General features: G+C 41.3%; 1 protein-coding gene across 2 annotated transcripts; it reads right to left on the bottom strand.

Moving 5' to 3' along the window:
* Positions 1-46425: 46425 nt before the first annotated feature.
* Positions 46426-137776, bottom strand: LOC146966813 (cadherin-18). Of its 2 annotated transcripts, none has more exons than XM_085763046.1 (12): positions 137472-137776; positions 115710-116270; positions 101935-102229; positions 96744-96863; positions 85298-85465; positions 83562-83749; positions 82150-82403; positions 76079-76218; positions 72604-72725; positions 69529-69646; positions 55898-56149; positions 46426-47289 (listed from the first exon to the last, which is right to left on the bottom strand). In XM_085763046.1, the coding sequence occupies exons 2-12, from the start codon at positions 115938-115940 to the stop codon at positions 46781-46783; spliced, it is 2397 nt and encodes a 798-aa protein (XP_085619172.1). In that variant the 5' UTR covers positions 115941-116270; positions 137472-137776; the 3' UTR covers positions 46426-46780. The 2 variants fall into 2 exon arrangements, with proteins under 2 accessions (XP_085619172.1, XP_085619173.1); XM_085763047.1 differs by having other exon boundaries at positions 46437-47289; positions 137458-137686.
* Positions 137777-144179: the final 6403 nt, after the last annotated feature.

The raw sequence follows: 144179 nt of genomic DNA, 5'->3' as shown, positions 1-144179 counted from the left end.
ATGTTTGATCTTTTTTATTTTCAAAAATAAAACCTGTTTTATCCAAATTCTCAAGAATCAGTGTATTATCAACTCATTCCTGAGCCACAGAATGTGGACTGTGCTGTCTAACAATGCTGTCTTGGAGATATAGGCTGAGAAAGATAATTGGAAAATATAGAAATAAAGCGCTATCTGTCATTCGGAGGCTTGAGGTGCATTAGACTCCAAAGCCCCGAGCAGTGATTCTGGAGGCCAGCTGCACCGTTTGCTGCATGTCTCTGCTACTGTCTGCTACTCCATCTCTCTCCTGTCGGTCTCCACTGGCTCTATCTAATAAAAGGCATTAAATGGCCCAAAAAAAGAAATAAAGAAATAAAATGCACATATGGTTTGTTCTGAAATACAATGACAAGCAGCCACTTTGTCAGTTAGGTTGGAGGAATTGCTGCACCATCCATGGAGCTGAATCTGTATGCTTCAGTTTAGCTGTGATTGGCAGCTTGTCAGCCCGTTCCTCGTCACATTCCCACGTTGCAATCAAGATATTTATCAATTTAAATGGTATTCATGCAGTTTACCCATCTCTCCATGCAGACGGGTATCATCATCACTTTCCTGATTATTGTCTTATCAGGCTAAGCCTTGTGTATACATGCCTCCTGAACAAGGTTCAAATGTTCAAAGCCCCTTAAACAACAATCTTGTCTGTTTAGTTGTGAGGTTAACGTCCGTGCACTAACAGGATGTAATCAGCTCACACAGGAATTAGTGTCTAAGACTTCGATGGGGCTGTAACAGAGCACAGCAATCAGATCTCACTAACTGAGACAGCAGATTACCTGGTTATATCACAGTGTCAGGTAATTACGCTCGTCACTGCCAGAGCTCGAAGTTTATTGTTTTCAGGTTGTCCGTCACATTCTCATGGACAGTCTCTCAGGATATATCAGTAATGTAGCAACAGAACTACATCAAATTTAGAGCAAACATCCACTCAGACTCGAGGATGAACTGATTACATTTTAGTGGTCAAAGGTCGAGGTCATGGTGACCTCACAAAATGTGATTTGGCCCAATAAGCACATTTAAGGACAATTCAAAATTGGTATTTATCTGGACTTGGGAGCTACTTGATGACTGAAGGTCAAAGATCAAGGCCATGGTCACTGACCTCATGATACATGATATTGCCCTTATGAACATAGTATCATGAGAAGTCCTCACGGGAATCAGATCCAATTTGGTACAAACGTTCACTCTGAATCAAGGACAAACTTATTAGACTTTGGTGGTCAAAAGTCAAAGGTCAAGGCACAGGCACACTGTCCAAAAAAAAGTCACACACATACACTAATATTTCGTTGGGCTGCCTTTAGCTTTGATTACGAAATGTATTTGCTGTGGCATTGTTTCGATAAGCTTCTGCAATGTTACAACATTTATGTCCGGCCAGAGTTGCATTCATTTTTCAAAGATTCTTCAGGTTAAGGTCTGGACTTTGTGGTCACATTGGACCACATTTCTTCTTTGAAGATGATGGTTCCCCACTATCCTTCCAACATGGTTGTTTAAGAAATGAGACTACATCAGTTAGGGTTAAATTAGTTGTTTCCAGCTGAAACATAATCATCCATACAGTAATTATCCAATGGGAGGCTCTTACCTATTAGCTAAGTTAAATTCAAGTGGTGACTTTTTTTTGGGACGGGCAGTGTATAAGGAAAATATGATCACACTGGCTACTTAAACTGATATCACGTCACGTGCATAGGTAACAGTGGAAACTGCGAAACAGAACGTGTATATGTTAATTAGAGTGTTTCTTTGTTGTTTTGTTTGTTTGTTGTACAGTTTAGTTGTCTCCCATCCTGTCCTGTCAGCAGATGTCACTGACAAACAATGTGGTGTCTATCAGAGTTGGCTGAATTTTGCTTTTTTCACTTGAGTTCTTATGATGTTGGTGAATACTTCTGTATCTTGGGCTAAAGGTTTATCCCTCAACAAGCCCACAAGTCAGAATGAGGCTAAGTGTCCTCACCTATTGATGGGAAAGTATTATCTCCATTTTATGTTTATGGAGTCACACAGTAAAAGCATTGACAGAGAAGAGGAAACACCCACACACAATATCTTGACAAGTAACACTTCTTAGAAGACCATTTCTTGCCTGAGGATAATCAGCCCCTGCATTTAGATATGAGAGCCAGTGGATAAAATTAGCTTATTTAGCTTTCTATGGCTCTGACTTGTCAGGCCCGTTCAGTCTTTACACAAAATCATCAGTCTTAGGAGCTACATAAGGAAGTGCAAACGTTGCAGGTGTCAGACGTGTTAGAAGTCAGATGTGTTAGTGTTCCTGCCTTCAGGTTAGAATGTGATCAAAATTTAATTGTAGTCAAAGATAAGTTCCACAGGAGGCCTTTCCAAGGGGCTCTGTTAACATAATTGGTTTACATAATTTTGTTTACATTATTATAATAAAGGCATTAGAGAGAGAGAGAGAGAGAGAGAGAGAGAGAGAGAGAGAGAGAGAGAGAGAGAGAGAGAGAGAGAGAGAGAGAGAGAGAGAGAGAGAGAGAGAGAGAGAGAGAGAGAGAGAGAGAGAGAGAGAGAGAGAGAGAGAGAGAGAGACTGTGCCTGTTCTGCAATAATCGGACAACATGTTAAGATGTGGAACTAATGCATGAGATTAAAATGAACACAGTTATACCAAAATAGAAATAAATGCAGTTGTTATGACTTGTGTTAAATAATACAAGTAGCACAATATCTGCAGGCAGGGTGAGGGTGAGAGTTTCACACCCAGTCTAACGTTCTGAAAATATTTTTTTATTGAGAAACATGCAAAGTGTTGCCCTAAGGAGAAGCAATGTTTTTCTTCAAATGAAGACAAAGCCAGCAGCATTAAAGATGCAAATTTATGGGTCAGACAACCGGTTTTGTACAAGCATAAGCATGTTAATAGCACTGTGTACGGTTTAGGTGTTAATTCATATTGTATTCTGTTACTAAAAATATATTTACAGTGCTCTTATTGTTAATAATTTACACACTTATGTTAACACATGTATTGCTTTAATATTTATAAGTTGAAATATTAACACGTGCATAACAGTTAGTGTAAGGTAATTCTTGCCTCTGATTGGTTAGGAATAGCCACATGACAGGAAGTTTTGTTGCTGGAAAAGGAAAAAGGTGTTGAGGAAAGTAGTGGTACTGTTGGAAAGTGACACATATAAAACCCTTGTGACACAAATGGTAAGTCATATAACATCATCACAGTAAAAATAAAAGCTTTTAAAAAATAGACCCAAACAGCTTAATACGACTCCAAGTTACTTTAATAATTAGGAATCTTCTGCTGTAGCAGTTATGACAGGAAGTCAGATGGTGTAGTGTAAAGTCTGCCTTGGGGTTGGCTGGTGGATGGCTTGGTCAATAAAAAACACAGCTTTCTATTTAAATGCACTGAAATTTTAATGGTCAGTTTAATTGCAAATTAAATGTTGTATTATCCCTCTGCTGTTTAGCAATGAGTATAACAGCAAACTTTCTACTTTGTAGCTATGGAAAATACCATGAGAATTGGCTCAGTCAGAGCGCCAGGAAGGAGGAATAAAGGAATAAAGATTACTGCTAGTATAAAACTAAGACAGACTTGCTTTACTCTCTGGAGCAGGGGTAAGGTCAGGGTTTGGGTTATAGACTGCAGAGATGGAGCGAACTGATACACATTTGTTTTGTTAACTCTGGTCTGGCTAAATTCATGAATATTTGTACAACCATTTTTCTTTGTACTATCAAATAAATATAGCAAAACTTAAAGCTCTTCAAAATATGTTTACGTGCATGTTAAAGTGGCCAATCAGAAATGCAGAAGGAATGTTATCAATTCATGCTGAAATGAGCTTGATTTTAACCTTCAAATCACAAAGCAGGCATTGACATTGAAATGGGGAAAACATGCATAGGATGTCATTTTATTTCCGTCTGAAACACATGTATTATTCTAAATTAGCAGTATAATTTTCCAATTCAGAGGAGGAAAATCTCACATGGGTCTCCACTGCTGGACAAATCAAACACTGTGAAGCTCTTGCACGGGCCGAAGTGTGCAAGCCAGTGGGGAAATACACCCTCCAAAACAAAGCAATTTCAGGGAGATCACATACCTGCAGCCAATTCCCTCAGACTAAATCTATTCAAGATTAATACTTCGTGCCGGCCCAATTGGAAGCGTCGCGTAAGCCGGTGTAGTTTCCCTTGAAAGCGGGAAACGATGAATTTTCTTGGTTACCTCACCAAACAAACTCTTGTCCCAGCCTTTCACTGATTGCCTCTGCTATCTCAGTTCAATTGCAAAGTGTTTCTCTTGAAGCCGCTCTTGTTTTCACCAATATTTTTGCCCCGTCTCTATTTTCACATCTTCACAGCTTTGATTGTGAAGTGTTTACCTTGAGATCAAATGAAATATACAGCACCCCCACCCCCCCACCCCCAACCCCATCTTATATTAATGCACTTCCATCTCTGCTTTATTAAAATGCTGCCCTGTTCTCATCATCATAATTACTGTGCTGTGGATAATATATGTGTCCTTTGCCCTTTTCCTTTAGAGGAAGATAATATCATGCTTGATGCTCTGACTTTATTGGATCATGAATTTTGAGCTCTAATTGTGCATGCCATTTTTTAATTAGCAAGTTATTACAGGGGGTCGCATTGCAGATGTGCGTGGCACTCCTGGATCAGGCCACACACTTAATGTATTTAGCACAGGGAATGACACCTCATACCCTCTGCCAGACTACCTAGTTTTAGTGGGCTGCCAATGACGACACACCCAGTGCACAGCCCGCTCCGCCTGTGTTAATGTTCCTGCTGTTAATGATAATAATGACCACTCAAGTGCTGTGGCTCAGTGACCTGCTAACTCGCCTGAGCAGAGGGAAGTCACTGAACTCTGCTATGATCTGGCCCCAGCAGAGACAGGCATACATTTTTTGGGTGCTTCATGGCAAAGTCATCCATTAAAGAACCTCCCACACACACACAGACTGACAGATGCTGCAATTTACAGATGTCCCCTAAACTCCTCACATGCAGGAAATCAGTGCTATCCTAGCTACAGTAAACATCAAAGGCCACAGTAAGGGGATTGTGGTGCAGCCGCAATGCACAGTAAAGTATTTTTATGGCAGGTTAATTAATGAAGATAATATTAAACTTATTCAGGTTAAGGGATTATCCTAAAGTGTTTTACAATAAGCAGTTTTATATGGACACTTGGACAGGGAGCAATTAGATAATGGAAAGACAGTAGATGAATAAGACTTGTAAGTGAAAATTGGAAATGGAAGAAAATAAAAGCCTCAATAGATTCTGTATAAAAATATTCACAGAGGCCACATCTCTTATAGCTCTTTCCATGGTTTTAGAGCTTTGAATAATTAAAAAAAGAAAGAAAAGAAAAAGAGCTACTCCTATTTTCCTGTGCATAAAATCAAGGGTGTTTATAATTGTAGTTAACATTGTAAGATGTGGCAGTAGAAAGGGCCAGTGGAGGCCCCTTTGCTCATGGTGGCCCCTACCACTTGCCTGAATTGCTTCTGATTAAAATATGTCTACATTTTTAATTTATTCTTATTTTTGTAGACCTTTTTAAAAATATATATTTCTCAAGCAACTCAGTCTCAAAAATTGGTAATAAAAAGAGAATTAACTCAGAAACAGCTTGTGTATGGGCACAACTTGAAAATGATGACTTTCCAAAATAAACAGATTTTTTTGAGAATTGCATGAATTAAGCAACAACAACAAGAAAATGTGCTTTGATGAATGGAATGTGTTTCTGTTGCTAATTACATGTGAATACACACACAGTTTGCAGTACTCTTTACACTATAGCAGCCACTGAAGCCATTCACTGTAACGAAAATCTTTATTTCACCTATTAAGAATCAACATACTAGTAAAAATGTGCAAAATGTGTCATGGTACATCAATACACCTCAATTATATTTAAAATAAAAGTCATAACTGCATCTCAGGAGGATGCTCTTTTATGCCGTATAGCGTACTGTAAAGCTATAGAGTAACATAAAATCCATGGAGAGAGGAGAATCAATCAGTCTTGGATCTTAAAGCCTTTTCATCCACTATAAAAACTGTTAACAGTGTGCGGCTGATATAGCAGCACTTTGGAGGTGAAAAGGAGGCAAAATAACTGACTTTTTCACTTGATTTGGCCACGCTCACTTCCCACCTCACTGACAACATCACTGAAACCACATCATGAAGACAAGGAGCATCGAGAAAGACCTGGAGCTCAAATGTGAATTTTTGTGCAAGGCTCTGTAACGGGGTGGGAACTCTCATAGTCCTCTCCTGTGAAAACACGTGACATGCTCCTTTACCATTTGCATGCTGATCTTCATTTTGAAGTGCAGAATCATTTAATATGAACAAAATACAGCTGACATGTGCACCGATGCTGGCTCTTATTCACATCTTTCTGCAGTTCAGCTCTTCACTTGCAGGTACAGTGTGTGAGAATAATTCCATTAGTAGAAAGACTCAATTATAAGTAATTGAATTTATTGTTAACACAAGGAACAGACCCCGGCTGGAAGTGGAACCCTATTGAAAGTAGTAAGTTCCACTTAAAGGGAAATTCCCTGCCATGAAAATGCTGTTGGTGATGATGAGTGAAGTTGAGGATGCTGAGACATCTTCATGAAAGAACATGAAGACTGTTGTTGCACATTTGGCTAGAGAGGCTCCCAGGCGTGCATAAAGTTTATCTCTTTATTTAATTTGACAACACAGGAATACAAACAGGGTAAGTAACCTGGTCGCTCCCTGCAGGTGCTCTGCTTGCTACGTTACATGCACATTTTCAACTTAAATGTCCATAAATATTCTCACACATCGTACACCCACATTCACACAACTTATTTATCTGGTCACTGTAATACAACTCCTAGCAGTGTGCCAATATGAGGTGAAACACTGTCCTTGTTCTGAACGTTAATAACTTACAACATTCTCACCTGAGAACACAGGAATACAAACACGGTAAGTAACCTGGTCGCTCTCTGCAGGCGCTCAGCTTATGCCACATACATGCCTGTCCCTGAGGACCCCTAGCTGCCCACAGTGCCTGCATAACCTCTACTCTGTAACTCACATTAACACACACTATTACAGTACAGTTACATCAAACAGCATATACACAGACTAAACGAAGAAATAATAATGAAATAAGAGATAACCGTATAACAGTGATAAATAATAATAAATAAAGATGGGGGATGGGGGGTGCCTGTGACTCATTAACATTTGCAATTCTGGGTCCTACACTATACTTTTATTTTGAAATACAATGAGGCTAAATCAATGTCAAACTTACATTTTTGATATCTTGTCTGCTCATTTATATCTTGTTTGTTCAGCACCTGGTTGATAGAGGCACAGGTTGTGTTTTATAGTTTTTCAGTAGTTATACACTTGGCTGTGTGATCATTTGCTATTGTTTATCCTGAAAGGTGTGTTTGTTTTATGTGCAATGACAGTAGGAAGAAGATATAAATTATAGATTAGATTACAGAATATATTTCATGAAATTGGATTGAACACTATCAGAGATCATCAATTACCTAAAAACACTTTCATGTATTTCATGAATGGAAATACAATTATACTGGCTATGTCTACATTTTCTGGAACAAATGTAAAACTGTATATTTTCATAACTCTATGATATGACAAGACGGCAATGTTTAATTTTGGTTTCTCTTTATGTCAGTTCTGAGAGTATGGTCACAGTTTAGACATTAATTCATCAGGTTGAGAGTAAATCCATTATTAACAGGATGTTACAGTGGTCACATGACAGCAGAGAGAGAGAAAACTTGGAGGTTGGCTTAAGGCCAGCGTGTTGTGATTGGATGAACATGTGAATGCTCTGATGGAGATTACAGATAGTGAGAAAATGGTGCTTGTGAAGCCGTGGGTTCCTGTGACTAAACATTTACTAAGCTTCATGTGCCGCCATGCTCGGCCTGTCCTACTGTGCCTATGCAAAAAACATGCATCCTCAAAGGAAAGTTCTCAAACCAGTCTAGCTTTGAAAGTGAGTGTACGCTGTGCAGCAAGGCACAAAACAGAGGAGCTTTGGGAGAATGATCAGATTATAATGAAGTGTAGTGTATGCTAGAGCTCATTTTGCATCCCTGTTAATCAGAAGCGTTCCAGTGGTAGCGATGTGCAGACAAGAGACATATCAAACAAACCCCCCACGACACCCCGGAAATGTCAGTAAATGCTGCAGTGGCGTTTGTCAGCTGGAAACCTGTGGTGCCGAGGCCTGTCACAGAGGATTTTCTGGAGACTTTGCTGTCACTTAAATCAAAGGACACACTGTCATGTTTGAAGTATGGCAAAGAAAAAAAAAAGTTGCTGTTTCTCATCCTAAAGAAATTAAAGAATGTGGAGTTTGTTTTGAAGAAGATTTGGGCGCAAAAAGGAAAAGAAAACAAATGTTGCATTTATTTTATTAGTTTTTTTTTCTACTTGAAAGAAAATCGGATTGAATTTTTAAAAGGGGAAAAAAGAAAAGAAATAGGCCTAATGTGCTATACAAAATCCTACAATAATTAAAGAAAAAACAATTTAGAGAACAAATGTTAAATAAATTAAATCATTTGTAGATTTGAATTGTGTTTGGGCGTGTGTGTGTATGTGTGCTCTGGCATTTGGCTCTTTCATAAGAAGGTGATAATTTTGCTCTGGGCTCTTCTTCCTCAATTATCACATTCTTAAGAGTTTGAAATTGAAATGCCTTGGCCTTTCACACATCCAGTAAAAGCTGTTAAATTATGTCATTTGTGAATGAAATTGCTATTAATTAAATTATCCCTTCATTAAAGCAATAGATTTATAAATAATACCTAAATTGTTAGTTAAAGTACAAGGATGTGCATTTGTGAATTTGTTTGTTTTTTTAGTGAAAAAAGTGCTTTTTTCCTCAATCAATAAAATCCATCCAAAAAAATAAAATAAAAAATGTTTGGAAGCAGCAGCCATCAGTATGTCTTTATCTAATCTATCAGTTTTCCCAGGTGATACAAATCCATCACAACAACTGTTTTATCGCTCTGAACTACACGACCCTGTTTGCTTCAGCTCATTGTACCTTTTCATTGCCCTTTAAAGGCTGTCAAATGTGCTGCAGAGGAGACTGATCCCTGTGATGGATAAATTAAAGTTGACAACTTCCACATCAAAATCTCTCGATCTGGGCCTAGCTCTAGTTCCCTGAAGGAGAGAGAGAGAGAGAGAGAGAGCACGAGGCTCACATGAAAGCCCTGCGCTTGTTAATTCATGTGAAGGAATTAACCAAAGCTAAGAAAACAGAGAGCATTAATTATTCAGACACACTTAATTGGTTAATTATGATGGCATGCACCCGTATCTGCCTTGATAACCTTGTATATGGCGTTCAAGTGTGTTTATAATGAAAGTATTTAGCCAAACGGCTGCTTGTAAATCAACATCGCCACTTTGCTGTTTCCTTCAGTGATTGTGAAATATTCCAATCAACTTGACTTCCTCGTTGAAATCGTTTGAATGAAACACCTGTTCCTCCTCAAATTAGCTTCTGCGGTTGCATCTGTCTGCGAGTTCAACCCTGGCATTGCAGTCTCAACGCTGCAGTGCTGAAGGGATCCTAATTATATATTATACTCCAGCCCTGGGTTGTAACCGGGCTGCTCTCGAAGCAATGAGCAGTCTGAAATGGAACATGATGAACGTTGAAGCATTTCCCTGATTTCCCACCATGCAGTGTCCGATGGAGCCGGCCCATGTGCTGTTAAACTGTTAATATTCTACACCACTGGTTTGTCATTATGTTGCAGCTGTGCAGTCAAAGTTAATGATAAAGCCAATTCTTGTTAAGATCACTCAGGTTGCTTTCACACCTACTTATGGACAAAAACAGACATGTTTTTGTGCGTGTGTGTGTGTGTGTGTGTGTGTGTGTGTGTGTGTGTGTGTGTGTGTGTGTGAAAGCTGTAATTCAAACTCATAGCATAAGGAGGGCATTAGTGTGAAACATCAGTATACATTTTAAAGGTCCTATTTTATATGAAGGTATGTCATATGTTTTTGGGTTATAAAGCAGGCCTAGGTAATACTGTGAAAATCTCAAAGCCTCTGTCCAGAGGAAGGCCCGCTGTCAATATTCAGAAAGTGAGTGTTAACCCCCTAAACAAGCCATCTACAACTATATGATGTCACAACAAAGCAATGTACAATATGGGACCTTTAATGCTTAAATGCAGTAATTATTCTCCTGACCCTTCATTTAGATGTTTAAAGGTACATTGTGTAGGATTTACTCCCATCTAGTGTTGCGGTTGTATATCACAAGCAACTCAATAGTATTTTTCATGTTGCATTCACATGAAATTGGGCAGATGGCAGACGGATGACAGCCGCTGCACGTAACAAGTGGTCCGTCAGCACGAGGCAAAACAATACACGTGACAATATGTTGTCATGGCGATGTCGTATTGTTGACCTGACCCATGTTTTACCGGCTTTCTCTCGACTTCTGTGACTAAAATGGCATCTGGTTTGTTACCGACGGCCGTCTGCCCGACTGCACGTGAATGCAGCATCAGTGTAACGCTCCATTCCTTCTCACTAATTCCTACAGCCGACAGCTCTGTTGTCTCCGTTGAGTTTCCGTGGTTTCCTACCGTCACGCTGCCACTGAACGTAAAAAACATGACATGGCAGCCAGCACCAAGCTGCCCTGCTCGATGTATGATATGAACGGCAAATTCAGAGCTTACAGGAACACTTCAGTTTGTTGATGGGGGTGAAAAACATGAGAAAAACATACTTTTGAATGAAATAATCGATTTTTGTGAATAGATAACAGGAGAAGTTACACAATGTCCCTTTAAGCTTCATGGTGGAGATTGATACATGTGCAGAGTTGAACCAGGTGTTCCGGTCTTCATGTGGCTCTGCATCATATTTCTATCCCTTGTCCTCCATAACACATACTGAGATGAACTCCTGCATTTTGATTGGCTCTTTTTCTCAAAAGTCAACACTGCAGGACGGACGCCTTTCTAAAAAAAAAAAAAATCTGGCATTTATCCGTTGGCTGTGAAGACAGCAGGGAAGGCCATCACCATAGGGCTGCAGTCAAAGTGCACACACGTGGGACAAGCACAGTTTTATCTGTTACCATCTTTGCTGCATATGCTACATCCAACAGGGAAGACTGTGAGTCACCAAAGGTATGTGCAGAGAAGGAAATAGAGATATAGCATTTGCTGGAAGAGCTGTTCTCTGAGAACGTATGTCTGATATTTGAAATATGACATGAAGCCAGACAGAATGTACAAGTTTCACCACCCACCTCTGAATGTCTGATTGGTAAGAGCTGACATGTGAGGTGGGCAGCAGCTTATCATAAACCCATTTTGACTGAAAAAACTAAAAAGGAAAAGGCTCAGCTGTAAATTCAGCTCCCCCATTCCCACCCAGTCCCCCCTCCCCTCCGACCTCCCGACCCGCCAATCAGAGGACAGGCTGAGTTCAACGGGCCACTGCCTCCCTGCACTCTGGAGGCCTACAGTTAGCCTCTCCGCCTCTTGACTCGATCTCTGCCACAGCTTCATTACCCATTGACTACAAAGGATTTCTTCTCCCTGGTGGCTCACATAGTATGATCACTAGCTCCTAGCAGTCAATGTTTGTGTGTGTGTTTGTGTATATGTGTGTTTGCCACAGCTTTATTGTCCTCATCGCTCATTAAAGCTCTCCTCTGAGGGATGTGATGGCAATAAACACAGCGGCAGCAGCAGTTGAAGCAGCAGGCAAAGCGCCGCCTTCCCTCTGCTGACCACCGCGACGGCAGGATCGATGGTTTCCGTGGCCGGGGTGACGACCACAGGGTCAGTCATCACATCAGGCAGCTGATAACGTGGGAGGATGCAATTGTGGCTGCCTGAATGGGTTTTTAATTCAAGCTTCTTCTTTTTTTCCCCCCTTTTTTATTGGAAAGACACGGCGGTATTGCCCTCTAGAAAGCACTGCTCAGTCTGTTTAAGACTGACCTTGGTGCACGGACGGAGGGTTGAGGTTTCTTCTTCAAATCTTTTCCAACTCCCACAGAGAAGCTCGGGATGTACAGTAATTGTTTGCCTCGAGTGCCGTGACTCACATTCACAGAATTTAAATTTTTGGCCGCCAGACCCAGAGGGACATTGAGACGGTGTGGAGTGTGAGTGAACTCATAAACACATGCATAAAAAACACTCGATAGAGAAGGCTCTTCAAAATTATAAACAGCAAGAGCAATGAAGTAGTTTCCAATCCCCATCATGCTGTTGAAAAGTGACACCTGAAGAGAGACTGTGTTGGAGGTGTAAATCCACATCCATTAGTCTGTCTAGTGGGTGAATTTGTTCCGTGGAGTTACAAGAAATCCTCCTAAATTTCATGGCATCCATCCAGTAAATGTTGATTCATTTCAGCTTGGATCCGGTGACGGACAGACAGCCGCCAGAGTGGCTAAAAAACATCTTAAGGCAATGATGATCTTAATCCCAGTGTAAGACTCTGGGATAAGATTATCAAAGCCTTAAAAGGCTTTTGGGAAGCAGGGTTCCAGATCTACTTTCAGCACAGTCGTCATTTAGTTTGTAATTTGTTGATTGTATACCAGCAAACGCAACACGGACTACATGATTGACATGTGTAGTGGTTACATGATGATGCCAACGACTCGATGCGGCGTAATTTCAGTAATCTTCCTGATTATCCATCCTCCAACCTGTGCATGATGAAAATGGCAATCACAGCAGGGCGGTTGCGGCATGTGCGTTCCCTTTAATTCAAAACAGAGAACATTGTCATTATGCAATTTGTTTGTCTTTACCAACTTATGTACAACTGGCACCATAAAAAAAGAACATTACAAATATGTACAGCCAAGTTTAGAAGCACAGTCAGCCGTGTGCTGTGGCTGCAGCTGAGGACGTCCTAGGACATTTTGAACTTGAGGCCATATACAGTATGTTATGTCACCTGCTGAAAGCCCGGCTTATGCACACATCAAATGCCAGGCTAATCACTTCTACAGTATAGCAAACCTGTATTTCTTTGATGCAGGCTCTCACATGGGCAGCCAGTGACTAATTAATTAGTGGTTCATCTTTCTATAGCCAACAGCAAGGAACTAGTACACACATGCAACGTGTTTGTCGGAAGCGATCTTATACTCCAAAACCCTTTTCTTTTTTCTGTTTTTTTGCAACTATCAGCCAAGTTTTAGCTTTTATACACATAAGCTTTCACACTGTACAACTGTAACACATACAGTATGATCCATGTGTTGTTGCTGCTGCTGCTTAGCCCTTCACATCTGCTACAGTACATGCAAAACTTCACTTGTCAAACGCAAAAAAGTTAGAGAGGAAGTGAACATCATGATTAACCCATTATTCTGGCATCCATTAGTAAAGTAACTATTACCATTTTTCCAAGAACTCTTGTGTCTAATGTCTCAGCTGTAACTAGTAAAATGTCTGTACATTTAAAGAGCGTAGTCTTAATTATCCAAGATGATTAAGTACTGTGAAAGGCTTTCCAAGCGCAGTCATTATGGCACATTCAAATTCAATCTACCAGCAGGCAAAGGCTATTACAGCCAGCATGGATTTTGATTACTGATTATATGCTTTGATGACTTTAAACCTCTTGCGTGCACATTACTACTTCACACAAAATGGGAGGGAGAAAACCACCTTTCATGGCCATACGTCCTTTGTTATTGCTGCCTATTTCACCTGCTGGTGCAAGAGTCTCCCGTCGAGGTACTTTGCCACAGTGGGCTGCATAGGGTCATAAAGGGGAGCAGGGCCCTGCTTCCCTTTAGATTGCATCTCTAGTCCCGAAGGATGCATGGAAAGCCAGGTGAGACTGGACATTATCTGCCAGATAGAAAGCATGACTGAAAAGACAAACAAACAGACAAGAAAGACACCAGACCTTTGGGGGAATGACAACTGATGTCCCCAAGTAATGAAGACTGACTGCACAGGAAGCACATCATGCCTGAAAAGCTGGGGTCAGCCCTAATCTGACCATGCACGGAGATAATAAAATCATAAGTGCTTTATCACGAGCCAGCGGCGTGTGATTTAGATAACTCTCGAGAAGTAATTTTATCAGGAAAGTCTCATCTCAGGCCAGGCTGATTTCCACCACACACTTTTTTTTAATGCATTTGATGAACCCAGCATGTTGTTCGCTATGTCTATATCAAAAGACTTCCACAATTGCAAGGTGTGTCAATTACACTGATCTAATCAAGGGACGTTAGAGGATACCTTTCATTTGGCTTGATAACCTTCCAGGAAGAGACGCGAACACTCTTATCAGTCACATCTAGTACACGCTTCCGCTGTTACTCAGAAGCCCTGCTTGTCTTTGATGTACTACAAGAAATAGGTTTGTAATAAAGGAATTTCATGCTAATTTAAAATTACTCTTGTCCCCCTCTGCAGTCTATATGAAGGTTATTTAGGGCCGATTGTGATAGAAGAAAGGAGGAAGCGAAAAAGGACAGTGTCAGTGTGCTGTGTGCTTTTCTGTAGATCTAGGCTAGCAGCACACCCTGGCTCCAGATTTCATAGTGCAGCCTAAGCATAAAAGTGACCTACCATTATTGCCACTTTCTCCTATCAGGGCTGACTGTAAGATAGAATAAAAGTGCAGTGCCAAAAGAGCCTAGAATATACAGTATATTGGAAAAAAAAAGTAGTGGTTGGTAATTATTTGCAGAAATGTGTGTGTGTGTGTGTGTCCTAATCTTATGTAATCTACACTGCAGTGCAACACAGCAGTTCTCTTTATCCCTGGCTTTAGCCGGCCCATATCGTGTTGTCAGAATCACATGGAAACAGGGAATGGAGTGCACTGCGCTAATCCCATTTTTGCATTTAATTACCCACTACTTCAGAATGTTCACTGCAACCTGGCTGCAGAACTGTTAAAAAAAAATTAAGAAAAAATAGGAAGTTGAATACCACTCCACAGCACACTCTCCCCAAGGGAGAAGGGCTTGGCTGAGCAATTGTTCATACTCCTCACATACGCGTCACATTAGCATATCTGGCTCCCTGCACAGACATTAAATGCAGGTGAAGCACAACCAGGGTATTATCACTTTGTTTATAACACAAAGGCAGTGTGTGCGTGCTCTTCCCCTCACTTCATTTCCCACAGACAACATCAGGCGGCATGCTTTGCATACCCGTGTTTTTAATTGCCTCGCTAGGATTCTGGATTCTGACCCATAATCTGCGTTCTCTCCTACTTGTAAGCCATTTTTCTTTTGTGCCGTCCCTTTTTATATAGATGTGTTGTTTCGCTCGTGCTCGTCAATGACTTAGCAGAACAGCGTCTGCACAATGAGCACAGATGTTAATGTGCCAAGAGTATCATGTTAATTTCTGTGCTGAGTCAATGAAATTGAATGAGCAATGAATGAACGGCCTTAATGCTGTTGTTGTGTTTGTTCTGTTCTTGAGTCTTTTATAATGGGAACAAAACCACTAATAGTTATAACGTTATCCCAACATGGCATTTGCATCTTGGAGAAATAGCCAGGCAACACACCTTCCCGAGAAGTTGATATTTTTTTTATTGTAAAGATTTGCAAGACTCTGCTGGAATCACAAAAGCTGTGCAATTACACTTGGAATGAGGGAGAAAAGAAGCAAAAATTTCCCTTATGGTGACTGGGGGAAAAAAAAAAAAAAAAGGCAATGACTAATTTGACAGTTGGGAAATTACCTCTACAGACAACAAAAGAGACCAAAAGAATAACATTGAATAAAAACATCAAAAGTTGCATTGCAGATTACAAATTCATATCATCCAGCCATCCAATTACACAGCCAACAAAGTGAGGAACAGCACTCAACTTGAGGCAGTTATTAATTCAGGACACCATTTGAAGAAGAAAAAAAATAGGCTCCCTCTCCACGCCGCATGTGTAAACACCAGCTAATACCCATCATGGCCAAAAAAACAAAAAAAAAATCCTTCTCCTACCCCTCCTCCCTCCTCAGAACCAACAAACATTCACAACGTTAGTAGCGTGATTAGGCTATTTACAATTCACAGCAGTGGCAGTCAGAATATACCAACAATTGAAGCTGGGAACATCTAATTAGCGGTGACACCTCTAAGCACACGGGCTGTGTGATAGCATGCTGATTAACACGCCATCGACACAGTGCAGCCAGGCTCCTCTCCACCTGCTGTGCTCCCTCACTTTGACACTTACCTGATAATGCGATGAGTCACTCATTCATTCACTCACAGCGCTTGCCAACTCATGTAAACACCATAGCGCCACTGCAATGCTCCTTCCTCCTCACTTAGTCAGGTTTCACTCAGGTTAATCCACCAAAGGAGGTTTTTTGTGTTGTTGTGGAGCTACAGGCTTGTAATAGGATCTGGGAGAGCATCTGGATGTGCGGTAACACCGTGAGCTCTTAACTTGTATGAAACAGGGCGTACCTCTGCAAATCGTCTTAATGGATAATGCTGGATCAAGACAGGGATAACATTTTCTTGTAACGCATTTACCTGAAGTAAAATTAAATTGGATGGGTTGCTGCGTTTGATAAGATGTTAAGAGGAAAATTCCACATTTTACACGTGAACAAATCTGTGACGTCTGGTGAAAGCCAAGAGTTAGTGCAGCTGTGACTCTAAAAAAAGCCCATGGAACATGTGCATGTGGTGGAAAAAATGGATAGAAAGAAAGTAAAGAAAAAAAGATGTGCCGTTCATGGTTGTTTAAACTTTAAACACTGAGGTGGATATTGCATTTCATATAGATTCAAGTCATGACTGCACTGCATTGCATTATGGTTATCTGAGGCCACTGGTATTTTTCCTCTTTCTCTTTCTTTCCCTCTTGCTACTCCCTCCACTCCATCATCCTCCTCACTCCTTCCTACCTTCTTCTCATTTTTCACTTGGATAAAGTACACAGGGTAAAAGAAGATGATGCTTAAAAGGTCATCCGACGTGTTCTACCAAACATTCCAAAAGAACATTTTTGTCATAGGTGTTGTCGACTCGTCTGTTGTGTTCAAAAGTCAGAAAAAAAACTGAAATTGTGCTGAAATTATGAATAATCACTACTGTGCCTGAACACATGTGGAGAGGTTTCTTCTCTCTGCCTTACAAAAAGAAAAAGAAAAAGAGAAAGCTGTGCTTCGTGGGAGACGGTTCTTCCAACACACCTATGTGATCTCATGCTGCGAGTGTATTCAGAAGGCTATGTTGCTATGGATCCTTGCAAAGCAATATGTGAAGGCCATCACAGTAAACATTGTCCACTGCCTGCCTATTCTCTCTCTCTCGCTCTCTCTCACACACACACACACACGTACACACAAATGCACACTGGCCTCAAGTCAAGCATTTTTATTTTTCTATAAACATGCTTTACCATGGCCGCTGAAAATACTTGTTTTATACTATAGCATCAATAGGTGCTCTGGCTTCATCCATCCATTAGCTACACTGCTTATCCATGTAGGGTCACAGGGGCAATGGAGTCAGTCCGTAATAACATAGGGCAAGGGTGGGATACACCCTGGACAGGTCACCAATAAATGTGCATGTCTTTGGACTAGGTAGGAAGCTGGAGAGAACCCAGGAAGGCTTCGGCCCAGGAATCAAATCCAAAACCTTAGGGTAGCATTGCCACCTGAGAGGCACAAATTCTAACCAACATGCCACCACTCAGGCTTTATTCGCAAACTCACTTTTCATGCAAGATAAAGTTTCTTCAGAGTAAGGTATTTTAAGGTCCCACATTGTGTAAGTGAGGCTTCCATGTCTTCTTTGATCATAAAGCAGCTCTGAGTTCTATATTAATAGAGTGAAAGCATCAAAGCCTCAGTCCACAGAGAAATACACACTGCCTGTATTCAGTGGCTCAGCCTTAAAAAGAGCCATCAGGACTTCTGTAACTTTGTGATGTCACAACAAAGCAGTCACCGCTCTGAGCCACTTCAGGAAACAGTCAGTTAGTCAGGCACACACAACACACAATTGGCCTCACAATGGAATAGAGTTAGTGTTTGACAATACTTCTGATGTGAGAATTAGATGTGTATAACAAAGGCCGTTTTATCTATCAAGCATAATATGCAACGACTACTGTAGACTTACCATATACACTTATTGCTGTTATTCAAAATGTTTCTTACAATGAACAAATGACATTTATTTAACTGCAACCAAATCCTATAAACTATTAGAAATAAACTATTAATAATGAAAACTGTGTAATAGCCCATTTTAGACTAATCTTATCATTTTTTAAGGAATGTGAATTACATTTCACATTGACAAATGCAGAGAGAAAAAAAATATTGTGTGACTCAAAAAAGGGAAAAGAAAAAAGAGAATCATCCATAATAAATTATAATTAACTGCCAGTTTAAATACACATTATTCAAACCAAAATAGCATGTCTTTATTAACTATGAAATGAGTATTGCTGTAATATGTTGTGTATATACAAATAAATTAGTATTGCCATGGCAGCACACACATTTACACATCCTCCGTCGTAACTGAATAATGTCATTGATCGCTGGAGCCTGTCCCTCAGTATGCAGACATAACACAGCAGCACCTCCATCCTCCTTCCTGCCTACATTCTAAAAGGTGTGTTAGGTCATTGGTTGGACTCAGTTGATTGTCTAGACAGGGGCCAGTGAGGCCCTGCAACATACTAACTTAAAGGATGTAATTGCGCCTTAGATGGATAATGGCTTATTTACAAAACCCAGCCATTGGTGGGGTCACGTTCATCCCGGATAAAGCAATTTGCTTTGATAGACCCTCACAAACCGCTTGTGCATGCAAATGGCAGCATTCATTAATATGTGACTGCTCTCTATGTGGCATAGAGAGGCTATTACCAGCAGACACTGGCTGCTATTACCAGTGAAGGAAGTGAGATGGATAGACCTTTCTCCTCACACCATCCATGGTTGATGTTATTAATTTGGGTCCTTGCATGTGGGAGTGGTGTGTTTTTATAACAATCCCCTCCAAGTTGGTAATTGGCCAGGACATCCACTGCAGACGAGTTCTTCCACTGGACTGTGATGTCTGGACTGTGCAGCCACTGCAGACAGGGGTAATGGTGAGCAGCGTGTGATGGAGCGCCAAGAGTGTACACGCACACAGTCACAGTGTCATTGACACGAGCTGAGATGCGCCCCCAGCCCCAACCCCACCCTGACTCAGTGACTCATTAATCACGGAGTGTGCTGAAAGTGGGATGACAGCGTACGCATTCAGGATCCACAGCGTAATGACACAGAATCCACAGGAAGGCCTTTGCCACTATGTGTTGTGGTTGATAATGTAGCAGCTGAAGTGCAAACAAGCTCACGTCAACCTGATAACATCGATGTCAGCCGGGGCTCGACATCAGTATCAGGACACATTCTGCTAATTATGTGATCGTGCTCACGTAGTCTGGATCTTAGTTATGTGACACTCACAGTGTGTAGGTGTGGAGCAAAATGTGACACAGCAACATATTAAGTGTTCTCCTATTAATAAGCTTATGCAAACATCATGATCAGCTCTAAGCAGCAGCCAGAGGTGCACACAAGTGTAGAGGACACCCATTAATTGGAGTATAAAATAATGTATGTTTTAGCTAACGAGGTGTTAGCGGCAGAGACACATTCTCAAGACATGGCAAGGAGCATGTAACCCTAACAAACAGGTGATTAGTAATGATAGTGTTGGCTGCAGCTTGAGGACAGCAGTGAGTACCATGGACAGCTCCTTTGCTACAGACAGCAGCAGGATCAGGACCTCGGTCAGCGCTGCAGTGTGTGGACCCGTGTCAGAAAAAGAAAAAAAACAACATCCACAATCGATCTTATTCCGGAGCTGCTGTGCCTTCTGGCTCTTCACCCTTATGCCGGTTTATGGTTCTTTAATATTGCATTGAATGATGTGAACTCAGTAAATGTGTGTTTAAAAGCGGATCAGTTATATACACACATTTTGTTTCATCTCGGTTGACTTTACAAAGCCGTGTTCAAGCTGACATTTGTGTAGGAAAAGGATTCACTCATTCCTATGAGAACTGTGTGTTTTCGTTGCAATAGGGTGCAACAGATTGCAACGCTAATCTGTTTTCCCATTAAATACATGCAGTTTCACATTCCAGGTGGATTACCATCAACAAGCCAGTTCAACTATTGAGTCATCAAGAGAGAGAGAGAATAAGATTATTGTTGCAGCAACAGCCTGTCATAACACAACCTCATAACCACTGTAGCCTCCAGTTTTTTTTATTAATACACCGCTACTTTGGTCGGATTTAACTGACAATATTATTTTACAGTATTATTTTTTCCCCATGGTGAGGGTGTTTTTATTTAAGTTATTTATTATTATCTTTATTATTTCTGCCATCACTCTGACATAATGCAATAAAAGGCAAATAGCAGAATGCCATTATCACACAGTTTTACCCACATACGTGACTTGATATGAAAGCCAATTACAGAAAAAACACAAGTTGCTTGCCATTTGTTAGTGAGTCAAGGTAATCTGTCATCCTGCCAGGTTACGGGTTTTGTCAGCAGGGGTGTGTCACAACAAATCTGACTGCAGCCGCCGCAGCTTCATACAGTGATGGAGTGTAAGGACTCCAGCTCTGTAATTTACCTTCTCTGCTGTTCATACCAATTAAGAGCACATTAATCAAAAGTATGTTTGACCTTGGTGAACTGTCTCCCCATTAATGAGGAGGAGTTAGAGAATCTAACTTCATAGATGTCAGTGGGGTTATTCAATCACTTACTTGTCTAAATAAATACTCTAGAAATCAATGCAGCTGAGCATGAAGACTTTTCTAAAATATGGGATTTGATTGCTTCATCATAAGATGTGCAGTAGCATACTGGATGAGAATGACTGAAATGATAGCATGGTAGATAATATTACAGTTATTTCCTCAGGTTGACACACTTTGTCTAGAGCTGCCTCTTTGCATGACAACAGGAGACTGTCAATGTCAGAGAAGTCGACACCGCTGACTGTAAATAAAGATGGATGTAACCTTGGTGACATCACCCAAAGGTTACTGTGGAGTGGTTTTGAAGCTGCTCCATTGTCTTCATCTTGGCAGCGTCTGAGTGTGTTTTCAACCACACATTTGCCACATGCTGCTTTGTGGTAAGCGTTATGCTCATGCTCAGTTAGACATGAACTGAATGAAAGAAAAAAAAAAAGGGAGGGGGGATTAGCTATAGTGATGAAAACTGTTTTTGCACCAGGCTGTAAACATGCGTATTTCTGCTGTCGGGCATTTTAACATGGGAGTCTATGGGGATAGATTCACTCAAGTGGTCATGCAACTGCAGATTTTATCTCTCCATTATTCAACCCTGTGGGTTACTGCATGGCTCTGATGTGCTGGGGATATTCTGTATTCTGGATGATGGAAGTTTCTTGAATCTGTCTGCTTGTATAAGAGCTAAAAATGATCAGTCTCCAAATCTTGTTACCTCTCCAGTTACACATTTTCAGTGGAGTCTCCGTATAAATGACCCTTCCTCTACACCCTTTCATTGTGAGATGGAAACGTCATCTACACAGGCTGTGAATTCTCCAGACAATGACCTGCTCTTTTCACACATGGGCTCAATCGGATGTTACACACACACCGAGGAGCTGGCAGAGTGAAGTCCATTTAATGTCCGCTCCAACTGATTTGGACATTTGCTTTCTCACATACAGCTCCTCTGGGTAATGTCGAGATAAGTTCAGGGCTGCGGTGCATGTGTGAAAGCATTATAAGTCAACGGTCTCCAAGGACTGTGCAGGTGGGGAGCCAGACGGCTTTAGCTTTAGCAGGCAGGGTGGTAGAGGAGGCAGAGGAGGGTGTGTGTGTGTGTGTGTGTTTGGGAGAGAGACAGAGAAACTACTTATAAGATGTGAGAGACAAGAGAGCCAGAGGGAATATATATGGTCAGGGGGAGAAATAATAAGGGAAAAGGGGAAAAATGTTGAGTAACTTCAGGTAAGGTTGGTGAGGCAGTGCTTATAGCCCCTCCATGTGTGGGGAGAGGAAGCGAAAAATGAAAAAAAAACAAAAAAAACAGGAGAGATGAGAGGAAGAGAGGGGCAGAGAGAGTTCAGCGAGGTAGGTGAGACAGAAAAATATACCTGTTTTGGGGGAGATCACAGCATCAGACCTTGTCACAGGCAGCCAGTGTGCAGATGTTACAATGTACAAAAGGTCCCAGTCGCCCATGATCTCGAACAGCTTGACTGCGGCTGCCAGGGCTGCATGGAGTGGTCAGGTGGGTGAGAGACAGATATAATAAGATGGGCTATTGTGTTTGGATGGGGCTGCGGCGAGCCAGGGCACTAAAGGTCTAATGAGGCATCGTGTTCCTACAACCACACATAAATACAATACAATGTGGCCACCTGATCGCTGCAGTCGCACGTCCTGCAGAAATTGAACAGCCTGTCGGAAATAATGGAGTGTGAAAACCTCTGCCCTCGGACATAAATAACGATAGCATAAAAATAATAAGATAACTAAAAGAAACACTCTGACAGATGTAAATACCCTTTCCTTATGTTAGGGTGTGTGTTTGTCTCAGTGCTGTGGATGTTACGAGCAGGAGCTGAGTGGATTCAGATCCTGCAGCACTCGAGTGTTGGCAAACCGAGCTGTTATTAGAGCATTATGGGGCTTTGGCTTCACATAACTCAAGCCGTCTGTATTGTCAGTTATATGCAATATGGTTCTGTGCTGGCAAGTGTGTCTTGGTCATTGTATTACACATGGCTATTGCTCTGTCTTTTTTTACACTTTCATTTTTTCATTAATCACACTTTCAGTTTATGACTTCAACACATGGGCTTGAGTGCTTATAGTCAATATTGTTTGTTAGGCTTTGTTTCACTTAGATTACACAGAGGTGTTAAATTCTAGACTGATGCCTAACCTAACCTGCCTAACATTTCCCTTTTGGTCCCTTTTGCTGCCAAATATGCAACAAACTGACTCCTTCCGACACATTTCTATCAGGCAAGGCAAGTGAATTTTATTTGTATAGCCCATTTTTACAAACAGTTTGTCTCAAAGGGCTTTACATGGCATCATAACAACATCCTCTGCCCTTAGACCCTCACATCGACTGAGGAAAAACTCCCGGGAAAACCCTTTTAACAGGGAACACAGACAATAGAAAACATAGAAATGTTAACAAGAGCTGATGAAGGCAGCTTCTGGTGGGAGGAAGGCAGAGAGGGCAGGCCAGCTTAATGGCCGGTTTAACAGCCGGGAAAAGGGGGGAAGGGGACGATGCAAGTGGTGGTTGCTGCAGAGAAATGGAGCTCCTGTGGATCCGTGGAAACACAGAGAGAGTGCATCAGAACCAGCATGAACTTCTTCAGCAGTTTGAGCAACAGTAGCTGATGTGGGGCCCCACGGGCCAGCTTTCACTCCCCCATGTGTAACAATGAGTCTTGGCCCTTACCCATGACCCTGTGGCCAGTTCACTGCTCCTTCCTTGGAACACTTTTGAAAGATCCTGACCATTCCAGACCGGGAACACCCCATAAGAGCTGTAGTTTTTCAGATGCTCTAACCCAGTCATCCTTGTCAAATCCTTAAACTTCCCATTTTTCCACATCAACTTTGAAGACAAAATGTTCACTTGCTTCCTATTATATTCCACCCACTATCAGGTGTCATGATGAAGTGTTATTCAGTGTTATTGTTATTCACTTCCCCTGTCAGTGCTTATAATGTTATGCCTGATCAATGTATTTTACCATCAAAGTATCTTTCATACCCATGTTTTGCCCAGATTGTTTGCAAGCATGCATCATTTCAGTGACTTGCCATGATTAAACAATATGTTGATGTAGTGTAATATGTAACCATAAAAAACCCATTTTTATTTCTTTAAAAAATATATTAAGCTATTTCTAACACTGGCATTTATAATTATTTATATTCTAACCAGTTTTGCACACTGTATGAATCAAATTCAGTCAGATAAAGAGAAAACAATAAACAGGCTGCCTTCTGTTTGTTGAAATCATCAATTCATTCTTATCTCATGCTGAGAACAAACAGGCCTTAGAAAGGATGGTATGAAATTCATTATTTACAATCAGTATCAGAGAGAAAATAATGTGTAGTGTGAGAGAATGTTCACCATTCCAATGTGTGGTGCCCAGTTTTCTTAGCATCTCATGCTATTCTATTATACTATTATTGGGCCTCATTCACCAATATCTTCTTAAGAACCTTCTTAGATTCTTTCTTAAGTTGTTCTTAAGAAGTTCCTTAAGAAAACCCTACGTCAGATTCATCAACGCGTTCGTAAGCCTCAGAATTGTTCGCAGCTGTGTTCCTACTTGATGAATGCCATCTCCTCGTAAGTTGAGGGCGTGTGCCAGGTGAGTCTAATTAACATAGGATTAGCATAGGTAACTGCCCCATCAATGCCCATAAAAGGGCATGAGACTGCAGGGCCGTGTGCACACAGAACCCACAGGCACTGAGCAGAGGAGGTGAAGTGAGAAAGAAAGTTGAAATGCTCAAATGAAAATCTGGGAGGGAGCACCAGACTCCAAACATAAAAAGAACTTTAGTAGTGAAGTGGCGCTACTGCGGCAGGAATGAAACAAAGAAACAACCGAAAGGCTTATATTTAGTTTATATTTTTATATTTAGGCTATATTTAGTAGCGTCAGCAGTGGATGCAGCTCTTCGGTTGTTATCAGAGAGACCACACTCTCAAGTGTGCCATCATATCATCATATTATCACATATGAAAAAAAAAACAGTTGTGTGTACACTTACAGTAAGTGCACTGTTGCAGCCCGCAATTAGGAAAAAAAAAATCATATCGGCAGCTGTATGCCCCCCCCCCCAAAAAAAAAGATATGATATGAATTAAGTGTCTATAATGTTTTTTAAGAGACTGCAATGATTTGTCAATTATTATTATTAATATATGATTATTAAAAACATAAAAGATAAGAAAATAATTCTTATTCAAATCATATAATATCATACAACTGCAGAACAAAAGAAAACGCTATAATCGGTTATTTTTGCAGAAGTCTCAGCACCTAAAAGTGCGTAAGTATACTCCTGACTGTTCTTAGATTTTGTTCTTAGTTAAGAACAAATTCTGGATAAGAAAACATTCATGAATGCCACAATCTTCGTAAAAACTTCGTAAGTAGGACTTAAGAACAAATTTGTTCTTAAGAACGGTTCGTGAATGAGGCCCATTGTTCTCATGTGCATGTACACATTTGTGGGAAATGTATTACCTGCCAATAATGATTTAGCATCTAAGCTCTTTGATGTGTTGTGTCATGTTGTGCCAGCAAATCGTTGTTTTGCTATAGCTAGCAGTTAGTATAAGAGCAGTTTGCCACCAGTGTTGACAAGAGCATCAGCTATCATTGTGTTGGATGTTATAATAAGACAAGAGGCCACTGAGCATCACCTGGATATTCAGTGACCCATGACTGGAAAGTGTTGACAATCCAGGTTAGCATACTTAGCATGCAAACCTCAGCAGAAGAAAAGAGGTGATGGAGACAGAAGAAAAACAAAGGTGTTGCCTACATTTTTTTTTATGGTGGCTATGTAACAATAGCAAAACTTATAAATACCACCTTAAAAGTTTGTGTCTATGTGTGTGAATATATCTCTGGTGGGTCTAATTCCATTTTTGGACACAATGTGATTTCTAGTTTCTCCATGAACCTCTAACAACATAGTATACCATAGTGCTCCTGGCTGTAGGTGATTTCTCATGCAATGAAGGTCCAGCAACATGGGCTCAAATGACAAATGCTCCTCCCTTACCTCTCATCATAACAGCACCATTAAGATGCTACATGTCACAAAGTGTGACCATAGGCCTTTTTTTTTCTATTTAAGTGCCTGGCTAGAAGTCACTGCTGTTACTTTCAATCATGCTTCAATGAGGGCCCATGGGTATCTGAGCACATTAGTGCTTTAGAGGGTAGCTCTAAGCTGTCACCATGCCACTGTGTTTGAACTCAGTAGAAGTAAGGTATTTCTTTCTGCAGTCATTATGGGATCAATTTACCTTATAGATATGGTAATATCTGATCCTTGATGACTTCAAACAGATGAAAATCTCAGGTAGAATACACTCACACAGGTTTATTGTCAGTGTTAGTTTTACATCTCAAAAGGATATAAATACTATTTTGCATTGATGTCTTTTAGCGACCTGCATTAATGTATTTGTACTTCTGTCAGTCACAAGCACTGCCATTAATTTTATTCACTGGGTTATCTATGGTTCCTATCCTGAGTGATTTACAATCGGTGACTAGTTTAGTATCTGCCCTCCCACAGGAGACTGCATTATGACTCACACGTAAGAACTTATAGGAAGGAGACTCATACAAAAAGATACAGATGTTGTCCTGACAGTTTTTTCCCCCCCATATGTGCATTTTTTTAATCAGTTCCAAAAGAGAGAACTGAAGCAGGAAGACTTGAAAAGCAGCAAAATGAGGAAGAAGTGAAAAGTGCGGAGTAGCAACTGTTATAGTTGAGTTCAAGTGGAATAAAGAACTTGATGTTTTTCAAGTCATCTTTGGTGTCTTCAGTGTCATCAGGGTCATAAAAGTCAGGAGCATTAAGGAAACATGGGGACATGATTCCAGCTGAGCAGTACAAAGGTTAGCATCTGTTCCCTTTATCTAGCTTGTCTCTATTCTAACTGACCTCATGCCTTCATTTTCCAGCTGATGTTTTATTGTGCCTTAGTTCTTGCCAGCATTATGTTCCTGAAGTCAATGAGCATTTTCTCCTCCCAACTGTACCATCTCTCAAGGAAAGGAAATTCTCCAACAACTATTTATGTTGTTGGTCACTACTCTTGGGTACGACCCACTGTAGCGTACCAATGGCAGGTGAACTGGACCTTTGTTGTGTAAAGTAAAGTCAATGTTGTAGAATGGTCATCAATAAACCAAACAAGCTACAGTATCCTATGTCCCATGTTTTATCATCCAGTCCACCCCAACCTCCTCCCAAAGTGGACATAATTGCCACGGCAACTAGAGGTCTAGAGGCCCTAACAGCAATATGTCAATGAGTTTCTTTTTTCAAGGAGCTTTGATTATTTTAATACAGAATATTTTGTATTTTGTGTGTCACAGGCCTAGAATAAAAAGAAAAAAAAAGAACAAAAACAGAAAGTCATTTCCATTTACCATCAAAACAACTACTCAGAGTACCCACTCAAAACACAGAGTACCAATTTGTACGTAATGGGAATATAAGAGGAAACACTACACTATAGAGGCTGAGTGTGTTGCACATCTAAATTTACAGCCGTATATAAGCTCCTCTGAAATATTTCTGCACCATTGGTTGGAAAAAAAAAAGTTTTATGTTTTCTTGGTTTGTTTGTTTCTCTGATGCATTCACCCAACCATACGTACACGTATCACCACCGAGCGCCAGCTGTGAAATGTGGATGTTATTCATATAGCACAGATGGCAAGGCATAGAGCGCTAGCAGTCTTGCTTAATGAATGCTGGCAGTAATAAAAGAGTCAATTCGTCATATTTTCAGCCAAGTGGAAGTGTATCAATTTCCCAAAGAAATTGACATGCCACCAACAAGATTGAGGGAGGGGGGGTACAAATATGAATTTATTTAGTGCATAGCAATAATTTGATCAGTCGAATAAATGGCAAAAAATAAAAAATAACCAAGCTGAGGATGATTACAGCAAACAGCCACCAGTTAAATTCTGAGGTTTCGTAGCTGCTCCAACACCGTTTCCTGTAACCTTTCAGAATCCAGATCCACTTTTTCAATGATAAATTAGCTAAAACTTTAGGAAATGATAAATCATCATTACTATTTCCCTGAAAATGTATTAATATTGGTGCAAGGGAAGGGGAGGATTACAGAAACATAGCTACTTTGATTTTCACGGGTTTATGGTTTCCTGTAGCACTGTGTGGTTAAAGTCACATGTGCAGAATGATAAAGTGGGATTTACCAGCTCCCTTCTCATTCATCTGTGTCTGCTGCATAAATACCTGCTGTGAGCAAATGAAGGCCAGGGCTCAGTTTATTGTTTGGTTAGGCACATAAGATGGGCTGTTTTTCATTTGCCTTTTGTGAGTCGGCCACCAGCATGTTGACTCTCTGACAGGCTGTAATACCTTTTTGAAGGCATTTTAGGGGGTATTAAAATGATTTGAATGGCCTTTAAACACATTTCAAACGCTCTTAGCAGAGTTTAAGGCTGGACAACTTGGCCAAAAGTTTGTGGACACCTATCTGCCACTGTTCTAGGTTCAGGATAGCAATCAAATTTCTGTCACTCATTACACTCATTACCCAACTTGACATTTTCTATAGCAGGTGTCCTCCAACATGCAGACAAGAGGAAATTCAAACATTTACGTGAACTTTCTCACCCGTCCTACAGTGAATACTGTGAATTTGTGTTGCACAGATTTCTTTCAGCTTTGAAATAGTGAATAAACTCTAAACAAAATGAGTTTATACAGCTTTATGAGCCACCATTTCCCAGGTGTTGATGCTGAAAATCTCCCCCGTCCCCCCTCACCCCCACCCTGTCTTCTGAATGGTACAGATGAAGGCTGCACAGCCAAAACAGCTTCACTAAGTGCAACATCGCTGCATTGCCATCACACTTTCAGAAATTGAGCTCATATCTCAGTTTTTGCACAACTGCAGAATCACTCCACCCCAATTAGTCTTTCTTCTGTGTGTGAATAGGGCTGAGAGCTCTGCCTCAGTAGCATGTGTGCATGTATTTGATGGCACTCTGAGAGATTAGTTTCTCAGACATGTAGGATTGTGAAGAGTACTGAGTGGGAGGCCTCCAATCCCGTAGCAGAGGTGTGATGCAGCACAGGAAAATGGCTTAGCTGCCTAATGAAGTAATCAGACCAGGGAAGAAGGATGTTTACCACTTCAGCAATCTCACACAAGGTCTCATATCCACTGCAAAACAGCCACATAATGACCAAATACATCAGCTGCATTTAGATTGACCTCATCCTGGCAGCTTTTTGTCAGTCTAGGATGCCAGTCCTGTAGCTTCCTTTTCATAGTCTGCTTCCTGAATTTCCCTTGGGATCATCCATCCATCCATCCATCCATCCATCCATCCATCCATCCGAGTCAGAGTTAAAAAGATCCACAGATCATATTAACATTTTGCATTCCATTCCATTTAATTCACTCTATTTTTCCATGCACCACTCCTCTCCCGGGGTTTGGTGTCCTTAGGGTGCTGCAGCAGAGACTTGAAGACTGTGGATGCGGATCTTCCAACAGCTCAGCCACATTGGGGACTCCTGTGTTCCTGCGGGTCTGCAATGACTCACCAGTGTCTGTTTCCAGACCCCGAGGGCCCTGACAGCTCCAGGTTTACAAAGTCATGGTGACGATTAATTTATGGTGATTTAATTAGCAGGAGATGAGTTTGTTAGTACTGAATGGAGCTCTAAAAACACATTATAAACTAAAATGATGACTTCAAGGTGGCGCCTGCGTTATTGCTTCAGTGTGCAGGGTGATCTGAGGTAAAATGTTGTTTCAGGCCTTCATTATGTCAACGTGTTTGTGCTTACAAGGTATATTCTTTCAAAGCACAGGGCCTCATATCACCTGGCCCTGGCTGTAGCTGAAAGCTTCTCCTTTACTGTGGTTAATGAAAGTGAAGCCAATCTTGCAAACTGTCAGCATTTAAATGAAATGTGACCAACAGAATGTAAAAGGTGTTTTTTTGTTGTTGTTGTTTTTTTGAGAGAATATCAAAGACAACCTGGAGACTGAGAGTCTCACCATCAATTGGCTACTTGTTTGTCCCTCTTTTTGTTGTTGTAGTTGTAAAAACTTGCCAGTGGTGAGGGAATACAGCAGGAATGATAATAAAAGTTGTGTCGCCGGGGTTTCATTTATTTGTTTATTCCGTCTCGAGCATCATATTAAATAAACTTCCCTCTGAGACTTGCCAAGTCAGCTGGGACATGACTGTGCTGTGAGGCAGCCACTGTGAAGGCTTCACATATTAGCTTTTGAGTAACTGGGACAAGATTCAACACTGCCGCATGATTTCAATATGTCATCACATGTGGGTCGAAAACATTCCCCCAGAGCTTTAGAATTGGAGTCTGGAGAGTCCGTTGTGTTCTTCACACAGCACACCATCATGAAAATAATCTTGCCATGTTCTCCATAGGGACATCTCCCAGCTCTAGAAAACTAATTCTTTTTCCAAGTCTCTTTACTTTTATATTCTATTTTTTTTTCTTACTTTTTCCTTTATTATAAGTTTTCGTTAAAAAAAAATATTCTAAGAAATGAGCCCTTGAAGTTGATGTGAGAGCATTGTTTGTGTGATGTTCCCATGGCAGATGTCTCAAACGGAGAAGAAGAGAAAAAGCCTACTGAAAAATTCTTCATATCAGTTTTGTAAACAATTTCTCAAAGCTCAACAAGAATCGCCATTCCCCTTTCTACCTGTTTGATGTTCTTGCTTAATCTCCCTGCATGTTATGCTTTTTTCCCCCCCATCTTATGTTCCTGGCTCATTTTGCAGGCAGTAAGAAGCTATTTAGCTCAAAAGCTGAGTGTGAGTGTTGTTTTTAGTCCCAGTTGAACACACAAACGCCACAGGAAACACACGGACCACATGGTCACGATAGCAGCACATCTCCCCCGAGGCTCTTCTCAGGCTCCGTCTTTTGTTTATCTCCAGATCATGATAATCACGAGACCCCTACATGTATGTTACATAAATATACATAATCAGGAGTTCGCAAGCAGCCGTGAGCACGGGTCCTTTGAATTACCTGTGGCATTGTGTTGTTCCTCCCAGCAGGCTTTTGCAGATTCCTCTGCATGTCCCCTGTTACACTTCTCAACACAAATAATGTAACCATGGTGAAAACACGAACCATTGCCCAAGAGAATTACTCTGTTTTTCCTCCCTTTTAATCTTAAATGCTGCCAGGAAAGTTGTATAATTTCGTATAATTGGTTGGGGTAAAGTGTTGCATGGATATTTCTACTTCTTCCATATTACAAATACCATACCTAGTGTTGTTTCTTATAAAAGTTAAAGGGATAGTTCACCAAAAATTGAAATTTCACTGATTATCTACTCACCCTCATGTCGACTAAGGGCTGGGAGACGAACCGGGAAGAGGACGGACGAACCGAGAAGAGGAGCTTCCGCTACAAACAAGCTTGAAATATAGACTCATTTAAATTTTTTCGGGACAATTTCACATTTCAGGGCTTCAATACAAGATGGACATTACATACGAGCAGCATGGAGGTATTTGGATGTTTCTTGGTGTGTCTTTTTGTTACGAAGACAGTTGGTATCCATTTGCAACCGTTATATGGACATGCACTGCTACGCCGAGACCCCCTGTAGCTCAGAGAAGCCACGGATAACTCTGAAACTTCTCCCGGCCCTTACCCCTTGGACGCACTGCACGCGGAAGCTGGGCGCGCGCACTGCCCGCGGCTTTTCGGGCGCTTGGGTGGTCGCACTGGGAGCACACTTCTCCTCCTCTCTCCGCGCCGGTCAGACATCGACTGCAGTCGTTCATACTCGTATTCACTCGGTTTTTCACACACACGTCATTTTAAACATGTGTCTGTGTGCCCCATGTGCAGACGCAACGGTCAAATATGTATAGATGGACAAGCAACAACTTAATCATCATTTAATTATTTTATTTTGAAAATTGACCGGATTCTCTCGCCTTTTCTGTGCCCGACTTCCTGTCTGGTACGACCACGTCTGTCCAGCTTGACAGACGGCGCTCGCGCGAAAAATAGAAATGAACCGAACTGAAGCGCTCCAGGCGCGCGCACTGCGCTCCACAGCGCGAGATGTGCGGCCAGGCAGACCGGTTAACATGTGCGCCGAACTGAAACTCCCTCCGCTCCAGGGCGCTGCGCTTCGGTTCCGCGTCTAGTGCGTCCAAGCTGTTAGTCGACATGAGGGTCAGTAGATAATGAGTGCAATTTGAATTTTGGGTGAACTGTTCTTTTAAGGTCCCATATTGTACATTCCATTTTCAAACAGTCAAAGTATCAACACACTTATCTGCAGAGCTTGAGCTTAAAAACCAGCCACCCAGCCTTGAAAATGTAAATTTATGATGTCACAACAAAGCAATCATGGCACTCCACCATGCCACAAGTCCCGCCCACCTGCACAATCCAGCCATGCAGGATTTGGCAGGATGGTGGATTTGGCATTAACCTGAAATCTGCTACATCTTTAGCCAATCAGAAGAGACGTTCATCTTTTTTATTGTCAATATAAGTTTGCAAAGAAAACAAAAACTGTTTCCAAAGCAATTTTTCTTCTCCCCATGATCTTCCTGGACTTTTCACAATCATCCATAGTTTAATTTCCTTGCACCTGGATGCTCCAGAGTCTCTGAAGCATTTAATTGTCGAGACAATAGGCCTTTTCCACAGACAGATATTTCTGACACAGCGCAGTGAAAGCTCAGGTGTAATTAAAGCCATTAATGGATGGTTGCATTTTGTTTAGGCATTACAGTTCCAGTGCCCCACTGTTGCACTCTCTCGCTCAGTGACACATCTTACCAGGACGCTCAAAGTGGAGCGGTGGGATCATTAATTTGATTAGTTCCACCTGTGATATTCCCGCTATGACAAGTCAAAAATGCCCGCTGTGAAATCAGCATCAGAAACACTCTCAGAAATCAAATAATTTATTCTTTCATGTGTGTTTTATTCTCTCCTTCCTTTCCTACTTTCAAGTTAGCAGCGTGCACCAGAGTGAAGCAAACGCTGCATAGCTGTGTGGGGACGGCCCACTAACTTGAAATAAAATTATTTGAAATATTGAATTATTTGCAATCTCATTTAACAGTGGTTGCTCCACACGTGTGTGTCCCAGTGAGTCTGATATAATACAGTATATCCTCAGTGGAACTTCTATTTCTAACCTTTTCATCACCAAGTTAACACTATAACAACTCTTAAGTCGTAGAGTATAGGACAAATATCGCAATTGTCACCTTCACAAACTTGCATCCACTGATTTACCATGGTTGTTTGTGTGTTAGGGGTGTCCGTTTTCCCAGGTTGCTTCAGGTGTTGATTGAATGCAGGTGGGACTGAATGTGCCCACTCTCCTATCTGCACAGCAGGCCCGGGGTTCACCTGATGAGCTGTTGTCTGAAGGCAAAGTTGGACTCCCTGACAAGTGTGTGTGACGAACTTGTCCACAGCATGACACATCTGCAGACTAGACCGTCCTCTCCTAACCCCTGCAAGTAGGACACAGACTTCAGACTGTGACTCGTCTTCTTTGTTCTTATGAGTGATGCCTCAGTATGCGCCCTAAAGCCATCAAGACTTTCCTTGGTTTTAATATTTCATAATTTTATACATGACAACAAGCTTTTAAACTGTCATGTTGTGAGATCTTATGCCCTTTGCTGAGCCGGTCAGTCAAGATCAAGAACCCATAAAGCCCCTCTGCAATGCATCAGGAACCACTCTCATCTCCACCATCAATGTGGCATTACAGTAAAAAAACAAAAAACCAAGCCAGCCCCTACTACATTCAGCTGTCAGTGTGCAGAAAAATAATGCTGTCACATCAGATTAGTGTAAGAGCTAATATGCTTCAATTTATGATTATTTACGATAAATATTAAACAGGTCTCAGTAACCTTGCTGACTTTTCCCCATTTACATCAAACTTCATTCATTTGTGATATCTAGATCTATCACGTAACCATCTCATCAAAAGTACTCCAAGGGAATCGCCACCCCTCATGGAAAATGAATGGGGGAAGCTGGTGGCTCCATTCAGCACGAGGCGCTTGGTGTGTTTCCTCTCATAATGATAGTGCTCAGGGCTCAGGGGTCTGCTGGTTTATATAGCCTCTCTCTTATCAGTGACTGATTTGCTCCTGGGACACGAGGTGAACACAATTAACGTTTAAATAGCTGCTAGGACAGAGAAGCAGCAGCAGGAGTGGGAATGTTTCACAAGCCTTTCCTTCAACAATAAAAAAATTAAGTCTCTCAATTTTTGATGTGGAAGCTCATATTTTTTAACAAGCTTTGTTTTTAAAACCAGGACTCTAAGAAAAAACGCTCCCTTCACATGCAACATTACAGTGTGCTTTATTGCTTGACCATTAGTATCTGTTATGTATAAATGTTATCAAAACTGAAATGCCGCAGTGCCCTCCTTTCACATGCGTCAGCTTGAGCTGCTTTTGTCTCTTGTGAAGGCAAATCAAAGTGGTTTATATATTCTGTCCCTCATTCAGATGAATGTCAGAAACGCTCATCGGTATCTCCCCAAAGACCTCATTATCCTCTTAATTTCCAATTATTTCAAAGACAAATGAGTACACCTGGCATCCCAAGCAAACCTGTCAATGATGAACACGGGAGACGGTGCCATCCCCGCCTCTCTCGCTGGAGATAAATGGGCTGACGATCAAACCTTTTTTATTTTTCATATTCCAACTAGGCTAGAATTCAAGGAGGACTTCCTTCGAGCAGCTTCTTTTCCTTCCTTTCATTCACAGTCACAAGCAGAGTTCAATGCTATTTGCCATTAGCTGCTGTGCTCTTGCGGTGAAGCTCATTTGCAGTTGACACTGAAAGAGGATCTCCCCAGTGCTTCCTAACACGTGTGTAATGCATCCTTTCTTGTAGCTCAGCTGTTGGGGCTTGTTCAGCTTTGACCCTCCTTAATTAGTTAACACCCTATAAATATACACTAAAGGTATGAGTAAAACAAACACTGAGGAGAATACCTGTGGGTTTTGGGATAAAGAGGAAGAGTAGAGGAAATTATGTGCTGGACTGAAGTCATTGTACTAAAAATAAAAATTAATTGGCAACAGTTTGTGTCACCATGCAGTTTACAGCGGTGGACTTTGCGAGGTAGATTAAAGAATGGGGCTCCTTTAATTTTTTACAAGTTTAGAACACAAGAATGTGGCAGAAAATTGTATGAAAATGGAACATGGCTCAAAAAAAAAAAATAAGAATTAAGCTTTCAAAATATATTTTTAAAAAAGCTTTACAAATATCTAATTGTAAAGCAAATAAGTTCACACATTTGGTAATCCTTAAAGAGCCTTTTGTAGACTTGGATAGCATTAACAGCTATAAATATTAAGAGCCAACATTGCATTTATGAGGCGAGGCGCTAGTGTCCTCAGGTCACTACTGGGAAGTGATGAGATGAGGGCAGTTGATTAGCCTACCAACGTCAGGGGAAAAAAGACAGTGATCTCAAGGGACCCAAAAACAAAAGAGTCACTGGGAGGAGGGATCTCTGTTTAGACGTTATTATATTCACAAATGAAATACCACACACACTCCACTCCAAACACAACCAACACAAAACCAAGAAAGCCAACTGATGGTGTTCACTCTCTGGTGTCACTAACACATCTGAACTGCTGAAACAACCCTGCTTTTATAACCCAGCCAGGCTGATCAGCTGCAGCTGTGAAACAAGTGCAGGTGCACTCAATAGAGGTGGATCAGGAATAGGTGGAGCTTTCACTCTACCTCTATAGATCACAGAAACAAGAGCTAACATCAGCTTTGTTTTCCATCTCTGGTAACAGGGAATTTGCAACTCTGTTAGAGTAACAGTTGTTAAAGCTAACACTAGCTCATAGCAAGGGCAAACACTTAAGCTCATCATAATCTGCTGTAGCTAGCCATTAGCTGCTAGCCAATAAGAACATTATGATTGTGTGGCCCTGTTCCTGGGCAGGAAAACCCCTGTTAGGCTACTTGCAAGATCTGAAACGTCATTTTTTTTCTTTGACTTTAATCTGACTTTGCTTTTAAAGTTTGGTTTTGTATGTAGAAAACATCATTGACAACTAAAACCAGCAAGCATTCCTTTATTTAAACCGTGTGTTTTGAATGCAGAAATGTGTCCTTTAAACATTAATAGGAGTTCTTTCTAGTTGCAAAATAGTGACTTCCTGGTGAGCCCCCACCTGTGCAGTGGGCCAGAGGAATGTGGAGCCCAGCAGGTATTCAAGGTAACATTTTTTTTTGATCATGTCTGTGCACAAATTAGTAATTCATTCCTTCAAATTAATAATTCCTGGTTGAACCACAGGCTTCAAAACATCTATGAAAAACCTTCGAGTGTTGTCAGATAACACATGCAAATGCATGTCAAATTAAAATTCCACCTGATATAGCTTTTGAGGAGTAGGGGGGAATCGTCGACATATGTGTTCTTAGGTATCGAGTGGGAATTTCCCATTGGAGATGTTTGATTGAATTAAACCAATGAACACTGATCAGACCAGGACTCAGTCACACTGTGCTGACGGTGCATCGCTCTACTTTGAAACCCACAAGAGGCCAAAGTTATCAAGTTAAAAACACACTTCATTTGAAATCAGTGCAGCAAAGCATGCTGGGCACTGGGAATAATGTTCAAATACATTAGTGATTCCATGTGTGCAGTGCATGTGGTTTATTTCACTCTTAATCATTTAAGCTGTTGTGATTTCCGCCTGTCAGAACAGTGGGGAGTAGCAGAGCACCGAGATGGATTGTTAATGTTCGTAATGCACCCACAGTTATCATTTGTTTTGTTTATGGTGCTTGTTGACAGTGGGGAAGGTATCACCACACTCTTATTAGCGAAGAGCTGTGAAAATTGCTCGCAGCTGCCATCACTCACAAATTTGCAGTTTTCAGATCCAACATCGGAAGATGATAAACTCACAAAGTAACTCAAGAACAATATTTGTCTCGGATCTGATTAGATTCTAGAGCACCTTGATGATCGTTAATCTTTAATGCCTGCATGTATGGAGTGGAAATTAATATTGCACGGGTAGAATGAGAAGACTAACGCAACAGGGACCAAGAGCCTTGAGTCTGCAGCAGCATTTGCATCCAGCATAATCCAACTGAAGCAAACACATCATACTCCAGGTGGTACAAAAATAACATTGGAAAAACAAAACTGCAGCCTCAACAGGAAGGCAGAACTTTGCGAAGTGACAAAGCACCGCAGAACTTTCACCGAGGACTGAAAGACAAAAGAGGTGAATCAAAGTTTGAACTTTCCAATTTCAGCTGGAGAGCTCATGTGAGGAGACATCCACCCTGGGAATGAATTAGAGCATAAAAAAACCTGATGTTGGTGAGAAAAACTCAAAGATGGTTTGTTTTTTATTTAGTAGTTGCATAGAATCAGCCCTCACTCCAAAGAGAATTACAATGCATTCTCCTGTGTCCCCTGTGGGGTAAAGTTGTGCGAAAAGGACTTGTTTTCCAACAGGACATTGTCTGTCAACTTCGCTAAAGGAGCACCTGATGCACTGAGTGTCTAAGGGGACTGATTTGCATAATTTTCTTGTTAATCACCAAACTAACAATGTTTAACAAGCTGGTAAACTGGTGTAGATACTTGTCAGAGTCTGAGCAGTTACGCAGTGATTTAGCATGAACCTGTGTATGTTACACTGAGATAATGCGAAGACTGGAGAAGACCAAACTGTAGCATATTTGCCGTGGGCGGATTAAATTGAAGTGAAGACACATCAGTGTGAAAAGATTTTCTCTAACCACAAGGCTTTATGAGCACCGTTCATGAATGTACAGAGTCAAGAATAAAGAAGAGAGAGGTCTGGAAACCTAGAAACTAAACCACTTGCTCAAGTGCTGCCAGACTATAATAACTGTGAGCCTCGATGTAAAGTCACTGAAATTCAAAAGACAACTCCTCTGTAGCCTTTTTCACCAGGCGCTTTTGGCTGCATGCTTTCATCAGAGTGCTATGGCTTCAGCCCACAGGTCGTTATTGTATACCATAATTTTATTTTCATGTCATTGCTGGGTGACATCTCGTGTCATAAGTATGTGTCAGTTCAATAAAATCAACCACATCAAAATAGCCTTGACAAGGAATTGCTTAGTTTAGCTAAGAGACAGGCTATTTTTAGATATTTAGATATTTATATTTCTTTTTCTAAAATCTAACCAAATCGTTTTTGTGTCTAAACCTAAGTAAGCAATCACAAACTTTATTTTTTACATAGGCAGGCTCAACGCAATGGTGACAGTGAAGTGCCTAGCAGCTTTTGTTTACATGCAACATGGCGGCCGCCAAGAGCAGCTACTGAATGTTGGTGGAGTGGCACACAAACCGATCTCATGTTTTCTTTGCAAAACTGGCAGAAGTCCTTAAACCAGCACTAAGGAACTTTTCAACCTTCATAAAATATTTTCATAACTTTTGTGATGATACATCGACTTACAACAAGTTGAATGACACCTCTGTCGTGGTCTGAGGGGGTCTGTATCTCTTTCTCTGGCACTAAGCAGCTTTGAGGAGCATGGTAGGAACCCTGCTCTCACTTTATTTTCACTTTCGCGAGTCACAACAAGGAGGGAACAGGTGTCACAGGGTGACTATGCCCATGTGTGGGACCAGTGGGGGGCGCTGTTTGTTAATTGTCTCCACAGGCTTTTGGCGCCAGTCAGGACTGCCCCGGAAGAGGTCCGGGAGACTGCAGGTGTGCGGTTGGCAGAGGAACAGAGGAGGCGGGGTCTGGACAGGTGAAAGGGGAGCGACGGGAAGAACACGGGAGAGACGAGACGGCACAGGAGCAGACAAAGAGCGCGGCGCGACTCACGGAGCAGGACGACGGAAAGAGAGCAGGATCCAGCCTACGGCCGGACGACAGAGAACGCAGCGGCGGAGCGAGCCACAGACGGCGCTGGTCGGCTGCAGGATACAGGGGAGACGCAACGCGGGAAACGTGGAGGGGTATAAGTGAGCTTTGCCCCTCCTCCGAGCTAAGTACCGCTTTTATTCCACTCCCCTCATCACTTGTTATACAGACGGGAAGACAGAGAAACCCCTTGATTTTGTTTATGATTGCTTGTTTTGGACTTTACTTTCCATGTAGCCCATTGTTTTGGTTTGACTTTGATTTATTTAATTATGGCTACATGTTGATTTAGTTTATTATTTTCAAAGGGGTTTCTCAGAGTGTTGACTGGTTATTCTCTGTACTACATGATAGTTGGAGGTGACGCCGGGACTGGGCCCACGCACCTGAAGGGGAGAGGACACGAGCTTGGAGTTGAATCGTAACTGGACTGCGCTCTGCCACCACCTGCTCCCTCTCGTCGTAGATAGGCTATTCCATGGACTCCTTTTTATTGTGTTTTTATCATATTCTCAGCCTGCTTCTAATATAGCTCTGTTTTAATAAATATCTTCCGTTGTAACTATTGCCCATGCTTGTTTGTGGCCAGTGGCTCCCCAGAAGAGACTACATTCAGTCAGTTTTTATCCTTATTCTTTATTCTTAATTTACAACTTACACCCGTTACACAGGCAAAACGGCACTTTAGCAATGGATTATGTTTGTGTTTTCACTTTGAAATGATCCACTGGAAACAGAAACTTAGTTTTGATGTCTTCTGTTAATTTTAATGCAGGATATTTACAGGGCTTCATGCTAGTGTTCATGGGAAATGGAGTCTTCCTTCAGGCACTACCGCTTTGGTCCACACACAGGCGCCGCCAAACTCAACCAAAACTGAAAGTTCTTAGGTACTGCTTTAAACGCCATGACTAGATAGCCATCACTACTGCAAAACTACAGCAACCACATTCGTTGACACGATTTCCATTGCTCTGCATACATCATCTGGATCGTTGCTGATTGGTTTGACGTCTATCCAATTGCATACATGGTGAATACACTTCCCCTAGACCCATGCTAGATTTCAAATGAGATCGAGATTTGGTCTACTTAACAGTAAGAACAATGTCAGTATGCCACTCTTGTTACAATGGCATGTCCATTGTGGTTACAATTATTCAAAATACATGTTAATGCAGGAGTGTCTGTGGCGAGCTGTTGGCTCACCATGTAGAGCACGTATCATAGAGGCTTAATTCTAGCTGCAGTGGTCCAGGTTTGAAAGTCTATGGGTTGCATCAGAGGGTTGAAAATGGTTGTTCAGCTCCAAGGACTTTGTGGTTGTACAAACCACATGCACTCAAATAGCCTGAGCAGTGAGTCTCTGTTTCAACTCCATGACAGCCAGACTGTTTTACTGCATGTCTGCATGTCATCCCCACACTCCCCCTGTGGAATCGCTGTCTGTCTCTACTGGTACTATATCAAATACAAACTCGCTCCACCAGGGAATCTGCATTGTTCCTCAATCTTCCAAACATGAAGTGGGAAACATACAGTAATAAGGAAATGTAATAATCCGATTCTAGCCAACAAACCCACTGCATTACATTTCAAATCAGAGAATTCGCAATTAATTCCGTTAGCATTTGAATGCATCTCATATTCAAGGAGATGTTTCAGTTTCATGATTTAGCTTTTATTTCCGTCACAGGCTGAAGAAAGGAAGCAGCAGCAGCCTGTCCCCACTCCGCCTCTGCAGAACTTCTCAGGCTATGTAGGTCAGCCCTCTCACTGATGGTGCTGTTTTGAACTACGATTTCTTTTAAAAACTTCCTCATTGTTTATTCTCTAATGTCACTGGAAACGATGCGTTGCTGCCGAGGTGAAATGTCAGGGAGACAAATGCTTATCAACAACTGCGCAGCCTTATTTCCCTTCCTTCTTTTTTTTTTCCCTGAGAGCAGTGAAAGCTTCCCAAAAAAACTGAATTATGTAATTGTGTTCTCTAAACATGCTCATTTTCAAAGCCTGAACTCACAAGCATAACGTTTTCCCATAATGGCCTCTCAACTGTCATAAACATCAGTGGAGTAAGATGTGACACTCACAAGTCATTTTGCATCTTCAAGTTGAAATTCCAACTTTCACAAAGTGCTTTTTTTTTCTCTTAAGAGCAAACAAACCTGCAAACTTTTGGGTAAAACAACTTTAATGATCGCAAGCTTGAATTTGAAAGGATTTTTAGTCTCTTTGATCTTTTATTTCCAATTCACCTTCACATACTCCAGAGTCATGAACATTTATAATATGCAAAGCCGCCCTCCATTAAATCAGACTCTATGTGAAAGCTTCAAACCTTCTTAGAAGCCTCTGACCTCAAACAGTATGAAAAGTAGCACCAACTGGCTCGGCTGGCCCTGAGGTCTTAGCTTACACAACCAGCTGAGAGAGAGGGGGAAAAAATATGTGGAAAAAAAAATCACCCTACATACACACACACCTTACATCTCAGGCAGTCAAACACACAAACATAAATGCACATCCATCCTTGACCTGATATGCAAAGTGCAATTAAATCTGTTTTGGTAAGCAAACACACTGGGTAAACAAACTCTACTGTATGATGCATGGCTGCTCTTCCTCCAGATATGAGGGTGTTAAGGGTGAAGGAGACAATAAAACATCATGAGAACCATCACCACTCGCAATAGGACTAGTATTTTCAAAGATAATCCATTCTGCTTCTTCTGACAAAAGATAAAACCTCGGGAGCCACCCACCCCCCCATTCCCCACTCCCCACTCCCCAACATATCCTCATACGGCCTGTGAGATATTACCCCTGCCTTATCTAGGGAACATATGGGCCCAGCTTTGATAGATTGTGGCTCTATGAAGAAGAAATCTTTATTCAGGGAGTGACGGTTTAATCCATGTAAACCTCTCGGTGTCTTACACTTATCTTCGCATTCATTTCCTCTTTTTTTTTGTACAAAAGCACAATTTGGCAGTCTTTCCGAAACTATACGCCACTTTTTTAATTAATTAACATTCCTCAGCTGAAACTTGTTCTTGTAAGTGTCATGTATGTGTAATTACCTAACAAGTAACTAATTAGTTTTTCCTGTCATGGATTTAAAAAAAAAGAAAAAAAAATCCCCTCCTCCTTTAAAAAAGCGTTACCCTTCACAGGATTTATCCTCTACACAAATTGCACGTCCATAGAAATGATAAGAACACGTTGTGTACAATAGAGCGGCACTGCATCAACTCAGAGGAATGATGTTGATTTCATGTCATTAGTCTGGTGTGGACATACTGCAGGGTATAGGGTGCAGACTACAGTATCCATCAAGGGTCAAGCGCCATGTCTGTAATTCTAATAGGATCCTTAATTACACACAGTAAAACTGGTTAATCACGCAACTAAATCATTTAGAGGGAGCGAAATGATTTTCTGCTCCAGAGATGTTTACTGGCTTGAACACCATTAACTGGACAAAAGTCACTTTGTGTCGGGGTTTGAAAATGATGAGCTTCAGTGTTCACATCATCATTAAACACTGCTGGATGGACTGGATGGAATATAAAGCTACTTAACTTTCAGTTTTAAATTTCTCACTGCAAAATCTGTATGTACATGCTGTAATGTAAATAAATAAATAAAATACACAATTTATGCAGATAATACTTCAATTATCTTTAAGTCTGTTAGTTGAGATGCTCATTAAAAGACCTCCAGCGGCAACAAGTATATACAGGAACTGTCCAAAATCCAAACATACTTTGTTTGAGATGTTACAAGCCAATTTTAAAAAGTATCATTTCAGAAGCTTGAACCTAGAGACTCCATCGTTCCATTTTTTGCTGCTTATCCAGAGTCAGTGTTGCAGTGTGTTCTTCTCCTCAGCAACGTTTCCCAGCTCCTCCTGGGGGATGCTGGGGTATTCCCAGTCCAGATGTGATGTATAATCTCTGCAGTGTCGGTACACACCGGGGCCTCCTACTTCCCAGAGGACCCAACATCTACAGGGAGGGGTGTTACAGCAGAGAGTGACTCAGACTGAGAGGAGGCTGGGTCAAGGGCCTGGGCTGGACGTCATGAACCAGAGATTTACTATTGATGACTGACAAATGATCGGAATTAATTTCTCTCAGCCAATCAATTTGTAGAACACTTGAATTCTGCATTAGAAATTAAAGGGATGCTGCAAAGATGTGGCACTGAGACAGCAGGGAGAATGATTATTTGACAATACATACCATATGCTAAAGTTCCCATGATGCACCTCTTCTCATACCTCTTTTTAACTTTGAATCAGAATCAGAACTGTTTTATTGCCAAGAGCAGTAAAGGTTATTTTACAGCACAAGGAACTTGTCTTGGTGTCAGGTGCAAACATAAAGGTATACCAAAAATAGAATAAGGGTTAGAGAATAAATAAAATAAAATAAAATCAATTAAAATTTAAATATTCTAGTGGCCTCTACACCTCTGGGTTATGGAACAGGCAAAAAAAAGTCTTCAAGCTCCTCCACAGAGGAAATTACTGTGTTTATTGCCCCTAATGAGTAAACTTATTACAATGATTAAAATTAGGGGACTCTCCTCTTTAATCTTAATTATGTCAGTGAAACAAATGTACAAATGAGTTTTTCTGTCTCCATGGCACCTGAAAGATTCCCTAAGGATTCCCATAACAAATACACAATCCAGGTCACAGAAATAGAATAATTGCTGGTCTGTATTTTCTGGCTCACAGACAATTTCACCATTTGTAGCCCTCTCTTTGTGCACAGAGGTAACTAGTCTATCCGTCTTCCAGAGAACTGTCTCCTCTTTTTTTTCCCCCCATCACAAAACTACCTTAAAATGACCTGTTTTGACTTGTTTACAAAGACAGGCCTTCAGGGCAGGTACTGGTACGTTTGTTGCCTGAGGAAAGAAATATTTGACGCTTCAGGAGACTGGGAGTCTTCAGGAAGGTTGCAGTTTTGTGGGTTGTTTTTCCTCTGGCAACCATGGCGACGCAATGATTCTGTGGGAAAAGAAATGATGGATGAAAGGGAGGGAGGACAATAGATTCTGCGAGTTTGAGTGACAGCTGCTGCTTTCATCTGATAATCAAATTCAATTCGAACACAAAAGGCTCCGATAGAAACATAACCAGAAAAATAGCCACTGAACGTCAGTCCTGGCAGTGTCTGCGCTGCCATCGGCTAAATGTGTGACCCTTGCTGTGGGGTAAAGCCCTTGGCCTCATCACAAACATTGAGAAAAAAAAATCCTTTCTTTCAATCCAACTGTGGAAAAGACAAAAAAGCACAATCATTCTACGAGCAGAGGGAATTAATGAGTATGGAAAGGAGGGAGAAAAATGAGACATGGGATTGTTATGGTGGGGAGACGGTGGTGATATCAGGAGGTAGGAGTGGAGCGAGTAAAATATTCATCATCCTCCCTTCGTCTCGTCAGCGTTACTGAACCAACACCAACACGAGCATGAGGACGGAAGTTGGAGAGAGAGGGAGAGAACTAATCAACATGTAAAAGTGAGTTCTGAAGATAGCGCTAGACTTCTTTTTTCTTTTCTTTTTTTTGTTTCCCGTCATCATTACGCAGAAGAACTTGGTGGCAAAAAAAAGAGAAAAGAATGAGACACTCACCAATTGTGGCAGCTATTGAACTTTCCAGACATGACCCCGTTTTGACAAAGTGCTTGATGGCACAAAATGAAAGCAAATGGTACCTTTTGGGAGGGCGAGCCGGCGACTTTAACTCCCAGCTCTCCAAACGACACCACTTTGAAGTTTAGTTTTCTTGTCTGTTCGACATTAAGTGATAAATGTGAGGCGATTCCTTTGTGTGCTAATGGATGTAATTTTTCCCCATTTAGTATCATCTAAAGTATCATAAAGATGTCACTGGTGTCACTTTGAATGGGACACATCACATGATTCTTTCTAAAGCAGAACAAGGCTTTGCTATTATCCTGAGAGGAAATTAAATGTGACAATTAATCTTTTTTTCCTGCAGCAGACTTGAATCTATAACTAAACATTGTTGGGGAAAAAAGACCAAAATATAATCCAACTTAGAATTAGTGATCTTCTTTTTGTACCAACCTACAGGTGGTGTGGACCTGTGGCCCGCACCCACCTGGTAGTACAGGTGGGCAAAACAAAAATTAGCTTTGGTAAGAAAAAAATAATACCATATGCATATGAAAATATTTAAAGGTGCCATATTGTATCCAGTGAGATTTCTTTGTCCTCTTTGATTATAGCATAACAGGCCTAGGTTCTATATTAACACTGTGGAAGTGTCAAAGCCTCAGTCCACAGAGAAATACTCACAGCCTGTGTTCAGAAACTGAATCTTAAAACCAGCTGTCAGGGCTTCTGTAACTTTATGATGTCACAGTGAAGCAGTAACCACTCCCAAGCCCCAGCCACCTGGACCAAACATCCAGCCTTGCAGGATTTGGTTTCTCTGAATGTACACCTGAAATCTTCTTCCTCAGTCAGAGGAGAAGAGCTGGTCCTCTCCTCTGATTGGCTCACTGACCTGTTGTTAAAGAGCTCCAGAGAGAAGCCTGAGTGAGAAGAAAACTACATTGAGATGATTTTCAATGCCTAAAACCACAAATAAGTTTAATATCATGTTTTTCCATTTTTGTGTGCATTAAGGCCTTTAAGTCTTTCAGTGCTCTGAGATCTTAACACCTGTGATGTAACACCCGTCTGTGTTGGATCAAAGGACACTAGTAACTACACTACAGAATGCTCTGATGGTCGTCATCTCTTCATAGCATGAACTGCTGAATTTAGGACAGAACTTTGAAGTTCTTGTGCACCATCTGCAAAACTGCAGACCGTCTTCTAACGCGGCTTATTTGCAAAATGCGTCACGCACAAGTAAATTAATGAGCCAAGGCAGAGACCAGCTCCTATAGAAGGGGTTCTCAAAGTCCTAATAAATTGGAAAATTGACCATGAGGAGACCCTGGGGAAAGGCCAGGATGGCAAGGTTGAATTTTTTCCCCCCCTTCCTTCTTTTGGGTTTTGTGGCTCTAGAATAACATTCACAGTCTGCGGCATTTGTGTGGAAGCGGAAAGTTTAGCATCTTAACGGGTTCACAGGTTTTAGCTTTGAGAAAAAGTCAATCACACTCACGGTTCGCTGAGTCTGACGTTATTTCAAATGCCAGTTGTGATAACACTATCCGCTTGAAGTCGTACTCGGTACATCGTTCTGTATTAAGTCACCTCTCTGCAATTAACATCACAGACGTTCACACACATTTCCATATGTGGCTGCTTTCAATGACTGTCTGAAATATAATGGCGAGATAGAATAAATGACACAAAACGTTGACTGGAGGTGTCATTACTGTGCGTATGGCTGGCTCAGTGTCATCCTCTGCCTGGTGAATCATGAACCTTTGGTAATGCCTCCCACCATGACTCTCTGAGCTGCATGCAGTGCTGCAGATCCGTTCTTGGAGGAAGAAGACAAGTGTACAATTTTTTTTCTTCACATATCCACTCATATGGATTTCAGGACTTTATTGAGCAATAAAAAATATACACCAAGGAAAATACCATTTTCCTTTTCCCCCATATTGTTGTGCTTCCACCTTAAAATCTGATTTAATACTTCCAGATGAACGACCAATGATCCAAAGCGACAAACTGAAAAAAAAATAGGAAACAAAAGGGGAAAAAAAAACAAAAATAGAGCAGTGTTTTTAGTTCAACAACAGAAGTTGAAAACCACCAGACCAATTTGAAAGCATCTCTGTTTTTTTATATCGTTCACTGAAAATTTTGAAAAACAGGTTTCAAACAGATTTGGTTTGAACACGGGTAAAATCACAGACTAGGTTGTCACATCCGACTCTGCCTCTCCGTAGATTTCTGCCAGTTTCTGGAACTCGGGCCCCCAGTCATCCAGGTAGTTATAATCCTGCTCCGAATGCGTGCCGGGAGAGTCTAAAGGACTGATGGATCCTGTGGGTGAGCCCTGACCCTCGTAAGCGTAGGTCTGGAGGGAGTCGTACGGCGGCACGCTGGTGTCCATGTCGGCCTCGACCAATCTCTGCTTGATAAACTCATGCACATCCACGTCGTCCAGCTCCACCGACGGGGTCCGGTGGCTGCGCGGCGGCGGGATGCAGTGCTGCCTCGCCTCCGGACGGATGTCCCGCCGGAACTTGAGCTCCTCGGCGGCGGCGGGGTTGCGCAGGGCGATGATGTCGAAGGCCTCCGTGTCCTCCTCGCCTCCGCCCTCGTCGTCGTAGGTGACCACGTTCTCTCGGATGTCCTCCTCGGAGATGATGAGGGGCTGCTTCTTGCTCCGCCTCAGTGTGATGAAGAGAACCACGATGGCTGCAAGACAAATGAAGAACCACCGCCGGTTAGATATCCCAGGATAGTTCCACAGAATGAGAAAATTAAAACTTCATGCAACAATAATATACATAAAGATTTATTCGTTTTTAAGTTATTTTCCAAATGCAATTCTGAAAAAATAATATTTAGCTGCTGCAGACAAAGGAAAATAGCTTTTTTCAACAATTAAATTAACAAAGCGCTTAGCAGAACATCACATAATGGAACAGCTTGATGTGGTTACAACGCTCAGCCATTTCTTTTATGCTAATACTAATCTCTGTGTGTGCCTCTGTTGTTGTTCTTTAATTCATAGCTCATGACAGACGAACATGCCGTGGTTCGTAAACAGCAAACCAAATCAACACCAGCCAATTTCGTGTGCATATTTATCCGATTTTCCATCAGGACACTAAAACTGGCCAAGCGTCGAGGAGTTGTAAATCAATAATCACATTAGCTGACATTAGCGCAGACGCTGTGATGAGTCTTTGAACGCAAGCTGTTGGGAGGGTGACAATGCACACATTAGCGTCATCTGTGGAGACTCACAACCAGCCAAAATGCAATACATCAAGTAAGGAAGCGTATGGAGGTGCATGCGCCTCCTGCAATCATCTCTCTGCTTTTAGGCTGGAGAGAATGAGCCTTTTCAGTGGAAATACAGCATGATGTTGCAAAAAATGTCTGGTCGTCTGTGTTGATGAGCAGCTCACAGCCTCAAACATCACACCTCCCCCAACTCTTAATGCAGCCAAGTAATATTTGATGACACTCTACAGCTTTGGATCTTGTTTCCACAGCTAATGAGAGCTGTGCCTCTTTGGGCTGATGGTGACCTCTGCGAGATGTTAACACTAACTTCCACTTAATAAAATGGCGCACATCTAAGAGGAGTTCATTATGGTATCAGCAAGAAGAGCGAGACAGAACAGCGTCCCTGCAGAGACGGCGCTTTGCTTCTTAATGAAAGTACCTTGAATGTTAGCAGCATGGGAAAAAAAACAAAGAATCAGAGACACACTAAAAAGAAGGTGATATAAAAGTTTCTCAACATCGTACCTCAAACTGTTACATCCTATCTTTATCTAAACAACAGTTAGATCAGCCTCCTGGGACGAGGCACCTGATAACACCTTCAAGGTGAGGGTTCGATAGAGACGGGAAGGTGGTGGTGGATTAAGAGGAGGTGGAGGTTTCAGCTTTCATAAAGTCAAGGATGCAACGATGCATTTGGCTGATCTACTGTATCTACCCCAGCAATCCTTAATGGAGCACACACTGTGGTGCAGTAAACAGACTTTATAGCGGTTTCCTTTCAAAGACAAGATCTAAGCCTCAAAGTCGACCTAGACTAAAGCCGTGTTGTTTAGTCACAACACATAGAGCCTTTACTCCTTCAGTTCACATGGCCAAGTGTGTATAATCCCATTCAGAATGTGATGGCACTGAATAAGTGGATAAGTGAATCTAAAGCCACTTCAGAACATGACATCGGGCTTTTTTTAATGGATGTAGAACATATTCGCCCCCTAAAGGGTAAAAACAGTTTGTGGCCTCATCACAGTGGATCATCAGATTGACATCAGAGAGAGGGGCTGTCAACACAGAGGGCAGGATCACATCTAATACCTTGCATCCGCTGGAAGACTTTGAACAGACTTTTACGGTCTGACCCCGCTCACATCTGAAGACAATGAGTCATAACTCACAGAATTTTGGTCCGTTTGAAAGGCGTGATTCCCTTGAGATTATTTCCCATCATGCCCTTTGTGGAAATGTACAGGAAGAAAAAAAACTACTTTCTTTTTCCAAGACTGTCAGCTCGGTTCGCCGCTTCCTGTTGAGCTGGAGAAAGAATCATTGAACTCTACTGATTGTATGAACCAAGATAAAAAAATGTTTATGGGAAACATTGAGTGATTTAAGACACAGAAATCAGCTTAAATGGAGGTCAACATAAGTTGCAGGACCCTACAGACTCTTGAGGCCATGGGGCACTTCTATAATTGACTTAACCAATAATTCAGTTTTAGGAAGACATTGTTAGCCAGCAGCTCTGCTTCACTGCCCAAAGTAATTGTAGCTAAAACTGTCTCCTTTGATGCACAACTGTTTCTCATTGTCTTTTTGTCTGATGTCAAAAACACTTAACCTGACAATATTATAGATAACCAGCCTTTAGTCCAGTCACTCAGCTCCCTGTCAGCCCTGAGGCATCACACAGGCCTTGATTGAGTTGTAATTGGAGACTGTAATGGTTAAAATGTGAAAAGCAACACAAAGTTTCATTATGGTTTGGAAAAAAAATGTTGGAATTTTGTAAAAGTAATTATGCACAGTTTGATACATCTACATACAGCCATGGTCCAAAATATTATTGGCATATCATATTTAGTTGCAGAGGAACAAATAACTGGCATTGTCAGATCTCTCAGAATTGAAGGGTGCCCTCTCCAGACTGCTGACTTGAGATCTCTCCACAGGTGTTCTATGGGTTTCAGATCTGGGCTCATTGCTGCCACCTCAGAACCCTCTGGTGCTTTGATTCAAACCATTACTGGGCGCTTTCTGAAATGGGCCATTGTCCTGCTCGACGACACAGGTCTTCTGGGACATTTTGCTCCAAAACTCACTGACTCACAGTCTTCAGATCTCATGGTGCCGTGTGCACAGTCAAGGCGCTCAATACCAGCAGCAGCAAAGCAGCAACAAATCATCAGTGGACCTCCATCATGGAGCCCTGAGACTGTTGATGCTTTTACACAGGTTTGTTTTGTAAACCCTTTAGACAATTCTTTGGCCTTCTTTCTCTTCTCCATGGTCGGTGTGACTCACAGACACAAACCAAGGCTTGAGTGAGCATTCCTCTATTTAAACTGGCTGCAAGATTGATTTTAAAAATAGCCAGCACCTGTTACGTGTCACAGGTGTGTTCAATTACTAATGAAACGAGCATCACATGGTTAAAGTCCAATGAGTTCTTTCAGTTTTGAAAAGGAGCCAATCATTTTGTCCCATCCTTTTTTGGAGCTCTGTGTTGAGTGAACCAGGTTTTATATCTTTCCTCCTTTTGTGTGTGTTGTTCCAAACAAGGGGGTAGATCGGACTACACGCAGGCGTAGTTCACAGTCGGCCATATGAGGACGGGCAACTTGCTCTGACTCTGGCTGCAGTTACAGTGCAGTAGATAGGTGATCCAGTCATCTTCACTAAAAAAAACTATTCATAACTCTGTGTAAAATAAATCAGTATGTAGCTATTACTTTAACTATTTGCATAATGTCACTATAATGTTACTTTTACAAAAAAAAATACATTATTAAAATGATCCGTGATTCTAAATATGCTGCATCATAACTGCATAAACATTCATAAAAATCAAACCGTTTTGAAATCGGACAAAAACTGAACAAGTTCTAGTCATTATATCAGAACATGCACCACAGGCTTAATGCTCTGAGGGAGAGAGTTGTCCGTCCCAAGATGGCCGCCGTACTGGCTACGCTTTGTCATTGGGAAACAGCTGCGGGTGAGTCATCTAGTTCTTATATATATCTATGGTTCCAAATACTGAAACATTTGAAGTTGCAACAATTTTCTAGAGGCGGAGCATTATCTGAAAAATAAGAATGGCAGGGCTGCCAGTATGACTGTGTTTCATATAAATGTCCCGGTGACCTGCATGTGATTAATTTATGCAATAAAATAAAATAAACAGTAACAACAACAAAAAACCCCAAAAGAAATTCCCCTGGTGCACTGGTGCTGAACTAGTCAGGTTAGAGAGGGTGAAAAACGCAATTTGTTTGGGACAGTGTTTATCACTCTGCTTGTTTAAAGCAGCCAATTACACAATGCTAGGATGTGAGTGTGTGTGAGGTGAGCCAGGTCAATCACTGAGGAAATAAGTAGCTTCTGCTTTTTTATATTTACTTCCTCGTGCATATTTTGGAGTTTGGACTATTTGCTCCCACCGTTAACAATTCACCATCTCTCAGTGGTTAAGTAAAAAACATGGTGAATATAATGGAAACTAAAAAATGTTACCCAGACACCAACATAATGCTCCTTTTTATCACGTAGCAGCAGTTCATACACCAACCTGCACTCTCCATGGCTCCTCATCGACTTGTATTTTGTAGTATATTTTTGCCAGTGTGTACTTGGCGCATTGTAATACACCCTCCCCATTAAGGCCTTGTCAGTGGTTCATTCAGGTCATTTCATATGACAAACCAAGGCCAGCTCAGGACTGACTGTCTCTCAATACACCACTTAAGCAGCAGCGAGCATCACTCCTGTCAACAGATATCTATCGCTGCAGCAGTGATGGCAGAAGACTCATTTATGCTGCATTTATACTCCGGCTATTGAGGGTTGTTTAATGAGAGGACTGACTTGCATATCTTAACATAATGCGTCTCATCCAAATATGAGCTGCTTGTCACTTCTTGAGGTTCACCTCGGCTACGAGAGCAAAATTTAAAACACGAAACAGTCAATTGATTGTCTTGTTTTGCTGTCTCATGTTTACGAAACACAAGCATCACCTCTTCTTTTTGATAAATATCACCATGTCATGCCATGTCATTCATCACCTACAGTCAGATCTACAACGGCTCCATGTTTCCTTTCCCTCCTCATCCCTTTAGTCGTTGCTAAGGATTATTACACAGAGTAAGATCCTCAAATTAGCACAAATGTGAACATGCTATTACAGTCAAGTATTTGCTTTGTGTTGGTGCCACAGTCATCTGAGTTGATCCTCCATTAAGCAGAGACAGTGGAAACACACTTCTTGTGCTTGTGTATTTTTAATCCAATTCCTCATTAAAGCCAATTAACTACTGTGATTCTGTGCTATCCTCCCTTGAAACTACACGATTGAATACCAACAATGATCTACTTATGAATATTCTATGCTTTTTTTTTACTCTATGTGTTGAAGGCCAACCTTATCAACTGAGTCAGTTCAGAGATAGTTTGTATCCTCTTTCTGGCTCGCTGCAGGCTTAATTAGGATGGCTTATTAGAGGGCACAGAGATAAAACATGGACATTAATTGGGCAGACGGAAAACAATCAGACACAAACAAATCACGTTGACAAGCAGAGACCAGCAAGAATTCAAAGTGGAAGTCAAGTAAGTAAGTGATATATTCACTGCAGTGCTGGCTTTACCACTGTACTCTCCTTTTTTCCCATCTATATTATGCTGTCTTTACACTACAAGCCTTGATGCCCAATTCCCATTTGTTGCCTGTATCTGATTTTTTTTGACTGCTTATTTACATGTTCTATCAGAAGTATCTGATATCTGCATTTACACCTGCTTTGCTTGCGTGAAACAACCAGATGAAGAGGAAATAAGCGAATGAACTTTTTTAAAGACAGGAGATTTTTTTAGGTCACGTTATAATTCCATAACAATAAGCCTATAAACAAAGGTGAGTCTGGTGCTCAGAGTTTAGACTATATCCAACACTGTTTACAAATTGAACATCTTGTCTGTCCTTACAAAATAAAGTTAGTGAGGTGCCTGTGTGGAGCTGACCTGTTGTGAGATGTGCAGCTGACAGTGAAAGTGACAGTTGTGTCACCATCCAATCCTCCGTCGCTCACATAGTGAGGACAGGACAAAGCCTCTTGGACTGTTTGTTTTTCCGCTCTTGGTTTCTAATCGTCTTGTTTCAGTTTGTGCCGGTTGGTAAACGTGAAATCTGGTGTTTCTCTCTCCTTCACACTCCCTCTTGCCCTCAATCCGCATAGAAAAAAACAGACGCGCGGACACCACGAAAATGAAACGGTGTACTTCTGTGACAGTGACCACAGCTGGCCACAGCTGGCCATGGTAGTCCAGGTCAGCCCCACGTGTCAATCACGGGCTACAGAAGTTCAACGAAACGCGTGGGCACGGGAATTAATAGCCTACTATTATTATTGATTACGTACGACACGCATTGCCGGGAAAGATCTAATCTGTCTGTTTAGACAACAGACACATTGGTGGATATCCGATTATCTGATTTATTTCCACATATGACGCCGGCTTGAATCAGATATATTGGACAGTCCGTCACCGTCACTACTCCCGTTTTATAGCGAAAATGTTGTAGATGACAAAAAAAAAAAAACACCGACAAAGGCACTTTGGGCATCAATGGGCAAAGGGGCAGGTGCTCCAGCACCCCCGTCTGCAGCAATTCGCAGTCCTCCATACATTTGCCTGGCTGCAGCCATTTCCGATTCTTTGTGAATAGGTCTTACTGAGTTAGGAGTCCTCACGAGGACTTTTAAGCTCTCCCAGACTTAGGAGCTACTTTTAGGCCTAAAATACTTTGTGAATTACTCTTATTTTAAAAAACTAGGAGTCCTAAATTTAAGACTGACACGCCCACTTTTTTTAGGAGTTGCTCCTAAATTCGGCCCTTAGGAGCTACTTTTAACCTTAAGATTCTTTGTGAATACGGCCCCTGATCTGTGCCACTTGAGAGGAACAAATTGGAATTGGGCCACTTGAACCATGCAGTGTAAAGACAGCCTTAGTAAGACCTTTTGTTGATGCTTAACATGTTTGCACAGTTTGTTCTCAACCTTGGGCTTTTTCATTCAGGTCAACGATTCATTCCTTTAAACTATCTCAAGGTTTTAGCAGCAAGGAAATAGACGTGATAGAGAACAGGTTGTTGGTAGCAGCCTGTAAAGGAAACATCCCTCATTTATATCAAGAACTATTTGATCAAACAAACTTTTTGATCTTTCAAGATCATCATTTTTTGCATAATCTATGAGCACATTCAGCCCTTCTCTATCCGAGAAGACACATTAGGGCAAGGTGTTCAAGCATGCCAAATGCACTGTGATCGTAATGTGACTGAGTATCAGTCAGGTGTTAATGCAGTCCCTACAGTGAGTTCATACTGTTAGGAGAAACACCTGTCTCTCCTCACGGCCCTGCAACAAGTCTGAAGTCTGCTAGAAGCACCTCCATCTTTTGCGAACCGAGATCCGACCGCAGTGACGGAAGAATCCAGATAATGAAAACTATCAATGCATGGACTGTGGATAGGATGCAGTGTTAATACCAGGTGTTAATAAGCAGTGAGGTTCGATACTTAGCTGACAGGAAGGAGATACAAACGGCATACAGAGGAAGGGAGGCATGACACGCAGCACAAGCCCCCAGTAGGATTTCAACCTGGGGATACTGCAGCGTGCGTCTAAGTCCACTACAACACCAGGAACGTACGTAGCGGGGATCAATTCCCGGCTCTCCCTCCTGTTTCTCCCTTTCTCCCTCTTTCTCTCCCTCTGTCCTAACTAGACTTTGTCTTGTAGTGACGATTAGTGATTCAGCGTGTGTCTCTCACTCAAGCTTTTCGCTCCCAAACAGCGGTGATGGCCTTTTGTTCGCCTCAGCCAGAGACTTAGGCGTAGAGGAGGCAGACAGCCAGTATGAATATGCATAACCTTCACGCGCTAATGTCCACAGACAATCGCTAAAGGAGAGGAGGGGAGAGCGGCGACGGTGAAGCCGTGTTATTAGACGGGTTTGTCTAATCGTGTTCTACTGCGGTTCCGTTTGCAAAGGCGTGGGGGGGGGTCTGTGAAGCCTCTCACACTGACGGGAAATTTAATGATTTGATATTTGATATAGAATTTGTGTCACATCTTCCTCTTCTAACATCATGTTCACATTTGTGTATGTGTGTTTTTTTTTTTAATCTGACCATAAACCTGACTGTCCATATCCCAAATTCAAAGTGACAATATCACATTTGCAAGTGTGTTTATAAATAATCATTATCTGCCACTTCAATGGCCCGGTTGCCATGGTAACACGGCACGCACATCATTGACTGAGGCTCTGGGCTCTGCGGCGGCTCTGGACGTAAGCTCTGTTTATTCTCACTGCATCTCTTGACTGTTTTTTTTTTTTTTCTGTATTCATGCTGCAGAGCACATCCGTCACACATGAAATCAACAGGAGTGGTATCTGTGTTGGCTGTCACCACGTTCCTCCACGCTTGTCCTCTGCTCCTCTACTCACAACATGCAATGTCAAGCACTTGCCAGGCGGAGGAGGAGGAGGGCGGAGGTAAGAGAAGATTTGAATTGAATTTCTATTTGTCAATAATTGTGATTTAGGTGTTTTATCTGATTTTTGGATTTTGAGCTCCTGTTTGAACATCTCCCCACCCCCTCCACCTAGACTACAGTAGGATTACTCATCCCTCTCCTCCTCTATGAATCAAACCTCCCCGTCCCATACAATTCCCCTCTTTGTACTCTCTCGACTCACCTCTCCTCCATCCTCCTCTCTCTTTGTCCTTCTCCTCCTCTGTCCTTCATATCCGTGTCTTTTTCTTCCACTGCCGCCTCTCCAACTCTTTCCTACTCTCATTCTAAATTCAACCTGTGTTCTTGCATGTCTATTCATCCCTCTCCTCCCCCTCTGCCCTTGTCAAACCATTCCTCTGCTCCCACTATGGTCCACCTCCTTCTGGCCAAGCCCCTCAGGATATTTGCCCCCCGCCCCCCACCTGGGCAGCTGCTCCCACGCCCCCCGCTGCTGCAGTCCCCAAGTGGCTGTCCCAACTCACCCAGCAAGATGACGATGCACAGCAGGATGGCGATCAAAGCCCCCGTGCTGAGACCCGCCGAGGAGAGGAAGGCCTCGCCTTGGCACATCCGGATCCTGCCGTGGCGCTGGCACGGGCAAACCCGCAGGGTCAAGGTGCTGGTTCCGCTCAGCGATGGCTCCCCGCCGTCCCACACCACGATGGGCAGTTCGTACAGCTCCTGGGTCAGATGGTTGAAGCGCCGCCGCCTTGCGATGATGCTGGCCGTGCTGTCTATAATGGGGAAAAAAAACATTCAGGGTAAATTAGACCCTTCGGCTAAAAAGACAAATTGATGGTTTTCTCTCGATTGCGTTGCTCTTTCATTGAAGCCGGCAATTACGTATTTACACAGACAGGCATTTAGATTAAGGGTATGAATCGTCAGCTAAACAGGGAAAAAAATCAATTTCCTGCCATAGTGAATTGTGTATTTTTTCTTTAAAAGTATCTTAAGCCGGTAGATTTCTTAGTGTGTCGGCTACTTCCCCGTGTGCCAAGGCTAATTAATTCCAAAGGTGTTCGTTAACTATTTTAATGTGCTGCAAAAGAGCAGTTCACCTTGGCCTCAGCCGAAAACACCTCTGTTAATGGAACATGACATTAGAATAAACAGACAAAAAAAGGCTGACTTTACTGAGAAAGAAAAAGCAAACACGAGCGAGAGAAGCTCCCAAGGAAAGTGATTCAGCAAGGAAGAGGAGACAAATCAACTCACAGCTCTGACACATGTACGTGCTTGTAAAAAGTAATGTGTTGAGAATGAGTTTATTGTACAGCTTGTTACGCAGGGACTCACTCCCAGTCGAGCTTTAACCTGTGATCTGAATGCAGGATCTGTGAGTCTGTGATGAACTCTGACTGGCCTTCACCCAGAGCTGTGTAGGTCCAATTCAGTCCATATACACACTATTGATAAAAAGATGGCCTAAATACTTCAACATGAACGTACACTAGTCACAATGAACATCTTTATTTTGATGTGTTTCTCATGAAGTAACATGCAGGCTATGTGCCAGTGTCCTCTATACTGCTATAGCCAAGTTTAATTCAGTTTATTTATTTATTTTACCATCAGGAGAACTATAGATAGATTATCTATGTTTTACCTCAGATTGGATAATATGTTGTCAGAGAGAAGGAAGTTTGTTTTAAGCCGGAGGCCAACAAACCTACAGTAAGATTCATTGAAGCGGTTCCAAATTGTCCGCACCATCGGTATCACATGCCCCGGAGCTTATCAATTCCTTTTATCGATGGCGGCATGTTTTTCAGAGCCGAGCAAGTCCACAAATTGCACAAAGGCCTCGACCTCTTCCTCATGTCAAAGCAGGTGTCAGTGTTTGTAACTGTGATGAGAGGATGAAGCGGAACCATCCTTCTGGTCACAAAATATCACTTTGAGAGTGGACTGGACAAGGTCCTGAGTTTGATGCCAGAAAAAACCAGTATGGTCAAGTTGACGTGTGTCTCTATGACCCAGCTGAGGGAGTGTGTCTCTTGGTTTGCCTGTGTCTTGCTCACCAGCCACTCTCAGTGTCGTTCTGTGACTTTGTCCCAGAGAAAAGTGACAGTGAAATACAACTTTATTTATTATGTTTGATAAACCAGCGGGGGGAAGCGGTGTTTATAAACTGCAGCTTGGGAAAGATAACTGCATGGTGCATGGACACATGTTCAGACTGTACGCCCTTGCACAAAATGAAAATCGTACTTTGCAGCAGCAGCAGCGGCAGCAGCAACAACCTCTGTGGAGATGAGCCCAGACAAAATAAGGGCACGATGTTACTCCTCCTGACTATCAATGACTATCTAGTCTAACAGTCAAGGTTTAGTCACAACAAATGCAAAATACATTGACTATTGATTAAATATTTAAAATATTAAATTTTAAATGTTATTTTTTTGTTAAACCACCGTTTAAATTGCTTTTTATATATAAAATGTATAAAATGAAATCTGTGGGAGAGCCAGTTTGAATGGGCTTGATGCAGCAGGTCGAATTAATAACACAGCTGCAGCCACATTACATAGCCAAAGCTACAGTAATTGTAAAATAATGTGAGGACTGGGCTAATTACCAGGCAGCAGAGCTACAACTCTGTGTCACATCCTATTGATTTGATACATTTTACATTTTCTACAATTTCTTATTTATGCCAATTTTAATATACACCTTACGATTCTATCAAAAATGTTCTACTTCATAAATAATACTAATTTGTACCTCAATCTGCTGTGTACAGGCCAAAAACCGACAGATGGAGCAAGCTGGATGGAGCTAGCTTTAAGGGAGGGAGGACTGTAGAGGAGGCACTGGAGTCAGGCCACAGAAGATTGATCAGGATTGTTAAAGATTTGGACCAATAAGCAGAATCAATAATGGTAGCGGTATCGTTAAAGGCATTAACAATCCCTTGGCCAGCTGCTCACCAATCCCTACCCAATCTGAGTCAATATGTTCCACTGACTTCCTTCCCGACCTGTGTAGGATCAATTGAGGAGAACGCAAGATGATATTTGTTACATGCTCTTCTGATAGTTCCTACTGGACATTATGAAGCATTGAAAGATGGTTATTCTATATTTTGATCTTTTATCCATTCACTGCAGTTGTCACATCAACAATCATCATCACAATCCCTGAACTGCAATTTACAGTATTATTCTACTCTACTTTCATATCTGTATATTTTGATGAAAACCGACTACTTTAATGACACTGCACTAGCAATAGCAACAAACTCTAAACACATTAGTTTACTGCTTTTTATTGGAACTATGTTGTGTTTCCTTGTCTTACTAAGTAACACCGCTCATACCTCAGCTCTAGGTGAGTGGTCAGCATTGTGCAATAATGTACACTCAAGTATTTTTCCAGTGGCCTTGAGTTATTCACAATGCTTTGAAGAGGTTTGTATTCATAACCAGCTTTACAACATCTCATGTTGTGGTTAGAGGACTAGCTGCTGAAGCTAGCTCACAACAGGATGCTCGAGAATTTCAACCTATCCCCTTCTGTCTCACCAGATTTGACGGCACAAGTTGATTTAACACGCATTTCATTTGTCAAACACTTCCTTTAAAAAAAGGCATGTCGGCTAAGAAGTTTAAACAACACGTAGCAAAGCTCACAACCACTTCACATGCTGGGGGTTTACGGGAAAAACCTACAGGTTATCTCCATGATTTTTCAACTCAAGACTTTTAAGACTACATTCAATGAAATTGAAGACCAACCTCGCACCTATTCTGGCATGCATGAATGCATGAATGAAATAAAGCAATCTGTCAGAATAACTGCACAACTCCCACTCATTCCCTGGTACAGCCTGAACCCAGTCATATTTGGAGCCACAACAGATTAAATCAGCACCCATCTTGACGTTGCTGAGTGAGCAACGAATTCAGTGGGTCAGCGGCTGACTGGGCACTCTCCAAAGTAATACTGCGTTCTGAAAAACTCAGAAATCGGAATTTTCCGACCTCCTAGTTGAAACGGTGCATTGGAATAACACATCATGTCAGAGTTTGATAAAGTCGGAGAAAAAAGGCATTTTACAATGCAACGTTCCATGTTTTTTTTGTTAGTTTACTACGTTGTTTTGCTGTATCATGCAGACAAGAAAGGGAAAAAATAAGACATTTGAGAATGAAATTGAAGACTTGTAAACAAAATGTAAGACCTTTTCAAGGCCTTAATTTACAGTTATCAAATTTAAGACCTTTTCAAGTTTTTAAGACCCTGCAGGTACCCTGACCTAACACGCGCCATGCTTACTGGTGCCTGCAGGCTTTGTGAGAGTGGGTTATTTTGGTTATCCCTTGAAATAGTCGTATTTTGAAATAAGGAATGGTATGTTTGAACCGAACCGCCTGCTATAGAGCACGATCATTCATCCCTGTTCATTCAAACTATATGGTCGGGTGATTCTGGTACCCGGATGACTAATTCTGGCCTCACTTGACTGACTAAGTAGGACCTTAAAGATGAAACATGCACATGATATTTTAAGTTGCTGAAAATGCTGAGTCATGGACGAGGCAACCTTTTCCTTTCCACCCAACGAGCAAACCACCTCCGCCGCGCTGTACTATCATGCTGCTGCTCTGAGACCTTGCCTCCCACTCCAATCTCTACTCCATCTATGAATAATTATAATGATCGACAGTTGGAATGACAACACGTACTTCAAGCTTTATTAAGTCAGACTCGCGGTATCACCGTATCAGCAAGCAGATGGGTGGGGGGGGTTCCAGAGAGGGGAGAGTGTGAGATGCAAATAACAGGGAAGAGAGATGGGGAGTTGGAAGATGAGAGGAGGAGAGGGAGGGAGGGATGAGTGGGGGTAAATAGAGGAGGAGTATATGTGTGTTTCTCTCTGCGTGTGTGTGTGTGTGTGTGTGATGGAATAGGAGAGCAGAGAGGACGGAGACAGGGGCCGAGTCGGGGGGAGACAAACAAGCCCGTGTGTACGTGGTGTTCACCGTCACAGCCTTTACACTTTGAAGCGCCGATCCTCTGCGGCGCTGGGTCCTTGTACGGACCACGACGAGGAAGCGCGCATCAATTATGCCATGCTAATTTCACATTAAACCGTCTCTCGTCGCAGGTGGGTGGAGGAGAGCTTGTGCGCTTGTTGATTAACGCGGCAGCGAGATGGGCCATCTGCAGCCGCCGCCGCCGCATCCACATGAGAGGAGAGACAGCACACGTTAGCGCAGTCACAGTTTAACTGTGTTGTGACAGCTCCCACTATGTTCTGTTACCTGCGGTGCAAGGCAGGTGACCAGCAGGAAATGAGGGAAAATATGCTTTTAAGAGCATTTCACGCTTGACTGAGAATGATCCCGCACATTCTGTTCTGTGTCATTCTGCAAATCACTTGCAAGCAATTTTCTTTTTTCTCTCTTCTTTTCTGGTGTCTGGTTATCTATCACATAAGATCCAGACGGGCATTCATATGCATGTGTGTGTGTGTGTGTGTGTGAGGATTCGGCACAACCCTGTGGAATTCCCCTAGCACTGGGTTCGTTAAGCCAGTGTATGAACCACTAACTGGCAAATGGCCTCATTTTTTCACTTTTCCAAAAGCATTAGCATGATAGGCAAGTAGTATTACTTACATAATTCTTTGCATCACTAATGCATTCCTGTCTCTCCATCTCAGATATAAAGTTTAGTAAGGTCTTGCTGCATCGTAAAAATAAAACTTTATTGGAAGATGTGCAGAAACGAGGTGGGAACAGTTACCCTTAGGGCTTGGTTACGATCTATAGGGTCAGTTTCGACCATCTCTTGGGTTTTCACGATTAAACAGTGATGAACACGCTGGAATAAAAAATCCAGAGATAGTAAGAAAGTCAGTTATTTGCAGGGATGTACATAAAGCACACAATTACAAGATGCACAAGGTCAGATTGAAGATTGTTTAAATATTTCACATATATAGTTAATATAAAAGTGTCTTTGCCATAGAGTAAACTCTTTAGAGAACATATTAGGTGTGAAAAAAAAGAAAAAGCAAACCAAAAATAAATTAACAGTAGACACGACACAACGCAAACACATCTCCACAGACTTCACGCTTGCCTACACATGCACTTAGCTGGGTTCCTTGTGAACCTCAGTGGGTGTGTGTAGGTGCCACTTATGGGATTCAGCTCCAACTTTCTCCCCAGTTGCCACTCGGTGCTCAACACGCTCTGCTACAGTATAGTAGATGGGACATAATATACACTGGTTCACATTCTCAACTTGTGATTGATACTGCAGATGGCAGGTTGTGTTTTCTTGCTATACTATATGAATATGTGTGTACTGTGTTGCAGATATGTATGGTCACAGCTCTGCTATTTCTGCTTCCAAAAGTAATTGTTGCAGGTTAAAAGTTTACAGAATACAATTATTTTTCATTTGTTCTCCAATTTATGTACAGGGCTTTAAGGGTACGGATCAGTGGATTCACCATCATCATTTAATAGAAAAGATAACATCAGGAATGAGGCACATGCTATTTGTGACCGAGCATAAACACAATGACATGATGTAAAATCACTATTTGTTCCAAGAAGCTGTTTTGAGAGGAATTAGGTCTATTGAACCCACTGAGGGAGAGAGAAGATAATATGACAAAGTTTATAACCTCTGGATCGCCATTTACCCTTTAATGCCGAGTAGCACAGCCAAAGCTATAACCAGATTAGCATCTGCAGCCCCAACAGTTCACAATTCTGTCAAAGCTTTCTGGGTGGAAACTGCATTCATGAGAAGACTGTTTGGTCTGCACGTGCCAAGATGTAGAGTGCAATTACTCTCTGTTAGACTAATTATGCTGTAATTATTTGGTTGAGAGGGGCTTATTGAACCAAAACAAGTCACATACCAAACCAAAGCTTCTGTACCAAGCAGAGCAGGGCCAACAATATAAATAATATACATCTAGTCATTATTACGTATTGATTAATGGCTCAGTGTTGTTCAAGTACTATATTATTTTGTGTAGAAATAACAAGTGTTTAATGCAGATTAACAATCAGCCCATCAAGAGACAAATGTAAAAATGTCCTTTAAACGAAGCACCTAAATTCATAAAGGATTAGTCACACTCAGTAAGGCTTAGCTTAACAAAACATTCCCAGCAGTGACAGCACACAGGAGTCAGTATATACTGTATGTGTGTGTATTTTCCCAGCACACTGCATTGGTTTCAGTCTGTTTTGTGTTTTGAGTATTTGTTTCAATTATGGGCTGCCCTGTATGCTTTTGCAGTAACAATCAAAGGAGACTGGAAAGTCCTATTATTATATCCCTCTGTTATGCAGGAACAAATTGGTTCACAGCTGTGATATGGCACCACTGGTTGCTGATATTTTACAGCACACATACAAGGATTTGGCAACACAATGTAGACTTTTTCTTTTTAATGAAAACTACAACCTACAAGGAAGACTAGCTTATTGAGTCTTGAGTAATGGCTAAACAGTGTTTTCCGTTTTGTTTTGTCTTTTCTAAATTGTCTAATTGTCTTCTCTAATTGTCATTAATCAGTTGGTCCTTGAATCCAAGTGGACATCTGTGGGAAAATTAGTTATACAGTATTCGAGATACTGCATTCACATAATACCCAAACCATAAGGTCATCACCCTCAACCTTTCATGCCCTAATCTAGCCTGTGCATTCTTGAGTCCAAGTGAATGTTTGTACCTAATTTGAGGGGATTCTCGTGAGCAGGTCTGCAGATTTTGTGTTCACAGGTTAAAATCACATGTTGTGAGGTACCTGACCTTTAGACTATTCAAAATAGTATAGATCAATCAATCTATCAAGAACTTTATTTGTCCCAGAGGGGCAATTAAACATTTCCGTGAATTGATGATCCATGGAGGAATACTAAACCAAGTCTTAAAAAGTGATGTTTGTGACAAAGAAGTCGCCATTTTCTGCCATTTCCTAAGCCCAGCCCACCTGGACCCACCACCCAACTCTGCAGGATTTGCTGAGAAGCTGAAGAGGAAAGGCTGAGTGAGGAGACATTAAACTACCACATATCACACGTGTCACCAATACATCAATATATTTTCTTTTGGGTAACAACAAAACTGTGGAAAAAGTGTAAAATAGGGAGCTCGATAATCATAAACATCAGTGATTACGGAAAAATGGGAACTTTTCTTGAGAAATGGGGAGGCTGATCAAATACTCAGATGCGAGACTGTGACAATTTCCAGCTGTTTTGACAAAAGCAGCACGAGACGGGCTGCTCTGCCCTCTCCACACAAATCATGCTGTTTCAGCAGATAATGGCTGTTTGGGAATGTAGCAGTGTAACACCCATTGCAAGTGAAGAGTGAATGACATAAAAGCTAATTAAACGTCTCACATATCAATGACTTGACGGCGCTTCTTTCAACACAGCTGATTAACCGTAATATTGTAAGGTCTTCTGTATGCACACTGGAAGACGATGCCTTCAGAAATCAATTGATCTATTTAAGTATGTGGGTTATTTAGAGATCATAGCTTCCGTTTAATTGCCTTTTCAGAAGCAAATGTCATCACAATGTGACAGATAACGAGATCAAAGAGGCATTCAATTTTCACTCATTGTAAAGTAGGCATAGTCAAGTTGAATGTATTTAAAGGGCTTTTAACAGAACAGGTTTGTCACAAAGTGCTTTCCCAGAGCAGCTCAGCAAAAGCACCCCCCCTTGTTTCTCTGCTTTAATGGTGCCTAATACACTGTAGGAGTTTGACCTGCATTTACTGTAGAGCATCCGGCACTTTAACTACATCAACACGTCCGCGTGACGACAGCGTGATTAAGTAAGCTGGGCAACAAGGATTGAAATTCCACAGGCAAAGAAAAAGGGTTGATCTGAATGTAAGGCTGAGTCTGTGTTTTATTTTTAGACACTCGACCACCGTGAGGATCTGGTATTGTTAAACGGAGCTGGCGCTGTTACATTGCAGGTCTCTGTAGGGATGGCACCAATTGTACCATGATAATAGCCTTTAACAAGTCTGATATAGTTGCAAGTAGGCAGAAAATAGATTCCTGAAAAAGCCGTAATGCTTGAGTTAATAGGTTCTTTTAAAAAGTCATGATTGCTAAATTACCTGAAATGAATGAGCGGGATGAATCACTTGCACATATCATTAGTTTTTTTTAACTTAAGAAGCGGTCATTAAAAATATCTGTCTTCCCTTTAATCCTTTCTTTTCCTTTTTCTTTTCCACTAAAACTGAACACAGTGGAAGCACAAATAAAACCAAGTTTCATGAGGATCCTCAGTGTGCACAGTCTAACTGAGGCGGAAAGGAGGTCAGGAGAGAGTTAGTCGTGTGAGTGACTGAGAGGGATTTTCGTCAGTTGCACAACAACAGAGGGAGGTATTAGGCCCTGGCACACAGCAGCCACCAACTGTTGGTTTGCTACAACGGCGAGGAGCGAAGCTGTTTCGAGTGTGAAGAGCTTACTTTAATTATCAGACACAGGAGTCAACAGTATGGTGCATTGTGCCTCTCCCTCTCTCACCCCTGATATTGTGAACACAGCAAATAACTTCTAATACACGGTGGCGGGAGAGCGCCGTGCAACTCCGACACCTCTTTTTGAGAGTTGAGTGCAAATGCGAGCTCAGAGTGACTGAGGCGGCGTGAACTCGGGGTGCGGCGGCTTATCATTAAGAGGGAGGTCTGTGCAGACGAGCCGAGGAGAGTTTTCCAGGACGAGGAGACGATGATGTAAATGAGTAAGCGGATAAATAACACACCAGAGAAAAAGAGGAGGATGTTTTGTCATTTGAGCTTTTGGCCTATCCTTCATTGATGAGTAAAGTAGTATAATAGGAGGAGTGTGTGTGTGATATCGAACCGCTTAAACAGGTAGTTCCTAAAAGGAGTACCACTTTCCTTATCTTAAAGCTATAGCTTAAGTGTGCCCTTGTTTGAGGCGTTTAACTGCTCCAGTGGAGCTGCTCTGCGGTCAACAGAACAAGTCAGAGGCTCTGCTGGGCGGCTGCCTCTCTGTCTTCTGCTCAACTAACCGTCCAGGTTGTTGCTCTAAATCAGAACATGCTCTTTAACAGAGAGAGAGGGTGGATGCTGGTTAGAGTTTCTGTGCTTTTCTGAGGTCAGAGGTCGAGGCCTTGGGCTATTTTTTTCCCCCGAACCCATTAGATTGGTGGCCAGAATGTAATCAAAGACTGATTCCAGACATTGATTTCGGTTAATGTTCACATGTGGTGCCATGTCCCACAGTCACATATAATACATTTGACCAATTCACTGAAACTGTGTTCTTTTTTTTATTACACACAACAAAGAGGGTTTAGAAACAAGACACCCCACGACTCCAATGGGAGAAGTGAACGTGAGCACAGATTAAGGTCGATTCTTTCACCTCATAGTCACCAAAGTAAATATTGGAGTCATTTTTCACAAGTCACATCTCTTCTGAACATTCTGACACTATAATGGCAAATTTCAGACGGACAAATCAGGAGAAAATGAACTTTGTTCAAGACTTGTCTCTGTCTTACAGATCTCCGAGGTAACTTCAACTAACATTCCCGAACGCCCACACAAAATCATTTTTGTGATGCTAAATGTGACTGTTAGCGGTGTACATTTCTTTTTCTTTCTTTTTTTTTAAGTATATTTTTGGGGCTTTTTCGCCTTTAATTTGATAGCACAGTCGAGAGAGAGAGGGAGAGACAGGAAATGGGAGGCAGAGAGGGGGGAATGACATGCAGGAAAGGGCCGCTCAATGCGGAATTCGAACCGTGGCCACCTGCAGTGAGGACTATAGCCTCAACACATGGGGCGGCTGCTCTACCAACTGAGCTAAACACCGCCCCAGCTGTGTAGATTTCTAACGTTATCATAAGAAAATATAAAACGCTCACTTTCCTCTACCGACCACTTTGATAAATCCACACTCGTTCACAACACGAGGTGACCACACGGATGACCACGCCCACCTGGAGACAGGAAGTGTACCATTTCATATCATTGGCGTATTGTAATGAGCCATCTTGTCATAGGACAACACATGTTGGCTACTTCACAGGTCTGTTAATCAAGCCAAAATAACCATTAAAGCTTCCTGTCAGAACTTTTCAGAGTGAAAGTTAACAATATTGAAAGCTTTTCTCAAATAAAAGAAAAATATCCTACGGTATAATACTACACTATTATTTTGAAGGTAATTCTGTGGTTAACTGCTGAGATCAATTTTAGCAGCAGGTGCTGTGTGCTGACTGCAGTGCAGCCTGAGGCCTGATGCATGACTGTTTGTGTCTGCCATTCACTCTCAACGTGGACTCAGGTGTGAGGAGATTCTCCATTTGGTAATCTGACATTGTGAGATTTAAAAAAAAGAAAAGAAAATCAGATCAGAGTAATCTTGCCAGCCAGATATAACTGCTGGCGGGCAAGTTGTGGCCCCCGGGCTACGAGCTGCCTTCCACCGCCTTACAGGACATTGCTGACAGTGTTACAAAAGCCATACACGGTTTGCATTGTATCTGTTAGTTGTGTTGTTTTGAGTTCTTCTCCTACTTATCCCACACTGTGGCTTGCATAAAACTCCTTTTGTTCTTCTGGGGTTCTCCATGACCAATGATTAAAGTATGAATACTGTTTTTACTTCCATGTCACGACACATAATCGGCCGAACCCACGTGGGATTATATCACGGCGTATAGCTCGACGAAAACAAAAGCCTGTGGGAAGGGATGGAGCGATTGCTAACACCTAAAACTGAAAAGGAACCATCACTCAAACAACTCCAACCAAAAAAAACTCCCATCAATCCTTCAAGAAAGACGGGTTTTCTTTGCTTAATGCTCAGGGGATGTATCACTGCTAAAGCTCTGACAGAAAACACTTTGCAGAAGTGCGGGGAATATTTTCAAATGGCTGCTATTAAGACTTCACATCAAGTGTTTTCGAGGTTTCATTTACACCACAAGTAGCCCCCCCCCCAATGGGTAAACACACCTACTGTACCAGTCACTTGCCTTTAGGGCCTCGCCTCAGGAGGATGCCCCCGGTCTCGCTGATATAAACACAGCTTTCCAAAGACACCGATCCAAGGAGCAGCTCTTACTGTTGCTCCTCATGTGAGACCAATTTGCCCTGGAAGGCCCCTACGAGGAGCTGTTACCCCCCCCAACAAGAAACGCTGCAAGGATCACACTGTCTGGGATTTATTTGCCTTGGTCTTTCCTGCCTTGACTTGTATCTGTAACCACACTTTAATTTAACTGTTCACAAGTGTGTGACATGTCTCACATTATCTGCCAGACATCTTACTGGAGAGAGAGGGAGCACAGCGAGGAGCAGCGGTAGCAAAAGGATGGCTGCATCAGCGTGGCCAGTCTGTTGTTGGTTAACAAGTGATTTTTCAGTGTTAGCTTTTATTAGCTTTCCTTCAAATCCACACTGTGATTTCCCCAACGCAGCATATGGCAAATCAGCAAGAGATGTTGTGCGTGCAGCAGTGGAAGCGGCGTACCTTGGCATATTTCTGTGTAGAACCCGAGAGCAACAAAGTGACAAAGATAAGAAATATTTAACAAGTGTTTCTTCACAACATATACGACATGTTCACACCCGTACAGAGATGCCAAAATATTGGTCCTTTTTAGACGGGATAAAAATCGCCGTGGGGGCGAGCTCTGAATCAGAATTTTTCTATTAAAGAGGAACTAAGCAGGATTTCTCCCGTGGCTATGCTACATTTTTACCTTAATTAAAAAAGCTCCAGAGTAATTGTGATAGTTGTGATAGTTAACTACATGACTTGTGACTTGTTAGGAGTGAGAACGGAGGCTCTCTGCCTTCCACCTGGCGTCTCATGGCTGAAAACCAACCTTGCAACATCAGTGAAGTTACTCGGTCGCCAGCTCTCCTCTCTGCGGCACCGTGACACAAACATGCTCCATAACCAGCAATCTTTTGTTTATGACGGTTAAAACTACACAAATACATATGTCGTGTTTGTAAACAAATGCACATGGACGAGAGGAACGTGAGCAAAACAGCGGAAAAGCCACCGGACTTGCATAGTTCCCCTTTAAGGCTCCTGAATCACACAGTGAAGGATCCAATCAAAGACGAAGAATTAATACAGAACCAAGGAAAAGTAAAGGAAGTGCTCTAAAAATACACACATCACGCTCCCATCATCTCCAGCAGCTGCCTTCAGAATCAGACTACTGGGTTAAACTGTGTAAAACTGAAGCAAAATGCTGCTCGATAAATTATTTATACCAAATTTGCACTTTCAAAAAATGATAATTCATTGTCCTTGAGGAGATACGCGGAGCAGTGAGCCAGTCCAACCTTTCCTTGTTTGATTCATCTCCAGCCCTCAGGAGGTTGAGGTGCAGGACGTCTCTGAGTGCCACTTAAGTGAATGCAGTAAAACTTCCCTCTGCACCTCTATGTAGTTGAAGCAGGCAAGGGGAAGGCTTGTAGTGGGAGGCAACCGGACCAAGGGCCAAACAGACTTATCTCTTATTATCACATCGATTTTTTTTTTTTGTTCTGATCTCTCTTGTGCTGCTCCTTCCTCTCTGTTTTCCTTCCCCTCCCTCTCTCTCTCTGGCCCAGACATTCATCTGGAGTGCTGTGAACTCCCCTCCTCTCCTCAGCGGGCAACTGTGAGATCTCCTGGCTGAGAGCTTTTAAAAGCCCTGTGATTGCAGACCAACCCAGGGCTAGGTATCCACCTGAGACTGAGATGGTTGCCAAGGTAACAACCACCGTCGTTGGCCCCCACAAAACAACGCACGCAGGAATGCAGGCGGAAAAGACAGAGAGAGAGAGAGAGAGAGCCCCGAGAGCCGCAGCAGGGGATCTGTCTGACATCAGAACGCGCAAAAAAAACACCAAACTTTCATAACTTTACGCTTCAAGACGTCCACCACCACACCCAGCTGGTCCAGCATGTGTTTTTATTGCTCCTCTAAGGTGTAAGAAAATCAGTACGGCTCCTTGGATCTTAGGGGTTGTGAGCTATGAGGACGGAGCGCTGCGCCCGGAGGCAGAGTGCAAAAACTCATAAGAAATGCAAACAAACATATTGATCCCTCTAATTACCTTCATTGTCCTTCAGGGTGAAGTTGGGATTAACCGGTAGCTGGCTCGGCAGAGCAAAGGAAAACCGCTGTCCATTGGCAAAGTCATCCTTATCCACTGCTGTGACGGTCTGGATCACCTAGAGTTCAGAAGACAGAGGCTAAATTACTTTCCAGAGGCAACACCTGCAACATTTAATTAGCTGCTGCACTATTTAGAATCACTTTTCACTCTAACTGCGGCCAGGACAAAGGGTTGATTTAGGGTCTTGATGCGCGTCTCATGATTTGTTTGATTGTGATTGGACAGCCCGGCTGGCCTTGTAGCATTTCCTCCCCTAGCTGTGCATGAAGCAGCGTGACGGGGAGTGGCTGGTTGCAACACTTGGATTTCAGAGCATTTGGCTGGTGCTATGAAGAGGGAGGGGTGAGGGGGTGGTGGGGATGTGTGGGTACAATGACAGGGGTCTCATAGGGCGAACTCACTGCCACTTATGTCAGCTTGTTACCCTTAATTGGTAAAAGACACAGTAAGAGGAGCCGGCGTCAAGGAAAAAACAACAATCTGATTGTCGCTGTCACCGTGGGACTTCTTATCTTCCATGTGAAACCGGAGGTGTTGCTGTGCTCCTGGTGTACTTGCAAGAGCCCTGGTCTTTAACTACACACTGTTACAGTGGGGTTTTGTTTGTGCTCAACCTCACTCGGCTGACAGGGTGGCGCCGGCTCAGAGGAGCAGTGTTCTTTTCATTCAGGTTTTTAATGGCTCCGAAGTTCAGTTATACAGTATAGCAATGTTGTTATTTTTTTAAAGGGATAGTTCAACATTTTGGCAAATTGCCCCATTGCCAAAGTCCCTATTGTCATAGCAGTAGGTTCATTACCTTTATTTGTCGGTGCAAGCTATTTTTAGAACGGCGGAGCAGAGCTGCGAGCTGCTCAGAGCTACGCTACGGAGGCTAATGGGATTTCTTGGTTTCTCTCATCAAACTCATCAAATACACAATCCAACAACTCTAAAAACGCTCTGGTGGACAAGTTGTGACCTGCACATTCACCACACTATGAGATAATAACAGAACATTACAAGACGGATTTGTTTTCGAGGTAAATACAGAGACTGCTTGCTGAAAAACTGTCCCTGACGGCAATGTGTATCAGCGGTTTTGCATGAATTTACCTCTTAAACAAATCTATCTTGTAACGTTCCATGTGCAGGTCATAACTTGTCCACCAGAGCGTTTTGGAGTTTTTGGATTGTGTATTTGATGAGCCTCCGTAGCGTAGCTCTGAGCAGCTCACGGCTCTGCTCCGCCATTCTAAAAACAGCTTGCACTGACAAATAAAGGTAACAAACTTACTGCTATGACTATAGGGATTATGGCAATGGGCCAATTTGCCAAAATGTTGAACTATCCCTTTAATCACTGGGAGAAACCAGTTGCCTGAGTGGGAAACTAGTGGAAGCAGTACAGCTGGCTGTAGCTTGAAAATGCACACCTGAGGAAAATGTCACTGCCGTGTTATTAGCTCCAGTGAGTGGGTGCATGCTCCTCCTCCATAATGAAATATTTGGTTTAGAACAATGGTTCCCAATCTTATCCAACTCATTGTGCACTTGGAAAATCTGCACATCACAGGGGACTTCTCCAAGCATTTATCATTTTAATTAAAACAACTGAACATTTAGGACGGAAGCTTAATTTCTATTTTTCATTTGACAGGGGAGACATTATTTATCAGTTCAGCATCTGTACCTTGTCTCTTCCCTTTTAAGTTTTCCTGTTGCTAACCAGCTATCAGTCCTGACACTCAGTCTTTGTCCTGGGTGTAATCTTTTTACATCACACGCGTAAAATGCATTAGGCTTATCACAGTGATTGGCCCTAATTCTAGAAGAAAAGATGACCAGCTTTTGAACATTGTTGATGTTTTTAAATGTAAAAAAAAACATTATTTACATTTTCATATATGCATACGTTTTCCTATGTATTTGTGCTGGTTTGTAAAACGACAGTGTGATATGTCTGAACCTGTCTGAGCAATCTTTCTGCTCGAGTTTCCTCAGGAATCTGTGATCTTGTCCACAAGTTGAGGTCTGGCTATCGGTGGTGTTAAAACACTATATCGTACCTGACAGCATCAAGGAAGTGACATGTCGCAAATCAGCGAGCAGTTCGGGGGTTGTGCTTGTTGAGCTGACAAGATTTTTCCCTCTCTCCGTTATCACACCCAGACTCTTCAGATCCAAACATCAACTTGTTTTATTATTTATTATTTGGCAGACACGTCTCGGTACAGATGTCACTCACAACTCTTGAATTATGTCAAGATGTGAATTGTGTTTGCCTGTCTGTGGTCATTTCTCTGGTGCACTGTTGCTGCAATCATTCACAGTTTAATATACTTTGAACTCTCCTCTGCTACAGTAGGTGTCCTGTTACAATTTTACTTTAAGAATTGAGATGCAAGCGGATTCTTAAACATTAATGAGCAAGCCGCTATCTCATTCAAGAATTCATAACTCTTCCCATTTAATCCCCTGGGCCAAGCATCCCCAGGCTACTACACAACCACAACTCAAATCTAATGTAAACTTTAATTCAAACTTCTCCCCCACTAGCTCCAAACTATTAAAAATGTATTTAGTTTGTGTCTTCCCAGTCTTTCCCCCATCATTCGTCCGACCAGCCTTTCAGCCTTTTTCCATGCTGCTGATTGCTCTATATCTCAAAAACCTTCTTAATTTGAATGAATCAAAGACTACTGAGAGCAAATTGGAATGAGCTTCGATTTAGAGTTGTCATGGTTTGCTGCTGAGATACTCATTTTCAATGAGGGATGATTAAGCAGCTCTCTCCAGTGGCTGTATGGTCTCTCACTGCTTAGTTCTCAGTGAGCAAAACCCAAACCACTGAGGAAAACAATGGTTCAGTACAGAATGCCTGCATTCACTAGAACAGCTGAGGTGAACGCTAGGCTTTCCTTCTGAGGTGGAGATTGTGGATGGAGTGGAATGTGTGAGAGAGGAGTGATGGATAGGAGGAGAAAAACTGAAGCAGAGGCAGATTTTTCTAGGTGAATCCTAGACGCTCACCTGTCCCGGCCTTGAGCTCTCACACACGATGACCTCGCCGTCCGTGGCTATTTCTGGCGGATTGTCGTTCACGTCCAGGACCTGGACGGTAACAGGAACGTGACTGAGGAGGCTGGGGTTGTCTGTAGCAAAGAGAGAGAGAGAGAGACAGAGAGAAAATGTGACAAAGAAGATGAAAGTCAAATGTAAGCCTTAATAATAAAGTAGAGCATCAACACTGTAATTTCAAACTGGGGCACACTGTGCTCTTCTTGTTGGGCTTTTCTTTTTTATGGCTTTAGTCTTAGTGTGTGCCACTACAAAGGCACTGTGGGATGCAGTGTTGCAGAAGGCAATTTTGTATTAAAGCACATCTGATCATCTGTGTGGAGTATTGTGCTGTCCTAGTTAGTGTGTGTGTGTGCGCGCACATGTCTGTGTGCAGTTGTATTTACCCATTGTCCTGCATGAGCAACTCATGTAGGAAAACACATGTCATTTTTCATCTGTCTTTTCTTGTAGAACACCAGAAAAACAACACAACACAACACAATTTAACACTCCATTGAATTAAGATTTCATATTGATGTGTTTTGCTTTTAGTACGAATGAGGGCTGGTGTCCAGATGATTTTCAACTGGTTCACTTAAAGGGATAGTTCAACATTTTGGCAAATTGGCCCATTGCCATAATCACTATAGTGATAGCAGTAGGTGCATTACTTTATTTTAGAACGGCGGAGCAGAGCCGCGAGCTGCTCAGAGCTATGAAAGCTAATGGAATTTCTTGGTTTCCCTCATCAAACTCATCAAACACACAATCCAACAACTCCAAAACGCTCCGGTGGACAAGTTGTGACCTGCACATTCACCACGCTATGAGATAATAACGGAACGTTACGAGACAGAGTTGTTTTCGAGGCAAATACAGAGACTGCTTACTGAAAAACTGTCCCTGAAGGCAACGCGCATCAGCGGTTTTGCATGAATTGACATCTAAAACAAGTCGTTCCATTATTATCTCATAGTGTGGTGAATGTGCAGGTCACAACTTGTCCACGAGAGCGTTTTGGAGATGTTGGATTGTGTATTTGATGAGGGAAACCAAGAAATCCCATTAGCCTCTGTAGTGTAGCTCTGAGCAGCTCGGCGGTTCTACAAATAGCTTGCACCGACAAATAAAGGTAACAAACCTACTGCTATGACTATAGCGATTATTGCAATGGGCCAATTTTGCCAAAATGTTGAACTATCCCTTTAATATTACTGAAGAATCCTTATGCAGGGCAGTTACCCTTCAGTCAGTGGGATACCTCAGGCCCCGACAGAGAGGGACTGACTCTACTGAGTAGCTTCCAGGTGAGTGCCACAGAACAAAGCTGGGAAAAATAGCATGCTCACACCACAAAATCATCTATGAAAGGAAAATGTCATGCAGGTGCAGCAATCTGTCTATATGTTTTCAAGCTTTTGATTTACCTCATCCTGTGCACTGAATATATGTTTCTGTGCATGGCATTTGTTCAGCACCTAGAGACAAGCTCAACACTGCACCTGCAATCTTACGGGAGTGCTTTTGTGCTCTCAGTTGTAAAGTGCAAAGGGCGGGCCAAAAGCTAAGACTAAAAATTCAATAACATATTCATTCTGTAATTCACTCACTCACTGTGGTTTGTCTCACAGCTCCCGGTGGCTATCAGACAGCAGGGAAGAGTCTCTGCAGGATGCTACTTTGCACTGAACTGTGCTGGGTGCTTTGTGTCTGTGACACTGTGTGTCCTTGCTCATTCAAAGTAGTAAAAATGTATCATTCTGCCTTTTGATAGTGACTCGGCATGTAACTGTATCCTTGAATACTAAAGAGAGGTGAGGAGATAAAGAAGCATTAGCATGCAGCACCTCTGTCGGCTGGCAGGAGATTTGCCTAATTGTGATTACAAATTACCCAAGTTACCTGATAGCAATTCTTGAAGTTAGCAGGGCCTGCATTAATTTAATTAATTTTCAATGTAGGAAAGGACATTGAAACAATTGGGACTAATTTGATTTTGTAGTTAATTATAAGGAAAATACACTCTAACCTATTTGAATACATTCTAATCAATATGCAAATTAACTCCTTTATCCCTGTTTTCTCCTGACTTTAATTGTTCATTTCACTGTTAATTCACCTGATGTCGAGCTGTGTTTTAAATACAGAGTGGGACCGTGATATCACAGTTAATGGTGCCATTAAAACATCTTGTTGTGTATCACGTATGACTGTCAAACATTTGAAAAATACGACATACATGTAAATGCTTTTTCTTGTTGAAACTTGAAACAAGTCAACAAATATAGCGTTTTACTTTGTGGCTATGGGTAATGAGGTCTCATGGGTCATCCACTAATCAGAGAGTCAGTGGTTTCATTTCCACCTCCTCCAGTCCATAATCCTGAGTGTCCTTTGACACTGCAACACCAAACTGGCCCTGGTGTTTTATCAGTATATGGGTGTGTGTCTACGTTCAAAAACTACTAAATGAATGTGCATGTGAAATGGGTGAATGCAGCTTTCGTTACAACATTTTTGAGGAGTGGTTGATAAGACTAGAAAATGTGTAACTATAAAATATTATAATCCAAAGATTTGAATATTCCTGGTCTTTAGGAGATAAGGGACAGTTACCTGGATAAAGCTGCAAGTGACAGCTTCAGCTTTGAGGCCTTGTTTGGAGTCCATTTACATGCACAGTATCTAAGCGTCTTTGATCAAGACATCAGAGTGAATATCTGCCTAAAAATAAAAAAACTGTGCTGCAGATTTCATTCTGTAGGTAAAAGGAGAGGATGCGCTGGAGATTCATATAGTCATTCCTTTTTTATGGAACCTTTCTTTTGTTGATATTGATTTTGACTCCAGTTTTACACTCCATGAATTTGAACCTGGGCTGCCCTCCCTCACTATATGATCCCCCCTGGGCGTCTTGTTATCTCGTGGAAAAAAAAGAGAAAATATATAATTCTGGATAGAACTATGGCAGCGTTGTTTTTGTTTAGCACTCTCTTTGAAATACATCTGCATTAGAACATTTGACATGTAAAACAAAGGAGCCATTTACCATATTTATATGTCAGTGGGTGATGAGTATGGAAAGTGTAGTGAATATAAAAGCCATTTGTGTTTTATGTGAATACAATACATGAATGTAGATAATTACTGCCTGAAGTGCTCCTATACCTGATGAAAAAAAATATTGCTATTTCCTGTTAGCATGCCGGCTACGAGACTAGAGCTAGAACAGTCGTCCTTGAACTTGATGAAACTAAATGAAAAGTGCACATTTCCTTTGAGAGTTTCAAGAAGCCACGCAAGGGCGGTAGACATCAGGAAAACCTCAGCATCATTCACAAACACAGCCGCAGCAGCAGACACACACAGCTTTACAGCTGCTTCACAATCACTGGCCCTTATGTGAACATTAGGTTTATGAGAAGTGACCTGGCTGGGTACCTACCAACCTCCGAGGCCATCACGGTGATGTTATGCCAGGCTTTGTCTTCCCTGTCCAGAGGCTGCGTCGTCCGTACGATTCCACTGCTCTCCTCAATTCTGAAGTACCGCTCTTCTTCTTCTTCTTTGCTTTCCATGAAATACCTGTTAGGAAAAGACATGACTCACTTAGTGCAGGGGTCTTCAACGGTTTTCAGGTTTTTCAAGGACCCCCAAACTGATGGAGAGATGGTGCAGGGACCCCCTACTGTATAATGTAATAAGCTGGGCCCAGTGCCAGGTATAAACACACCTTGTTATTGCACATACAATACTAAGCTATTCAAAAAATACACAGGTTCATAATGTTTTTTTATATTAAACATGTACAGGGACAGTGAGTAGGGGGCAGTGCCATTGCCATATATAAAGAGACCTTGCTAACTGATACCAATGCCAGTATCATCAGTGTCTGTCGATTGCATGATAATCATGCAGACAGGCTGTTCTTGACATTGTGTATTTTGAACATAATTGTGGAAAAAAAACACAGTGATAGGTGATTAAAAAGAACAGACTAAAGACCAGGATGCCAGCTGCATACAACGTAATCAGCCTGTTATACAGTGCTCAATGTTGAAAGTTTAGACTTTCAGAATCAAAGTTATCTAACCCGTATCATTTTTACATATCACCACTGCTCCAACCACATCTAATTGACTTAAGGCAGCAACCCAACATCACTGTTAAATCTTGAATCTTCAAGAGTCTTAAATTTGTCAAAGTGTCCTTCAGCATCAATATGGGGCCACTCACTCAAACAATGAAGATGTCAAGAAATGCACAAAAAGAGAGGGTGGAATACAGCTTTGGACTGAAATAGAGTTAAAGGGCCATTCAAATAATTCAGTATTCCTCCTCCACTAAATTAATAACAGTACTCACAACAGAGATACAGACATAATGCACAAACTACAGACAGAGTCAAACAGAGTCTGCGACACCTGAATTTTAGTCCAGATGGGCCAAATACAAAAACACAAGGTTCTCCATTTCTTTCAATGCTAAAAGTTTTATTACTAAATATTTAAGCAAAGTTATTATTTAAAACTTTAGAAAACTATTTTCAAAGCCACAGAAAAAATGCAAGTGAGAATATTACTGCTCATTACAAATAGAATGACCTTAGTGTGAATTTGGCAGAGCCAAACAGCCCTTAGTTAAATGCCTAAAAAACACTATGCAGGCACTTAATGCCTTTCTGGGCCTTGCTCCACTTCACTAACTCTACTGAAACATAAAAAAACACATTTATTTGCTTTGGTTCATGTCTATTTGGTGCCAAAACCAGAAAACAAAAACTTCCATTAATGATCAAATGTTCAACGAACCAAAACCGTGCAGCGGATTGAATGAAGAGCCGAGGCTCTGCAAGCCATAGGGGATGTTCTGTCTCTTATGCTTCCATTATTTTCAATGTCTTGCACCACCTCCAGAGCACATGAATAGAATAATCCAAGCTGCCTTTAAATGGACTTTAGGTCTTGACAGAATGTTCTGAAAATACATATTTCTAAGTCAAGAGCAATTATCCTCAATATTTAATAATGACAAAAAGTAATGTTCTGCCGGCAATGTTTACACTGTAGTAATGGCTTTCTAGCAATGCTGTTATCAAACCAGAAGCAAAGCAGTCTGAGGAATACAAAACAGAAACGGGGCTCAGTTGCCCCTCTCATGAGTTCAAGCACGGAATGAGCATTGACTGTGTATTCCCTAATTTATCTCTTAATGACCTATTTACACCTTTAATCCAGCATTCATTCTCCTGAGTAATATGGCCCCTCGACAATTTCCGACTGACGTGAGAGATGGAAACATTATGGAGATATTAATGCCAGGATTGCATTTATTTCACATAATGAACTAATTTTTTAAGCATGGATTGCTTAAGAGTATGAAGCACCCTCGGTAGAAATGTTGTCATGATTTATTAAACGCTCAGACTCATACGAGCGTGAAGGCTTTTGGGCTGTAAAAAAGGAGAGTTTAGGTGTTAAGTATTCACTTTGTCTCAAGGAAAACCATGTGATTACATGGCTCCACTGAGAAACACTTCAATACAGTTAATTACTGCTACTGGTGATAAATCATGTGCATTTGTTGTTTGCTTCTTTAGTTCCATATTCCTGCAGATAAAGCACAAGATGCGACACGGAATAATGATTATTTTCCAGAACACCTTGATAAAAAAAAGAATATATATTTTTTATCTTTCATTCAAACAACAAGAACAACGGCTGATGTGCAGTAATAGGTCCCTTGCCTGCGTTTTTAGAAATCCAAACGGAAACTTTGTAATTATTGGAATGCAATGAACAACAACAAAACTTCATCTATTATTTTGATAGCAGCAGTGGTAATTATGACCACACAACACAAAAACAATAAAGAGGCAACTTTAATGTCCTAAACCTCCAATACCAGTGTGGCTTAATTCAAAGCATGGGTGGTGAGCATTATCGTGTGTAAAGTGTGAGCTTTCAGACATCCCAGACTCAGCTTATTGGGCTGACCTTTACATTTGTCATATTTGGTTCAATGCTCATTAGTGAAAAGGGGGAATTGCAATGACATTCACATATAAAGTGTCACTTAAAAAATCCAACAGTGCAACATACAGCCCTGTGTATCAAACAAGATGACAGGCTGGTCTAACCTTCAGTCAGGGATGTAAGACTGGAGCTTTTTTTTTTTTTTTTTAATATACAAGCACACGTGCGTGCAGCCTGGAAAAGCACATTCACAGCTTAAACTGCACTTTGCTCATTTGTTCTCTGATCAGAGTGCTCATATTTTGCAGATGCTAAACTTAGAGTGTTAGCGTGAAATAGACGTCTCAAGTATTACTATTAATCCACTTACAATGTTACTGTTGTGAGTTTTAGTGAAGCTAGATGAGAACTATCAATCTTAATCAGCCCAAACCACGTTGTTTATACTGTTTATACACTTTGTTTTGTTAAAGTAAGACAGTAAGACATAAAATACCACATAACAAAAAAATGTAGTAGTAGAAGTCAAAATCTGAATTATACTGTGGCTGAAGTTAGAATAGAGAGAGGAATGCTACGTTATAATCTCATATGGTGATGTTTATCTAGATAGATATGAATAAACTTAGTTTGGGCTTGTTAGTTTGAGAAAGACTTTGATATATTTCTTCAAAGTCATTTGGATTGACATTATCCACTGGGGACTATTTAACTTTTCCTTAAAATAACCAATCTGTCTTTCTAAGTAGATTATTATTTTTAATTTAAATTCCAGCAATATTACTTAAGTAGTTAAAAGTGGAAATATGTAATGTGTTTTGAAAAAGAAAGAAATACAAACATAAATAATAATCAGTTTAAGCCATAGATGGGATTGATTTGAATCTACACAACCAGGCCAAGAAGTTTTCACAAGTGTTCCTGCTGATTATGATAATGTATAAGAGCAACCAGGGGTAATGAGCCATCAAGACTTCACTTGGCTATTTAGATGTCAATTTCACGCCAACATTTGAAATGTCACTTCAATAACATGTTTATTTAAATGCACGCGCGGGCAGACTCCATGATCAAAGAGAGCCAAACACTCATCCCTGCTGCATTCTGCCGTCTGACGCCAACACAGGGAGCCGCGGCTCGCTTGTTCAGCTTTTTTTTGCGGGTTCAAGTGGATGTCACTGAAGTGCCTCCCGCTGACTTCTTCTTCATGTGGTGAACATTGGAAGTGATGTGCCGTAGGAATGGACGAAGAGGAGGTATCCCACAAGGAGAGCGGGGAAACTCTTTCATATGTAGATTGCCTCCTTGTTTACAACAAATCTTTCACAAAGTCTTAAGATTTTGACACGAATCAAAGAATCAGTGTCATCCTGCTGTTTCATATTGTACTTCATTCATCGAGAAACACGGAGCTCACCTCTCCAAAACACAGCGGACAGTAAAGTCTACTTAATGCCGTATAGAAAAGCCCCAGGGCTCTGCAGCCTCTCTTGCTACATGTAACAGCAACAGAAGATTGCTTCTTATTGATATATCAGCAATACCTCACCTCAGGAGGAGTCTCATCTTTAAAGCTACTCCATCATTTACGCCGAGGCAACAGAAGGAATTCAAATTAACACGCGCGGCGATAGCGGCTTGAGTGTAATGTCATGAAACGAGGTACCTGCACAGAGCAAAAACTGAAGATTAGTCCACAGCCTAAGGCCAACATCAATCTTTTTTTTTTCCAGCAAGTACACAAGCATGTGTTTAGAGTGCATACAAATGTGCTAAGCAGTTGTATCGCCTCGGGTGATTTCACAGGATCGCAGACAAAATAACATTCTTTGCGATGATGCCAAAAATGAGAAAGATCCATTATGCATATTACTGATGGTTTGAAGAGATATGAAAACATTAAGGGTATGTATATCACTAATGAACAGCAGGTTATTAAATGAACTGCACTCCATCTTACAGGCTATCAAATTACGCTTTTATTCTGTTAGGAAGTTCCTAGCCACCTGGAATAGCTTTAACTTGACGGACAGTATTTTGAATTGTCATACAGAGCTTGGAGGAACTGTCCAGCCCCATCTTCTTCTTCTTCTTCGTCTCCTGTACCACAGCATTACCCAGCCAGTTCTTCTGTGTGGAGCCATCTGTCTTTTCCATATGTTTCCAGTCACCAACTAGAACAAACTCCTAAAGATAACTCATTTGGCCAGCAGACTCATTGGTATTCAGAGGATCTTATCCGAGTGTGTCACCTCCATCCTGATCCCACAAAGCACTCACAGTCGTACGTGACCCAGACCACACACTCTGCTGGCACTTTACCCTCATACCCTCACCTCCACGGTGGCTGCAGGTACAGGCTTTTTTAGACTTTTATTTATTTGAACATATGAAATAAAACAAATACATTTACTTATCTCTCTTAACAGGGAGGAAGATCTGAAAAAAAATGTGGTGGTGAGGTCGGAAACCCGAAAGGCTTATAGCATGACCTCACCTTGACCTAACAAATAATTTAAACAAAATAAAGAAATAATATTATCATACCTTGTGCGAGGTAGAGAAATAAAATAAAAAAAAAGACTACCCATGTGCAGAATATGCTTTGCTCCTACAGGCATAAAAACTTTAACCAAGTAACCCCATCCAGCCTGTGGTAATGAAGAATGTCAATCCATGTTGTAGTGAATGTGTAATGAAGTGTCTGTATTTTGTGTAACTCCATACAAATCTGTATGTGTCTTAATTGCCTGTGTCATGCTCCTACTGAGGAAATAAACAAATCTATCTACTGCAAATGTTCAAAAGGCATCATGCATAATTTCATATCCGTGTATTGACAGACACTCAGAATGTGCAAACCAGTGCTGAAACCAACCTCAATTGCTGTATCTATCACACGAGGCAGTGATTTTACATGCAAATTGGAGTTTTAGCAAGACAAACATTTCTTGGAGGCAGAAATAATCTTATTAGTTGACTTGAACCGCAATGGGCGAAGCCAAAACAGCTCCGTTCTCGCACGAACATGCATCTGACTGCTAACCTGAGTGCCAATAAAAAAGAATAAATAAGTAACCAAATTGGCGTCCAACAACGGACCCTCATTATCTCATTTATCGCATGGCAAACATATGCTTTATCAGATATGCTAATCAAAGAGATATGCTAACCAGGCTTTTAAGCATTCTCCTTGAAATCAATCTGGGAAAGGCTGCAATATAAGAAAAAAAAAAAAAGTTTTTGGCAACCAATTACTTGACAAAGTGGCAAAGTTACATTGGCTGCTGGTCACAGCTGAAAGCGCGCTGAGTCTTAGAATAAGTCTCATAATATTAGCAGCCTACTCTCTCACTTCCTCTCTGCACTGATATTTCATAACAAGAAAAAAAAGAAAGAAGTGTAGATCTTCAGCTCTGTCCAATGATGCACAACCAATAAGACAATGTGCTTACAGAGCAGCTCTGCCTCTCAGTATTTGTACTCATTTAACTTCTGCTTGTGTGTGCGTACTGTATGCGTCTATCAGTTAGTGTCTTACCTGACAGGACTGTTCCTGCTGTCAGGATCTCGAGCCATTATGGTGCCCACCTCCGTGCCGCTCGGTGCGTTCTCATACACATCCATGATATAATAATCCATAGAAAAGACGGGGGCTTCGTCCACATCCCCCACCGTGATTTTAAGGGTGGCGGAGTCTTTGAAAGAGCCGAGATAGGAAAAACGAGGATCCACATGCGTGTTTACCCCCTCGATTTGGAGAGTGTAGGTCTTCTTCCTCTCGTAGTTCAGAGGCTGTTGGGGAGAAGCACCATGGGGACAAGTGATTAGCACAGTACCGGTATAAAAAGTTCAGCTTTATATGAATTGTGTAAGTGAGAGAAAGTCAGTGCTAAGCAATGGCTCATTAACACATGACACCAATCACTTAACAGTAATATGAATAGTTTAGACCAAGAATATTCATAACTTGAAGTTTTCACAGCTTAAAGTTTCCACTCATTTAAACTTTTTTATCTAACTATAAAACTAAAGAAGTCTAATATGTATGAAACTTAAATCTGATGAAACAACAAATTACTTGTGTTGACAAGCAGTTCACTTCTTTCAGCTGCAAATAAAAGGTTAAGATCCTGTGGTTTTCATGATAAACTAAACAATTCATGTAATTATAATTTCACACTTTTAAAAAAATCAGTATTAGTCTGAAAGGGGAGAAGTTATGGAAATATCACTTTCTGAAGGCTCTTTAACATATAACCCTAACCCTAACATATACAGTATGTCTTGGTGTAATGTGCTGCAGGCTCCCTAGGTTGAAAGCCATGTGGTTTTACGAGCTATTCCCTCAGTTGTCTTCCAGTGATGTAACTAGCTTTCGAATTTGCATAATACCACCCCTACCTGGTACCGGTAGAAGGGGTGGGGCGGGGCGAACAGTGGTTCATTTGGATTTAAAGGGACAGGCTCTGAAACCAGCCGTTCTGAACAGGGCTGTTTTGAGCGGATGAAAAGAGCTGTGATGTTTGATCCTTGGGGTATTTTGACCACAGCATGTCACAGACATGCCTTTAAGACACATGGGAACTATTTTAATTTGTGGGTAAGAGGCATAATATGTCTCCTTTAAATGTACATTTTGGGTTGCTGGGTCTACCTTCTTTTTTGCTGCGTATTATTCTGAATAACTGGGAACTTGAATATCAATTGGCATTCATCTTCTTCTACTCTTATACATTCTATTTATTCCATTGACTGTAGGTTGCATAATATGAATGCAGATTTGCAGATGGAATATTTCAGTTGCTGAGATATCCACACCCACATCACATACCTCTGGAGGTCAAACTCTACATTTCGTCTCTCAGTTTGCATCCAAACAGCACAGGGCTGATGCATGAGGTCATTTTCTTTCACATTTCGGTGTTGATGTGTGTGTGAGCGTGTGTTTACCTTTTTGAGGCTGATGATTCCCTCTCTTGTGTCTCTGTCCGTGGATATGGAAAACATGTAGGACCCCTCGGAGTTAATGATGCTGTACTTGATGTCGGCATTGGCGCCAAGGTCCTCGTCATTGGCTTTGATCTTCCCCACCGGTTTACCTACTTGAGCTGATTCAGGGACGTACAGCTGGTAATTTTCTGTGGATGAACATTGATGTGTAACCATTTAGAGACAGCAAAAAAAAAAAAAAAAAAAAGCTTTAAACACAGGCCGATCTGGCCCACATCATTGTCTGAATGTCACCCTAAAAGGGCTTAGTTAAGCAATTTGATTCTGTCACCCACTGTTCCTCAGGGAATGTCATTAAAAAATACTCTGCAGTGCTTCAATTGACATTAAATGCTAAACTGAGGTTGATAGTGCTGCAGTGAAGCAGATCAAAACTCTGAGGCAGATGATTATTCACAAAATGTTGATGGTTTTGAAATAGTTTTTCACCGCGGCATAAAATGAAAAACTCAGAGCCGAGGGGGGATTGTGTTTGATGAGGCACTTTCAAAGGCAAAGAATCACAACTTCATCATTACTTAAATTTATCATTAAAATAGAGAAAATTCAGACGGCAAAAACAGAGGGTTTAGATGAATGCTTTTCTAATTTTGCTAATTATGGAAAATTTGACTGCGATATTAGACTACTGAGTCACACAATAATGAAGTATAATACATTATAGTGAGGAATGCAGAATAGGTCTGTGAGGGGAAGACTCAATAATCCGTGATTCGTTCCCTAAACCTTCTAAGACTGATAAATGGTTAATCAATGCATGCATGAAGAAATTATAATTAAAATAATTTTAATTTTGTCAAATACTGCCATGATGATGTTTTCTCTTTTCCTTCAAGCCGGAACCAGAGAATACATTCTAACGGATAATCTGTCATGCGCAAACGTATTAAGACTTTTGCTCCACATAGCACTTTTCTTACAGTTACTTTTCTGGCTATCTTTCCACTTCCATAATGAAAATCCAGCAAAGAAGTCTTCTTAATGCTTTTCAGGTAGTGTAGCTGCCTCGGGCGGCTGTAGTGGAGGTCTGGTGCTCAAGGCCAGAAATGGCTGAAAACAGCTTATCACATTACCAGCCACAGCCTGGCCATTTAATAGAATAGAAGCTAATTCAAGTTAGTAGCAGTAAAACATGACCATTACCATTGGTTGTTTTTGTTAAATCCGCCTTCTGGCTAGTTAACTAGCAGAGTAGTCAAAAGACAACAGTTTTCAGATAGAGGCTATGGCCACAGAATATATCATGTTCTCAGCTTTCCTCAATCTGAAGATCTTATTCCAACAAGATTGTTTTCAGATTATAGGTTTACTTTTTGGTTCGCACCTCTCAACAAGAAGGTTCTAGATTTGACATCTGGGCTTAGGGTCTCTCTGGGTGGGGTTTACATGTTCTCCCTGTGCCTGTTCCTCCTGCAATCCAGAGACATGCATACAGGTTGACTGACAACTTGAAAATTGCCTGTAGGTGCCAGTATGAGTGTGTTCGCTTCGGCTTCTCCATGTCAGCCCTGTGACAGACTGGTGACCTATATCTGCTGGTCCCCCTTGACCATGCATGGTTGGATGCTTTAAAACTTCCATGAAACGACATGAAATGTTTTCAAGAGCATGTGAAATGTATTTATTTATTTATTTATTTTTTGCAGCGTCATCTTCAGGTAGAGCTCTATACATACTTTGGGGAAACTTGGGTGGGTTGTCGTTGACGTCGGTCAGGGTGATGTTGATGGTGGTGGAGCCAGAGAGGCCTCCGACCTGGCCTGCCATGTCTTTGGCTTGGATAACGACTGTGTAGTGTTCTCTGGCTTCCCGGTCCATGTTGGCTAAGGCAGTCCTGATGATTCCTGCAAGCAGACCGTTTATTATATAATGAGTAAAAGTCACAAACTCTCTTGTGGAATGAGACGTTCTTTTTATGACAGCATTAAAAAAAAGAACAAGCAGGTAGCACATACTGTAAGAGCAACATTGATACTGAACTGAGTCTTTGGAGAGTAATCATAACAAGAAAATGCAAAAACAAAACAAAACAAAATCCACATTAAGACATGATGAGAGAGTGAATCTAACACTGTCAACTATTATTCTCCTAATATTTCCTCCACAAAGACCTCTTACAGTCATGGACTACTCATGCAGCACTTTCCTTTAAAGACAAACACCATAAAGCTGTGTCTTTCATTTCTGATTCTCTCGGACTCTTTGTCGTCAAGGTTGGTCTTTCCTCACTTTTAGTCATATTCTAAATGACTACGCAGCCTTGGATCAGGACAGAATGCAACTCTCTAAGACACCCACTCAATCACATTTATTACTACAATAACACAGCAAACACAGCCATGAACTTTCACAATTCTAACTCAGTGATATATGACTGCAACTCTGCCCACCACCGAGAAACCATTCACAGGTAAATTGCGACGGAGTAACAAGCTAAAAAGACACGCACAGTATTTGTTTCCCGTGTTGCTGGCTGGTGGGTGAATTATTGGATATAATAGGTACATGCCTTGCACATATATTTGTCCGTGTGTGTTTGTGTACAGTCTTAACATGTGTGTTAGTCTCTATTAGCTTTGTGTGTGTGGGTTTAGATCTGTGCTAGAGGGTTAATTTGCCACCATAGCTCCTGAAACCACATTGCCACATGGAGCCTGATTTAATATGTTCCACCGGTTACATCAGTGTTCATTGTAAATCTCGCCTTTTTCCCCAGAGCCAAGACCCTCTAGCAACCATTGAACTCATGGTCTTGTGAACTTGTGAACCCTGCAGTAATACACAATGCTTGAACGGGAGCAGTGAAACCCAGGGGAGAATGGCATGGAGTTGATCACAAAGTGAAATGGACTTTGCTGCTGTTGCCTCCTGTTGTGTGAGTGAGAATAACAAGTGACGTTTGATAAGATGGTTTCAGAGACGGCGTCAAGTACAGAAAAAAATCACATGTTCACTATGAATTGTATAATATGTTATATTGTTAAGCGTCCTTGGGTAGTGATATAATGATTATATTCAAATCAAACCACATTATACACATACATTACTGTTAATGTTCAACCTACTCTGGGGAGGCAAGCAATACAGCCTTCAGCTAATTTGTGTGTTTGCTATGTAGAAGGAAAAAATGTCATTCTCACTAATGTCATTCTCCCTTTTGCATGTACAGTAGTGTACATGGAAACCTTGTTTTCTAGACTCAGACTCAAAAAACATGCCACAACCATTAGCTTGGTCTAAGAAGTTTCAGAAATTCAGGCTAATTAGCTACCTACTAGTATTTTGTTTCTAAATACTGATACCAGCTATGTAAAAACAAAAACTGCTTAAAAAAAGAACACTTGCTGTATTCCCCTTGCCTCCCACCATAAAGCTTCTTCAGTTGGTTCAAAACAGAAACAGAGATAACACAACTATATTACACTTACAGTAGCTTGTATTTGCTGTTGTAGGTAACTAGCATAACAAACCGCTAACATTTAGTTCTAAAATCTTTGCATCAAACGGCCAATTGGCACAAAAAGATTGTCTCGCCTGGACTATAAATACAAAACACAGCATTGTGAACTGTTCTTGTTAACAGCAATGACTATGTTATTTATAGGAAAATGACCAAAGACAGTGACAGACTATTCTGTTCGTGTTAATCGGGTCCTTTTAGTCTGTCAATACTGGGTTTGTCTGTGATTGGAGAAATGCCATGATATGAGTAATGTATCCACTGTATGAATATACTGGAATATCTGTGTTCTTGCTGCAGGAAAAGTATAAACAATAAAAAATATCAAAAAATAAGATAAGGGTGCATAATGTTGAACAAAACATTTCCAAGAATCAGACCAAGAAGCATTTCTTTGCCCTGCTCTTCTTTAGCCCTGAGGGTTCTGTGTTCGATTCCTGAGTGGGGTTTACATGTTCTTTCGTTGCCCGCATGGATTTCCTCTGAGTTCTCCCGCTTCCCCCCACAGTCCAGAGACTTACATACAGGTATATTGGTGACTAGTAATTCCCTGTAGGTGTGGATATGAATGAGTGAGCATTTTCTCTTCTGTACAGTATGTCAGCCCTGTGATAGACTGGTGACCTACTGTATGTCAGCTGGACTGGCTCCATGAATAAGCAGTATATAGACAATGGATTAATGGATGTTCTGAAACCTTTTTGAGATGACCCAAAATGGTTTTGAGAGCATTTGTGAACTGTGATGTATCATGTACTTTGTGGAAAGGTTTCCAAAGACCAAATGACCAAAATACCTAAACCACTCACATGAATTATTCTTGCAGTTATATTCATGGTGTTTGAAGTTGTAAGTGGTGGCTTTTGCATTAAACTGTATTGGACAACAAACTTAAAATGCAGAGTTTATCTAGACCTACATTTCTTAAAATGCGTCTGACTCTGAACTACATTATTATGCACTGACTCAGACAGCCAGGCTGGCCAAGTAAATTTCTACCAGTTGTTCTGTTAGCACTTTTCCAATTCAAACCTCGACAGCTTGGATTGAGCAAAACTTAATTTTGGAGCAAATTAATGCAGTTTTAGGGTTTGCTAATTTCGCCAAAGAGACAGCTACAGCTGTGTTATACAATAGGTCATTTTCCTCTTTCTTTCTTCATGACTCTATAGACAGAAACTAATCCACTCGCCTCAGGCAGAATAATCATTAAAAGTGGGTCAAGGAGCAAGGCAGCATTAAGATCCAGGGGATCTTAGGTTACACATCATCTGTGACACTGAGCTGTGGCCGAGGTCCCATAGACTGCCAGTGATCCTGGACTCATCAGCAGTGAATCAACAAAAGGACAAGATATATTCTAGATGACATGATTGGGCCCAATGGTACAGTAAAATCTAATTATCATAGACAAATGGAATAAGATAAGACTTTTATGAGCAGAAAAGTCAGTGTTCTACTAAAATAAATGCAGTCAAGACCATGACCTCATGTCAGATGATTCCACAACGTCTGCAGTATAATATTTAAAAGTTGAGCTTGACAAGGTGATGACGTTTCTATAAATGAGCTGTGACTAGAGTTTCTACTGCTGCATCCACAGTGGGATGACTAGACCCCAACCTATTGATTGCTCCTGCTCATATTTCTCCTGTGGCTGATTCTTCCGGACTTTTTCCCATAAAAAAAAGGAGAGGACCATTTGATTGGTTAAGAAAAGTTTGTCAGTGTTAAATGTCACAAGTGCACTGTGTGTCCTCAAATTCCTCTTCAAGGAAAGACTGTACTATTTGTGAAGGTAAGGCAAAACTAGATTCAGACACTTTTTTTATATAACAAGCTTTATATTGTGCTAGTTCAGTCTGTACCAACTCTGATAGTGTCTACTACTTCTGTGGTGTCATTTTGTGAGTATTAGTTCTGCTTGCAAAAAATAAAAAATAAAAATAACAATAGCCGTTAAGTGGGGCAGCAAGCTAGCAAGCTAGACAGAGACTAATGTGTTGCCGGCCTTTATTCCAAAGCATATCAAAGCAGATAAATCTCATTTGACTGCCAGGTATGTCTACTCTTTGACACTAAGAACAAATATTTGGCAAAAGCCACATTTGCATTCTTCTTTTATTGGTGTGATATAACGATTAGTTCTTGATTTAACAGCGCTTGTATATTGTAACTCTTTCTTTTTGAATAATTACCCTCATTAAATGGGAGTTGACTGACCTTTGGAATGGTGGTGAATTATACTTTGCTACGTTCTGCCTTGCAAATGGTAAGCAGACAGTGATAGACTATTCTGTTCATGTTAACACTATGCTGCCTTGATATCCTGGTTCTCTGGAAATTACACAACTATGAGTTAAATGCACATGATTAAGACCTTCTAGTCTGTCCATATTGGGTTTGTCTGTAATTGGAAAAATGCCACAATGTTAGTAATGTCTCCACAACCCTGTGGAATGTGTTCCACAACCCTGTGGAATGGTGAAATACAAACACTTAAAAAGTGCCTTTCAATACAAATACAACTTTGAAAATCAGATGGGCACTCTCCTCATGCAGCCGACTGCTTCACAGTTTTAAACCTTGAAAACAATAATATATATATATATATATATTTGACTTATTACAAATAGAAAAACAAGACACAGGTGAGGTCTGTGGAGAATATCTGCCTTTTGCTCCCATGGAGGGAGACCATGAACTCTATATGTTCGACAACATATTTGTAATCAGACAAAGAAGGACTTCTCTGTTCTTTTCAAATGTCAGGTCTCAGCATGGATCTTGCTGCTTTTTTTGGTTTCTCTTCAAAGTGCTTGCAGCCACTTTCCTGTAATGATTGTAGCTCTGCAAAAACTCTATTGAAAGTCCTTTGTTATTAACTGAAGTCTTAGCATCACTTAACCTGGGGTCCTTGAGACACACAGACCTTGGCAAGTGGCCACACTTTCCATTAAACAACACTAAGACAGACAATCTGACCTTTCCAGTCTCTTATTACCCCTTTACTCATGAAGGTGGGTGCATCACTCCTGAGCAAAATTTCACAGCGGTGGGTTGAGTACACAGGCAAAGTATGAGATTTTCTTTTTTGGCCTCAGGAAATCTGTTGTCCACAACCTGCTGTCGCTCATTTGTCATCTATCATCAAACCTGCAGCTCTGGTGTTTCTTAACACTCAAAATCAAAAGCTAAGTAAGGAGAGCAATGCAACTACATCACAAAAACATACAATCGCTGACCTGGTTTCATTCTAAAATTACATTCTTTAACAAAACAGAAATGGCCACAGGAGAATTCTTGGGGAAGTGCAAATACCTGAAAGCTGTGTCAGAACTTTGACATGAAGACCGCACCCCTGAACTCCCAATCCTGACCATTTCTGAGCCGTAATACCTCAGATAGTTCCTGCTAAATCTCAACGGAGCTCGTCAGTTAATTTAGAAAATAATTGAGTGAGAGCTGACTTCCATGAACCTGGGCCCATTTGACACAGTGAGGTGGTTAGCCTTTTCCTCAACCTCCCCAGTCTATTAGAGTTGATACCATCACACTATCCACCTCTTTGTCTGGCTGGAAACTTCTAAAGGAGGACAATCTCCTGGGTGAACAAAAAGGATTATAGGAGATTACTAAAGCGCTCTTCAATCTCCAGCTTCAGGAATCTTGGTTTTTTTTTTGGGTCCAATACGATGTTATCCCTGTGTGTCAGCACTCTTAGCATTTCTGGAGAAAAAGGTAGATAACATCAAAAGAAGCAGCTGTAATAATCACAGAAATATATATATATATATTTTTATACTTTACAGAGATTCTTCCTTTTATGCACTAGATCAGCTATCTGATTTAGAATAATTGGTCGAACTGCTGAAGGCTACATCATAACTGATTGACAAAGTGACAGCACACTCCTTGATCTAACTGGCAGTAAGACTTAATCCATGAACCACAAAAAAAAGTGTCTTGATCTGTGTCAGCTCCTTCAATAAACTCGAACACTCACAAATCCCAGATCAGCAGAGAAATTAGCCTATTTAGGATGCAAAAGGGACTTAGGGGTTCTGCAATGTGTGTGTGTGTGTGTGTGTGTGTGTGCGCGCGCGCGTGTGTGTGAGTACAGATGTGAGGTGGGTTTTTTTGGGGGGAGGTGGGGGCATTCGACTATGAGACTTGAGAGGAACAACCTTGATGTCTCTGCGGGTAAGTGACAGATGCACAGTAGTGATGGGAGAGACAGGAGTTACGACCCGACTATAAAAAGGATAAATGCAGCCGCCGCCGCCTAAGATGTACTTTTGCTGAGATATAGAAAGCTCTTATTAAATCTGCTGGCTTGCAGTTTTGAGATTTGCAAACCATGTAATCAAGTAAATCCAATGCAGTGAATATTCTTAACACAGTTAGCACGTCACTTAGCGTGCCACATCGCCAGCATAGTTATATTTCCTCCTGACAGAAAAAGAGTGAAACGTACACCCGGGCTCCATTTTTTTTGTTTTTTTTACTTTCATCCTGTGTCATTTATATTCAGTGAGCAGATAGCGGTTTAGTCCGTCTGTCTAAACTCTCTGTTGTCCTTGTGCACCTGCTCTTGTTTTCGACCAAAATCCCCCAGACAAGTCCAACACGAGCAGCAGGCAGAAGGTTCAGGATCTATCTGAAAGGACACCTTGCCAGGATTTGTGATAGTTGTTGGACACTCTTGACTGTAGCAAACATCTGTCACCAGTAGTGGTATATTTTACTATCCAAATGTTCGGGGTCACTACTCGAGGGGGGCGCACAACAACAATTTCACACCGGGCGGCAATAGCCTTAAAGGGGTTAGCTACAAGTTTAATTCCTCCCAGCCAGTAGGCTATGTGTCACAATTGCCTGCTTTCGCTCCAACTTTCAATTGTACTGGTTGCCATGTACGCCTATTGGGAGCAGCTAGTAGCTAAAGCTAAGCTACGCTAACCGTATTTAACGAGCAGCAGCTCCGGTGTTGACAGTGGACTGAAAACACATCTGAATCATTTCACACTAACTCACCTGCAGACGAACCAGACAAACCTGCAGCATCACGCCTGCACCGGAAACGACACACTATCGCTGGTTAGCATTAGCATTAGCACAATGCCCACAGAGCTATCCCAATCTGGCACCCCCTGAGCTCCGCCTCACGTGATATCAGCATACTAATGCTGTTGGCACAGAGATCATTGTAAATATTTATATATTTTGGACCTGTCAAAATTTATAAAACAATTATGTCTATCCAAGTAGTGAAATGGCACTCGGATGCCGCCCAAGCCGAGCGAGTACTCGGATATCGGCTACAGCCCTAGTCACCACCCAGCTTCTGTGTAAAATGCAGAACACACCCTGAGCCTTTTTAAAGGAAAAGTTTGACAGTTTGGTCAATGTTCTTTTGTGCTTAGTTAGCTAGATGATCCATGTGAAGCTATACCAATAAGTTAGTTATCTCAGCAGGGCATTTGAGCAACTCTAATTGGAGGAGATGTAATTTATTAATGAGCATTCTTGGGGCTGGTAGGCGGATTTTATTGTATTTTCAACCTTGGCAACAGCTATAGTGACCATTTCCCTTGTGCTATGCAAAGCTAACCCCCTGTTTCATATTTTGCATGATGATAAGTGGTATTGATCTTCTCACCTATCCTCAGAAGAACAACAAAACAACAAAAAAGTGTCCTTCTAAACTTCTAAATCTATTTCTGGGGTAGCTAGCCTATCACAAATGCTTTCCTGTTTAGTGGTGACGAATATATTAAAAGCTGCACTGCCGCCTCCACAGGCAATAAGTCTGGGTCGAGTGGAGCAGGATACGATGGTGAATTAAGAGTCTGCAGGTCTCTCTCCAGCCTCATGCCAGACCAGGTGATTTCACTGATTAGTGTCTCCACTCGATGTGAATGTGTCATAATCAGCATCCTGCATTGCTGCAGTCTGCAGCTGCAATGAGAACCTGCAGAGTATCTGTGCCCCACTAACAAATGGAAAATCCAACACACCTCCAAATTAAATCTCACCCTGCTTTATTTAACACCACAGGCATTGTCTCGTTTTGAATGTGCAAAAAATTGACTTGCACAGTTATGTTGCCATTTTAGTCATACACACACACACGTTATACAAGTTCTGATCTGTCACTTTAAATTTTCAGTGTCTTAGTACAGTAGTAGAAACCTTTTTCTCTCAAATCACGGAGCCCTAGACTGACACAAATTATAATGAATGGACAGTGAAAATAACATACGTTTTTTAAAATGGGGACCTTGTGAAACCCTCAAGGACCTGTGTGACCCCCAGCTCCCCAGGAAACATAAAGAGCCATTTTAGCAAATAAGATCGTGACGCAGCCTTATGTGGTTTTGTGTGCCTTAGCCAGCATCTAAACTGTGGGATTTGTTCTAAAATGGAATAATGACTTTTTCAATCATGAAATCAATAGCCTGCCACATTCACTATGAAATCTGCCTCTCCATAACTATGATCTCTACACTGTGAAGGACATGTTGAGCACTATAGATACCGTAACATATTGATCGGTGAGGATGGTTATGATTGAAATATAAAACCTTAATATATCTGCACTGTCACAACACTGTTGCAGACAGATCATTTTATATTCAACTCTGAAGTGAAAACTAAATTACAAAATAGTTTGAAACATCAAATTATTACAATGCAGTGCACAAGCTGCCACATCTGTTTCTGTTGCTCACACATTTCCTCCCTCGGCGCTTTCAATCACTATCAGTTGTATCAGTTACATTTCTGTCTTTAGAGTCAGTGCAATGCTCATTTATCTCTCTGCCGAAGTAAATCTAATCCTAAATTCCCATCTCTCTTCTTTTATTTTATTCTTTGCATGCTGCATGACACCATCACAGATGCGTCACTTACAATTTTACATCCATGACTGAATCTTATTTCCAGTGGAGATGAGCAGCTGCCTTAATGTGGTTCTCTGAGTTAATTAGTCAGTATGGAAGTACGAACTCAGATTCATTTTCTATTAAGCTATTAACATGTCTGTCTTAGTTATGTGACTTTGCAATGCAGAATGTTCATTCGGGTTTGCTAAAAATAAAAGTGATTACCCAGTGTCTAAAAATACTGCATATATTATAAAGCCCATTTCATTTAAGGTTGTCTAGAATTAAATAACAATTGTTTATTATAAGGTCACATATTGATCACTTTTCCTTTTTGTGACTAAATATGTTTCAATTTTAATTTCAATATCTGCAAAGGCAAAGAGAACACTTAAAGGGACAATGAGGAGTTTTGGAAAGCAAAGTGTTTTCACACTACATTTCCCATGAGCCTCTGCGCACACGGTGAAATTCTTGGACCAGCGCAAGACGGACAAAAGCGAAAACATTTGCCAAGAATGTTTTCATTAATCAGGAAGGAAAGTCGGAGGTTCAAAGACGATCAGATACCGTCATAGTTCCGACCATAAACGGCGATTAGGCAGCATTATTCCCATGACCCGCCGGGCAGCGTCTGGGAAACCGAAAGTAGGAAATGCTGGGTGAGCCGACCACTAACAATAATAACCAAATAACGATAAAGACAAAACAATGTATTTATCAAAAATGGACCCATTAACAAGTGTGGGTAACATAGATTCATCCACATTAATATGAGACTTTTTAAAAACCAAATACAAACTCCTTGTTCCTTTAAAACTGCATCCATGACTGCATTACAAAGGCAGGTTATGTCATCCCTCTGCCATGTTCTATGGTATCAAAGTGCTCTAGACTGTGAATGCAGTCAATTTTAGCACTTAGTACAATTTTTCCAGTCAGACATATCTGTCATTTCACTCACTGGTAAGTTTGAAATGATATTTTCAAAACCACAAAGTCAGGAGGAAGAAAACAGGTAAAATGACCACTTGGTTGCTTGCTGGGGATTTGGGTCAAGCCAGAGACACTCCTCTGGGGATTCTTTCATTGCCATATGTCCAGGCCAAATGCTGTCATTACCCTCTGTCCTTAAACGAGCTTTCCTTCTACCTCATGGGTCTTGTAAAATCTGTCGCTGCTGCATCAGGCCACAAGACCAAGGTCAAACTGGGAGAGGTAGATTTGCTTGCATGCATGCATGTGTGTGTGTGTGCTCTTTTAATCCTGCTAATAACACATGAATTCCCCATGATGGTGTATCTGCAGTTTGAGCATGGTGGGAACCAGGTACATGCGGATATGAGGAGGTGTAAGCAAGCTAATGCACTGTGAGACAGCTGCATGAGCAGCTTCAGCTCCCCAGTGTGGTGCTCGAATGTGGCAGCATGCCAACACAACTGCTTTAAGACTCGGGCTTAGCATATTAAAGGATCGCACGCTAGTACACCCCCCCCCTCCATGTGCAGGTTTTCAACTGACCACTGAAGTTCCTTGTCCTAATTTGAGGGAGGAGGTTTGTTTGCCAGTGGTGAAAACAACAGCCGACTTATATAAATTAAAACGTGTGGGTGGAATAGTGCTTTTGCAGGGAGTGCAGCTGGCGAGGCCTTCGATCACGTCCCTACTCCTCTGCACGCCCCTCACTGAATTATAATGCAGACAAGATGCCGAGTCAGCTCAAGCAAAACAAGCAATCTGATGTGTCCAGAAGCACATCGCATAGAGGGGAAAAACACACTGGAATAAGAATTTTTTTAGTGCCAAAGTATAATTTTTTACATTTCAACTACAGCAACATACAGTTGATTGAACAAAACATAAAGAAAGTCTGGTTTGTATTCAAAAAAACTGGCAACGCTTCGGCTTCACCATGCACACCGCTGTGAAATTGCTCCATCAATCCCCACTGCCTTTTCCCTCGAGGTAAAGTCAAAACATTCAGCAATTCATTTGTGTTGCTCATTCAGCAAAGACTTCATGTTTTACATGGGCGGTATAGTCTCAAAGGGGCCAATAGTTGTTCCAGACAGCAATGAATCAATTCATAAAAGTGGATTGTTGTTCATGCTAACCGACATCACCAGCAGCAGCAGCAGCAGGAGCCGACACCAAGCATGCACAACTTCAGACACACTCGTGCATGTACACACTCACTTTGTGAGACAAAAGAGAGATCAGAAATAAATAGATACTGTATGCACACACACACACGCACACTCGCAACAGCACATTCTTCACATCATATAAAAGTTATATGTCTTGCACTTTAGAGGTTTTATTAACATTTAATAGATCTCGTAGAGGAGAAAAAAAAGAAAAGATGAATTTTAAAAAAAAGAGTGGCCGTTGCCTGTTGTGGCTTTTTCCCTTCCTTTCAAAAGGAACACAATGGCTTTATGAAGGCATCTCTACAAATGTCTCCTTTGACCCCAGAGGAGTTAGTTATGGCCCACAAAGAGCGGCTTGCGTGCTCAACAATACAGCGGGCGTATGAGTAGTCCATAACTCTGCCGCGGCTGCTTTAGCTTTTATGATGTCAGACGTGCTGCAATAACAGAACACCATGTTCACTGCTAGAAACATATGGTGTGCCGATCTGACAGCGCTGATATACACATCACTTTAGGAGATCAACAATAGAGATTATAACAAAGTTATCACCCCCCATTTATAGTTATAGTTAGCACGCTGGCAAGAATGTGGGTGCCCACTTTGTCTGCAGTAATACCGCACCTGTTTTAGGGTCCACGGAGAAATATGGCTGTCCTTGAAGAATACTGTAGACTATTCTGGCACTGTTTCCATAGGTGGGGTCGTCAGCGTCAGTCGCGGTGACTTGCAGAACAGACGTGCCTAAAAAGGAACACAGCAGAATTATTAAAAGAAAAGGAGGGAGGTATACACTGTGATTTAATTGTAAGTGTAACGGCTACATGTTGGAAATCTCCTAGCAACCATGTCTGGTGTCTTCCCGATCCGAGGAGAGCATAAAATCTGAATATGAGATTGCAGGGTTAGAAGGACAGGCATATTTTAAATGCTGGACACATCTTCGCCAGACTTTCAGCTTTAAGAGGGAGTCACCTCATTTAACCCAAAGAAACAGATAGCTGCCTAATACACATGCTGATTTAATACGCCTCTGTAATTGAATACAGATACTATTGTTAGGTATCCAGCTTTCCAACTGTAGCACCTGTATTCAATATGCAAACATAATGGCAACCTATTAGTTTGTCATATATATGTATACCGTACATAAAAAAATCAGAGGCACTGCAGCACAAGAGCTTACTGCAATGTGTGTGTACTGTATTTGTGTGTGAGTTATGTGTCATGAAAGGATAATTGCTGGACATTTTCTCTGATGTTCGGGCTTTAATAGGGAAAATGGTTTGAGTGCAATCAGTGGCCTTAGGTTTTGAAGCTGTTTCCATTGCAAAATAGGACAATGGAAACAAAGACAAATGATTTTAAAACCTGGAAGGATGGCTTGTTATTTACACTGTTATTTAAAAATTCAGTGTAAGAGCCATTGTGGTTCAATTTAACACTTCAAGTATTGCTCAAACAGCATTACAGGCTTCATTAACCCATTATAATTGCACGATGAGTGCATTGTAATTGCACTGCAAACTTATATAATGGGGCATTATATGTAAAAAAACGTGTTAGGAGACATATGAGCCACATGATGCACTTAAGAGCATGTTAATCTTCTGGACACTTGCTTTGTTGTTTTCCACTGGGAATTAAATTACATTAAAACAAGTGAAGCCTGCTCGAATGTGTCCCACCGGATATGACTTTTTCTTTTCTTCATTTTTTATTTTTTTGTCCTCCTCTCAGAAATCTGAAGGAGCACAGAGGAAAATGCCAGCCATAATGAACCATGCACTCCACTGTATGCTTGGCCACTCTGATTCTCTGTCAACCTTGAAGCAAAAAATTGCACTGGGAATTATTTGGACTTAATCAATTCTCAGATTGCTTAAAAAAAAGAAAAAGAAAAACAAAGTTGAACTGGTTCCGAATCATCTGTCTAGCAAAACTCATTAGTTAGTGCATAATTTAATTGATGAACTTTGAATTGGTCTGTTGATGGTCTGTTATCATTAATATTTCTGTGCAGTTCAATATGAATCCCAGCAGAAAGAACAGCTGTGTCTCTCTATATACATATGTATTTTGTGTTGTAGGTTTCGCAGACTGTCTAAACAGATTCCTATTGTTGCATATTCTGCCTGATAATGAACTCATTATGCAGTCCTAATAGACTGTGCAATGCACTCAAAACACACTTCAGCTCAAGTGTTCAGATACTATATATTTGGAACTATTAAGGTGACAAGTGCAACATTAACAGGTCTGATACCAGTCATTACAGAGTAAGCACTCAAAAGTCAGTATACACACACATCTGCTGCACATTTACTTTCACAGATGCACTAAAATTCTGCTGGGAGTTTGGTCTCGTGGGTATTAAGGACTCAGTTTCACCTTTTTCTTTCATGTAACAGAGTTGTTTTTATGGCGAATAAAGACACACACATTAGTCAGAGCTTTTCACACAATGACCGCCATCTCACAAGACTTATAATGGCCTGACATCTTTGTTAGTGCTAATGCAACCATTAAAGGTTCCATATTTTACACATTTTATGTTTTATTTGATGTATTAATCCATAAAAAGATGTATCTTTTGGTTTAAAGCACTCAAACCATCTCACTGTAGTTCCTCCCTCTGAAGCTTCTTTCTGAAATTAAAGTCACAGTAGGTCAGAATCTGAGCCTCTATTCTGATTGGCTAAGCATGTTCTGAGACCCCAAATCCTGCAGGTTGCAGGTGGATCCATGCTTGGGGGCCTGGCTGTGTTGTCAGCTTTGTTGTGACATCACAACAATATGGAAGTCCTGACAACTCATTTTAAGCCTCAATTTCTGAATAAAGGCTGTGGATATTTCTCCATGGATTTAGCACTTAGATACTTTTACAGTATTAATATAGAATCTAGACGTACTAATAATGACAATAAAAACAGAGAGCTCACTTTATACACTATGGGACATCTAACAAAAGGATTCAATTAAGGATTTCTTACATTGTTGAAATGACAATCTTTTTTAAAGGCGAGGAGATGCTCCAGCTTGTATTACCATATAACTGAATTCTTTTACGATAGGGATGTTCTTTTTGAAAATGACCACAATTACTGTGAAGGCAAGAATCTAATCTGTCAATGCATAGTAGATTACATGTTCATATTGAATGAAACTTTCCACAGAAGCAGTCGATGAAAGTTTTATCAGCCACCATGCAGAACACTCGGTGTTTAAGGTTTAATCAGAAGAATATTCAATACCATATAATGACTTCTGAATTTCTTGCAAAAACAAGATGAAATATGCACCTGGGTTGGCAGATCCAGATCATCCTTTCTATCACGAACCTAGTCACATCCCATGTCCCATTTTTTACATCTACTTTCATCATCTACTTCAGGTTTCACTCCATCTATCACACTATCGCTCACTAGGCTCATCGCCATGACCACACAATCTATTGCACTTTTTTTTTTTTTTTTTTTAAAGATCAAGGTTAGTCTCTCAAACTGTTTTACAACCAGTCGCTTCTCATCATCTTCCTCCCGCTGCCGGAGTCAAGGGTTGTGTGCCATTTGTTTCATCGCAGCTTTCATTTAGTCTTCATATGAGAGCATTAAAAAGAAAACAAGATAAAGTTTGAGACTTTGTGGGTTAAGAAAATTGATGTGCGATGATGCATCAACTTCTGCTCCACCCTTTGTTTACAAAGGTTCAACACTCAATTGCCATACATTAGCTCCAGCAAACACTCTTTTAATCATAACTACTTGTCGAGACAAGCCACCGCCTTCACCTCTGGGTATAAGAAACCACCATTAAACAGGGATTTTTCCCAGAAGTGAAGTATAGCTAACAGGAAAGCTAAGCTCCTACACCCAGCATGTCTTTAATGTGGAACATCTCAACTGGGAGACAAACAATACTAGAAAAGTGACAGACCTTTCATCTACCTCTCAAAAAAATAAAAAATAAAAAAATATGACTGTGCTCTTGAATGGGTGAAATGAGATGGCAACGTCGGATTTTACCTGGCACGTGCCCAGCTAATCAATTTAGACAGGAAAAAAAAGAACATCACAACCAATTAGCCGCCACACACTCTGCAGACATCCCCTTCCTGCACTTTGCGAGCGCCAGTATTGACAAATGCTGGGGGATTAGTGCTCTGGAGTGTGAGGACAGTTGATTGTTACAGCCGATTTGAGGCCGCAGACGCCGAACCGAAAAGGAATTACTTTAATGGACATGAGCAAAAGAGGGGGCGGGAAACCAGAGAAGGGAAAAAAAAAAAAAGGGGGCTAATTATTTTCCCCCTTCACAGTCCTTGATTCCCCCCCCCCCCCTCCCTCCCCCCTTGGGTCATCAATGGTGATTGATTCCCTTTGTGCAACCGATGATAAAGTTTTGCGGCCAACAACTGAAACTTTGAAATGAGAACTCTCGTTAGAGCTAAACGAAGGATGCCAATATACGGATTAGCGCCCCCAGTATATTTTCATTACCCCATTATGCACTCATTTAGAACTAAAGATTGCTGTCACCGATTCATATAATAATCAAAATCATTTTATCTAACATCCAATACACTTGTTACAGCAGCAGCCACACCTAAGAAGTGTAATATTCATGCTCAGCTCAGTGCCAGCACAGAGGTGATTAAGACATGTACTTGACACATCCGACTTAAAAAACAAATACACTGACTTGCAAAGTTGTATGTGTGTCAGGCCTGTCTGCTCATGAATATTCATGAATGCAACCAGAGAGATATTGACTGTTTATAAAGAGGGCGCCTACAGGTCTATTGGGGTTTGCATATTTAATCGGTTTTGCACATTTCCATCCTCTCACTACGAGAAAACTGATGAAGCTGTTGGGTTTCTTTTTTTTCCCACTTGGAGATATTATTTTAATAGGTATTTCTACTCCTTTTCATGCAGCTGGAGGGATTATTCTAGACGGACAGATATAAATGTTGTGTTTTCAGCAAACTGTCAGCGCCACAAATTCACTATCATAGTATATTTGAAGCAAAACCGCACTGACAGCAGTTTGGCCACCATTTGGACAACCTACATATGTTGTGAAGGAGTGCTGTGAAATATTTGAGCATCATACTTTTTGAGCTATTGTGCTCGGAGGCAGAAATCCACTGGACTGAGAAAAGGGTGGCTTTTGTTCACCCGAGCTAAAAACAGAACAGTAGAATAAAGAAATAAAAAATAGATGATAGCCACATGATGCTGGGCATACGAGAAGCAGCTGTCTCCGAGGAGGTGGATAGAGGCTTTTCTTTCCGCCGTGATGTGGAGGACTCCACAGTCTCGATGGCAGGGATTGCTGTGGAGGCACTATTGAGTGCTTTATAAAGACCTGCCCACCCGGGAAACCATCACAGCAGCCAGAAAACAAAGATGAAAAAGAGGACTCGGCTGGCTTACAGAAGATCAAACATTCTGCAGAACATAATCACAGACAGGACAGACCAGAATGCTACACAGGGTAATAACATGTTTGATCCCGGTTCTTAATACTAATACCTTCTTTTGGAACCAACTTGGAGCTGCACTTGGTCATAAGTCTATTTCAAACATATACAGAAAGTGGGAGTCAGAGGTCTCGCCATGATATTTTTTTTGCTCTTTACCACTGGGATAAAAAGGATTATAAACATGAAGAATATCTAAAAAGCGGCAAAAATAACGCTCAATTTCAGAGACTTTTTGTCATCCGTCAGCCCATTCAGACAAAGGCTTCCTGTGGCCGACAGAGGACAGCAATCATCTGAGGGTCCGGTTTGTTCTGTAGTGCTACTCACCCAATTCAGACATCTCAGGCACCGTCGCTACAAAGGGTCCATCTGGAAATTTGGGTGCATTGTCATTGATGTCTTGTACTTTGATGATGAATTCCGACTTTGGTTCCAGGGCCTCCTCTGTGTGGCGGTCCAAGGCTTGTGCATGCAGGACATAATGCGCTTTCCTTTCCCGATCCAGGCTCTTAGTGGCATGAATATCTCCTGTCACTTCGTCGATGATAAATATAGTCCCGGCTCCTTCCCCGCTCAGAATGTACCTGACGGATCCATCGCCTTTATCTGAGTTTGAGTGAAGCTGCAAGGCAAAGCAGACAGAGAGGGTGTGTGAATACAGAGTGAAGAACGTTGCCAAAAATCACTGCTTAGGGTTGTTTTTGATTCACGGTTTCAAAGTATGATTCATGGTTGCAGAATTCACAATGGCCACAGTGTACTGGCAGGGAACCGCTCCAGGAGAAGGGACTTCTACCACTATTATGTCCATGTTAGTTTAAACAAGCCACTCATTTTTGTTGAACAACACCAAACACCATCTAGTTTGAGCATAACAAATATGGAACTGTTCTGTTCTGTGTCATTCTAAGGTGAACATCTTTGGGTTTTCTTCATTTCATCAAATTTCCATCTTAGCTCATGCAAACAGTGACGTTCAATGAGATGAGCAAGATTGTCATTTGTTTGAGGTAATGCTGCTGTCAAATAGGAGATGAAAAGATAATTGGATGAAATTATGTCAATATAAAACAGGATAAAATAATTATTAATAGTAATAGAGTTTTTTTCCCTTTTTTTCATCCTAAAAAGTTGGGTTCGGGTTATACACCGGTGCAACCTATTAGACCAAGGTACATTTCAACCCTGTTTACACGGCATTAACAGGCGTTTTCAGTGATCAGATTGCAATCAGACAGAGCTTGACCACAAGAAAGTACAGTGATGGACGTGTTGTGACCACATTGAACACAAGTGTAAACGGTGATGCGTCCCGTATCCGCTACGTGGGCAGAATGGTGTTTCCCATTAATTAACGAGGCTTGTTTGGCTCCGCCATAGTCTCTCACAGAAAATAATCTTATTGTTATGTTTTGTTTAACAACGTTTCACCATCTCTGTAAGTCAGCCCCTTCTCCTGCTGCGCTAAATGTACAGTATCCAAATTACCCCGATCTCTTTTTTCTTTTTTTAATTCAAAATAACAAGAAAGAGCTACAATGCAGCACAGAAACTTCACGTTGTAGACTTGTGGAATAACTTGTATAACGTTTTTATTAGAACCTTGTTTTCCCAGTTTGAGACCCCTAAAAATAGACTGCGACTTATATTCCAGTGCGACTTATATTTCAAATTTTACGGTAGATGATTGATTTTCCCAGTTTCCCAGTATTACAGCATTACAATAAAGACTCCACCACTTATGACTCACTGTCTTTAGATGTGAGAGGGTGTCAGACCTTGGACTCTAAAAAGACTTGCAAAAGCTTTTCATGCTATGGTTCTGTGGGGGGTCTGTGGGGTCAAGGGACCTTTAGGGGCCCTTGAGGCGGTCCCTGGGAGTCTTCAGCAAGACGCTGAATAATTTATTTCAACTATACTTTCATCCATATGTAACATAATGTCAGAATGTCTGGGTAAGGTTATGCAAATACATTCTGTTATAAAACAACAAGAGCAGAAATTCTTATCAGATGAGTCTGGGTTCAGTTTTGAGGTCAAGAAAACAATAAAATGATAAATCAATAGTACTAACTTTCATTTAAAAAATTATCACTAGCCGCAGTCCTATTTCTTGAGGTTAGACATATAAGGGAGTGTGTCAAGGCCATATAACTGAACTCTGAAGTACAGCTACATAATCTCCATCAAGGTCTTTATATAGTGGTAACCTTTGCTGCATTACTGCACTCAGCCCACGTTTCAGCTTAAGAAAACTCCCAACATCTAAGTCAGACATTACATTATTCAATATTCCTCTCTCAGGCTTGACTGTACCCGAGCATCGCTGAAGAAATGCATCTTGAGAGATTAAAGTTTTGGGGGGAATCCTTACAAGACTGTTAAAGATGGGAAAGCTCTGCCTTCGTTCTCACCAGGAGAGAGAGGAATAAAGGAAAACCGAGCCACTTGTTCAGCCATAATTGATACCAAGAGGATTAAGACTTTCATGGCAATTGCTCAGCTGGGTAGCAGTTTTGAAACTTTATACATATATTTTACAATACCACTGAATCTCCAAACCGGGCCACCGCTGTAACATCGTCATTATACAATTTCATTTTCAGCCATGAATAAAACATGTTAAGAAACACATGATTTTTTTTTCTTTCTTTTCGTCCCTCCCTCAGGGGAATGTCACAGCTGTATGTAACAGAACAATCCATTTTCACCATGCACTGGCATCACTTCACACACTGGTGGTATTTTTGTCTTTCATACTTGTAGATGCACATCAACGGGCTGTGAACACAGCGTTTGAATTCCAGAGCACACCTCGGTCTGGTCTCAAACAAGATTTATGCAAGCCTATGGAGAACACAAGATACACTTGCAGCAGATGAATAATTCATACTGTGTTAGTATGGACTTAATATGTTGCTTCTGATCCCATAATAATATCTACATGGTCTGCATGAGCATTGATATGGTGACGACTCGTTCGCAAGCACCCGAAAGCGCACGGAGAGACAAAATAACTAAATTAATTAAAAACCTGCAGCCGTTGCTACGAGTTAGATTCTGTTGAATGGCAATTAGCAGCATCTGTCAGAAATAAAAGAGGTCTGGTGCTGGGCACTAGAGTTTTCACAATAGCAGCATACATCGAACAGAACTCTACACAGGCCACATCATCTGTTCCCAAACTGCAGGTGTAGCAGTCACAGAATGGATGACCTCACTCATACAGTTTTAGAAAATCTTATCCTCTACAGCTTGCAAAAAAAAAACTGACTGGCACACTTCACCCACTATAAATCTGACTGGTGCTGTTCCTGAACTGGGACATGACTACTCTGTTTTGGAGTCGAGACAAGACAGTCTACTTTCACAGCAAGCTAAATTTAGAGTCAATCAATCATCATACTGCTCAGCTTTATTTAGAGCATTAAACACTTGAACCTAATATTGACCAAATCTGTGTCTTGCACATCTTTTTCCTTTTTTTTCATTTTCTTACATAATTAAACACAATTTCAGCACAGCCAATTCTCTACAGGACCTCCATCTTACATCTCTGCTGAGAGATATGGCATAACTAGAAAGCCTGTGTACCTACGAAGTCCATTAGGACACACATGCAGTCGAGAATGAATGATCTCCAGAACAACAACACATGAAGGGAAATGTATCCATGTATAAGTAAATAACTAAATAAATAAAAGGCTATTCACAGTTAAGTTATTTAACAAGTTGAACACCGAGGGTCCTCGGGCTGCATCCAATCAAAGTCTGGATTCGCAAATAAATTACTCATTAGAAAGCTGCTGTTGATTGCAAAGCCCGACTCTTGATGAGAGCAGACTGTCCTTTCCATGGTAAATATCAAGGCTGTAATTAGATAAGGAGTCAAAAGATCCTGTTGAATCAGGTAGTTAATCAGTTGCTGGAATGTAGTTGTATGAAACACAACCTCCAAAGCAAGGAATCGGGCCGTGTTTACATATCGTTGGCAGCGTGGATGGGACCAATTACTCTGTTGACACGGTTTGGCCGATTTCTGCACACACTCGTTTCCTCTACTGACAGACATTTCGAAATACTGGCTTCTGCTAGTGCTCCTTGTAAATTGATAATCAATCCCCACCTATAAATTGAATCATTTAAATACATCGAACCAGAGTTATTACCGAAGAGCGGTGCACCTCCACAACGACCACAAGGATATATCCACCTCTGTCCGGCAGCTCTCTAAAACACGTCCGCCTCATAAATGTAATTTCGCCTCCAGTCAGAGCGCTAATTTAGCCATTGTCTTCCATTGCAGGAGCCGATAAATCAAGCTCAGCAAAGTGCGAGCCAATGACGCATATGGCGACTACTGCCTTCCAAAATCTATGGGTGATAAAAGTGTCAACAGGTTGCGGGCCATTACACAAACATCACAGGGCTGAGAGAACAGCGGCTTCAAGCCAGCTGAGGGTGAAACAATATGAAGATACAGACAGTTTAAATCAGACAGGAACTACTGAGGTGTTCTCTGTGCGTTATGTAATCTTAACTCTTAAAAGAAATGGCTTCATCTTCCATTACTCTCCATTATGGTCCACTGTGTGCTCATGACAGATGTGCCCTACATACTACGACTGCTACAAGTGTGGTCATATTACTTATTTACTTTTGTTGCACTACATGTTGTATCTTTTTTTTTCTCAGTGGCCAGAAAGTTGACGCATGGCGATGATGTGTAAATGATGAGGAGATGTAATCAGGTGTGTGCCAGGGCAAGTCAGTGATTGGTGGACATTGGGTACCTTGGCTGACACATGCGACTTATTGGTTCCTGTCATATATATTCTCCAAATGGAAGAAACTATGATGTTGTGAGACCAGCAACACCATTATTCGCCTCCATGTAACCTAGTCTCTAGGGTTTTATTGCATTTTGAGAGTAGGGTTGGACTGCAATTTTCTCTTGGACGCCTTCTGCCCTGTTTTGGTAGTATGGAAGGTGAGTTGTTGTAATTTGATTCTATTACATTTGAGCAGGGTTCTGTTGGTGTACATTTGTTTCTCATTTTGTCCTTCGCCCACCCTGAAGCTGGTGTTCATTCTCACTTTTTTTTTAGTAAAAGCCTGAGTAAATACAGCAGTTAACATTCAATATAGTTTGTTCCGTGCCAACTTGGGACTTGGGGAGAATGGGGTATTGATGTTGTGTCTTGTCCAACCCCTGAATGAGACATTACACATCAACAATCAGAAGATTCAGGATCCAGATCTTTAACATCTCTTTATCTCTCTAAAGCGTTATGTTATGTCTTGAGTACACTGCTGACGAAGAAGGTAACTTAATGTGAGCAAACACAACACTTATGTAAGAAATTTAGCTGAGCAAATGTGTTAACACTGTATCTTTCAAATATGTACGAGATACTGAATAATTCCCACTGAGGGGTGGTGATGAATGCCCCCCTGGCTTTTATAGTCTCAGTCATATTCGGCCTTAGGAAATTATGAGAGATATTTTTCACCATATTTTGACATTTAATAGACGTTTCATAATAACTAGTCTCAGTTTCCTCTGAAATCCCCTATACCTTTGAATATATGACAATATTTTATTTTACTCCGAGTGTCTAATGTGGTTTCAAAGAAATATATTCAAGCAGCTCAAATAACTCACTCCTCTCTTCACTTCACAGAACAGTCAAGTAAAATGAAAAATAAAATAAAAGAATGAATAAATAAATAACGAAATTCAACCAAAAGGAGCGGGTAAAAACAACAACATGAGGTATGGGTACTAATGCTGATTGATCTAATATTGATAGACACTGGTATACCCCCTGGCAGTAAGCAAACCACACTCAACTTTCTCATGTTTACCAACCATCTGTGATGATTTGATGCCAGGAGATACCAAAGAGATGAGAAGAGGCAAGAAAAAAACCTCAGTTGGACAGATATATCCCTCACTTGCTGGTTATTTAGTTTGCACGTTTATCCCTTACTGCTGGCCAGTTTATATTTGACTTATTTCCCTTCTTGGCCAAAGCTGATGGTGCAAAAACAGGCTTGCAGCAATTTCTGTCACATGATTTTTTTTTTTTTTTGCAGATTCTCTGCAGAGGGTGCTGCTGGTGCATTTTTTTTTTTAGTCTCAGCATTTGGTATATTTTATTTATAATTTATTCATTTTGATCACACAGAAAATTTCATGACTACCCGCCTTAATGTAATAAACGTGTTAATTTGCTAATATGAGACATAAACTAGGAATATGTGCGGCAAACCAGCACAGGGATGTTCAGTCTGTGTGATAAATAATGAATGGAAATGTATGGAAATCTCTCCTATAGTGTGATCAGAGGAGTCCAGGGAGATGCTATGATAAAGGTGAAATTATGACCTCTGCTTTCTTGTTACTTTGTTGTCATCTCCCCACAAAGACTTAGAGGAATCCTGTTCCTCCACAGGGCATCAAAACAAGGGATTGTGTTTATCTCTCTGTCTCTATGGGCGACTTTATTAAAGGCTAGTGGAATAGATGACTGGCATGTGGCTGGCGGCTGGCAGCTGGCAATGCATTTCTGAGGAGTTTAAAGAGATCAGCAGAGTCTGGGGCTTTGAAATGGTTGGCGAAAAACAGACCAATCTCAAGGAGAACCTCCCTTATAATTTCATCACAACTGCAGGAGCGACCCAAGATAAAGCACATCTTCACTTTCTTTTGTCAACAAGTTACGTGTCTTCACTGTTTGGGCTCTGTAAACTCATTGTCAAGAGTAGCCTTAAACTGTTTGTGCTCACAAGCTAATTGACGCTCACAGCCAAACAGTTTACCTTTGGCTCCGTCGTACCACTTCTCAGATGTCTAAGTCAATTACGGGCAGAGAGGAGATTTGTGGAAAGGAAACAATCCTCTATCCTGACAGACATCCACCACAATGATTATTACTACAACATCCAATAGTATATGTTTTATTACTTGTGGAACATCTGTTGATAGTATTAAAAAAGTTAGTAGATCACAGATATAACAGGGCTGTAACTTGTGGTCTTCAGTCTGTCAGAGTTGAGAACAGCATTTTTGGCCATTGGGAAAGTCCCCATTTATGTTGCACATTTAAACTGCTTCAAACTAAAAACATGCACTCATTAGTGGGATGACACAACCTCAAATTGATGATACGATCTCATATTGAGATCCTATTTGTTGTGATTGGAAGATTTCATCTTTGATGATTAAAGGATCTGTTTGTAAGATGGCTGTTATTGGCTATTTAACAATGACAAATTACAAAAAGCTCAAGGTCAATCTTCTCCCAGGTTAACTGTGTCAGATTGATGAAAACTGAAAACTGTGGATGGTGCAACAGGGGGATGCACCTACTGGTTGGCTACCAATCGTCATCTGATTATTTTCACTAAGAATATGTGATCAATTGATTGGAATTAATGATTCAAGTCATAGATTGTCTTAAAACTGATGACATGGTTGGTTGCACTAATACACAATTGATTTCAATGGCAAAAGAAATAGGTCATATAGAATCAGCTCATCGTTAGTACAATCTCTGTAATCCAATAAATGTATGTTCTATAAACTAATATGAGCATATCCATAATTCATTTTAAATCTCATTTTAAACCTAGTCACAGGGTTGTTTCATTACTGCACACACTGGTAAGAGCTGCATCGAAGAATCACTACAATGCTTCTCATCAAAGAACCAGCAAAACCTAACATTTGAGTTATCAAATTCTCAGTCAATTGATTAATGTCTTAATTATCTGAGTTCTAATGTTGACAACTGGTTACATTACCCACCATCTCCACAACCGACCAACAAACAAGTAGCCTAACAGAACACCAAAATGTAGGCCTTCAATGTGTAGCCATGCCATTCTAAAATACACATCTATACATAACCATCAACAACCCTGTCCATCCACCAGCAGATAAAACAAGATTAAATTCCATTTATGGGCCAATAGAACAAAATGCACCATTACAGCATTAAGCCTCGGTTTAGACATATCCACCATGCCAATTATTCTATTCCTGCCAATTTTTTGTGCAGAACAAATATAGCTCTGACTGGCCACATGGCGCTGTGATAATCATCTAGAACACTTGGTAGTATCTGCAATTCAGACAAATGGAACTTGTGTCCCATTTCAGGTGCAGTCAAGAAAATTACTTACTTGCTGGAAGACTTTAATGGAGCATGGAAAATACCGACTTTTTTGGAAAAGGAGAACATGACATGCAACACGATCTTCACAATTACATAGTGCCAGCAGAGGACACGCTCTATTGAGTACCATCCTGATCCGGTATTAGTCGCTACACAGTTTGACCTTCATCTAATTTGCACCTCTACTTTTCCTTTTCTTAAGTGGCTTTGTCCTTTTTCACTGTGTAGATCCTGACAATGTATTTGCCTGGCCATACTGCATTACTGGTGAATGCCGTTTGTAACCACTTGCTTGTACTCAGTGTACAGATCCACATAGCGTATGTGTCTGTGTTTGCCCTCTCACTGTCCAAGAGGATGCTGTTTTACTGCTGTTATGTCCACTCATTATGAGCCGTGTTTGAATTGAGAACAAGAAGGTGAACCAGGAGGATATCTCTCTGTTCCAAGCAAGAAAATGAATAAGTGCGGCATAAAACTCTGGAGGAGACAATTACATAAAAACTGGGAGCAAATTTTATACCAGGCACAGAGCATAAAATATGTCAAAATACAACCACGGTGGCTACATTTCAGCTGATTGATCCCATGCTGCTTTATAATCGATTTTCCAGCGAGTTGAACTTCCAGTGAAACATAGGGCACAGCTAAATGGGCACGGCGCGTTTGCCCAGATTCACCAAGGCTACAAATAGCCCAACACGCATCACTGCATCTTTTGTTTCTTCATCTGTAATTTCACATCTCTCAACACTGGTCAAACATTTACTGACATTTACATTGTCTTTTTTTTCCCCCTCCAGAAACAGTCATTACAGCTGCATCACTTTGAAGTTAAAAGCCTCGCTGGTGCATAAATGGCAGTCGAGGTAAGGATAAGAGAGTGTGGGACATTCATTTCATCAGCAGTGTGCACAGCGAGGGGGTGAAGAGAAGAGGAAATAAGCCGGCTACGTGCCCTAGCTCATGATCAGTGCCTTGGCTTCATATTTGCAATTAGTGAAGGGGGGGGTGGGCTCGTTTTTGATTAAATCTTTGCTCTTATACTTCACTCAAGAGGACTTAATCACTTTTTATGTGGGCGTGCTTGATTGTCTGATTATCACCACGTTTTTGGCCGTGCTCCCTTCCAATCAACTCCTCTGAGCGGCCCCTTCTCCTCGATTGATTTGTAACAGTCACAGCAAACCTCTATGATGGAGCGCCAGCCTAATGACCATACATCAAGAGACAGTGATGAGGGGCGTGCTGAAGACGTGCCATTGATGCACATCGCTGAGATCCGCCCTAATAGTTGTCCTCTATTTTGACATCTGCGGGGAGAAAGGGAATGAATCGTTGTCTTCCCAGCAGGATGGTTGACTTCTTGATGTACAGTAATGAGATTATTAGAGTCCCGGAAGCAACCCTGACACTCATTTAATGGCTGTGCCTCTAACTGCAGCTAAAATTTAATATCTGAATGAGACAGAAATGAAACCGTCAGCAGATCGGCTTTAGAAGACATGAAGTTTCTGCCTTGTGCTCCGCCACTGAGTGAAGGCAAAAAGGTTTTAGTCTCGAGTGTCTAAATGGCGTTAATAGGTTTGAACATTTCAGCCAGAGGACAGGGGAATGCACTTTGGAAATTATGCATGCCTGCACAGACAGCAGACATGAGCTTCAAGTGTTATTTTCTGCAGTTGTTGAAACCAATGGACGTTAAACTATAATTCGCTTGGCTTAGCTTTTGTTTGGTGACAGTGTGTCCATATCAAGGACACAGCACTGCTGATACTTTTTTTTATCCCCGACCAGATAATGATGAGCCTTTTCCAAGCAAATGTTGCTCCAAATTGGTGCGAGGGCTCAGTGACTCTAACCCAACTCTGCAAACTCTCTTTAGTTGTTTAAATCCTTTTAGCAACTATAAGCTAACAGCCTTAACTGCTTTGTTTATATTCGGTTTAACATCATTTCTAAATATAGCAGGCAGCTCTTTCCATTGCAGTTTATGTCTTATCTTTTGGGCATTTTGTTGGACAGTGAGAAAAGGCTTTTTCAATTCATCCGTATGTCCGGTACATGTGGTTGAATTGACAATACAAATCTTGAATCTTGAATCTTTGAAATCAAAAGCTCAGATAAAAGCATTGCATGCTACCTGTCCAGTTAGCAGCTAGCTGGTAAAATTTAAAGTACTCCAGATTGGTAGAGATTAAAGCAGAGCTGAAATTAGTATGAATTAAACTGTCTGAGGCATCTTACATCGATTAATTCAATATATTTCCCTGTTTGAAATTATAAACAGAAAACATCTTCACAGGTAACAGCTCACTGCTGAAAATAGTTTGTTATACGCTAATCATTTTGTGAGGTCAAGCTTTCGCCCGGCGACTAAGCACGTCAACCAATCAAATTGCGTGGAAAGGAGGTACGTTACAACCCTACACAACACCATGACAACCATGTCAACTACCAGGGTCCCTCTCCACCTCGTCTTGTTTGACAAGGGACACAAACATTACAAAGACAATGAAATAAAGGACGATGAGTGGTGAAGCATCGCCGAACACCTCGGCTGTTAGGATAGTGGACTGCTGTTTTGGATGAAGTAGAGTTGGTAACTAGATGACAGTGGTATAGCAGGTTTGGCTTACATAAACAAACCGGTGTTGAATAGAGTTTGTTATTCGGTGGCATGACGTGGAGGCAAAGTTGTCGCGTCTGTTGCATATTCACACTGCCACCGGTATGAATGGTTTTGATCATTTTTGTGTCTTTTATTCGTCATGTCCCTGATTTTGGCCTTTAGTGAGGACAAAATCTGAATTTAAGAGTCAGTTGTTTGAGACTCCATTGTTCTACTCTGTTTAAAATCAGTAAAATCAGTAAAATATCTTGAGTTTTGAATGGTCAGACAAAGTAAGCATTAATCTTAAGATTAAATCAGAGCCAATTGCAGATCAAATAAAGACATTTCAGGTTCCAACATGTGAGAATTCATAGGGTTTTTCTCTGTTTTAAATCATTAGAGATGGCTTTTTTTGTATTTTCTTGTAAATTATTTGCTCAATCAAAGGGGAAATGAAAACAGTATTTCCTTGTGAATACAGTGTCATGACGGGTTTTCAGTGGTTGGTAAGTATTTCTGCCATTTCAGGATGTTTGTCTTTCCAACAATGCAGTATACTAATGTAGCACTAGCTGTGAAATTGCTGTGAAATGAAACAAGACAGTTGCCTGATTCTGTCACAGCACAATCCATTTTTAGATATATGAATAAAACATTTAGGCACCTTTTCTTAGAGGTTGCTACTTTGCTCTGCAAATGAACACAGGATGAGACAAGAGGGTATTCCTCCTAGTCTGGGTTGAAGCACCAATTCTGTCAAATCTCACGTTATTTACTGTATATTTTAGCAGCAGGCGGACGCCCAATGACAGTGCAATCCAAGGAGTTCTGACCGAGGAACTGGGTCCTCTTTATCAAACCGCTGCACCCAGTCTTCCAACTAAGTTAGAGCAGGCAGTTCATACTCATTCAGAGTTTGGGGGATTTGCATCATCTTCTAGAAATTACCCAACCAGTCTGTAACCTGCCCGACAACTTCAAAGCGCCACGCTGAGCTGATTGACATGAAGACATCCACACCTCCCATTGGGAGAGTGGGTTGTCTCCTGTCTCGTATCTGGACAAGCCCTGTCCCCTATCAAGCGTTTTGTGTCTCACTCATGCACCAAGCTGTCATTTCCCAAATGCATCAGCCCCCCCAGAAAGGTGTCACTGGGGATTATGGGATACCTCTGGGGGATTAAAAATGTTCTTGACAGACTGGCCGCTTCAGTTATTCCCAGAAGTCACTCTTTGCTGTCTTTTATGTGAGAGTATTGGTAAAATATAAAAGATGATAAAAAAAAAAAAAAACTGTCTGCATAACATTACACAACCACCCACACTGAAGCTCACATTATGTTATGGAGGTGTCATATTTGACCTTGCAGATTTCTCAGCACACAGCGGCTTTTGCTGTTAACTGTGCAATAATTAGGATTCCATTTCTATGTGCACTTTTTTTTACCCATGTACCTTATCATGAAACGTCTCTTTGAAAACGTTTTTTGTTTTTTATTTTCTTAATAGAAGCAATTATCGACTAAGAATGTGTTGGCAATTCCCTGTAGTGGAGCTGCTTATTTGCTGCTTACTAATGTCCAGAGTTTTTTAATCAAGCAAAGGGAGGAAGGAAAAAAAAAACACACAAATACAATACAGCACAGTACGTGCTGAGTGCATTAATCCTCCTCCTCCTCCTCCTCTGTCCCTGTCTTTGTCTAATTAAGGGTCATTCTGTCTCCTGGCCACATTAGGACACTGCACACCAGTCCCAACCCACATAATTAAATATTTTTTGTGCTAACCATCTGGAGACCTCATCTCTTTAAACATGCATGTCAAATTGATTCCTTAATAATGTTTATGTTTATTCTCAGTGCTTTATTATCATCCAGGATTAGCTGTTTATGTTTATTTTGCATTCATCAGCAGTACTCACCACACACATACACACACACACACCCACGCACAAACGGAACAACAACACCCTTAAGGTAGGAGTAGAGCCAGCACATCAACCAACCAGCCAGCAAACCAAACAATCATGAACTTCAAAGCAGTGGACGAATTTAATGTTAGACTAACCACGTCTTAATGCGGCCGCTGCGTCGACGAGCCGGTGCTGTGAATGTACTGCAAACATCTTCTCATCGTCAAATACTCAGGACACAATGCCTGCTGAATGCTGAGGGATAGTTTTAATGTTGGCGCTGTGGGACTTTATGGTTCATTCATGCATCAAATAATATTAGCAAAAACACGTTTCACCGATAAATAACCTCTCTTTCCTACTTTGTCAGCCTCGCAAGGGCATTTGTGATTAAAACTCCCGGTTTATTCAATAAGCAGACATTTAAGGGGTAAAGTGATATTTGTTGTTGTTGTTTTTCCCCCCCTCCCTCCTTCTTCAAATGGCCCTGTTGTTGAAATACAGACATATGTGCAGTCAGAGGAGCGTTGTGCCTTTCTCATTCTCTTTCTCTCGGAGTGCAGTTGAGGGGATTAGTCTGTGCCTGAGTGCCTAGAATAATGATCACTGCAGCGGAGAAACACATTTTCACATTTCACGAGATAAGGGCAGGCAATCTGCAAGCAGAGGACTTAACCAGCTCCCTGTGGCTTATTGTGGAGCTAACAGAAAAAGTCACCACCGACCGCCAACAACCACGCTATACCTTACCCTCTGCACAGGCAGGAAGAACACCCACCGCTATCTCTGCCACCGTGAGGGACATCACTCACTTTGAAATGACACTGGAATTACATTCATAAAATGTTCTAACTATGAGGCTCCCCAGCTCACTATATCCCCATTGTACAACTGTCCAATTTCTTATGGTGGTTCATTTCCCACCCAGAGATCAAATCTGGGTTCATTTCCCACAGAGAAACCAAATCTAATATTTCAGTTCAAAGATAGCTTGATGTAGAGGGCCGTTCTCACTTTCAAACTTAATCCACCCTAACATAGCCAGCTTCCCAGAGTGGCAGCCACGCTGAGAGGCACTCCTTAATTACATTTTTTTTTTTTTGGGACATTATCACAGAAGGAATTTGGTCAGTCATTGTAATGACAGGAGCAAAAAAAATGGAGCACACACACACACACACACCTTTGCAAATGAGAAGTGAATTTCCACATCAGAGCATGTACTATGCCGACGTGGCAATCTACCTCAAGAGAACAGCTTGCTCCTGCTGTAACCCATTTCTCAATAAACAAGAGGAGAGACAAAAATGCCAAGTAAGCTGCTCAAAAGCGAGTTCCCCGGGATCAAAAGATTTCTTTTTTTACAGGTGCAATCGGTTCAGTGAAATCCTACCTTTCCCACATACTGTGCGTCTGGTCCCATGTGTTCTTCTAAAACAAAGAATTGGTTCCAGATCCACCCACGCTTGGGCCTATGGTGCACTTCCGTCTCCCCGTTGGCCAGTTTGGTCTGGTTCCTGGAGGGCACTTTGGCGGGGAGGTGATGGCTCGCCCCATAGCACCTCTGGATGAAGCAGAGGCAGACCAGAAAGGGACAGATGCAGGAGGTGGTGGATATCCTCATGGTGGCACGCGCCTTTGTAAAGTTATCCCTGTGTTCCGAGGTGGCAAGGTCCTCCCGCCACCACCGCCACAGCCTCCACAACTAGCCACCGCTGCAGGCCCGCAAAGTAGTCCAGGACAAAAGAGCAATCTAAATCCAAAATACGGAAACAGCGGTCCTGGTAGCTCCTCTAAGGTTCATGGCCGAAATAAAAAAAAAAATAGCAGAAAAGGCAAAGATAGATTTACATTATGGAATTTCCCAGGCTGTAAGATGCTGTGCAAATGGACGTGAACTTCTGGGTAGTTCTACCAAGAGCAGAGGTTAATCCCTGAAGCCATTCTGGATTTCCTAAGAGAGAGACAAGGGGAAAGAGAAACACAGAGTTAGAGATTAATTTGATGGATATTAGAAGCTAAATGTCCACTAATTCCCTCCAATTAAATTGGAGCTCATAAATCCTTACAGATGAGGATGTGCACTTCAAACTGGCTAACTGTGATAAAGTACAAAAAGGCAAAAGGGGAATCGTGCTGGGGTATTCCAGCATTTTCCCTTTGCCATTATGCAGATGATACAAACAAGTTTGGACTTGAGGAGATACAGTCCTATTAAAAGGCTGTCCGTGCCTATAAGGGCAGAGCACTGCTTAGTGACTGATACTGCCATGTGAGGTCAGAGTCATGTATCAGAGCAGCACAGTGCAGGCCCCTGCAACTCAGAGGATGAGTTGGCTTTATTAAAACACTCCAGGAAAAAAAAAGGTTTGATTTGGATGTTTTAACATGACCAGGGCATACTGCGAGGCTTAGTGTGTGCCTTGGCACGATGAATAATAAGTGTGGCAGGAAGAAATACATTTACTATGATAAGGACAGACATCAAGCCACTCAGACGTAAGAAAGAGGATGATTTTTAGAAGGCACTGGAATGGAAAAGACAGAGGGAAACAGTTTTTATAAATCAAAATTATATATTCAAGATGGCACTCAAGTATAAAAAAATAAAATAACTGCAAGTATTGCTGAGTGGCCATGTTAGTGAAGCTCTGCTCCCCTTGAAACCCATTTGCAGGAATGAACACTGCACCCTTTTACCACCTTATAGAGGAAACATGATGGAGAATTGTCTCGTCTTAGGTAGGATTTTCAAGTTAGATGTGTTGTTGAAGCATGGAAATCATTCCTCACTGCTCATGTTTTTTGTTTTTGATGATGATGAGAGGAAACTGCATCATTTGACCTTGCTGTGCTGAGATGCCCTTCGGTGTGATCAAGACTAAAGGAAACAAAGATTCAGAATCTCACTTAGGCTGCGATACAGTGAGATTAAAGGCTTCTCTCACACAACAAGAGTATATCAAGTTAGAACTCGCATTGGGGGAACAGGATGACACAGAATACTCTATTGCAACTGGGACAAGAGCACCGTGCCAGACTCAACTGATTACACTTTAACACAACTGTATGCCTACTGAGTGACAAAACAGTCTCATCCCAAAGGTCAATTTGACTGCACTTTGAAGCTTTTGACCATGTTGAGCATGTGTTCTGCAGATGTACCATTCTTATTCTTATTCCTATTACTGCAGTGTGCAGTTCACATAAAAAATACTCTGTGTTTTTTTTAATAAATGATCAGTGCATACAGGGAGCCAGAGTACAGAGGCAGTAGCACATCCATTGTTAAATTGTAAATAAAAACATGAACCTTAGATTTACCTTAAGGCATAACAATTTGACCGGCAACAAATATTGACTTTTTTATTGAATTTTGACTGTCTTGAAGTTCAGCTCCCAAAAGAAATAGGCCTAAGGATCTTATGTTTAAATGCAATAGAAGCATTACTGTTCCATTACCAAAGGACTAGCAGAGGTAAGACCAGTTGATCTTACTGAGCTGGTGAGCCCCCACACTAAAATTTGGGAGAAAATAGCAAACTACCTCCATTTCCAAAATCTAAATAGTTTCTACACTACATTGTTTGATGCGGTAACAGTTGAAGAACAAACATTTTAACAGCTGTGAGTCTGGCTTATATTCTTTGTAAGCTTACAAGGACTTGGCTACAGTCACCATGAAAACACAAGTACAGCAATAAACAAAAAAACTGAAGCTGTTATACGGTGATACTATCAAGAGGTAGTATGTAGAGCATATTTTAGCTACAAAGCGAATCTTAAAGAGGAACTAAACCCCTAAACCACTTTTTTCTGCTGAAAACAAATGTATTTGGGTATAAGGTAGTGTTGTCAGTTGATTCTGGTCCAACTTTTGACATTTTAGTCCAAATATTTCAATTTGGTGTATTTTGTAGTAAAAATGCAGAGTGACTGCCCTCTATGGGTTGAAACACGGCTATTACAATCAAATTTTTCTATTGGCTGACATGGAGGCAGATGACGTTTTGGAGGCAGCTTTCGTCACCGGCCACTAGCTCCCCGACCAATCAGCACCGGCTGCTGCCTGCGGCTAACGGTTGCTAGGCACTCTAGCTGCTCTGCTGCGGCTAACGGTTGCTAGGCGCTCTAGCTGCTCTGCTGTGGCTAACGGCTGCTAACAGCTGCCTGAATGGGAATCGTTAGTGCTGCCGGCGCTAACGAGCCGTTAACGAGTTAACAAGCCGGCGGATCAGCTATGCTGTGTCACGGCTCTGGCGTCCTCTCCTAGTAGTGTCCGCGCTACTAGTGCTGAGTCGCTCGTTAGTAGCTCGTTAGCCCTAGCAGAAGTGTCGATGTGTGTTTATTACTTTTTTTTCTCTTTTGTGTGATTTCGCAGGTGTGAATGGGGCGCAGGGGGGAGGGGGGAGGGGGGATCGGAGAGTGCTCCTGGAGTCCCGCCCATAATCAAGGCATTTTTTGAATTTCAAGCTTAGAGCACGTCATCCAAAACTGAGGGGTTTAGTTCCCCTTTAAAGGACCAACTTGTTAATTCTATTGTTGTTACATAGCTACCATAAACATTTACTGTATATCAGTATTGGCAAGAGCTTCAGCCATTCTTGTGTTTTCTAATAGGAAAGTTTAGTATGTCTCTAAGCAGTTCTACTGCTACAGTGACTTGGTATCAGAAAGGGACAACAGTTTTGACTTCACCAGAGCCAGCCATGGCTAGCTAAGTAGCAAGCTAACTTGAGTAGAAGGAATGAAATGATTGCAGAAGAAGGTAGCCTACACAAGAGGTCTACTACTCCTACAATGGAGAAACTCTAGATGAGCAAAGGAATGAAGTTTGATGCTAAGCTCACAACGTCTCTTCTAGACTGGATGCTAATGTTGGCCACGTAGCAATAGCAAAACAACTTTGTTAAATAAGAATACAGTCAGACAATAAAGGAAAATATTGCCTTTGCCTTTTATAGCCTATGAAAACCAACCCTTAGGTGAATTATGAGAGCAAAGTGAGTCAACACAAACATAACATATAAAAGTAAAGAGAAGTTTGAGCACTTTCTCATAAATAATAACAATACCAAGTGGAAATACATTCAGTTTCAAGTATCAACTTCCACTGGAAGAGTTGGTCCAACATTCAAAGTGCTGCAGTAGAATAGCAGCTTCGTGGGGATTATCGAGAGGACAAACACATGTATTTGATATTTAATAGGATATAGGAGCTGACAGACTTCAAAGACTGCTGCTCTCCATCTCTTACAATGCATGTTACAACATTAGAGAGACGCTAAAACGAGACATTAATGCAACTTACGACTGTCACACACTTTGAGGGATAATCACTGAATTATTTTTTTTTATGAATATAAATATTTTTACATATATATGGATTAAGATGTGCTTAGAACCCCCTGACTAATCCCCCGTGTTTCAAATATCTCTACATGCAAATTACGCAGCTCAACTATAGTTGCTGGTGATGTTCACTAAGTGCAGTGGTTGTAATGGGCAATACCTACTGCCAGCCCAGGATGTGGAAGAGAAGGCAAAGTCTGTTCCACATCAGCTTGGATTAAAGTAGAAGAGGATAAATACTCTCAGCCCTTCACTAGACATGTGTAATCTGGGAAAAGATTCTCATCTGCATAGGTACAGCTACGCCCAAATCCAGTTTGCCCTGCCCTTTTTCTATAAAATGATGGCAAGCCCTGCCAAGACTACTGATAAAATTAAGCTTTTTCTTCTTCTTTCTTGCTTCAGAATCTATATTTCATATGTCATATCTTAATTAAACCTCACTGTAGCAAATTCCCCAACACAGCTGAAGCACTGGTGGGACAATTATGGTACCTGGATGAGTCAGACTCTGTGTCAGAATGAGAGTATCTTTTCCAGTGGTTTCACTTTTGCCTCCTGGGGCTTTCTTCAATCAGTCTCCTAATTGTCTGATTATCATGCTGATTCCAAGCAAAATACATTTCAGGAAGCCATGAAATCAACAGCATCTGGCTCTGTCAATGGAAATAATTTCCCCCTTTTTATGTTGATGATATTGTTTCGAGCAGCCTTCTGCCCACGGCATGTATATATATGTGTGAGGCATCTAACAGGATAGGTTATGCACAGTGACAACCACTGAGATCTTGGCAGGGTGCACAAAAGATGGCTGTGTTTATATACACATGTAATTCTGTTGGATCTGGTTGTGTAAATGCTGTACCTTGATTACAACATCCTGATGAAGCTCATGATCTTGATTATCCATTTTGCTATTGTCAAAATAGAAAAAAAGAATCCAATGAAAACACAGAAACCATCAATGGATGTGGAGTCAAATTTGACATCCCTTCAATGTTGTCAAAAGTAGGCTACTATTAAAAACACATTAATGGGATGTGTCATTGCTCTGGGTGACATCCTGCTGAAAATACGTATTCATCCGTCGTTGAAATCAATCCCTGTTTGGGTTCTGTTTACTATGACTGAGCCTGGCTGATGTAGAAAAATAAATTATACGTTTGTGACCTGTTTTCAAACATTTGCATCATCACCATGGACAAGTGTGTTTTTGGCCCAAGTCTGAGGCATGGCAGGGAAATCTGAAAATATAAACTCACAAACGTGATTAAAAGAATTACAAATAGAGATAAATGTTGCACCAGCCAACAATTTAACCAAGTTCTTGCGGATTTTACTAAACATTTCACTTTTTGCTTTATCATCACACGGAGGGTAAATTTATTCATTTATCGTGTGCAAATAATTTGCTGGTTTCTGAATCTCTGATGTGAATATTTGCTGCTTTTCTTTGTCAGATAATTATCTTTTTGCTTTTTTGGGGCTTTTCAACTATTTAATTTTGATTATAAAACTAGATTTATCTCTTTGCTCAGTTGTTATGGTTGGTAATCATGTTCAGAAACACTTTTTGTCATACTGGGTGAAATGGTCCTTCTATCCTCAGATAAAAGGACCATTACATTACATTATGTATTCAGAAAAAGGAATGCAAATAAAGGCGGAAAGGTGAAGGCATGGCTTCAGAGAACAGTCTGAGGAAAGGGGCTGGGGCTTTTGACTTGTGCGTTTTCAAAATGCAGCCTGCTAGAACTGTTTTTCCAGAATCTCCAACCCTACCTTTAACTAATGCATCCTTTAAACCTTTTTAACTATGTTCTAATATATTAAATCATTTAATACCTCCACTGTGGCTAGAACACCTTGATAGCGTGTCTCTGTGTCCTGTTTTATTCATGGAAACAGGAAAACTCAATCGCAAGGAATCAAGTGGTCATGTAAACAACTTGAACTGAGTGAGACCTTAGCCGGAGCTAGCCCAAAGTTTGTGCATGTAACCGCAGCACAGATGACACCACAGGAAGCCAAACACTTTAAAAGGGATGAAAAAGAAAACTAGAATGGGAGGGAGAGACGTGGAGAAAGCAACAAAGATGCACCTCGGCTCGTTCTAGCAGAGACAGAGACCGGCCTCCTGTCGCCTGCCGCTAATAGCTAATGTTGTGGCTCCCTGCTGAGAGCTCACCCGCTGCATTCGATTTCACAGCATCAGCTTTCTGCCGATGTCAAACACCAGATAGCAAAAGACTGGGGCGGGTCAAAAAAACACATAACGCCATTAATCCTCGCTACAAAGAGGCGAAAGAGACTCTTGACTTCTCACCTCACCCAAGAGGAACAAATACAAACATTTTTCCATCAATACATAGGGCCTGTTTGTTGCCTGAGGTCTCGGCTGACGTTTCACTGATACAAGGCACTGTAAGTAAACAACTGGGTTAAGGTAGGAACAGGGATACACAAACAGCAAGTGGAAAAAAACAGAGAAAATTAGTGACGCAGCAAAACTGTGTTGTGTTTTGTACCAAGCTGAGAAATGTTCCTGAGGCCTGCACATGACTATGTTTTTTTTGTCTCTGCTGTTTCTGCTGAATCAGATGGAAATCTCAGTAAACCTGTTGTAACAGAAGCTTAAATAGATCAACTTTTTTCTCCTTTATTTCCTATTGAAGGTGACTTTACAAATAAGATTTTATATGGACGGTAAGTGGGAATAAAAAGCAACAGAATGTAGTTACATTAAAAGTATGAGCAGTTGTAATGAGCTGTGCAGCTGGGAAATACAGTGAGATAATATATGGAACCCTACAACAGTGTAGATTACATAACAAGTAATTTTTCCATGACATAGGACTGTGAGTTTAGCGCCATAGTGTGTCTTCTACTTTGTACAAGTGTTTACTCTGTTGGAAAAATAAACGTCTGTGTATTCATAAGAGGCTGTATAAACCCTTACGGAGTTCCTCTTCATTATTAGTCTGAGTCAGATTTGCACTGAGAGCCTTCATAACCACAAATATGCTTATCTACAAGCTGTGTAAGATATGAAAATGCATTAAGTTAAAGCGAGACTTTAGGTTTGTTTTGATAAATTTAGTTTGGTGTTGAGGCGAAAAGAAAAAAAAAACATCCAATTTCTAGGCAACACCCTGTTGCATTTGCTTCGTAGATCAGTAATAAACCCTCATAGTTGCATCATATCCAGTCAAAACATCTTTAGTGGTATTAAGTGGTGTTTTTTTTTTCAGATTTGCCAGCAGTAATAGCAGCCAGTTTGGGTCAGAACAGCAAAAGCACATTTGATTGATCTGTACCTGCTCTATAAATAAGAGCTTTTTCTTCTGGAGTCTATTGGTTGACTTGACCCAGCTCATTGTTTGTGAAAGGAAGCAGATTAGTCTGATCAGCTTCACAAGCCAGGCAATCCTCTGAATGTGTGGCACACCCCGGAGGTTCCACGAAATTGCAGGAGACAAATAGGTTGGAGAGAGGTGCCAGCAAGTCAGGGGTTTAGCCAAGCAGTGCTGTGGTATTTCCACAAAGCCATATTACCAGGAAATGCACAGGGAATCATGGCTGAATGAATTATTTTGGTGTTTTTTATTTATTTTCCTCCACTGTGAGCTGTGCAAGACATTTTCATTTCCTGTCTCTCTAAGTGGTTTGTGTAATACTGCCTCATGATATTTCTTTACATCTCTCAGTTGTTGTTTTTTTTTTTTTGGCATATTAAGATCACCCACTCACGATGTGATTAAAGGCCTGTCCACATTAGCCACATAAAAATAGCCTCCAGAGATTTAAGCTGTCTTCAGTTTGTCTGCTTTGCCATGCTGACCGTCAGGGTAGTTTATGAGCCAGAAATATGTCCTGAAATGTAGACGAGCAGCTCCACACACTCACACACTTAGGTAACCTTCAAACATGCCAAACTTAATTGCCCTGATCTTCCTAAATCTCATTCCCCTACCTGCTTCCGCTCTGCTCCACAACTCTTACCACTTTTAATGAAAACCCACAGACTACATCAATTTGAGAAACTTTCAAGAAGCGAAAGATATTTTTCTACTCTGACTTAACTTGAGCTCATACTCGTGTTCAACACCTGCAAGAATACGACTTTGATCACATTACATAACCCAAGGATGCTCGGCAGAAAACAACCTCGCGATCATCTATCATCATCACGGCCCGACTCTATAGATAAGACTTCCCTCAACTCGTCTTCTTGTCAAATCGACATCTGAAGATCTGAGAATCAACTCTCTTTCTTCTTGTCTAAAGTGATGAGCGCGAGAGTAATTTAGTTTTCAGGCTACAGACAGTACAACTGTCTGAGTAACATTTTAAATGAAGGTGGAGACGGGGGAAGAAAACAGAGGAAGAAAATACTTGGCTGTCAGACACACTTGCTGCAGGGTATGAGGACTGTTAAAGGCCTTTGTGTAAACAGTCCAGATGCAGAGAAGCACTCTGAAGCTACAATTAGGCATCTAAAGCTTGAAATGTGACATACTGCAATGATCTATTTTCTCTCTCATGCACAAACAAACGCAGAAACGCCACAGACAAATGCTCCAGCCTTGCATTTCAATCTTCCCCCCTACACTTGTGGGTAATTAAAAGCAATAAGCAGCAGGTTTTTAAACACAGATTAGGCCTGAAGGTAATTAGGCCCATTGCAGTAATGACTCCCACAGAGTTATGTGGGCAGGATGGTGTGTCAGTCACCCCCGCCCACTATGTCTCCCAAAGTCAACAGCAACTTGTCCTTCCAGTACACTACCCTCCAAACACCATCTGTCCTAACCCTCAGCTCTGATTACCTCCAACCCAAAACGCACCGGTCCTCACACGGCTCGTCGAGGCAAAGGTTTCTGAGATGAGAGCAGGAGGCCTCTGATGGTTTCATCTTCTCATGTTTACATGCCAAGTTTAACAACCTTAATTATATCTGAGAAGGAGGAACTCTTTCTCATTTTATTTCTCCCCCCCTCTTCCTCGGGGTGTCAAATTAGAAAACATGTCTGCACTCGTCAACCCAGCTATATGTTGTTTGGCTGCTTAATGAGAGCTGGGTGGAAGACGGAAAATGTCCCATCTGTTGTGTGTTTAATGGCTGGATTCTTGAGCTCTCATCATACAGCAGGAGTGCCAGGATGAAGCAGACAGCACCCATCTGCTGGCCACTGCAGGGGAAAAAAAACACACAGTTTTTCAACTTGCATCAACATCATCATCATCTCTCTCCACTCTGACGCTGCCGCACAACATCCAGACAAGGCTCCGTCAAAAAAAAAAAAATGTGTATATGAGAGAGAGGGCTGCCAAATGCCTGCGTTTGGCTGTCGGCTCGTAATCATCCATTATTTATTGGTTTATCTGTTGTTTTTCCTATTATGCAATTAATTGTTTACTACATAAAATGTAACAGCTTATCAACGTCAATGCTTATCATAGTTTTTAATGAGCTTCCCAATTGCTTCTGTAAATCTCCACATGTACGAGACTGGACTCTGTAAATATTAGTAGACATTCTGGCTCTTTCAATGACTGCAACATAAGATGATTTCTATTAAAGGGGACAAATTATGGAAATATCACTAATTGAAGGCTCTTTAACATATATTTGGGTGTTTGTCTTGCCTTCTGGCCCCCAAAATGTGAGAATTGACAAACAAATCTGTAATGTGCAGGCTCCCTAGGTTGAAATCCATGTAGTTTTACAAGCTGTTCCCTCAGCTGGCTTCCAGTGATGTAACTAGGATTCAAATTTTCATAACACCACCCGTACCTGGGACCAGTAGAAGAGCTGGAGCGGGGCAAGCAGTGGTTCATTTGCATTTAAAGGGACAGGCACTGAAACCAGCCGTTCTGAACAGGGCTGTTTTGAGAGTATAAAGCTGTGATGTTTGATCCTTGGAGTATTTTGACCAAAGCATGTCACAGATATGTCTTTAAGACACCTGGAAACTATTTTAATTTATGGAAAGGGGGCATAATATGTCTCCTTTAACAAGTATATAATACAGTATGTTGTGTTATAAGTGTATTTGTACTCAAACCACTTTCAGGCATCACAATCTCTTCATATGTGAAACTGAAATATCAACACTCAATATCACTGCATCATTCTTCTAATCATCAATAATCCATGATGTTGATTTATTCCACTGCCCTACCTCAGGCTGCTTGTTATTTACAGTCCAATACTTGGTGGTGGGTTTTTTTGTACAAATAGTGGCACTAGTGAATGTTTTTGTTTGTATCTGATAGCATAAGCCTTGCAAATGGTTTCCCACTTTCCCACTGAACAGTTGGTGGCAATAACATGTCAAGAAGGATGGAAGCAATACAGCAACAAACTGACAGAAGCAGAATCAAACAAGATTCCAAGCGAGCAGGTTTGAAAATCTTCCAAAAGTCAGCTGCAAATTATTCATGACGATGGAAATCCATTCAACATGTTTGGTAGTTAGTCAAGGACACGCAGAGGATTATGGAGAGACTGTCCTCGTCTTTGGAAATCCGATAGCAGCACGAGGAGTCACCCAGGAAGAGGCCGGGGTGGATGGATAGATCATAGGAGGCTACTGTTCGATTCCCTTCAAAACCAACAAGCATGGTTTCTCTTTTCCAAGAACAAGATCTGTTCTTAAAGCTAACCAACCAGTTTCGGCCCAATCATATCTAAGCTGTCACCTCCCCATTAGCTTCACTGCATGCTAACTATTCTCTCCTGTACTATGACCTCTATCACCAATGTCCAGTAAGCCTAGGCAGCCAATATGTCAAGAGATGCTCCTTTGGGACAAATGACCTTTGTGGTCCATCAGGTTAGAGGACATGTCTACAATGAGTGTGTCCCATCCATTACTGTTCCATAAATGTAACTGAACACTTGTTATGTTCAACCTTAACCCAACCATATGCTTTATAATGACGCCACAAACATTAAGTAAGTACTCGTTTATGTAGCCTGTTACCTTGACAACAAAAGTCTTTATGCTTTTCGCTATAGGGTAACCATTTCAGGAGATAGCCCTTAAGGTCTTATCAGAGTGATAAGTACAGTTGTTGAGGTTGAAGGACTAGAACTTTTTGATGAGACTATATATTTGTACAGGCTGGACTAGATCTTTCCTTTAAGATACTAAATATATTACATACCAATCCACATTTAAGAAGCACATTGGCGTGATAAATGAGTTAAATGATTAATTAGTGAGAATAATTGTTGATACATTTTCCTTCAGCCACCCACTCAATGAATTGACTAATGATTTCAGCATCACCTGGGTGACCCGCTAATGCTCTTGGGATATTAAGTCATTCTCTGCCAAATAGAACAAGAAAAACAGAGACAGGGTGGATTCGGAATGAAAACACATTCATATCCCCTACAGCAACTTAGTTCTCTCCATGTCTGAGGAGTCTAAATTCAGGCTGAGGCTACTGGAGTTTGGCAGGCGTCACGATTTCACACATGCTAAAACACACAGAGCAGGTGGGTTTTACAACAAGGAGCGGGCCTCTGTGCTCTCATCCACAAAGTAGGGCTGAGGCTATGCACATTAGCATTTCATACACAGATAAGCTTGCTTTCTCGCTCCCAGGTAGATTCCCTCATGAGAGGCTGAAATGCAAGAGATTTGGGGAGTTTCGCAGATGCTCGCCACACTGCTTTTCAAGTGCCGACAGAGACTCGCGGGGAGGGTGTTAGGAGCCACAGCAGACGAATATGCCACCTCATCGGCCAAATAAAGAATAAGCCGGTGATGCAGACACCGGAGACGCAGGGAGCGATGAATAGTCGTGGGAAAAGTGTAAAGGAGAACGCACAGTATGTTGTGTGGGCTGTGGAGAAAGTAGTGTTTCCATACTGACTGATTTTTTTTTTTTTTTTTTACATCATTACTAAATGCTGCTGAAATCTCAAACTACTGCAGGAGCATGAAAAACTCAGAATTTCATCTATTAACAGGGATTTTTTATGGACAAAATGAGAATCACGACTTTCCCACTTAGGACAGAGATTATGATTCTCTCACAGTTTATTTCCTCTTTCTCTAAATCACCAGTGGGTTTTCCTTGATTGTGACTCATTTTGTTCTTCTTTTTTGTTGTTCCTTCGAGGCTTATTCTCTCCCTGTGTTACTTTGAAAGATTTTTGCTTTTTATGGGAAGATTTGAAACATTTTCATTTTTGCTCCATGTTCCTCTGCAAAGACACCATGGAGTCCTGCAGTTTTGTCTTTTGTTGATTCAATTTAAAGAAAAAAATGGTAATGAAACCACTTTTTTTTACAGCTTATATTGTTGTGTGTAAGTTTGGAGTAATACTGCCCTCTAGATAGACGCTGCTAAAATCAACTACTTCCATATTCATTGATCTTGTGATCTAATTTCATGATTAATTGCTGTATTGTGCCAAATGCCATTAGGAATTTATTTTAGATTGCCTGCAGGTAAAACAAATAGGGGGATGTTTGGTTGTGTTCCAGAGGCCATTAGATCTGTGAACTGCCATCCTACAACGAATGGTCAGTTGGACTTGTGTACAGATTGGTGAATGCACCCTCTAATCCATCTGTCTAACACTATGTGCTTCTGTGGTGCTCACCCAGCTCTTGACTGACTGTTGTTACAGATCTTTGTGCTCATTCTAATGTCTGCATTTTTGGATTGTTTGTGTGTATATTGTTTGGACAAATGAATTGGCTTCAATTGAATTAAAGTCCACAGAGAGCTTGGAAAGATCTCATTATATCTGATTTAGTCATCCAATAACCAAAGGATATCCTGCTGACTGTCATAAGACTGAGAAAACCAGATCTGAGAAGCACAGAACCAGTGGATTTTCTGTGTTTTCTTCGCTTCAAAGTCCGATTCTGTATAAAGCTAGGCTATATGTTGTAGTGTTCTTTGGTTATAAAATAGGTCTAGGTTCTTAATACTGTGAAGGTCTCAATCCACAGAAAAACGCACAAAGCCTGTATTCATGAGGGGTGTCACGATTTCGATTTTTTATCGAAATCGATCGAAATTACATCACGATCTCGAGCATCGAAGTCAAAGAGAGGATCGACGACCCCCCCCCCCCCCCATATGCTATACTCATTCATTCATCTGATTCACTCCCAAAACCCCAAGACCTGTTGCAACTAGAGCTCCAGGAAGAAGACTGAGAGAGATGACGTAAAACTACACTGAGATGAAAGTGTGAAATGTGGGACCTTTAAGAAATGTAACTTAATTATTAATGGCGTAATAAATTACATTTCTGCCAGTCAACTAATGGCTTCATTGACTTTTTGAATCAGCGCATCTGTGAAAGCATGAGATGTTGTCTGTAGTCAATGTCTAAGAAGTATAAGGCTGTCACTAGGGGCAACCTCCGCCCCACTGAATCCTGAAAAATTCATGGAAATGAACTCTCAATTTTGAGGAGAGTTAATGCATTTTTGTAGTAAAACTAGGATGTCGAAGCAAGAACTGAATATTAGGCTGCTTCATAACAAGAAATACAGGAGCACTCGCAGCAATAGATCTCCTAATAGACTGTAAATGTCATTTCAGCAACAGACTGTATCGACATCATCCTCTTCTGATTTTGGAATCAGCTGGATGTTTGGATAGAGAACTGGGCTTCTGACTCGGGATTGCCCACTTGTTTAGGCACATTGAGATTCATTTCAGTACACTCAGAGCTGTTTGACACCCTGGCACACGATTTGACAGTTTGGCAACGGCACAGTACTTGGGGCAGATGTTGTTACAAAGTGAATGGTTCAATCACAGCCCCGGAGACCGTCTCTAAAGAAACTCTGCTTATACCACAGGACAGAGCGACCCAATGAATTAAAAAACACTCTGTTATTTCCAATATATAATCTATGTGTATCCAAATGGAAACCAAATTGAGCCAAATGTGCTTTTTAAACTAAAACAGCAATGACACATGTTTACACAACACCACATTTATATACCATGTGTGCCCTCTAGATGGCATATTGTGGTGTAATTTAAACATGTAAAATCATACATTGGGCCAACTCTTGATGTTGTAAAGCACAGTATTAAATTCAACCTTTTGCAGAGGTATTCAAGTGGTACTAAAATTCCCGTTGTCATCTTAACTCTAGTGGACAGCCCCCCGCGGCTTGACTCTCATCCACCTCAGATCTGTGAATCAGCAGGGACGCCTTGTCCATCTCACCCCCTCAACCTCTCTCTCTCTCTCCCTCTCACTCTCTCTCTCTCTCCCTCACTCTCATAAAGCGTTGGCATGGTCCAATTAACATCTATCTCACATTTCCACGTCCCGGCGATGCACGCGAAGGGTGAGCGGGTCTGACAGGCGTGCAGCACACTAATGTTTTATCAGCGCCACACATCAGGGTTCCTCTTTGCACTGTGACACCGACAACTAACTGACGTGACTCCCACTGTCAGGACACTACATGACTTTTGAATTAGGGGCCCATATTGCACTAAAAGCGATATTTAAAAAAAAAAAAAAAAAAAAGGTAGTAAATGTAACGTGTCTCTTGCAGTTGTAGGATGCAATAAACAATTCCTGTAAGATTTTACTTTAAAATTTTTATGACAAAGCAATTTAACAAACACGCATTTTTTTCTAAAGGCTACTAATTCATTTTAAACTCGGACCATTATACTGTACAGTATATGCTGTATACACTTTTTGGATTTTTTCCCATTTTTCTTTTTCGGGCCTGAAACTGCCGGAGAAGCCGATACATCAACCAAACTTTAATCTCAGTTTTGTCTTTCTCTTCTACATTCCGCTGAACTCTCCTTGAGCAACACGCCGCCTCTCTGTCGGTTAGCTCTGTGTACATTGCTGGGTGTAAAGGAGTTAGCGAAACGCCTGAAGCTCCGAATGTAAATCTAGAGGGGGATAAGGACGATAAAGGATGTGCCCAGGTGAATAAAACGCAGGCTTCCCACTTGAAGAAGCTGAAAACCTCACGAATGTGACCAAAAAACGCGCACCCCACCACCCTGACGCTTTTAAGCAGAGAACAGAATAAAATACTCAGAGGCAGCCTCCGAGATAGCAGGCAGGAATGCACAGTGATTACATAATGACAGTGCATCCTTAAGAGCTATTTAGAGGGGGGGGGGGGAGTATCTGAGTCTCAGCAAACACTCACAAATGTGACATGAAAATCCACCCCTCACCCCCCCCACCTCTTCCCTCCCCTCTCTAATAGTACATTAACTATTCATGCATTTATAGGCAATCAAATGACTCTGTTTTTATGGATTGCAAAGAAAGCCTTCCCACATAAAACTGTGGGCAAATATGCAGACATAGAATATTCTTATCAACATCCCACTGGAGCAGCTTCCTCTACGTCACACATTTTATTTTCTGCTGCATCACATTTTGAAGCCACAGCAGCTTTGTGTTGTCCATATATGAATTAACCATCCTACCAATCCTATTTTAAAGGATTTGAATCTCGTTTTATATAAAATGTCTTTATTTCCTAACTGGGGCGGTGCAGTGTTTCAATTAAAGCCTTAAAATGACATAATGCTGCACAGTTTGTTGATGTGTTGATCCACAAAATCAATGCAAAAACCTTGGCAATATCATAGGGAAAATAAATCATATATTTGAGTAGTAGCACCCTGAGTTTTTCATTTACTAATTTCTCTCAGCCAATCAGTGAGGTCGCGATTGCAAAGAAGGCCCTGCCGTGATCAAACTTGCTCCTACAGTGCTGCATGTTCTTTTAAGGCAATGCTCTGCTGCCTATTCGTCACTGCCAGTGAAAGCAGCCGATGAATCATTCTAACGTTGCGCTCACCCATACTGAAGAAACCCAGAGTGCAATAATGTCAATGTGATTCAGACTGCACTGTGTCCCTCTCTAAGCAATGAAAGGCTAAATCAAAAAAATGGAAATGCCGGATGACAACGGGCCGCAGATGGTGATGGTAAAAGCACTGGAGTGAGATATTTTCTCTATGGTTTCAAAGCGGGAGGAGTGAAATGCCTCCGAGGTGTTAGCATTTCCTAAGTGATTACCATGTACCTTGACATAGCTGGCGAGGTCATGGAAAACACCTTGTGTGTGTCTTACCAGCTGTCTCCTGATTGGATGTCGTCTGGCAGCCTATTTAAACCACTAGAACCACATGGTCTGTAATTTGCAGTGATGTGGGTCCCACTATTTCGTATCTTTAAAGAATGTCAATGTATTTTTATACGTTTAAAAAGTCCTTTCTATTGTTTAGTTTTTCCTATGATGGGACTGTAATAGAGGAACCAATGGAAAATGATTGAGTATTGACTCAATTGATGTTTAAATGAAATCTGACCCATGAAAGGAATGCCCCACTGAAGAAAGGACACCAGTGTTTGCAGTGTCAGATAAACACTTATTGTGTGTCCATAATTTGTATTTGGGTAAATATGACAGCGGCACATCAGCTTCATTGATAATTGGATAACGGACAATAACAGCAGTAGACAGGATAAGCCACAGTGTGATCAATGTATGGGAACACACACACACACACACTCAAAATAACAACAATGGCCGTGGAAAAAAATCATTACTGGAATCAGTTTAACTGGTGGCCAGGTCATGTGGAACATATGAAATGTGCACGCAGCAGAATATCATCAACGATGGCAGGAGAGCTGGACTTGGATATCAACAACACTGAATTTTTAAAGACGCTGAAGTTCTTATCCATTTTTCTGATTCACTCAGAGAAGCCGAGGGGGACGTGGCACTTTTTTCTTTCTGGATGCAAATGGTGAATAATGTGTAATTCAGAGTCTCGACAACACTGGCAGCTGTATGTTGTCAGTGAAGCTGTTTCACTGTGGATTAGAAGAAGAAGCAACACAGGAAGTCGCAAACTGACAGACTCCTAGGAGATTTTCTTTGTGATTTTTGTTGCTTTTTGTTTTCTGTCTTGAAGTGTAAGGGTGATCCTTGAGTTTGTTAATAATTAACTTTCCCAAGGTGGTGCCCACCCACCACTCCACCCACTCCACCGCCTCCCTACCCTGTAAAATCAGTCCTGCTCATGCTTAGCTGTGTGTTTCCTCTTTAAATTATTCCAAAACAACAATTGCAGCTGCCAGGAATTTAAATGACAATATTTCCTGCATGTTTAATGCACAACATGAGGGCTCATTCATGTGTGTGTGTATGTGTGTGTGTGTGTGTATGTGTATTCACAGCAGCATGTCTGATAAGAACATTTAATGACAAAAAAAAATTCTGTGCATCATTTATTTGTGTGAGCCCACACAACAACATCCCAGTGCTGCATCAGAAGCAGGGGATTATTTTACCTTTGCATCCTGGATCTGAAAGAAGATGGCATCACTGATAAGACTGATCAAAAATTGCCTTTTCAAAGCAGTAATCTGACTTGGAGGGGGAAAAAAATCTAAATTGTCAAGTCTTGTTTTGCAGACTGAGCCAGTGAATGACCAATTTTTATTTTTTTGTTTGTATTTTTTATTTATTTACTTTTTTGTTTTTTTGCTCAATGAATGTGAGACTACTGATGTTTTTTGGAGGAAGCCATGATTCACCTTTTTTGAATGGCTCCTTGACTGTGCTGTTGGAACAATAATCCACTGTGCTTTGTCCTGGATGGAATGCTACCGATACATTTAAAAACATTTTTGCAACATTTTTGCATGTGCTTGATGGACTGTGCTTGCTTTTAGGCCTGATCCTGCATAATCTAGAGCCAGCTTTCTGAGCAAGACATTAACTATGGGATGCCCCAGCAATTATGTGTTTCATTTCTACGGTGGAAATATCATGACATTTAACACCTGTGAACCTATCTCCATTTTAAAGGGATAGTTCAACATTTTGGCAAATTTGCCTATTGCCATAATTCCTATAGTCATAAGGGTAGGTTCATTACCTTTAATTATCGGTGCATGTTGTTTTGAGATCCACGGGGCAGAGACACAAGCTGCTCAGCAAACACAATGGAGGTGAATGGTACAGGTCCCCTGTTCAAATACATAATCCAACCACTCCAAAACACTCTGGTGGAGAAGTTGAGACCTGCACATTCACCATGCTATTACCGAAAATGATCATGTATGTTAAAGCAGAAGTAAGCAGAATATTTGTGTTAATATAAGTCTTAAATAGTTCTATCTTCCGACAGCAATCACTTATATAGAGTGTTTGGTCTTAAACACGGGTCTGTCAGTCACTCTGCACTGTTGTAAGCCGAGGAGAAAACTTTCCTTGTATCTTACAACCTTTATCCAATGAGGAGAGAGAACGGCATAAAGGGGCGGTCCTCTCTGTGTGTGCAGCCAAGGGATGCGCGTGAATGTGGTGACGTAGGGACGAGGGCAGGGACTGCTAACTCCATCGGCTGACAGGAAGTTAGCCAAAACCACCGGATCGCTTACTTCTGCTTTAATGTAACATTACGACACACCAAGCAAATACTCACAGTTTTAAAATCACTCCGCCCAGCACCCATGGAATGTAGTTCCGGCTATGCATTTGCATAAAAAAACAACTTTCTCTTGTAATGGGTTAGAGTGTTTTGGAGTTGTTGGATTGTGTATTTAATGAGTTTTGAGGGACTAGGGACCTGTACCATTCACCTCCATTGTGTTTGTTGAGCAGCTCGCATCTGCCCCGTGGATCTCAAAACAACATGCACCGATAATTAAAGGTAATGAACCTATTCCTGTGACTATAGGGATTATGGCAATAGGCGAATGTGCCAAACTGTTGAACTGTTGAAGCCCTGATGACCTAACTGCAGAACATTTCCAAAGGTTTCCCAAAAATAACTAGATACTCAATGACCATGACAATGTGTGAGTCACATTTGAAAAACTGATTTTTATGGTGTTGCATGGTGCCACCATGCTGAGCAACACTGTTTAAGATGTCTGCTCAGCAGCAAGCACGCTGTAATGAGTGACTGATAATTGCACAGTTGTCCACAGTTGAGTTGACACAACACTTGAGGGGTAGGGTTTGTGTAACTGGTGTCAAATCGGGGTGGGATTGCAATGATTAACATGTACAGTTTGGCCTTTATACACTCATCATGACGCCTGCCTTGCACACTGTTGATATTGAAACACTGCGAATCTGTTTGTAAGCCAAACAGACATTTTCCTGAATTGCTGTCTTCAGCGAGATTAATAATGGTGTAATTAGCTCCGTGCCCTTTTCAAACAGGAAAACATCCACAAGCCTGGACAAACACGCATATTATTATATCAGCAAAGAGCGTCAGAAAGGTAGTGGGGGCCAACTCTGTTCTCTCAGAGCGTCAACAGTTCACGTTGGTTAGCTGCCAGGAAGCTGCTCACTGTGTGCATGTGGTGGGCTCCTCAACCTTGCTGTACAGGGGACACCAAAATCCCATGGGTTGAATGGGATTCGGTCATTAATTGTTGTGATGAGGACAGGTATTTTCTTTTTGGTGGTACATTAGCAAATTCAGTTCACTTTAAGGCTGAGAGAAGCTGGCTAATGGATTATACATTTAATTAATCAATCACAATTTCTAGAACTTCACATTTAAGGGATTAATCAAGTGGAAAATACCAACAATGTGAGGCTTTTGATCAGCTTCAGATAGTTTGTAAATGTTAATGTGAATTGGTTGTTCTCAATTTTGGTCAGGCTAAGTAGCTTCAAGGCTTCTACTTTGGCTTTGCTCACATCTGAGCAGCATTTGCCATTTTGATCAAAAACAGACCAATTAAATCAATTTAGGAATAATCTGTTCCAGCCCCAGTGTAGTGTTAATCTGTTTCTGCTCTTCTTAAGCTAACCACTGTTCCAGGTGCTGTCAGTGCAGCTGGCGGCCTGTGTTTTGCATATGTTGTCATGCTATTCCTGACTGTTCCACTTGCCAGTTTTATGACCAGCACATTTCAAATTCAAGCACCAACTATTAGGGCTTCCTATGAACTCAGTCAGCTGCTTTAACAGCGTCCACAGAAGTGATGATGGCCAAACAGCTTTGAATGTGCCCACATACTGCGTCTTTGCTTTCAACTTAACACGTCTGCTGCTGCTTTATGGCTAGGTTCATAGTTTGGGTCAGTAATCATGCAGCACTGCTGTTACATCTTCAAACGTCGTTTTAAAACATGGGGAAATGGAATAACCACTGCTACAAGATTGACATAATGGATGGATTTTCAGCAGTGGGCCCTCTGAGGCTGAAGCCTCCATTGCATCCCATGCAAGTCTATGTCATGATTATCATGTATGGCAGTTTGATTCCTGAGGTTTATCAAGGAATTAAAGCTTCTCCACTTACTCCCCCTCCTTCATTAATATTACTGTATAAAGATTTAGGGACATTGTGATGGACGTGTGCTCATCACTAATTAACCACTTATCTGAAAAATAAATGACAGATTAACTGATCATTAAAATAATCAATGTAGTCGATGCCTCCAGCCCACTGGCTAAATAAGAGCATATTGCTAAAGCAAAGGACTAGGAGCTAATACAAATGTCCCCAGGCCCCAATTAAAGAAAAAGGGGAAAAACATCCAAACTTCTCCCTCAACACAGCTTTTTCAATCATACATGTAAATAACATGTACATGTTTGTCAGGATCAATGTCAGAGCCAACAGCAGCCAAATGGCTCCTCTTGTGCAGAGCTGTAAACTGTTCAGCTATACAGAAGGATAGAAAAACACATCGGATCCACAGCTTTCTTTTTCCATCATGCACTGTGGCCCAACAACATGCTATCACTCACATGACAGGGGACATATTTTTTCTTAAACATTTGCAAACACATTAGAGAGGCCAGCACCTTGCAGGAGGAAGAAAAAAAAAATGCAATGCTCAAGATTGGCAGTCATACAATTCTCCCTGTGCTCACACCAGAAGCCAATCAATGCAACATTAACAGGGACAGCAAAGCATCTGGCACTTGGCTCACGCATCTTTCCAAACACACACACACACACATACACACTGTCGGGGCATAACAGAATTGAGATGAGTGAAGCATTCACTCAAACCGTATCTTTTATGGGTGTTTCTCTATCTCTCCCTTTATGAAAAGATCGGATCTAGTGCGGAGGGAGAGAGAGAGAGAAAGCTCGACTTATATAGAGAGGCTGCAGTCAAAGAGTGGACTCCTCTGTTTCCTGCAGTGCGCGTAAATTTCAGTCTGGCTACACTGGTGCGGCACGCGCATCGCAGGAGGGAATCGGATAGCCTCCAACTCCCACTCTGTTACAGCAGCCTGTCTATCATTCATAACTCCACCGAGGCGCTGTGTGCAACAACACCCCAGGAGAAAAGACTGAGGCGCGCCACAGCCAAATACACTCATTATAGGCGAGAAACGACTGAGAGCGCGAGAGTCATTGCTGAGTGTGTGTGTGAGCGCGCGCATGTGTGCGCACTCATCTGCTTCTGCCCCCCCCCTCTCATGTCATGTTTGTTTCTGCCCAGTGCCAAATTTCACGGGGTAGCATTTCCAAAAGAAAAAAAAGCGGAGACGGTCAAACTAACTGCCTTACATGCACGCGCGCAGGTGCTCACGCGCACCACAAGACTCTCCAAGGCTTTTATTTATTTACCGGTACCGTCACACACACAACACACAGCACAGGCTGCGGTACACACACCCGCGCCAACGGACAAGTCACGCGCACAGGTGCAAATGGAGAGAGGAGAGAGAAGAGACAGAAAGAAAAAAAAAACTTGCACACTATAACAGATAAAACAGCGCGAGGAAGACACAGAAACTTACTTCTCTTGTCTTACCTGTCCCCGCGCACTCCCCTTAACGCACGTGACAGCTGATTAAACGGTGATAAAGACACGCGACTTTGAGTTTGTTCCACATTTCTCTCCCTCCTTCCTTCCTTCCGTGGATTCTTTCAGTTTCCTCTCGCCTTCGCTGTCATCCTCTCCCGGGCAGAGCCTGACTGCACGGCTCGCGGAGAGCTGATACTCTCCCTTTCTCCCCGTGTATGTGTGCGAGTGTGTGTGTGTATGTGAATGTGTGTGAGTGTGAGTGTGTGTGTGCGCGGGGCGACAGGACGAGTGAGCCGAGTCGGTGCGTGTGTGTGTGTGTGTGTGTGTGTGCGGATCTCTCTCCTCCGAAGCATCATCCAATCCTGCCCGGCTACTGCGGCGGCTCAGGCGGAGGACGGCAGCGGATTGGTCCAAACTTCTATCAATCCATGGCTGCCAGGCTCGGACCGGCCTCCCCGAGCTTCCCTCCCCTCCCCTGCCCATCCACCACCACCACCTCTCCCTCCACTATCTCTCTCTCTCCTCTTCTCCTCCTCTCCTTCTCTGTTAACACGTGATTATATAAGATAGTGATCAGGAAGCGATATGTTATCCCTTTCTAATTTTCCTGCACACAGAGCCAGACACAGCCTACCTCCACTGACTCCCAGTGGGCCGCAGACTAGAGCACCAGTGACCATGAAGAAAACTGCACAGCAAGAGAAGAAAAGAGGATTTCAAACACAAAATAAAGGAATTTAACACCTCACTGCCCAAAAGTTACTCAGCATTCACTCGTTTCTCTTCATATCATCCTGCCATCATGGAAATGACTTGTTCTTGCCAAAGTTTTATCTATGTTTTACTTCTTTTGTTTGGTTTTTGTCTTCATTTTTGAGCTACGGTTTCATTTTAAAAGCATGAGAGACTCTGGTTCAGACTGTGGACAGCAAATCACTATGACATTTTAGAAGTGTGGGAACTGCAGTGTAAAAGCTGCTCTGATTTTTCTCATTTCAGCAGCAAAAGTGGTAATAAGTCCTCTCCAGACACGTTTTGAATTATGTCAAAAGTAGTCTGCTGAGATTGATAGTTTGTTTTCCCGCCTAAAAAGTGGGAAAACTGGGTCTGGAAACACATCTTTGCTTATTTCCCAGTTATAATTCTGTATCAGGCCTTTGCCCCATCCACCATCACAGCTTCTGTTCACTATAAAGAACAATGTATTTCAAGGTGGTTAGCATTAAAGGAAACACAGACCGATGGAGTTTGTTGTGCACCAGAATCAATGACTACAACTATATCAGGGCACTATGCATAGTCGTTTGTGTTTCTATATTGACAAGATTTTGAGGACTAGTGAAAGAGCAGTGCATGTCAACAGTGTTAATGTTACAGCAAACGCAGAAGAGTCAGCAACACATCTGATCAGTAGTTGGAGCCAATGAGGAGTCTGTTGGGACCAAAAACAGCAACTAGCAGGCAGAAGAGTGCTTAACAAAGTTAACGTCTTTAATTTGATTAGATTGTCTTTTAGCATGTAGCTAGTAGTTGTTAACACATTGTTAGTGGTTGTGCTAATTGCAGACTGCTCTCTGTATTGACAAGGAGTCAGGTTTATTTTGCCTCACCTTACATCTCTACAAGTTGACAGACAAAGAACAATATGAACATGTTCATAATGATTTTCAAATTTGTCTTTCATCTGAGGGGGTCTTTATAAGCCCCTCCGTGTTTTCTCTGCATCTCAGCTTGAAATATGAAATATATCAATTTTCTTGAGAGCTGTGTGTGTGTGTTCATCCTAGATGTTCTTAATAACCTGATATAAAACTCCTGTGTGTCAGCCTGGCCTCAGAGCTTGCCATGTTTTTTACTGAGTGAGATTTAGTTGAGGTGTACTGTTGCCCATTAAGTTGGAATAGTTTTGTTTTCAGACGCATTTCTCTTTTTATTCCTATTATAAAGGTTAATTGTGGTTTTATTTTCACAGCAATATGTTTGGAAGAGATTGATCAATAAAGTATGAGAAGATATACTATCTATCAATAATAAATCCAGTTGTCACAATCATTTCATTAGAAGAGGTAAAAGAAAACATTTTATTTCAACTTCATGGGTAACGGTGTATATAATTGAAAACATATAATTCCTGCGTGAGCCCCATGGCATTACAGTTTTTCTCAGTCGCTTTGGTGCTTTTCTCACATCACTTTTAACATTTGCACAACAGTTAGTGCATTTCTCAGAACAATTATTGCAAACTGCAAAACCTAGTGGATGACCTGCAAAAGCACGTCACTTGCTCAAAATGGATTGTCCATCCCTCAAAAGCAAGTACTCATGTCAATGAAACTGTCAGTGTCGTCAAAATGAGAAGTCCTGACACCATCGTTTATGAACAAGATAGTCAAATGGCACTACTACTACTTGTACAGCCATGTGAAAACTATACAGTAAAGTTACACATTACTGTATTTAGTGGAGATACTGAATATGTATGTTTCACATTTCTACTGCATATGCTCTTTGCAATTCTGATTTGTTCACAGCATTGTGCAAAGGAAAAATACACTACAGTCATCTACAACAAACATAGGAAACACTCTTTGGGTACAACTTTACGTAAACAATGTTGCAGTACATGTAGTAACTGAACCTACAGAGTACTGTAAATCATTCCTGCACATCCAGACGTTCCAGTCACATTTTCATCTACATCACTCTGTCAACTGTAGCGATTGAAACAGATTCAATATTCCCAAAGATACAGTAATGTCATCCTTACATTGTATCTCTTTCAACTTTATGCCATTGTTTGTAATGGGCTCAGTCTCTTCCAGCTCTGTGAGGTTGTCTTGTAATCCTATGTGATGCAGAATAAAAGTACAGTAATGTACAGTACATGTACTGCATCAACCATTATTACTGTAGTGTACAATACTGTCAAAGTGCTTCCTACTTGTAAAATGCTGTAGTACAGTACCGTACTGTAAAGATGGGAAATCTTTACTGTGGTTGCTGTAATACATTACAATACAGTAAATCTGTTCTCTAGTGAAGCTGTAAGTCTAAATGTAAATGTAAAAAAGTTCTTGTCCCACTGTATCTTACAGTAATGCCTGACACAATGACAGCAGTGCAGATTGTTACCATACATACCTGTTGTTCCTTACTGTAAATGTTTGAATAATTGAATTCACAGTGCTTCTCCCAACATTTAAAATTAGTTTGACAGATTTTGAAAACGAGTTCAACAATTCTGTATGTAATGACTCAAGCAATGAAATGAGGACTATTAGTTTTTTAGGGAAAGACTATTCAGTGTTCAGAAGTATAGTTCATTTTGACTGACATGACATAAACAAATGATAATGTTGTAAAACAGCAGAGAATTGTATGAGAGCAACTGATACATGTCCAAAAGCATTTGCACTTTGTTCAGAGGAAGGAGAAACTTCTACTATGATGTGGACAAATGACTACATGTGGAGGTTGAACTAATAGTTATGAGAACTTTCATTCTGATCTGAGAATAGCACCAAAGCGATTGAGAAAAACTGTAATACATGCATTCAAGATTAAGGATGTCACTGTTTCCCTGGCTCAACAAGCAAGGATGTGAATAATTCAGAAGTTCTAAAACAAATGAGTGACATTGGCCCCCACTTAGGGGAGATGTTTCAGCCTCGGCAGCTATTTAAAAAAGAAAAAGAGAAAAAATCCTGATCAAAGAATAATGAACTTCATGTTTGAGGAAGAAAATAATTGAGGGCTCAGACAATTAATCTCTGGATCCATGTTAATTTGGAGTCTCATCGACTGTTACTGTTTATATGATGCATCATGTATTTTCTCAATAAAGATGGACATTGTGAAATATTCAAACATAAAAACATTAAAAAAAAGATGAAATGTATTTTAGGTTCTCTAGTTGAGTCGGGAGAGATTGAGTGTTCCTCTCATCCTCCAGAATCCTAATAGTGCCATCAGCAAAGCACAGCTACCAATTACTCCATTGAGTTCAGAAGGACTTAGGAGTGAGGTCAACATCTAAAGCAGAGGAATTCAGGAAAAATGGTATTAAGATTCACATGTTTTAATTTGCTCATCTGGCCTTGCCTAAGATGAAAAAAAAGTATGATTTTGCTTTTCAGCGGTTCCAAAGGTCCTTCATCTTACACTTTACAGGTTTTACGTAAAATCTATATGCTTATCGTCTTAAATAGCAAAAACAATCTCAGTGTAGTTTTACATCTTTTCCCTCAGGCTTCTTTGTGATGCCCTAGCCACATGGGAGAGCCAGTCAGAAGGAAAACTGTGGCTGATTGTACTGGCTGAGTCATATGAATAAAACTCAGAAACCCTACTGAAACTCCAGAGGGGGAAAAAAATATATAGTTTGTATCATATAGAACTGGCCTCAGTAGCCCAGCTGTTGTGGCACTATAGTGTCCTTGGTACCACTCATCCCACTAAACAGACTCTTCTCTTGTATAGCCGCTGTTTACAACAAGGTGCATCAGTAGTCAGCTGCTGCTTTGAGGTGCATAAGTGATGCGCTGAGGCGTTCAATAAAGGATGACGTTTTGTTCTGTACCGTGTTTGGAGATGCTTCGCGGTCTGAAACTCTAGCCTGTCTCTGCAACCGCGCGTGCATCTCTAAAAACACTTTGCCTCTCAAGTCTCGAGTCTCTACACATGTGGTGTCACTGACAAGTCTGTCACAGGGTCTGTTCCCCCCAGGGGCTTCTCAGTGATGTTTCAGTGTCCGGCCATAATCTAACTGGGAGACGGATGCACAGACTCACAATCACGCTGACAGGTAATATCATAGACTGTGCAACACCTTATTTGAACAGCGGTAGTGTTCATCTTCATGCCAGGAACAGAGAAGGTGACAGTCAACATGAGTCATGGCAACATGTATTATGAAGACTACACCTAATAAAGTGGCAAAAATACTAATAATAACAACCAAATAAGGAATAATTAAAGTGTTGTAATATTATATTAAAATCCCCTGAACCCTGTGTCAGGTATACCTGCTTTTGAATCTAACCACTGAATCCCTTATAATCCCACATTAGAAACAGTCACATAGAAGTGATGTATTTGTAATGTATGTGTGTTAGACTTTAGTCAATAATATACAATAAAGTTTATCTAATCTAAACTTGGAGATTAAAGGGATAGTTCAACATGTTGGCAAATTGGCCCATTGCTATAATCCCTATCATAGCAGTAGGCTTTATTTGTCGGTGCAAGCTATTTTTAGAACGGCAGAGCAGAGCCACGAGCTGCTCAGAGCTATGCTACAGGGGCTCATGGGATTTCTTGGTTTCCCTCATCAAACTCATCAAATACACAATCCAAAAACTCGAAAAACACTCTTGTGGACAAGTTGTGACCTGCACATTCACCACGCTATGAGATAATAACAGGACATTGCGAGATGCAAATGCAGAGACTGCTTGCTGAAAAACTGCCCATGAAGGCAATGTGCGTTTTGGAGTTGTTGGATTGTGTATTTGATGAGTTCGATGAGGGAAACCAAGAAATCCCATTAGCCTCCGTAGCGTAGCTCTGAGCTGCTCGTGGCTCTGCTCCGCCTTCTAAAAATAGCTTGCACTGACAATTAAAGGTAACAAACCTACTGCTATGATTATGCACAAGGAAGGTGATAAGAAGAGAAGAAGCAGAGTGTGACGCAGGCACAAAGGATGTCAGCTATTAGGGCAAGGTTTTGTCTCTATAGTGACACATATGTCTTCATAGAGGGACTAATGCAGTGTTTCTGGATGATGTCCAGAGTCTGGTAAATCTCCTTTGATCTTCAACATAGAGGCTTAAAAAAGGAATAATGGAAGGATTATGGCAATGGGCCAATTTGCCATAGTGTTGAACTATCCCTTTAACTTTTTTTAAATACAATCCAGAAGTGCCAGAACTTTTGAAGGTGTTTCAGGTCCAAAAATAAAGATTTCATTCAGTGTCTTTTGCTTTCCATCTGGACTACATCCTGCTCTCCTACACTACTCGGCCTTCATACAGAAGCCAGCGTGCTGCCAGTGCTTGAATGTTGTCACTTGCGTTCACATTTTCTGTATTTGAATGAATCTGCTTGCACACTAATGGAGGTTATATTGAAATGATAAATCCCAGACCGGCTTCGACACTCCTTCGTATTCATTCTACAAGTCTCTGATGGAGTAATGCCCGACATTCTTCCAAAAGATATTTCCCCACCAAAAACACCAAATGTCAGACCAAAGTCTCCCATAGGTTTTTTTCAGCTGGAGTGAGATCTGCTTGACTGTGACGACCATATAGCATATGATTCACATCATTTTCATTCTCATCAAACCACTCAGTGACCCCTGATGCCCTGTGGATGTGGGTCACTCCCATCAGGATGGAAATGTTCCATCTTAGGGATAAGGGTGACTCTTTTCTCCCAGGGGACAAGTGGACCCAAACCGAGCCAGGCAAATGTTTCCTATAGCGTAACAAAGCAAAAGGAACCCCTCACTGCAGGGGTCAAGCACTCAGACTAGTATCCTTCTCTTGGTGAACGCCTTATGTGCACTCGCTTGTGAAGAAAATGGTGAAAAAGGACTTATCTGACCATATCACCTTGTTCCAGTCTCTGTAGACCAGGGCCAGAGCTTTTCTCTACTATAACATACCTCTAACTATCAATGAACCATTCTTGCTGAGTGATCACATCCTCCA

This window comes from Trachurus japonicus, chromosome 20 (genome assembly GCF_045865225.1).
Source record: "Trachurus japonicus isolate A0001 chromosome 20, Traja_1.0".
Classification (NCBI taxonomy): Eukaryota; Metazoa; Chordata; class Actinopteri; order Carangiformes; family Carangidae; genus Trachurus; species Trachurus japonicus.
The sequence above is the reverse complement of the archived record's forward strand: the minus strand, read 5'-3'. Positions and strand labels throughout refer to the sequence as shown.

Bases quoted from the DNA above. Each gene is read 5' to 3' on its own strand.
- LOC146966813 (XM_085763046.1), bottom strand. From the start codon at position 115,940: ATGAGGATATCCACCACCTCCTGCATCTGTCCCTTTCTGGTCTGCCTC. The intron at 83,750-85,297 runs GTATGTATAGAG...GTTCATCCACAG, and splicing joins CCCACCCAAGTTTCCCCAAA to AAAATTACCAGCTGTACGTC. The intron at 47,290-55,897 runs GTGAGTTGGGAC...TTTGTCTTGCAG, and splicing joins GTGCATCGTCATCTTGCTGG to CCATCGTGGTTCTCTTCATC.